The 144,179-nt window shown below is 43.8% G+C and overlaps 1 protein-coding gene across 6 annotated transcripts; it reads left to right on the top strand.

Moving 5' to 3' along the window:
* The first annotated feature begins 27,054 nt into the window (after window positions 1-27,054).
* ablim3 (actin binding LIM protein family, member 3) lies at window positions 27,055-141,088 on the top strand. Of its 6 annotated transcripts, XM_007908020.2 has the most exons (23): window positions 27,055-27,577; window positions 55,622-55,759; window positions 73,855-74,038; window positions 74,771-74,886; window positions 83,692-83,818; window positions 86,707-86,800; window positions 94,392-94,479; window positions 98,327-98,385; window positions 99,288-99,362; window positions 101,380-101,535; window positions 105,886-105,915; window positions 111,381-111,510; window positions 114,623-114,709; window positions 117,569-117,622; window positions 123,056-123,190; window positions 124,458-124,531; window positions 127,135-127,273; window positions 129,699-129,728; window positions 133,735-133,793; window positions 134,716-134,776; window positions 136,062-136,069; window positions 139,613-139,693; window positions 140,645-141,088. In XM_007908020.2, the coding sequence occupies exons 1-23, from the start codon at window positions 27,565-27,567 to the stop codon at window positions 140,756-140,758; spliced, it is 2,052 nt and encodes a 683-aa protein (XP_007906211.1). In that variant the 5' UTR covers window positions 27,055-27,564; the 3' UTR covers window positions 140,759-141,088. The 6 variants fall into 6 exon arrangements, with proteins under 6 accessions (XP_007906211.1, XP_007906206.1, XP_007906208.1 ...); XM_007908015.2 differs by lacking the exon at window positions 114,623-114,709; XM_007908017.2 differs by lacking the exons at window positions 101,380-101,535; window positions 114,623-114,709.
* Window positions 141,089-144,179: the final 3,091 nt, after the last annotated feature.

Raw genomic sequence — 144,179 nt, 5'->3', positions numbered from 1 at the left:
CCCTCCATTGGAAAAAAAGATGAAATACTTTGGGCTAGCTTCCCAATTGGAGGGTTTATGCTTGCTTCCTTCCTGCAGCTATAGTTTAATGTGACATGTTCCTTGGCCTGGACACCCAGTTTCCAATGAAGATACATTAAAGGAGCAAAAAGTATTTCAAGAATGGTCACAAAACACTACGCCCTTTGATTCGAGCTGTTTACCGAATGTATTTAATATTCTCCAAACAAATGTGCTGGCTTACCCTTTTTTCCCCCCATCTATTTATAAGGACCCAAATGGACTCATGTGGCTGATTACCTAATGGCATCTTATCTCCATGTGTAGACTCTGCAGGCCATCTCTGTAGGTCGAACCAGGAACCCGAAGAGCCGAGAGACACGAAAGGGGATTTTGTCCCTGGAAAAGACCACATTGGACAGAATAAGAAGGTGATCTGGAGCTCTCCCTCCACTGGGGCCATTGAAACCTACAAAATATCAAGGGAATATATTATTAATTGTAATATTATTTTTAAAAAAACTTTCTTTTGGTATAGCATTTTACTGTGAAGTGTAGTGACCAGCTATTTATAGCGAATGCGACAGCCAATTTGCGACCAAACAGCCTTGAAGTGAATGACCAATTTTATTTGGGGGATTGTTGGCCAGACACCAGCAGAAACTCCCTTCTCTTTGCCAATAGTGCACAATAGTACACAATAGTGAACAGACAGATGTGACCTCAGCTTAATGTCTCATCTGGCACCTCCAACAATGCAGCACCTCCCTCCCAGGAGTACACTGGAGTGTCAGGCCAAACTATGTGAAGTCAAAGTCCTGATGTGGGTTTGAACCTACAACCTACTGATTCAGAGGCAAGAGTACTACAAACTGAGTCAGGCTGACCTACACATCCTCCTGAAAGCAAACCACATGGTCTTCACATACCTTTTTTCAGCTGGAAATATGCAAAAATGATACACATTCATCTAAAGCTCTAAAACAGTTTTATGAGGGAGAGGACAAGCAAATAGAGAATACAGTATTCTCAGTTCTTCACACTAGATGATAAAAGCTTTAAAATTTTTAAATCAAAATGTGACAAGTCATAAAGAACTAAAATTTGAAAACTAAGCCACGAAAGAATTCTTAAAGTTCTCAAAAAATGGCTATTAAAAAACTATTTCCTTACGAGAAGTGAGGAAAGATATTATTTTGTAAGAAAAATGAATAATAATAATCCTTGCATTTGATATAGCACCTTTTCACGTCTTCGAGATGTCTCACAGCGCTTCACAGAATATACTGTAAAGTGGATTGATTGTGTATTTGTGGGTGAAACACAACAGCCAATTGCACACAGAAGTGTCCCACAAACAGTTGCGGATTGAGTGACCAATTTTTTTTTGGAGGGATTATTACCCCCGGAAAGTGATCTGCCAATTGACAAACAACCAGGTTCCTACTTAAACAACAAGTTATATAGCACCTCTCATGCAGGGTAGCATCCTAGAGCTCTTAACAATGGCGGAGCATGACACCGAGCTGAGGAGAGGGGGGGTGCTGACCGTAGGCATAGGAAGGTCTATAAGCGCGACCTGAAGATGGCAAAGGAAGGGACAAGTCGGAGGGATAGAGAAAGAGTGTTCCAGAGTTTCAGGACATAGGACACCAATGAATCATAGAATTATATAGCACAGAAGGAGGCCATTATAATAATAATAATAGTAATCCTTGTATTTGATATAGTGCTTTTCACGTCAGGAGGACGTCCCAAAGCGCTTCACAGAACACACTGTAAAGTGAATTGACTTTATATTTGTGGGCGAACGCGGCAGCCAATTGCGCACAGCAATGTCCCACAAACAGTCGTAGATTGAAAATGACCAATTTATTATTGTTTTGTTTTGGAGGGATTATTATTAGGCTCTGTGTGGAGTAAGGAAACTTGCCCAAGGTTTCGCCCTGCCTGGAATTGAACTCAGGTCTCTCGCTTGCAAAGCGAGTGCTCTAACCACTGAGCTACAGGACTTCACATTCTGCCCATCATGTCTGTGTCGGCTCTTTAAAAAGAGCTAACCTATTCAATCTCACTCACCACTCTCTCCTCATAGCGCTGCAAACTTGTTCTCCCCAAATAATTATCTACTTCTCTCTTAAAAGTTGTTATCAAATTGGCTTCCATTACCCTTTCAGGCAATGCATTCCAGATCTGAACAATTCTCTGTGTAAAAAAATTTCTCCTCATGTCCCCTCTGTTTCTTTTAACAACTATTTTAAATCGGTGTCCTCGGGTTACCGACCCACCCGCCAGTGGAAATAGTTTCTCCTTGTTCACCCTATTGTATCCCCTTATAATTTTGAAAACTTCCATTGAGTCTCCTCTTAACCTTCTCTGCTCCAAAGAGAATAACCCGAGCTTCTCTAGCCTCTCCTGATAATTGAAGTCCCTCATTCCTGGTAAATCTCCTTTGCAGCCTCTCCAATGCCTTGACATCCTTCCTAAAGTGTGGTGCCCAGAACTGAACACAGTCTCCAGCTGAGGCCTAACCAGTGTTTTACAAAGGTACTGGTTAGGCCTCAGGGATGAAACGGAGGGCACAAGGGACATGCAGAAGGCCAGAGCCAATCTAGCAGAGGCAGGGGTTGTGGGTTGGGGAATAAGCAAGTCAGCGAGGTAGGGCATGAAGGGATTTGAAAACGAGTGTGAGAATCTCGATCTTGAAATCAATCGTTTCGGCGATAGGGAGCCAGTGGAGCTTGGCAAGAACTGGTGTGGTGTGGGTTTGGAGTTTAGTACTGGCGAATATGTGGGCAGCGTAGTTTTGGATCAGCTGGATCCTGTCCATGGTGGAGCTGGGGAGAGGGCAAAGAGAGCATTTGAGAAGTCGAGTTTGGAGGTGACGAACACATTGACGACTATTTCGGCTGCATCTGGAGTAAGGTACGGTGGAGGCGGACAATCTGGCGGAGGTGGAGGAAGGCAGGCCTGGTCAGGGACCGGATGTGGGGAAGGAAGGACAGTTGTGTGTTGAACCTGCCACCTAGATTGCGCACTGGTTCGGTTAGTCTGAGGGATAGGCTGGGGAGTCAGAGCCACAGGATAGAAGATGTTGATGTGAGCCAATGAGCATTGCTTCCGTCTTGTTAACATTGAGTTGTAGGATGTTTTCGCTCATCCAGACCCTGATGTCCACCAGACAAGCCGAGAGAACATCAGCGAACCTGGAGTCACAGCTGGAGGAGGAGAAGTAGATTTGTGCATCATCTGCATACTGTGGAAGTTTACCCCATGTCTGCGGATGGCATCGCCAGTTAGATGAGGAAGAGGAGGAGGCCAAGGTTGGAGCACTGGGGTACACCATAAGTGACCACAGAGAGAGAGGATGTCATTAGAGACCTTGACAAGTGCATCTCTGTGCTGTGAGCAGGGCGGAAACCAAACCAAAGCTCTCTCTGTTTTTGTTTCTGGTTAGCGACAATGTGTTCCAGAGCTTTGGCAAGGAAGGGCAGGCTGGAAATGGGTTGGTAATTTGTGAGGTTGAGGGGTCAAGGATGGGCTTCTTGAGGAGGGGATGACAGCGGTTTTAAGCGGGAGAGGAACAGAACCTGAGGAGAGCGACTGGTTGACTGTGTCAGCCAGCAGTGAGGAGAGAAGGCACGAGTTGGGTAACCAGCAGCTGGGTGGGGAGGAGTTCGAGATAGCAGATGGTGAGCTTCATCTGGGAGATGGTGGTTGAGAAGTAGGTGGGAGTAATCGGGGCAAAAGGAGTGAGGGAGTAGTGGTAGGTGCCATGTTGGAAGGAGAGGGTGGTGTTGACAGTCTGGGGGGCTGTGGAAGGGTCATAGGGGAGGAGGATGCAGCCAAGCGGATGTTTTTGATCTTTGACATGAAGAAGTCTAGGCCTTCTTTGCACTTGGCATTAGAGATGAGAATGGAGGCAGCTTGGGGGGGGGAGGGGGGAGTGTGAACGGTGGAGGTGATGGATGGTGGTGAACAGTCTTTTGGGTTATTTTGGAGTAAAAGGTAGTTTTGGCTGCGAGAGGGAGAGGCAATAGTTGCAGAGACCCTCGCGCCACAGCTGGCGGTGGATTGTGAGGTTGGATTTCTGCCATCTGCGCTCGAGCGTCCGGGTTTCAATTTTGAGAGAGTGGAGGTGACTGTAATACCAGAGGGAATGGGTCGATTTGGAGACAGCCCTGGATTTCAGGGAGCAAACAATTTGAGGGTTTCAAAGAGGCGGTTGTTTAGCAGCTTGATGGCTGCATCAGGATCCCTGTAGGTGGAAGGCCAGAGAGAGAAGAGATCCAAGCAAGAGAGGGTGTTCATGAGGGGCTCAGGTGGAAGGTTTTTCCAAGGTCCAAAAAGACGGTGGAGTATTTGGAAGAAAGGAGGGGGATGTGGGAGAGGGAGATAAGGAAATAGTCTGAGATGGTCTTGTCTGTGATGGACAGATCGGAGACGTCAAGGCCATGAGTGATAAGGAGATCAAGGAGGTGGCCACGGTTGTGGGTCAGGGAATTTAAATGGAGGGTGAGGTTTAGTGTGGAAAGGAGGGCAGTAAAGTCAGAGACGATGGTGCTCATGGCAAGGGATCTCCATATCAAGGATAGCGTCTCAGAGCTTTACATAGTGATGGATTTGGACACCAAGTAAGGGCAATGTGACCACAAGTGTAGTCAAAGAGGTAGGTTTTTAGGATAGGGAGAGAAAGGCAGCAGGTTATTCAAAACATAACATAACATGTAGGAGCAGGAGTAGGCCATTCGGCCCTTCGAGCCTGCCCCGCCATTCAAGTTGGAGCAGCCAGGAGTCAGAATTACCAGTGTGTTCGCAGCCACTCTGGATGCCATGTTACACTCCAAATCTCTAATAACTGGCCGTTCACAATGATACACCAGCTCGGTTCAAGATGTAGACTGAGACTCAAATACACTTCAGTGATATTTCCATTACTTTGTACAGCAAGCTCTGCTCATTGTATTTACGTATCGGACTCTCCTTATCACATTCACATATTTACATAGCGGGAAATTAGAGAGATTAATATATTGTGCATTTCAATCTTAAAAAGAATTACTGATAGGTTCTCAGTGTGGCACAACACTTGATTCAAAGGACTGCACTTTACTTTAACTTTTAGCTTCAGATCCCCCGAGCTTTCAGATTTTTTCCACACTCTGGAACTCTATCCCGCAATCCCTCCTCCTCACCCCCTCTCTTGCTTCCTTCAAGTCCCGTCTAAAGACCTTCCTCTTTGACCATGCCTTCAGCCACCCTCCCACCCACCCCTCCTGTCCCCAACTACCAGCTCGAGTCCAAAAACCACTGACTATCCAGGGTCATGGGACGACCGGAAAGGCTCTATGCGAGTGTAATTTGTTGTTGTCGTTTGTTCTGGTACTCACCTGTACTTCAGGTCGCTACACTAAGGAAGGGTTAGAGTGCAGCTTCCTCTGGGTCCTTTGGGACAATATTAGAAGTGCAAGAAGCGGCCCTCAATTCAAATAGTGGAGACACAATAATAATAATAATCCTTGCATTTGATATAGCGATTTTCACGTCGGGAAGACGTCCCAAAGTGCTTCACAGAACATACTGTAAAGTGAATTGACTGTATATTTGTGGGCGAACGCGGCAGCCAATTGCGCACAGCAATGTCCCACAAACAGTCGTAGATTGAAAATGACCAATTTATTATTGTGTTTTTTTTGGAGGGATTATTATTAGGGGTGTGGAGTAAGGAAACTTGCCCAAGGTTTCACCCTCTGCCTGGAATTGAACTCAGGTCTCTCACTTGCAAAGCGAGTGCTCTAACCACTGAGCTACAGGACTCCACTTTTACCCTAGACCGTTATATTATCACCTCAGACGTCACTCCATTTGCTTAAACGCGGCTTCTGGCCTTTACTAGTTTCAGTTCCAAGTGGAGCTTCCCCCCAACTCACCAGTGAACAGCACATACTCACAGCACTACGCAATTAGAGGGCGAAAGTGGTGAGACTGAAGTTTTGCACCCAAAACATAGACACACATTGAATTATAATAATCCTTGCATTTGATATAGCGCTTTTCACGTCGGGAGGACGTCCCAAAGCGCTTCACAGAATACACTGTAAAGTGAATTGACTGTATATTTGTGGGCGAATGCGGCAGCCAATTGCGCACAGCAATGTCCCTCAAACAGTCGTAGATTGAAAATGACCAATTTATTATTGTTTTTGTTTTTGGAGGGATTATTATTAGGCTCTGTGTGGAGTAAGGAAACTTGCCCAAGGTTTCGCCCTGTCTGGAACTGAACTCAGGTCTCTCACTTGCAAAGCGAATGCTCTAACCACTGAGCTACAGGACTCCAAATGTGAATTCTCAATGCTTGGAAGTCTATTGTCACTATCCTATGACTAAGGTAACGTAATAAGCAATACAAGTAAAGTTTGAGAGACGTATATTATTTATCTCCTGGCAACAGCCTTGAACCTTGGACTCTGCTCTCTGGAGCATATAGTAAAACCAACACTATTAACTTGAAGCAAATGAGGGTTAATGTGCGATTGATCAGTCTCACTTGTGTCTTTCGCTTATTCTGGAGTAAAATATGTACAGTTGCTTCAGTATTACTCATTTGGATAACTCATGGATGGAACAAGCTTGAAGCAGTAATAGTACGGTCCAACCTGGCTTTTGGACTGCATGTTTGGCAGCAAGTCATCACGCGGAGTATAAACGCGGGGTTCGGGCAACGTGAGTCAGTCTGGAGCTGCTTTCCCTGCACCATGTGGAGGAATCATAGATTCAAGGAAAGTTGCAGCGCAGAAGGAGGCCATTCGACCCATTTCAGAGGAGATAGTATCAGAGGCGATTTGAACAGCATAAACCAGTGTGTGCAAATCACTCCCATTTCTCCTTTCAAACCTCTGGGGTTGAGCATTGGACTGACCACTTCCTGACCTATTTTAATAAGCTTTGGAGAGAGCATTTCTAAAATTATTTTGCCCACAAAATATACAGTCAATTCACTTTGCAGTATATTCTGTGTAGTGCTTTGAGATGTCTCGAGGACGTGATAAGGCGCTATATTAAATGCAAGGATTATTATTAAATGAATACTTTTAAAAGAAAGACATCTGATTCTGATGTTTGGAGCTTCATTAAAAAAAGCTTATTAAACCTGAAAGGTGCCCGATCGGAATTTTGTCCCTTCCTGCCCCCCATCCTCCCTGAACCCACACCCCCCCCCCACCAATTTGGGTCCTAATCCCTGACTGTTCAACTGTTTAGTCAGCATCATGGGATGTCCTCATGTCCTCCTGACGTAAAAGATGCTTTACAAATGTAATTTTGTATTGTATTGCACAGAGTAATGGATGTCTGGATAAATTCCAGCAAACGTAGATGATGCAATTAATTACTTCAGAATATTCTCACTGAATACGAGTCTGGGAATATTATATTAGAGGTTATAGGAATAGTTGTGGATTGAGTGACCAGATTTTTTTTAAAAAAGGGATTATTATCCCCGGAAAAGCGATCCGCCAATCAACTAACAACCGGGTTCCTATTTACTACTAGATAAACAGAGGCATGTGGAGTAAGGAAGCTTACCTAAGGTTTCGCCCCACCTGGAAATCGAACCCAGGCCCTCGTTTGCAAGGAGAGTGCTCTGACCAATAGGCTACAAGCCTCCACAATCACTATAACCTTTAAAAGAATGTGTAGTGTAATAAAAGCTCAGAGCTGCATTATAATAGTACACTTGCTGCGTAAATGATTTATTTTAAATGGCCATCCTTCATTTAACACTTTCCTACCTGGAAATCTCAGTTGCTGCAAATCTCGCAGCTTTTTGGCAAGGAATGGGTTGTGAGGGCATTATGCAGGCAGTCATTTTTGCACAATCTTCCGCACTTACAGTTAATGTTGGGGTGGAGCTATGGGAGATAGCGGCTTATTGATGCTGTCCTGTGGTGCTGTGTAATCACTGTGCTGTCTCATTGCCAGCCACTGATACACCATTCAACTTGCCAAAGATTTCTAAATTCTCTGAATTGACATCCACAATCACTCCTTTCTGCTTAGGACAGTTAATGTGAATGTGTGAATGATTTCCAACTTTATTTTAAGGGTTTTCTTGTGCTACTGGAAGCTTGCCACCTTTTGCTTTCCTTTCTGTTACGCAAGGCTCAAAGAGGTGGAGTAACATCACTTTAAGCAGTGGACTTTCCCCTTTGTTGTGATTTAGAGCCCTGAAGTGTGTTTCAAATGTAAATCTCTTTCACTTTGACGCACTGAGAGCTGAATGAATTTGCGGTGTAGAACGTGAAATACCAGTGAGTAACAGTTAACGAATAGACCCATCATTTATAATGCCATAAAATCTGAGCTCTATCAGCCCTCGGATAAGATCAGTACATTTAGTTGTGTTGTGCAATACACTGGTGTTTGTATAGTTCCTACCAGTTACCTCAATAGTGCTTTGCTGAGAAACCTGTTTCCAGTTTGGATAAACCTGTGAAATCCATGGCAATGCCTTGTGGAGTCCTGTAGCTGATCCTTTCATTGGTTCACAGTTAATTGGTCATTTCTTCTTAAAGGGTATCCAACACATTGCCTCCAATCACGTACAGTGTTCATTTAAATCAATGCAGCCCCCAATAGGCAGGTTTTGCAACAACTCTCAACAATCAGGGTTAATGACGCAACCCCAGTGAGCTCTCACCCAATCACGGTCAATGCCAGTAAATCAGAACTGCTTCCCTTACCTGTGCCTGTTCCAGCAGCAGAAGTGCACATGTCAGTTTCCTCATTCTTGTCAGTTTCACTGCTACTCTCTCCTGCTTTGGAACATTTCAGTTCTACATCACAGTTCAGCCCCTCATTTCTGATCAGTGCTGTGTATTCTGCTGTTCCTGGAGCCTGTTGAAAGCCATTGTTCTATCACTTTGTCCTCTGATCCTCTTTAGCCGATTGCACAACCTCTGAATGGAAGTGTTTTTCATTTTCAACGTTGGCACTTTTGACCCCAGAAGAGAATTGGTTCCCTATTTTCTGCATCAGTAGCTGCTTATAATTGGTCGTTGAAAACAGAAGTTCGAAACAGAGTCCTTTTCCAGCAAGTTAGGATAGGGTTGACATTCAAAACTATGGATGTGAAAAGATTTCCGAACACTTTGCTCTTAGCAAAACAGAATTTTCATCAACATTCAGCAATTGGATTCTGGACCTATTTAAAATGTGCTGCATTGGTTGAGTGGCTTCCTTTATAGCCCAGTGCTTTTAGGCAATCACTTTTTTGTCATTCTTCCAATCTTACATTTCCATTTCATTGCATTCACTCTTGTGCAATTATTCAGTACGCTTCACCTCAAACCTCTGCTTACTTCTTCTCAATCTCCCTCAAGTATAATTGTTCATTTGCCTTCAACGTGCACTGGATGCTGCCAAAATTAGTTCATTCTTGCAAGAGAAATACAGCCAGAAATAGGATGTGATAGGGAGTAAAGGTAATGCCACACAGTCAAGGGGTCAGGGGCTGGATTCCCAGTCTGCGGATTCTGGATTACACCGAATATCAGCCTCATCATCATTTCTCGATACCTTTTCCTACCAATTTTGTTGCAACACTCACCCAGGTCACAGACTTTGTGTTTTCAAGGCAGTACCACTTTAAATGATATTTTCGATCACTAAACATAATCTTGCTTAAAGTGAAGCGACTTATTTTATCACAAACTCTCCAGACACAGACTATTTACAGTAAATATTAGAATGAGGTTAAAGCATTAATAAAAACTTTAATAAAAACAAGGTGTCCATGACAGGGAGCACATGAACTCTCAGGTTATCAAAAAAATATGCTGGAAATGGCATATACAGTAAGCCTCACATAAGTCGTTTCAGTTGGGAATGTACATTCAATATGAGCTATGTCAAACTTGCATCGAATATCAATTCTTGAACAGAATGTGGGCAGATGTACAACTTAGGCGGTTATATGATTTGTTCAGATCAAACTTATGCTAGTTTTACTGTAACTAAAATCAGTGTTTGATTTTCAGTAGCTAAGGATTCATATTCTACTTTGTCCCATTCACAATTCACACTGAGAAAACAAACCACCGAGGAAATCTGACAAGCCTTTTAAATCGGCAAGATTGCAACAACCTGGAAATAAAGCCACAACCACGCTGGTAATATTTTGAACTACAGAAATGCATTGAGCTACAGAAGAAAGGGAACTCTCACCGTTTTGGTCACTCACCAATCTGGCCAGAGGTGCGGTGGAAATCCATCGACTGGGAGAAGGATGGTTGGGAGTGGGCTCTGGGTTCTGAAGGAAACTGCTCTGTACACACTGAGCATTGTTGGTTGACCCTCCTGGAATCGTAGATACAGGCAGGTCAATCAGTTACCCAGTAAGATAGGATTGCATCACATTTTTCCCCTAGTGATGCTAACAGCTGTTTAGAAAACTATTGTGTCTTGTTTCTTCTTAACCGTTGTCAGTGGCACTGGGAAGGACTGAGATGTGAAATGCTTCAGCCCTGATGTTGGCTGCTTTCGCACAAACCAAAACAGGAAAAAACATACAGCAAAATAACTGAGTGTGTGTGAGTGTATATAGGACTTCACTGCTTAAATGAAATGCATCAACTCGCAATTTTCCTCACACTCATTTGCTTTGGAAATATTCTGTTGCACATGCCTTGATATTATCGAAGCACAGTGTTTTTTTTGGTGATTTGCAATAATATCAATGAGGGAGATTAGAGTTTTTTTCTTTTGACACATATTTGGTAGACGGTAAGCCATACATACCAGGAGGGTGTGTGATGGGAGTAGATGACGCTATGTAAACTTAGCTATGTAAACTTCCCAAATATTTCCTCAAACACAAATGTTTAAAACAAGAAAAGACCCCACTTGTTAAATACACTGGATGGAAAATAGAATGTGATCCAGGTCCACAAAATGTCATAAAACCGGAGCAGAGGGTGTAAACTTAAAGCAGCTTTTATTATTACATTACATCAAATTCAAAATCCTCATCCTCACCTAAAAGGCCATTCACAGCCTTGCTCTCTCCTACCTCTCTGACCTACTATCCCCCTACCTACCTGCCCGTACCCTCCGTTCCTCTGGCTCCGGTCTGCTCCACATTCCCCGCCCCAACCGCCCTACCATCGGTGGCCGGGCCTTCAGCCTCTCAGCCCTTAGGCTCTGGAACTCTATCCCCCAGTGCCTTCTCCTTGCTTCGTCCCTTTCCTCCTTCAAGGCCGGTCTCAAAACCTTTCTCTTCGACCGTGCCTTCAGCTCTCCTCTCGACTCTCTACCCCCTCCTCGCTCCCTCCCTTCCCTCCCCTCACCCTGATCATTTCCCCCCTGCTCGGGTCCTGACCCAACTGTACAATGCCTTGGGACGTCCTCCCGACGTGAAAAGCGCTCTATAAACGGAATCTTGTTGTTGTTGTTCTCTCCTGCGGGTCTGAACTCCTCAATAGCCCCAGGCTCTCCTTCAGATTCTCTGAACCTGTGCGCAACTTAGGTGTGAGGTTCGATCCCCAGCTTTCCTTTCTACCTCACATCTGTTCCCTGACCAGGACCGCTTTTTTCCACCTCCGTCACATTACCCGCCTCGGTCCGTACCTCACAACAAAAGCAGCCAAAACCCTCGTCCACGCCTTTGTCACTTCCCAGCTGGACTATTCCAATGCCCTCCTTGCTGGTCTCCCCAACTCCACAATACACCAAATACAACTAATTCAGAACTCTGGATTGCCGTGGATTCCCGCACAAAACTCCATACCCACATCACATCAGTCCTTGCCAGGCTCCACTCACTGGTCCCAATTACTGAATGGATTAATTTCAATATTTGATGGCCACTTTTACCACTGATTCACTGATTAAGTCCCATGTCTAGACTTTGAGCTGACAGGATATGCTGGCACTCCAAGCAGCATGCTGTGTTGGAGCTGCCGTTTTTTTGGATGAGATATTAAACTGACGTCACACCCACCTGTTCAGGTGGAAGTCAAAAAACCCATGCACTATTCCAAAAGAGAAGGAAGTTTCTCTCCCAGGATCCTGGCCAATAACACACCATGAATAAAATCAGTCATTTGCTTCATGGCCATTTGTGGGACATTGCTGTGTGCAAATCGGCTGCCTCAGTTGCCTACAAAAAATCACTGTCACTATGCTTTCCAATAAACCCTCTGATGCGCTTTGAGACTTCCTCCAAATGGGAGAGGCGTGGCAGCATATGTAAGGATTATTATTTCAAAGAAGAAACATAATTTAGGATAAATTCAGAATATATTCCATGGGATGACATGATGGGGGGCCGGAGAAGGGGGGATTATTTTCACTCAAGGGGAAGTTCATGAAGTGGGGGAGATGGTGGTGGAGAATACAGATAATCTTTGCAATTGTTTTGTGAAGCTATAGCTTGTTCAGAAAGTATCTATAATATCCTGCACATGAGTTATTGTGCAAAGAAGTGAAGTAAACAACAGGAAATAAGTGGCCAAGATAAAGAGCATGTCAAAGTAAGGAATGAAATAAAAGTCATCCCAACAAATGCCCTCATTCCACAGATCCTGCAAACCTATGCTACCTTGTCTCTTCCCCATTTATATTATCTCCTGAGGAAATATCTAATATTTGTTTTTATCTGTAACATAGTTGCCAATTACTACAATTGCATTATTTTCTAATCAAAGAAGTTGTAATACACAAAGGGATCATATCAGTTTGTAATTGCTCGTGTGTAGGGAGTAAAAGATTGAGCTACTTGATTTACAACATCTGCAGCACATCAAACTGGTTCATCGAGTGCCTGCTTCCAACAGGAAGTAAGCTAAATACATGCCTTTCCCCACAAGCAACACACAACATTTACTATCAATGTAATTTCCAGACCTGGTGGCGCATTGCCTCTAATGACACTGCACCATTCTGTCACCTTTCAAAGTTCTTGAGAACTGGAGGGAGGAGTTGGGGAGGCGAACAAGCAGGGAATTTGCGTAACGAAACCTGGATGTTATGAATGTGTGTATGAGGGTTTCGGCAGCCTGCGGTGTGAGACAGTGGTGGAACCGGGCGATGTTGCGGAGGTGGCGGAAGGCAGAGTGGGACATTACACGGATGTGGAGTAGAAAGAATAATTGAGGGTCAAACAAGGTTCCAGACTGGCTTAGTAAGGTGGAGTGTGCATCCTTGGATGGTGATGCTGTCAGTGCCTGAGGTGTGGAGGCGCTGACGGGAGCCAATCAGGAGAGCCTCAGTCTTGTTGACGTTCAACTGTAGAAAGTTAGCTCTCATCCAGGACTTGATATCTGACACACATTCTGTCAGGACAGCAATGGTCCTGGAGTTGAACGTTGAGGCAGAAAGATAGAGTTGGGTGTCATCTGCATACATGTGGAAATTGACCATATGTCCGCGGATGATGTTACCAATGGGGAGCGTATAGATATTAAAAAGGAAGGGACCAAGGACAGAACCTTGAGGAACTCCGCACAAAATGGTGTGGGGGCTAGAGGAGAAGCCATTTGTGGAGATGAACTGGAGATGGCATGAGAGATAGGATCTGAACCAATCAAGGACAGAACCATGAAGAATGAGGTCAGAGGAGAGGAGGAGGATAGAGAAGTCACCAGTATCAAAGGCAGCAGAGAGGTCAAGAAGGATGACGAGACAGAGTGAGCCCTGGTCACAGATGGACAAAATGTTATTTGTCACTTTGATCAAGGCTGTTTCTGTGCTATGGGCAGCAGGGAAACCCTATTGGAGGGGTTTGTATAGGGAGTGGCGGGAGAGGAAGTAGCGAACAACAACAACAAGATTTCATTTATAGAGCGCCTTTCACGTCAGGAGGAAGTCCCAAGGCGCTGGACAGTTGGGTCGGGACCCGAGCAGTGGGGAAATGGTCAGGGTGAGGGGAGGGAAGGGAGGGAGCGAGGAGGGGGTAGAGAGTCGAGAGAGGAGGTGAAGGCACAGTCGAAGAGAAAGGTCTTGAGACCGGCTTTGAAGGAGGAAAGGGAGGAGGCGGCGAAGGTACTGGGGGATGGAGTTCCAGAGCCTAAGGGCTGAGAGGCTGAAGGCCCGGCCACCGATGGTAGGGCGGTTGGGGCGGGGGATGTGGAGCAGACCAGAGCCAGAGGAACGGAGGATACAGGCAGGTAAGTAGGGGGATAGTAGGTCGGAGAGGTAGGAGGGAGCAAGGCCGTGAATGGCCTTGTAGGTGAGGATGAGGATCTTGAATTCGATCCTCTGGGGGATGGGGAGCCAGTGGAGGCGAGCGAGGGTGGCAGTGATGTTGCCGCGAAGCCTGGTGCGGGACAGTACACGAGCTGCAGAGTTCTGAATGACCTGCAGTGTGGAGGGAGGCGCCGGGAAGGCTGATGAGGAGAGAGTTCCCATAGTCCAGCCTTGAGGTGATAAAGGCGTGGACCAGAGTTTCAGCAGCGTGAGGGGTGAGGTAGTGCCATAGTCTGGCGATGTTCCGGAGGTGGTGGAAGGCAGTGCCAGGTGTGGCGCGGATGTGAGGAAGAAAGGACAGCTCAGGGTCGAACAGAACGCCGAGGTTCCTGACTGCTTTGAGAGGTGGAGAGTGCAGCCTTGGATGCTCCCAGTCGGGGAGCGGCGGCAGGACAGCGCGGGGAGGAGCCTGGGCCTACTGACCCAGGTACTTAAACTCGACGCCGGAGCGAGTTCAGCCATGGGGGGAGGGGAGGGAGGTGTGGGGGCGGAGCGGGAGAACTGCGACGTCATAGATTAGTTTTCAGGTGCGTGCGCGCGCGCAAAAAAAAACCAACAAAAAAAAAAAAACCCTCTGCGCCCCCCACCCCCAGGGCTCACATCAGAGCCCACTATGGTCCTGTTGGGTTCGCTGCCCCAATCTACGGGATAATGCCATCCACCTGACCGCTCGATCCTGGTCCCCGCGTGCGCACTATGGCTGCCGCTTTGACCCTCACCCCCTCACCCCCTCCCTCCCGCCCCCCTCCTCTCTCCCCCCAAACCCTCCTCCCTCTGCATCTCTCCCGCTCACTCCTCCTCTCTCTCCGTCCCTCTCGTCTTCTATCCCCACTTGACCCTCCCACAACCTCCCTCTGCTCCAGCCTGGGAATCCTCCGCCGGGCTCACCGTGGCACTCGGCGTTGGCTGTCCAGCAGCAGCCACACCGACTGCCCAATTCCCCACCACACTCGCCACCCACACCCCGGACACAGACCCGGGGAGTCAACCTCTCCTCCCTCATCCCCATCTCCCCCACCCCTGCCTCACAACCTGGACCCCCTCCCCTCCCACACACCCTTCTGTCAACCGCTCCCTCCACATCGGACTGCAAAATGTCCGCTCCCTCTGCAACAAGGCCCTGGTCATCAACGATCTCATCCTTGATGAGAACGTTGATATCATGGCCTTGACAGAAACCTGGCTCACCCCAGGCGACACCTTCCCCCTCACGGAGGCCACGCCACCCGGCTACACCTCCCACCACATCCCCCGCCCCAACCGCCGTGGCGGTGGTGTTGCCCTTATCTCAAGGACACCACTTGCCCTATCCCCTACTCCACTGGCTCTTTCCCCTCCTTCGAGCACCTCACCCTCTCCCACCCCTCATTCCTCTCCCTTAAAATCCTCCTCCTCTACCGGCCCCCTAAAACCTCTCCCACCTTCATCTCTGACATTTCAACACTCCTCACATCTCTTTGCCTCTGCTCCGATCGCCTCATCATCCTGGGCGACTTTAACCTACACTTCACCCCCTCCTGCTCCATCTCCACAGACTTCTCTTCCCTGCTCTCCTCACTCAACCTCTCCTTACACATAAACTCCCCCACTCACAGTCACGGCCACCCACTCGATTTGGTGATCACCCGGGGCCTCAGTGTCTCGGATGTCACTATTACCGACAAGGCCATCTCTGACCACTACTTCATCTCCTTCACCACCTCCACCCCCCTCCCCACCTCCACCAGACCCACCACCATCTTCTACCGCCCTTGGAAGAAGTTACCCCCACAATCCCTAACCGATGCCTTGGAGTCCTCTGAACTCCTCTCCCTCTGGCCTTCAACCCTCACCGACCCCTCTTCTCCTCTCTCCCTCCTCCACAATACCCTCTCCTCCACACTCGATACTCTTGCCCCCATCACTTCCCGCACTGTCTCCTACTCCCGCTCCTCCCCCTGGTACACCACCCACCTCCGCTCACTGAAAAGCCAGGTGCGGGCTGCTGAACGCACCTGTGTCAAATCTGGCCTAACGGTCCACCGACAAATCTGGCTGGACCTCCTCAAAATTTACCGCTCCACTCTAGCCTCGGCCAAGTCGTCCTTCTACTCCAGGATAATCCTGGAGGCGAAGAACAACCCCAGGCTACTGTTTTCCACCACAACCCGACTCCTCCGTCCCCCCCGCCACCCCGCGCAGGTCATCTCCTCCAACCTTCACTGCGAGGAGATGCTGGATTTCCTTGAATCCAAGATCAAGGGAATTCGCTCCGCGGTCACTTCCCCTCCAACATCCACCAACCCCCCACCCCCTCACTCCCACACTCCGACTCCTACCCATCCTCCCCTACACACCTTCGTACCCGTTTCTCCACCCTCGGTCACGAAACTCATCCTATCCCTGAAACCAACCACCTGCTCCCTTGACCCCATCCCCACTCCACTCCTTATCTCCCAGCTCCACTTTCTTGCCCCACATATCACCGACATCATCAACCTGTCCCTCTCCTCTGGCTCTGTCCCCATTCCCTTAAAAACTGCCACCATCACGCCCACCCTGAAAAAACCCTCCCTTGATGCGTCGCAGCTATCAAGCTACCGGCCCATCTCCAACCTCCCCTTTCTCTCCAAGGTCCTGGAAAGAGTTGTCGCCTCCAAGCTGCGCTCTTTCCTCTCCACCCATTCATTATTTGAACCCCTTCAGTAGGGTTTCCGTGCCGTTAGTGACCTTGACCTGGCCAAGGTCACTAATGACATCTTAACCATGTGCGACCAGGGCTCCCTCTGCCTCCTCGACCTATCGGCCGCATTCGATACGGTCGACCACGCTATCCTCCTCCACCGCTTGTCCTCTCACCTCAACCTTCAAGGCCCTGTCCTTGAGCGGTTTAGCTCGTACCTCTCCCACCATCTTCATTTTGTTTCCACAAAGGGCTTTTCCTCCAGCCCCCGCACTGTCTCGTGCAGTGTCCCTCAGGGCTCTGTCCTCGGTCCCCTCCTCTTCACCCTCTATATGCTCCCCCTTGGTGACATCATCCACATGTATGCAGATGACACCCAACTCTACCTTTCCTCTTCTACCCTCAACTCCACGACCACCGATGTCCTGACAGCCTGCCTGTCCGACATCGAGTCCTGGATAAGAGACAACTTTCTTCAGCTCAACGTGCGCAAAACTGAGGTCCTCCTGATTGGCTCGGGTCAGCGCCTCCGCACCTCAGGCGCTGACAGCATCAACAACAACAACAACAACAACAAGATTCCATTTATAAAGCGCCTTTCACGTCAGGAGGACGTCCCAAGGCGCTGCACAGTTGGGTCATGACCCGAGCAGGGGGGAAATGGTCAGGTGAGGGGAGGGATGGGAGGGAGCGAGAGGGGAGCTGAAGGCTCGGTCAAAGAGAAAGGTTTTGAGACCGGCCTTGAAGGAGGAGAGGGAGGAAGCAAGGCGAAGGCACTGGGGGATAGAGTTCCAGAGCCTCGGGGCTGAGAGGCTGAAGGCCGGACCACCAATGGTAGGGCGATTGGGGCGGGGGATGTGGAGCAGACCGGAGCCGGAGGAACGGAGGGTATGGGCAGGTAGGTAGATGGTGAAGGAGATGAAGTGATGATCGGAGACGACCTTGTCGGTAATGGTGACATCCGAGACACTGAGGCCCCGGGTGATCACCAAATCGAGTGGGTGACCGTGACTGTGAGTGGTGGAGTTGATGTGGAGGGAGAGGTTGAGTGAGGAGAGCAGGGAGGAGAAGTCCGAGGAGATGGAGCAGAAGGGGGTGAAGTGCAGGTTGAAGTCGCCCAGGATGATGAGGCGATCAGAGCAGTGGCAGAGAGATGTGAGGAGTGTTGAAATGTCAGAGATGAAGGTGGGAGAGGTTTTAAGGGGCCGGTAGAGAAGGAGGATTTTGAGTGAGAGATAGGAGGGGTGGGAGAGGGTGAGGTGCTGAAAAGAGGGGAAAGAGCCAGAGGAGTAGGGGGATAGAGCAAGTGGCGTCCTTGAGATAAGGGTTACACCACTGCCATGGCGGTTGGGGCAAGGGATGTGGTGGGAGTGTGGCCTCCGTGAGGGGGAAGGTGTTGCCTGGGGTGAGCCAGGTTTCCATTAAGGCCATGATGTCAACGCTCTCATCAAGGATGAGATCGTTGTTGACCAGGGCCTTGTTACAGAGGGAGCAGATGTTTTGTAGTCCGATGTGGAGGGAGCGGTTGACAGAATGGTGTGTGGGAAGTTAGGGGGGTCCTGGTTGTGAGGCAGGGATGGGGGGAATGGGGATAAGGGAGGAGAGGTTGGCTCCCCGGGTCTGTGTCCGAGGTGGCTGGTGAGTGTGGTGGGGAATGGGGCAGTCGGTGTGGCTGCTGCTGGACAGCCAACGCCGAGTGCCACGGTGAGCGCGGCGGAGGATTCCCAGGCTGGAACAGAGGGAGGTTGTGGGAAGGTCAAGTGGGTATAGAAGGCGAGGGGGACGGAGAGAGAGGAGGACAGAGCAGGAGAGATGCAGAGGAGGGAGGGTTTGGTGGGAGGGAGGAGGGGAGAGGGAGGGAGGGTGTGAGGGGCTCGGGTCAGAGCGGCAGCCAAAGTGCGCATGCTGGGACCGGGAGCGAGCGGTTAGATGGATGGCATTAGCCCATAGGCTGGGGCTGGGGCAGCCAACCCAACAGGACCATGGTGGTCCCTGATGAGAGCCCTGGGGGGTGTTTTATTTTTGTTTTGTTTTTTGCAACAATTCTAATGGGAACCCCATTACAACGAACTGTAATGGACTCAGCGTGCAGTGCAGAAAGCCTTACTGTCATTCCCAGGAGCTTGCGGTTTGGTAGGAGACAAGGGTGGGAGCAATTTTTTGGGAGAAGCAGCTCGGGTCAGTGGCGGCAGCCAAAGTGCGCATGCCAAGACTAAGAGCTGAAATGGTTCTGAAATGCTGTGTTGGCGCCTGGGCCAGCAGAAGCCACGGATCCCACACTTGCTCCGCGTGTTGCCGGTAGGCCTCAGTCCCTGCATTGGATCTGGTTGCCAGTGTGCAAGGATTATTATTATTAAAGATTTTCCACGTCAGTACTTGGAAGTCATGTAGTCTATCCTGGCTCTTCAATGCAGTGCTGCAGTGTAGGTGGTGCTATCGTCTGCATGTTCAGGTGGATGTTAAAGATCCCATGTCTCTACTCAAAAGAGAAGGGAGTTCCTCCCAGTGTTCTGGTCAACAATCCACCAGATAAAATTGTCCATTCACTTCACTGCTGTCTATGCTACATTGCTGTGTCAAATTGGCTAGCACATTACTCACAAAATACATAATACTTTATATCCAGTGAAGCACTTTGAGACATCCATCCATGCTAATGGCATGCGTGCACAACTCACAGGAACTGATGTCAGTGATGTTTCCTGACAATGCATGCTTGCAAGGCTCAGGAAGTGACATTACTGGCGATCTTATGACTCGAAAGATATCTACTTTTTAAGAGTATTAATCACTGGAATCAGAAGTAATGTCCAGTTCCTGTTCATCAGAACAACAGTACCTCCTACTTTGCAGCACCCTGGAAGGTGAGGTACATCTTGAGCCCATGTTAATCCTTTGTTCTTTTGTGTTGAATACTTATTTTTCCACTAGCTACATGCCACTGACACTGTACAACTGACAGCTGCTAACTTTGGTAATCTTTGAATCAAATTGATTCCTTGTTTAGTGTGAAGAAATGTCTGTTCTGTGTCACAGGTTGTTTCACCAGGACTTTATGAACTGTGTACTGAAATGTTAATTTCATCGGAATTACAATGCCAATTTCGGATGTTTACTTTCAGTATGAAGGAAAGAAAAGACACTTGCCTCAGTCAAATGGCTTGCAGCTGGTACTTAAAGCTATAAAGTGGCAATAATTACATGTAAAGATCAATTAGTTTTAAAATCATTCACTGGTGGAATTTGCAGTGTGCATGTTTCAACAGAAAATATTGTGCAGATTTTTTTTCAGGAAGATTGCCTGAAACACCCTCCTAAAATGTCAGAAATGTTACTCTCATTACAATTACAGTTAACCAGCGCCAAATCAGAGGATCAACAACAGCAAGAGCTACAATTTGACTTTATAACAATTCTTTTTGATTGCTCTCTACTTCCCACAGATGGACTTTAGGGACTGCAATGAGAACTAACTGCACCCATTAATTTGACATTATGTGGTAGTGTCTCACAGCTAAAAAACAAGAGAGGAGATCCTAACATGGCTAGTTGGCCAACTTCCTGGAGGAATCATTAATTGATCATTAATTAATTAATCATTGATGACAAAGATTTGGGAATAAGTATTGGAAGTGAGAGAATTTGTCAAAGTAATTGATGCAGTTAGTTCTCATTGCGGTTCCAAACAATGCAGGTCAAGTCCATCTGTGGGGAGTACAGAGCAATCAAAAAGCAAAACTCTGTGATTTTGTGTAGACCTTGGAGAAATATAAGCTGAGAAATGTTAGTAAAAGAGAAAGGTAGCTTGTGCAATGGAAGCGGATTTTAGTCACTTGAGTATTGGCTATTAACCAACCTTGAAATGGCGCCATTACTTCATATTTGTTAATAATAATAATCCTTACACTTAATACAGCATCTGTAACATCAAAATGTCTCAAATCACTTCGCAGACAATTGCTGTCACATAGAGTGTATATCTGTAGGCAAATATGCCACCCAATCAGTCCACAGCAATGTCAATGAGTGACCCATTTTTATTTGGAGATTTGTTGACCAGTGCAATGGGATAAACTCTCCTACTTTTTTGAATAATGACACAAGATCTTCAATGCCAACCGAATGGGCAGAAGGGACCTGGGTTCAATGTCTCATCTGAAGGATGGCACCTCCAACAATGCAAAGATACCCCAGCACTTCACCAGGAAAGCAGAGATGGAGGGAATGAGGTGGAGGAATTTAGGGAGGGAGTTCCAGCGAGCACAATCAAACTGTATGGCAGCTCACCTGTCAATGGTGGGATGGAGGGACTGGGATATGAGAATGGCCTGTGTTGGTAGAGCGGAGGGCTTGGGCAAGGCTTTGAAGATATTTGAAGATAAGACAATTTAGATTGGAAAAGGGCGATGCCAAGAGCAAAACCTTTTCCATTTAAACAATCTTTACCCCCTCTGTTTTCAGGTTTACTAGCCTTGGAACTTAAGGAATCCAATGTTTCATTTATTTAAAAAAAACTTTGTAGCGAATTTTTGATTCCAGTAGATGGAGATAAACTCATAAAAAGTGTGGCCACTGGTTGTGTTGGACAAGTAGTTGCTAACTCTGGTGGCTTAATGTGGAAAAGTGGTTGGAACTGTTGTTGACAGCAGGTGGTTTCAGAATAAAGCTTGAACAGTTTTGTCTCGAGTCCTACCTCACGAACCGCCAGCAGTACATCTGCACAAACGGCTTCTCCTCCCGCTCTCAGCCAGTCACCTGCGGGGTACCCCAAAGATCCATCCTTGGCACCCTCCTCTTTCTGATCTACATGTTCCCTCTTGGGGATGTCATTCGCAGACATGGGGTACATTTCCACATGTACGCGGACGACACCCAACTCTATTTTTCGACCTCCCTTTGCGACCCCGAGTCCCCTGATGTTCTGTCAACTGCCTGTCAGATCTCAGGGGCTGGATGAGCGCAAATTTCCTTCAGCTGAACGTTGACAAGACGGAAACCATATACTTTGGCTCTCGTCAACGTCTAAAATCGCACGGCTCACACCTCCTCCACCTATCCGACCTCCCCCTAAAACTCTCCGAACCCATACGCAACCTAGGGGTCAGGGTCGACCCCCAATTATACTTTCTCCCCCATATCCGGTCCCTCACCAGCAACTTTTTCCACCTCCAACGTATCGCCCTTCTCCGCCAATACCTCTCTCCGAAAACCGCTGAAACCCTAGTCCATGCCTTTGTCACCTCTCGACTGGACTACTCTGGAGTCCTGTGGCTCAGTGGTTAGAGCACTCGCTTTGCAAGCGAGAGACCTGAGTTCAATTCCAGGCAGGGCGAAACCTTGGGCAAGTTTCCTTACTCCACACAGAGCCTAATAATAATCCCTCCAAAAACCAAAAACAATAATAAATTGGTCATTTTCAATCTACGACTGTTTGTGGGACATTGCTGTGCGCAATTGGCTGCCGCGTTTGCCCACAAATATACAGTCAATTCACTTTACAGTGTGTTCTGTGAAGCGCTTTGGGACGTCCTCCTGACGTGAAAAGCGCTATATCAAATGCAAGGATTATTATTATTATTATTATTATTATACTCTAACGCCCTCCTTGTCGGTCTCGCATCCACTACCATCCATAAAATCCCGATCATTCAAAACTCTACCACCCACATTCTCACCCGCACCAAACTTCACTCCCCAATCACCCCAGTCCTTGCCAGATTGCACTGGCTGCCTGTCCCAGAGAGGATCGACTTGAAGATCCTCACCCTTGTCTTCAAATCCCTCCACTCCTCTGTACCCCCCCTACCTCTCTGACCTCCTCTCTCCTCAAAACAGTACCCGTTGCCTTCGTTCCTCCGGGTCTGGCCACCTTCTCGTCCCCCGAGTCCTCCACTCCACCCTCGTCGGCCGTGCCTTCAGCCACGATGCCCCGAGGCTCTGGAACTCCCTTCTTCACTCCCTTCGCCTCGCTCCCTCTCTTCCTATTTTCAGGTCCCTGCTGAAGACCTTTCTCTTCGACCGCGCCTTTGGTCACCTTCCTCCCCCTCACCCTGGCTTGGCCCCGGGATCCATTACTGTAAAGCGCTCTGAGACGTCGTCCGGCGTGGAGGACGCTATATAAATCCAAGATGTTGTTGTTGTTGACTTGTATTTATAAATGTCCCATAAAAGACATAATTGTACAAACTTTAAACCCTTTATTTAGTCCTCTGCCTATCTCATAGAATTGTACAATACAATGCACAATGCAAAATTACATTTGTATAGTGTCTTTCACATTGAGAGGACATCCCATGGCGCAAGACAGTTAAGGATTTGGACCCGAGCTGGGTGGTTGGGATCATGGAGGATGGGGGGCAGGGAGGGTAGGAGGGTGTTCGAAGGCACGATAGAAATGTGGCAGCCAATTACGCACAGCAGTGTTCCACAAACAATCGTGGATTGAGTGAACAAGTTTTTGTTCACAGATAAACAGAGGTGTGTGAAGTAAGGAAACTTGCCTAAGGTTTAGCTTTTGCCAACCTACGCCTAATACTTTCTGAGATGAGATAAACAGGATGCATACCTCAAGGGAGAAAGCGTGCTCTCCATTCCAGACACAGGGACATTTGCATGGTATACATATGTGGTCCTCTCAGTCTGGTGTGGGTACTCTTAAACATGATGATGGATTAATGCACTTAGAAATAGAAATGTGTCAAAACGTCTTCTGAAGGGAGAGGGGAGGAACAAATTGATGAGAAAATAAAGAAAATCTTGAATGGAAAGGCACTGCTGGATATAAAATTGTCAAAGGCCAAGTTAGGAGACAGCATTCCATTTACAGTGAAACCACCAGATCGGTGAAAAGCTCCTGATAGGAATGTGACTGTCACAGAGTTAAACTGGCTCGGTGACATTCCTTTGGAGTGGATTTCGGCCAAGTCATTATACTTTGTGGAATTAGATAAGCAGGATATGTCTCTCCAGGGAGAGAGTGTGGATTCCTTTCCAACAATCTATCTCAGAAATTTCCATGTGTAGATTGGGATGCATGGAATTCTCAGTTTGGTTTGGATACTCTTAAGCATGGTGATGGGTTTCCGCATTTGTCAGACACCCAGATAACCACAAAAATATTTGAACAAGACAGACTGATATTACAAACTTTTATTGCAGCAGGCCCTATTGGTGTTTCAACATTTCAACAGCATTAACATCTATTGGAATCCACCTGTTTGAATTTCTTATGTAACAAATCAGATAATGAATTATCTGAGAGTGCTGTCTCTCTGGCTTAGCATCAAGCTCCGCCACTATTAAGCTAACACGCATGAAAGGTGCTATATAAATGCAAGTTGTTGTTGTGATCGATTTCACAATGCTTAATCTATCCATATCACCCTTTGCATTACCAACAACAAGATGGAATGGTGCCACGATGCTTTTTATTTACTAGCAATGATTTGTATTCATCGATTGGCTTTTCGTTTTGTGGTCAGCTTGGTATTTGCCACATGCAGAAACACAAACCAACACTACAGAGAGTTTTCCCATGATATATACTTTCCTGTTTGTGCATACTCTCTCCCCAGAGGGACGCAACCTGCACACCAAATCCAGGGGAATTCAGGTGCAGATTGGCAAGAGCCAACCCATGGATCATCCAATGTAAGTGTAATGGTTAGCACCCCCACCTCACAAGTGAGAGGACCCAGATTCAATTCCTGGGCGGGGCGCAATCTTAGGCAAGTTTTCTTATTTCCATGTGCCTCTGTTTACCTAGAGGTAAGTAGGAATGCAATTGTTAGTCGATTGGTGGATCGCTTTCCGGGAATAATAATCCTTCCAAAAAAAACTCAATTCACAACTGTTTGTAGGACACTGCTGTGCACAATTGGCTGACGTGTTTTGCCTACAAAATACACAGTCAATCCACTTTACAATATATTCTGTGAAGCACTTTGATACATCTCAACAATGTGATAAGGCTCTTCATCAAATGCAAGGATTATTATTCTTATTATATTATCTGTTAGTGCTGGAGAATACTTCCCCATTTCAGGCACCATGGATCACAGACATCTGCAAAGAAAAGCTAACTCAGTTCCAGCACAGCAAATATACCTCAGCCACAAACAATAGCCCCTCTGAAGCAGTCTCACATTCAATTCCACTCACTAGCCATTCCAGTGGCTGCTCAAAGTACCATTGTAAATTTAGTCAATCATATGCTGTGCCTAATAGCAAATTGGCAAGATTACCTGAATTCATTTCATAACAACAACTTCATTTATATTGTGCCCTTCATGCAGGGTAGCGTCCCAGAGCGCTCGACAGTGGCAAAGCAGAACATCGAGCTGGAGAAGGTTATTGTAGACACGGTCAAATAGGAAGGTCTTCAGGGGCAATCTGAAGATGGGGAAGGAAAGGGCAAGGCAGAGGGATAGACGAAGAGTGTTCCAGAGTTGCAGAACAGAGAAGAGGCTAGTTCCTACAATTTTGCCCACAATATACACAGTCACTACACTCCACAGTGAATCAGCACAACAACAAGATTACATTTGTATAGCACCTTTCACGTCAGGAGGACGTCCCAAGGCTCTGAATCTGGTGAAACACTGAGATGTCTCGCTGACATGATAAGGTTTTATATAAACGAAAACATTATTATGCTATTGAGTTAGGAGTGGTTATAAACCCAGGTAAAAACTGCTGTTTAAGTGCTCCTACATTTTCATCTTTCACTCCCCTTTCCTGTAATTACAAAATAATTTCCTTTAATGATTCTCACAGTCTTTCTCAATCTTTCTCCTCCATCCACTGACTACCAGTTGTCTTTGCTTACACAGCCCTATCTTCATTATTTCCAGTCCCTTACACTGCACATTTGAAAACTCATTTCCCCTTTATATACTTCTCTCGGGTAGTTATTCAATCACCCGTGCCCTGGTTCAAATATGAACGTCGTGTTTGTTTCCTCCCTGGAATATATTCCAACTTTGCTTACTTTGAACGCTCCTTGAAAAGTGCTGTTTCTCTTTCATTGTCTTACCTGCTTTGCCCATAGATTCTCTCCTATTCACAACACACAACATGGAACCTATAGGGCTGACAGTCATGCTTTGTTGTTGCCAGTTTCTTCCATAATAAATTGCAAACCCAATTCCATTGTGATTACTGTGGTCTGAAAGCCATTCCACTCATAAGCTATGTAACATTGTCTTCACATTAGCTGCACTGCCCTGAACCACTGGCCACAGTTACCCAGTTCACAAGAAACAATTTCCGCTTGCCTGAATAATCAAATTAATTTACTTGCATTCCATTCCATCCTTTGAGCTAAGCTGCTATCTCACAGAATTCATTCACTGTTGAAACTCTATACCATTTAGACATTTCTTATATGGAAAACATACATGCCAAAGAGCATATCTTATTCAATAACCCATAAGAGGTTGGGTGCAATCTGAAGTGTTATTCAAAAGTGTTATTCAAAATGCTTTCTAAATCTGTCATTCTCTGATATATCAAACCACTTGTCTGAAATCCATCTGAAAGTAGCTCACAGTTTATACTGCTACTTACCTCCTTGGGTAAGTGGGATCACTGCCTTATAATGGCTTATTTATTTCTATTAAGAAATATGTGTCTGCTCTAGCGAATATGTGGCCTTTTTAATGTTGGAGATAGGACCCTAAACCGAGGTCCCGTCTGCCCAAACTGGCAAAGTACAGTACACGTTGCAACAAAATCCCTGTGAAGCAGTTTGAAATGTTTTGCTGTGATAAGATGCTGTATCAAATGTAAGGATTATTACAGTAAAACTCAGGTAAATCATATCAGCTGGGTCATAACATTTAATCTGATTTGTGCAATTCGTATCAAATATGAGTTATGTAAAATGATCTACTGTATTATAATTGCCAGGATTAGTATTAAATGCATCATCGATACAATTAAAGCGACATTCTTCACTGCAGTCTATTGGTTGAGCACGTTTTGCACTGAGTGGTTGAATCACTAACGTTGATCTTCTTGAATCTCTCCATTTTAAAAGAATCAGCAGAGGGCAGTATGTGACTGGACTGAACCCTCTCCCCAACCGCTGATATTGCATCTGCTTCATACAAACCATTGCAATTATTGAATAGCAGGATTTTCCGCCTGTGCAATAGGTAGTGCTTTGTGGGAGAATTCATGTGTCATCAGCTGTAACCCGTGTATAGATGATTGGATTAGCGATGTTCGCTGAGAGGGAAGGTCGCAGAGATTGTCAGCCTTTGGCTTATCATCATCATCATCAGCGAAGGCTGTGTGCGGATTTGAGCAGATTCGGGTGTCATTGCAAATCAGCATTGACTGGGAACCTGCAGTGAGGGAGTGCTGTGACCAGAGCTGCAATCGTCAGTAGAAGCGAGGGAACGCCCGACATATATATCCAAGTCTTTGACCTTGTATTACAGAGAGAGAGAGAGATAGACACTGTCTCTACAAATGAGACATTCCACTGAACGGATGCGCAAAGGGAATCTGCTCTGAAATCAGATATAAAGGCGTGAATCGTAAGAGAAGAAAAAAATATTGTGCTGATCGACTGACCGTCTGTGTGGAGGTGATCAGCCGCATTCCTGTGAAGGGCAGAGAATAATACAGCACCGCCTCAGCTCTGCAGCGTTATGAACACCGGCGGTGAGTGATCTCTGTCTCCAACCGCGACCGTTCAGCTCCTCCGCGTCAAGGTGTCATTTCTCTTATTATCATTATTATTTGGGGATTTGCGGTCTGTTCTGTTCGAAGTCTGGTTAGAATGCACACATTACAGCGATTTTCGCTGTTCGTTAAAGATGGCAAAACATTTGTATCGTTACATTCCATCCCCACTCCTTTTTTCTATCGGTGTCCTGACTCAGGCGGACCGGCCCGAGGCGACGGTGTCAATGGATATGTTTGCTGGTGTGCAGTGTGATATACTGGTCTTGTCCATTTTAGCGCTTCCATTCACAATTACTGTACACATATATACATGGAATATTTCTGTCTCATAATGTGTCACCTTCGGTGAAGTTAGTAATGAACCACCTACACTATTTTTCTCAACTTCAAATTTAGGTCTCGCTTTCACTCTCTCTCATTGGAACTGGTTCAATGGAATGATCATGCAGGTTTTTTAATTAGTTTAAAGAAAAGATTTGTTTTCAGTTCACTTATCTTTTAAGTTAGATTTGTTTCTGACTATGTTTTTCCTTCATTGTGTTACGACAACAAATGACATTTGCATAGTGCCTTTCACATCAGGAAGACATCCCAAGGAGTGCTGGACAGTCAGGGATTTGGACCCGAGCTGGGGATTGTGATCAGGAGGTGTGGACGGCTGGGAGGGTAGGGGTAGGAGGGAGACCGAAGATGCAATTAACACGTTAAAGCTCTTGCTGTGTTACATATGTAGGTCTCTATCTGAGTATTATTTGGTGTTTGTTAAGAGTCAAAGTCAAATTGTTAGACTTTCTCTTATATAATGCTGGGGGGGGGGAGGAGAGAGGAGGATGGGGAGAGCTATACTGTTAGGGGTGTGATTCAACAAGTGACACATTAAACCATGGTCCTATCTGCTGTTAAGGATCTCATGGTGTGAGACAGTGGTGGAGCTGGGTGATGTTGCAGAGGTGGGTGAAGGCAGAGCAGGATGTGGAATGGATGTGTGGTAGAAAGGATAGTTGAGTCAAAAAAAGACACCAAGGTTCCGGACTGGTTTAGTAAGGTGGAGTGCACATCCTTGGATGGTGATGCTGCCAATGTCTGAGGTTTGGAAGCATTGACGGGAGTCAATCAGAAGGGCCTAGATCTTATTGACTGTAGAAAAAGACTGTAGAAAACTTGTTCAACTATAGAAAATTAGCTCTCATCCAGGACTTGAGATAAACAGAAAGATGGCAGTCAACTGTACACAGCAATGTCCCACAAACAGCCATGAAATAAGTGACCAATTTTATTTGGAGGGTTGTTGGCCAGGACACTGGGAGAAATTCTCTTCTCTTTTTGAATAGTGCATTGGGACCTTTAATGTCCACCTGAACAGGCAGACAGGAACTCAGATTAACATCTCATCCGAAGGACAACACCTGTGACAATGCAGCGCACCCCTCATCTTAGATTATATGAGTTCCAAGTCACAATGTGGGGTTTGAACCCACAACCTTCTTACGCAAGAGCACTACCAACTGAACCCTGCTGACACACAATAGCAATAGTAATAATCCTTATGTTTGGTGTTTTGCCTTTCACATTGGGAGGATGTTCCAAAGCGCTTCACATGATCTGTGGTAAAGTGCAGTGACTGTTGTTGGCTAGGATACCGGGAGGAACTCCCTTCTCTTTTCAAATACCTCTCTGGGAAGTTCATTGTTGACGTTTTTTTTCCCATTCCTATCCATTTATCCCATTCCTGCTCTCAGGAAAGTCTCGAACCTGATGAACCAGCTTACTCCAAACCCTCCAAAACAAAAAACAATAATAAATTTGTCATTTTCAATCCACGACTGTTTGTGGGACACTACTGTGCGCAATTGGCTGCTGCGTTTCGCCTACAAATATACAGTCAATTCGCTTTACAGTCAATTCTGTGAAGTGCTTTGAGATGTCGAAGACGCGAAAAGCGCTGTATCAAATGTAAGGATTATTATTATTATTTATAGTCGCATTTTTCATAGTCTTTCTTGTGCTCAGTAGGATAACCGGGGAAGCCTCTGTGTGTTGGTCTATATTTGGCTCATTTTAATTGATTTATCAAAAGCAGCAGTCACATTGCATAGGCACAGAGAGAGTGACAATGATAGCAGATGATGAATCTTCTGCACATGCAAAAACATATCTATAAACATCAGCTGCTAAAGGACACTTCAGGAATTGTTGTATTGGGTTTCCTGCTGTATTTTGTCAGTAAGCCCAGTGCTCTCAAGGGAATGCAAAATGCACCAACCAATAAACTGCAGAAGATTGTAACATGGTTACTAAAATGTGATTACACTTTTAGAAAGCTTCATTTATCAATTATGTTTTAAAATCCCTATTCATTCTCCCTTTTAGCTCCTACACTACAATTGATCACTAATATTTTTCAAAAATGTAATAATCCTTGCATTTGATACAACACCTTGGGAATGTAGTAAACAGTGAGGACTGGAGGATGGTAGCAGACTGAGGGAGGACATAGACAGACTGGTGAAATGGATAGACACATGGCAGATGAAGTTTGAGATGATGTATTTTGGGAGCAAGAATAAGGAGAGGCAATATACACTAAATGTTAAAGGGGGTTCAGGAGCAGATAGACCTGGGGGTTCACATGCAAGATGGCAGACAGATTGATATTCCTGTAAAAAAAAGGGATCCTTGGCTTTATAAATAGAGGCATACAGTATAAAAGCAAGGAAGTTCTGCTAAACCTTTGTAAGTCACTGGTTAGGCCTCAGCCAGAGTATTGTGTCCAATTCTGGGCACCACACTTCAAGAAGGATATCAAGGCCTCGGAGGGGGTGCAGAATGAAACCAGGGATGAGATACTTTCGTTATTTGGAGACACTACAGAAGCTGAGATTATTCTCCTTTGAGCAGAGAAGGTTAAGGGGAAATGTAATTGAGCTGTTCAAAATTATGAGAGGTTTTGATAGAGTAGATGGGGAGAAACTGTTTCCACTGGCAGGTGGGTCAGTATCCAGGGGACATAGGTTCAAGATAATTGGCAAAAGAACCAGAGGAGAAATGAGGAGAATTTTTTTACACAGCGTTATGATCTGGAATGCACCTGAAACTGATTCAATAACAGCTTTTAAAAGGGAATTGGATAGGTACTTGAAAAGGATAAACATGCAAGGATATGGGGAAAGAACGTAGAGTAGGATTTTCAAAGAGCAGGCACGATGGGCCAAATGGCTTCCTTCTGTGCTGTAATATTCTTTGATTCTAATAGCTTTTAACATTTTTATCAGGGGGAGGGGGCGGATTGTTGTTTAGGACACTAGAAGAAACTTCCACCTGAGCAGGCAGACAAGACCTTGGTGTGAGTATCTATTCCGAAGAGCTGCAGCACATCCCAGTACTGGGTTGGAGTGTCAGATTAGCCTGTGAGCTCAAAATCCCAACAAGGGGATTGAATCATAAACTTCTAAATTGGTGGTGAGAGTGTTATCAACTGAGCCAGACTTAATCTTCATTGCCCTCTATCTCAGCAGCATGTTACAAATGAGTTATAAAGAACAACAGCAAAAACAAACCTGAAGATTTTTTTTTAATGAGTTAAAAATATATATTCTTTCAGTGACAGAACTGAGTTTAAAGACTGGGAGGACTCATTAATCCAGGGAGAAAATTAAGTAAAATTAGGGGTAATCATCAAGGCTATACATACAACAACAACAACAACAACAACAAGATTCCATTTATAAAGCGCCTTTCACGTCAGGAGGACGTCCCAAGGCGCTGCACAGTTGGGTCATGTCCCGAGCAGGGGGGAAATGGTCAGGGTGAGGGGAGGGAAGGGAGGGAGCAAGGAGGGGGGAAATGGTCAGGGTGAGGGGAGGGAAGGGAGGGAGCGAGGAGGGGGAAGAGAGTCGAGAGGGGAGCTGAACGCACGGTCAAAGAGAAAGGTTTTGAGACCGGCCTTGAAGGAGGAAAGGGAGGAGGCGGCGAAGGCACTGGGGGATGGAGTTCCAGAGCCTGGGGGCTGAGAGGCTGAAGGCCCGACCACCGATGGTAGGGCGGTTGGGGCGGGGGACGTGGAGCAGACCGGAGCCAGAGGAACGGAGGGTACGGGCAGGTAGGTAGGGGGATAGTAGGTTGGAGAGGTAGGAGGGAGCAAGGCCGTGAATGGCCTTGTAGGTGAGGATGAGGATCTTGAAATCAATCCTCTGGGGGATGGGGAGCCAGTGGAGGCGAGCGAGGGTGGGAGTGATGTGGTCGCGAAGCCTGGTGCGGGACAGTACACGAGCTGCAGAGTTCTGAATGACCTGCAGCTTGTGGAGGGAGGTGGCGGAAAGGCCGGCGAGGAGAGAGTTCCCATAGTCCAGCCTTGAGGTGACAAAGGCGTGGACCAGGGTTTCAGCAGCGTGAGGGGTGAGGTAATGCCGTAGTCTGGCGATGTTCCGGAGGTGATGGAAGGCGGTGCCAGTTGTGGTGCGGATGTGAGGGAGAAAGGACAGCTCAGGGTCGAACAAAACGCCGAGGTTCCTGACTGGCTTTGAGAGGTGGAGAGTGCAGCCTTGGATGCTGATGGTGTCAGCGCCTGAGGTGCGGAGGCGCTGACGTGAGCCAATCAGGAGGGCCTCGGTTTTTCGCACGTTGAGCTGAAGAAAGTTGTCTCTCGTCCAGGACTCGATGTCGGACAGGCAGCTGTCAGGACATCGGTGGTCGTGGAGTTGAGAGTAGAGGAGGAAAGGTAGAGTGGGTGTCATCCGCATACATGTGGAAGTTAACTCCATGTCTGCGGATGATGTCACCACAGGGGGAGCATATAGAGGGTGAAGAGGAGGGGACAGAGCCCTGAGGGACACCACATGAGACAGTACGGGGGGTGGAGGAGAAGCCATTCGTCGAGACAAAGTGAAGACGGTGAGAAAGGTACGACCTAAACCATTCAAGGACAGTGCCTTGAAGGTTGAGGTGGGAGGACAAGCGGTGGAGTAGGATAGCGTGGTCGACCGTATCGAATGCTGCCGATAGGTCGAGGAGGACGAGGAGACAGAGGGAGCCCTGGTCACAGATGGTCAGGATATCATTGGTGACCTTGACCAGGGCAGTTTCTGTGCTATGGGCAGCACGGAAACCTGACTGAAGGGGTTCGAAAAGAGAATGGGTGGAAAGGAAAGAGCGCAGTTGGGAGGCGACAACTCTTTCCAAGACCTTGGAGAGAAAGGGGAGGTTGGAGATGGGCCGGTAGCTTGATAGCTGCGACGCATCAAGGGAGGGTTTTTTCAGGGTGGGCGTGATGATGGCAGTTTTTAATGGAATGGGGACAGAGCCAGAGGAGAGGGACAGGTTGATGATGTCAGTGATATGTGGGGCAAGAAAGTGGAGCTGGGAGATAAGGAGTGGAGTGGGGATGGGGTCAAGGGAGCAGGTGGTTGGTTTTAGGGATAGGATGAGTTCAGTGACAGAGGGTGGGGAAACGGGTACGAAGGTGTGTAGGGGAGGATGGGTAGGAGTCGGAGTGTGGGAGGGAAGGGGTGGGTGGTGGGTGGAAGTTGGAGGGGAAGTGACCGCGGAGCGGATTCCCTTGATCTTGGATTCAAGGAAATCCAGCATCTCCTCGCAGTGAAGGTTGGAGAAGATGACCTGCGCGGGGTGGCGGGGGGACGGAGGAGTCGGGTTGTGGTGGAAAACAGTAGCCTGGGGTTGTTCTTCGCCTCCAGGATTATCCTGGAGTAGAAGGACGACTTGGCCGAGGCTAGAGTGGAGCAGTAAATTTTGAGGAGGTCCAGCCAGATAGTCACATACAGTGACATACACTAACAACCAGTGACACATAGTAAGCATACAATAACATGCAGTAAATATACAGGGGTGTACAGTCATCATACAGTAACACAGAGAAACATACAGTAATACACAGGCTGTTACACCACCTTTGTCTCTCCATTGTTGGAATCCTCACACATGGTATCCCTGATGGTGTTATCAATGGATCTTGAAACCAAGGTAGAGTCAGTTTATTATACAGTCAGACCTTGAAACAAAGGTACAGGCAGGCTCAGGTGGATTTTAAAGATGCTGGTGACTCGGCTGATGTTCAGATAAATTGTTCATTCATCACATTACTGATGCCTGTGTTACAGTGTTCACAACTTCAAAGCAATTAATTGTGTGAAGCGCATTGTGGAATATGCAGCTAGGTTACATCCAACACAAGTATTTATTGATATGTCGTTGCTTTGGTACAAAGCACTGAAGTCAGTGTCACATCCAGTGCTGGCCAATTCATGTGCTCTGACCTTTTACACAACCTTCCTATAGGTATAGGGTGTGGGACAGCATTTGTAAGACACAGCAGCTGTCTCAGCACATTCCAGTGCTTGTTGTAGGACATTTGAAACAGTAAGACATTGTAAGGGCTGCAGGCTCAAGTTGCACATTGGGTTATGATGTTGTGGCAATAATGGAGACCTGGCTCAAACAAGGATGGGAGCTGAATATTCCTGGCTACAATGTGTTCAGGAGGGATAGGGAATGAAAAAAAGGAGTGGGTGTGGCAATATTGATTAAAGACACGGTTCTGGAAAGGAATGATGTGCTAGAGGGTCCAAAGACAGAATCTATTTGGTTAGAGTTAAGGAGCAGAAAAGGAGCTGCATCTCTGTTCGGTGTATACTATAGACCACCAAATAGTGGGAAGAAGATAGACAAGCAAATTTGTAAGCAGATTTCAGAAAGATGAAAACCAATAGAGAGACCTGGGGATTCATATAAGTAAATCTTTGAAGGTGACAGGATAGGTAGATAAAGCTGTTAAAAAAGCAAACTGGATACTAGGCTTTATAAATAGGGGCCTAGAATACAAAAGTCAGGATGTTATGATGAACCTTTATAAAACACTGGTTAGGCCTCGGCTAGAGACTGTGTTCAGTTCTGGGCACCACACTTTAGGAAGGATGTCAAGACATTGCAGAGGCTGCAAAGGAGATTTACCAGGATGGTACCAGGAATGAGGGACTTCAGTTATCAGGAGAGGCTAGAGAAGCTCGGGTTATTCTCCTTGGAGCAGAGAAGGAGACTTAATAGAAGTTCTCAAAATTATGAGGGGATTCGATAGGGTGAACAAGGAGAAACTATTTCCACTGGTGGTGGATCAGTAACCCGAGGACACCGATTTAAAATAGTTGTAAAAAGAAACAGAGCGGAGGTGAGGAGAAATTGATTCACACAACAAGTTGTTCAGATCTGGAATGCATTGCCTGAAAGGGTGGTGGAAGCTGATTCAATAATTTAAGAGAGAAGTAGATAATTATTTGGGGAGGACAAGTTTGCAGGGCTGTGAGGAGAGCGCGGGGAGTGGGATTGAATTGGATACCTCTTTTCAAAGAGCCGGCACAGACACAATAGGGCGAATGGCCTCCTTCTGTGCTGCATAATTCTATGATTCTATGATTTGTGTGATGGCCGTGTACTCTAATCCGATTGCTTGTGTCTAATCTGTATCAACATGGGGTCAGTCAGCCCACAATCCTCTAGGCATTCTTTACTTACCGCACCTCTGCTTTCCAGTATTGTCACAGTCTCCTGTTGCGGATATGTATTTCATCCTTGTACAAAGTATAGATAAGACAAAGTGCTGAGTGAATATGATGTCTGGGACTGATTCAACCAAATCCTACTGCAATTTATTGTTTTGCTACCATAACATTGAATTTCAGCATGATGTTCACATGATTGTCAACGCAACTTGTTTCCACACAAGCAACAATTTGTATTTAATCTGAGCAGATTTTATCTGGAAGCTGTACTGTAGGTGTACCATTCAAATGCTATTTGAACACAGGAGTAGCTACTGACTGATCTCTTGCTCAGACGTTAAACTCTATTGTCAGTGCTTTTGGTGATCACTGAGATCAGAACACTGCTCCCAGGCTTCCATGTAGAAACAATAGTGTATCTTAATTTGTAGTCATCAGTGCCCTGTGTCTATGCCAAGACAGAGTACACAGTCTGTGCAGTTGATGATCACTACTCACAGGTTCGCAAGTAACTCTATTTTAATTTCCAGTCATCACTTGTGGCCTGAGACACTGACCCAGACAGCATTGTATATTTACCTTGCGTGTCGTGGAGTTCCGTAGAATATTGGTTAAGGCACTTGCCTCGTAAGCGAGAGGGCCTGGGTTCAATTCCTTGGCAGAGTGAAACCTTACTCCACATACCTCTGTTTACCTAGCAGTAAATAGGAACCTGGTTGTTATGTTTGTTGCTGCGTTTTGCTCATTGCTGTGTGCAGTTGGCTACCATGTTTCACCCACAAAATATACAGTCAATTTATTCTGTGAAGTGCTTTGAGACGTCTCAGCAATGTGATAAAGCATTATATCAAATGCAAGGATTATATTATCTAAGATGATCCTAAAAATTAGTTGAAAACTGATCTTCTGCAGGACAAAGTTGAATTTAAAATAAATATAATTTCCTGAGCCACTGTGACCTTTATCTCTGGAACACAAAATAAATGCTGGTTGTTGTGAAGGGAGATTATAATAGTTTACTTGGCTGGATGGAATATGGTAGATACTGCTTTTAATAATAATGCAATGGCAATAGAACTTAAAAGACTTTTCTGGTCTAATAACCTGGACTGGGATACGGTCTAATAACCTGGACTGGGATACGGTCTAATAACCTGGACTGGGATACGGTCTAATAACCTGGACTGGGATACGGAACCAACCAAATAACAGATCTGAACATAGAATTCTTCAGATTGCCAACCACTTGGTAAAGAAGAGGGGGCGAGGAAGAGAATTCTGTTTAGTCACAGTTCTTCATTTGTTCCATTGCACGTACTGGCAGCCAAAGTGACAAATGATTAATTGGTTGTTCACTGGTGGGAGTTATAACTATGTATCACTTAGTATTTATATCCAGTTTATTAATAGTTAGTTTTTACTTGCCATCATGTCACCTGTGTCTTCTCTAGTCTATCAATGAAAATTGCAATCTATTGCAACTTTCAAAAGTATTGTCATTCACTGTAATGTGTGCACAAGTCAGTCTGGTGTGATTTCAGACCAGTTAATTTAATGACTGCTATATTCATCAATATTCTGAGCCATTGATAAGTGAATTGTCTGTTTAAAAAATGAATCTTATATCTAAGATGTAGTACAGGGCAATGTCCTGAGTTAATTGTTGAACCTACTCAGCAATCTGAGTGAGGGACACATTTGAAATTCCCAGATAGAGTCCAGTGATGAGAGCTATAACCTTTCTTTCTCAGCCCTGGTGATTTCAGTTTTATCACAGAGGATAGTGAGTTGATGCATTGAGGGTAAACTTATGACACCCTCTAAGTAATTGATCTTTAAACCTGTGAACACCCAAATCTTAAAAACCAAAACGCTCTGAAGGAGTATCAAATGACCAATGCTCCAGATGTTCAGGTTGTTGCTTTGCACATCTTCCGAAAAGCTGACTTATGGATGTTTGAACCAAAATTGTGGCTTAAAGTAGATCAACATAGCTCTGAAATCCAGTCTTAATTTGCAACCGGGTTATAATAATAATCCTTGCATTTTATGTAGCGCCTTATGTTGCTGTGATGCCTCAAAGTGCATGACAGAATGTACTGTAAAGTGAATGGACTGTATATTTTGTGGATGAAATGCAGCAGCAGTTGTGGATTGAGTAACTGAATTACTATTTTTCAATAATAATTTTTGAATAAAAAATTACACTCAATGAAGGCAAGATATAAAACTTGGTATTAACCGCTGCAGAAATAATCGGTAGTAGTACTTTGTGCATTACTAGAGACAAGGGGAGACAAGACAATGTTGAACTGCTTCTGCTGCAAGGCTTTGCAACAATTTGTTCCTTGCCCCATATGCCCCCTCCCAACCCGCCTCCCCAAAAAAATTTATAAATAAATGGCTGGTTTGGAAATTTTGTCCTGTGAAATGTGCATAATACAAAATGAAAGCTAGAATGTTGGGAGGGGTGGCAAACATCCTCAAAATATGTTAATTGCAAGACAAAATAGAAGCAGTAACAATGACAAAATTACATTTGTATAGCTCCTTTCATGTTGGGAGAGTGTCCCAAGGTGCTGGACAATTAGCGTTTTGGACCCGAACTGGGATTGGGGAAGGTGGAGAATAGGGTGACCGAAGGCACGGTTGAAGAGGAGGGTCTTGAGACCAGTCTTTTAAGAGGAAAGGAAGGGGGTGAGGCAGAGGGACTGCGTGATGGAGTTCCAAAGAGTGGGGGCAGAGTGACTGAAAGCCTACTCACCAAGGGTGGGGCGGGCGAGGCAGGAGACGTGAAGCAGGCCGGAGCCTGCTGAGCGGAGGGAGCGGGCCAGTTGGTAGGGGTTTAGAAAGTCGCAGAGGTAGGGGGGAGCAAGGCCATGGAGAGCTTTGAAAGTAAGGACCGGGATCTTGAACTGTATCTTCTGTGTGATGGGAAGCCAGTGGAGTCGGGCGAGAATGGGGGTGATGAGGTCACGGAGCCTGGTGCAGGAGAGGACAGGGGCTGCAGAGTTCTGGATGATCTGCAGCCTACGGAGGGAGGAGATGGGGAGTCCGACAAGCAGGGAGTTTGTGTAAAAAGATGCAATGTCAAAGAAAAAAAGCTGAGAGAACAGCCCAGGGAGACGAAGGAAACTTTCCTGCCCATATCTGCATTTCCACCTACCTGCAGAGCAAAGATGTCAGGAAAAGACTAGCGGCTTTTGAATACTTGGCCTTCAAATGCATTTGTACATCAGAATAGCTGTGGATTAAATTTGCTTTCCCAAACTGAAAGTAATCCCACAACACACCAAGTAGAGGATGGGGGTAGAGAAAGCAATGCACTGTATCTCCACTTGAGTATATAGTAGCTCGCCTGTGCAAATTCATTGCAGGCTGGAACATAAATGTAAGTGCCAAATTTAACAATTTATGGTAACTGCAATAAGACTTGAGCATATTTGCAGTCGTGTTCCTCAGCATCTTGAATTTGATTATATTGATTTGTTTGGTAAATTGTCAGCTTTGGGTTGTGTTACAATACATCGCAATTTACTCCTGGCAAAAAGAGTTAAATATATATCTCACTCTCCCTCCTGGGTTGTATCAAGGTTACCCTATTCTTACAGTCCTTAGTTATGTGTACATAATATATATAATGTGCAACTATATAATATTATTTAAGGGATATTTGGTGCTTACATTTACGTTCCTGACTGCCGTGAATTTGCACAGGCTAGCTACTATATACTCAGCGCTCCTCGTGGTCACCACGTGGTCCGGTACGTACTGACGTGTACTGTACTGTCTGGTTGGTTTAAACCTATTTTACTAATGTAGTGTTGTGCTGCAAGTTAATATAGTTATGCACGATAGTTATGTTTGATGTCATTGCTGTATATCTTAAATTGTTGTGTTCCTTATATGCAAGGTAGCCTAGGGTTGCTAGGTCTTAATGAAGTGGTGTTGTTTCTATTGAATGTATCTAATATTCTAAAACAAGAAAAGGATTAAGCACTTTGGAGATTAGCTGTCGACATCGTAGTTCTGCTAGTGTGAGCAGACTCCGATTAGACATTCCAGGTACCGGACATTGGAGTTAACTGGGAATACCGGTCTGTGGGCATAACTCTAATTCGCTTGAGTCACCTTTGAAACAGGGTCTCACGCTGACAGTTTAAGCTGAGGCCACTTAGTATGAAAGCATTACTAAAATTTGCACATGCATCAAGGAGTGAGAACCGTCGCAGTCGATTTCTTCTAAGAAATATGAGAAACCACTTCTAAATTAAGACTGAAAATTTAAGAGTTCTGTGTGATCTTGAATTTTAATTTTCAGACAAAATAAATGACTAAGACCGGACTGAATTTCCTTTCTTTTAATGTAGAAAGGAGTAAAATTTTAAAGTATCATCTGAAAGGCCAGCTTTAATTTGTCACAAGTGCAGAGTAGCACAGTGCTTAGAAAAGTGTTTTACTGTATAACCATTGTGGCACTTAGTCTCTCTGCCTGTGGACCAAGGCCATGTGAGTCATCTGAAAGACCCAAATAATTACCCCCAAATAGACCTCTGGTTCAACAAGGGAATGTGGGGAATATCCCAATCCAATCACTTTAAATACGGCTGTACAAATTAAATTTTAGCTTGGCTGGACCAATTTATAAACCGCTATTAATACAATCAAATAGCTGTCTCACTTTGCCCCCTTATGTGATTTGATTGTATTAATAGTGTTGCTCAGTGATAACATGTACATTTGCGTGAAGCTCTTGCCTTTAATTTGCATTTCAGTCCTCCAAGGCTTTCTACCAGAAATTTAAAGCACTACAGTATAAAACTTTTAACATATGCTTCCTGATGCATGTTGAATACAATAATGGTCTTTCAGCCTATAATCTCCTACAAGTTACTTTCAGGCAGGGCTGTGACCCTTCTCTCCCATTACCCTCTTATCCCATATCGTTGCAGTGGTTGGTGGAAGTTGGAGCCTGCTGTATTGCTGGTAGATATTAAATTTATCACATGAACTGTGAAATACTAAGGAAAGTGCTCTGGGACTCTACTCTGCGTGAGGGGCGCTGTGTAAATGCATGCTATTGTTGAAATTTCTGACGATTGGTTTTAAAGATAAGATTCAGCTTTTTCTGCTTGAATTCACAACCTTCTGACTCCAAGGCGAGCATGCTACCAACCGAGCCAGGCTGACACTTTGATTGCTCTTTTAGAATTGGGGAATCCTGTAGAGTGTTGGTTAGAGCACTTGTCTCGCAAGTCTGTTTACCTAGCAGCAAGTAGGAATCTGTTTTATAGTCAATTGACAGACAACAACAAGATTCCATTTATAGAGCGCCTTTCATGTCGGGAGGACGTCCCAAGGCACCGTACAGTTGGGTCAGGACCTGAGCAGTGGGGAAATGGTCAGGGGGAGGGAAGGGAGGGAGCGAGAAGGGGGTAGTGAGTCGAGAGGGGAGCTGAAGGCACGGTTGAAGAGAAAGGTCTTGAGACCGGCCTTGAAGGAGGAAAGGGAGGAAGCAAGGCGAAGGCAATGGGGGATGGAGTTCCAGAGCCTAGGGGCTCAGAGGCTGAAGGCCCGGCCACCGATGGTAGGGCGGTTGGGACGGGCGATGTGGAGCAGACCGGAGCCAGAGGAACGGAGGGTACGGGCAGGTAGGTAGGGGGATAGTAGGTCAGAGCGGTAGGAGGGAGCAAGGCCGTGAATGGCCTTGTAGGTGAGGATGAGGATCTTGAATTCGACTACTTTCCAGTGATAATAATCCCTTCCAATAAATAAATTAATAATAATAATAGCAATGTTAAAAGGCCAATAGGCCCAGCGAAACATTCTGAACCTACCAAGTTTTCATCGGCAGTGATCCTGAAGTCGTACTGATCCAAATGAGTCAAAGCAAATCTTACAAATTACTCATAAATGCATAGGAACCATATGTTTTGGAGCCTCAGAGTATTTAATATCTCCATGCAAACTTCATGGACGTTTAGGAGCTACTGCAATAGGTGTAGCTATTTAGTGGGCTTATAAGGTTCTAGGAGCCCTCTTGATATTAAAAGGCCAATGTTTGAATCCCCTTTAATAACAGGAAATTAGTTCTTCTTAACAGATGGATTTTGTACAGGCTCAGAGGAGAGGCAATAGCTGTGACCATTTTAACATTGAGTTAGATAAACTAGCAGTGATAGCAGTATACCTGTCATATACAATGGCTGGCTTCATGGGCGACCATTTTGATGCAGCCAAGGGCATTCTCCCCACGGCAGACATTGGCTAAGACATTGACAGGGGAAGAAGTGTCCAGGTAACTAGGTTAACCTATAGCCAGATCCCATTGCTTTATTTGCCTCCGCTTTTTCCTGGATGTTTTGCATTCCATTCTTTATACTATCTCTATTTTCCACTTGTTTATCCACACAATCCTACTTATGTGTTAGAGGTCACTGTCGGATCTACTTGTTGCAATCTCAATCAGCTTCTGTTAACCTTCAGGTTTTTCAACCCTATCGCTTCATTGATAACAGTTCATAAGATCACAGAATTGGTTTGGATGAGGAAAGCTTTTCAGCCCATTTGCTCTCATCCATCTAGAATCCCCACCCTACCATCCTCCCATCACAGCATCACATTGAATCATTGAATTTCGAAAGGGTTCATCTTCATCCACAATTCCTGGCAACCTGTTCCACTCAATAATTACCTTCTGGGTAAATAGATACTTCCTGGTGTCTGATCAAAATTGCCTCTTGCAACTCTAAACCTATGTCCTCTTGTCCCACTGATGTGCTGCTTCCAAAATTATTTTTCTAGGTTTACCAATTCTGAACCAAACTCCGTACCCACATCTCACCAGTTCTGGCCAGGCTCCACCGGCTCCCCTTCACCGAATGGATCAACTTCAAGATCCTCACTCTCGTGTACAAATTCAGGGTAGCGTCTCAGAGCACTTAACAGTGGTGGAGCCTGACTCCGAGCCGGCAGTGGTGGGGAGGTGGCCGTAAACACAGTCGAAGAGGAAAGTTTTCAGGCAAGAAATGAAAGAGGATAGAGAAGGGGCAAGGCAGAGGGATTGAGGGAGAGTAACATTGCTGGAAACACATAGGCGGTCTCTGTCTTCAGGAATCTAAGCTGGTGAACAGGTTCTTCCAGATGTTTTCCACCCCGATATGTTAATGTGTCGGGCAGTTTCAACTGGCTTTTTATGATGATGATGATGTGGATAATTGATTACAAAGAAACGAAATCAAGGGGAAAACCGAAAAAAAAGAAGTTTAATTGCTCGGTATAAAATTTGAACTGAGCACTGAATCATTGTAAACTGAGTCTCAATAAGTGTGCTAAAGTGTAATAATGTGGTTTAATCAGTCAAAAAAGAGGAGTTTTCTCCCAGCATCTTGACCAGCAAATCCCCAGATAAATTGGTCATTTTCTTCAAGATTTGTGGCACATTGCTGTGCACAAATCGGCTGTTACATTCACCCACAAAAACAGTCACTACACCTCGCAATAAATCCTGTTATGCACTTTGAGACATCTCAATGATCTGATCAGGCTGTGTCCAAAGCCAAATTAGCCATGTCAAGATAGTAGTGATAGAAGTTTTGAGACTTGTTAATCAAGTGAAATTTCTCCTGACAAGTAAAATTACTGACTTTGCTGGCCAGTGCCTGTAGTTGGGAAATTGCATAGATTCCTGAGCAGTTCTGGTTGTACAATGTAGATCACTGATTCGTGAAACTGTTCAAAAAATCAGTCTTAATTACAGCAGACTGGCTGGCCAGCCACTGATGCACTGGATACTTGCAACTTGACTGTGGGATTCACAAAACTCTTTTGTAAGATGATCAGTTTCCTTAAATCCAGCCCTGGAGAATTGACGCTGCTCATCCATTATCTTCTTTCATCACCCAACTATACTGCTTGCTTTGTGGGAATATACGGTTACTAAGAATAGGCACAATACAGAAAAGGAAGGTTTCATTCCTATCAGATTGGAATTCAGTGACTGCGCTGACTGAGGATAATGATAATAATAAACCTTGCATTTAATGTAGCACCTTATCATGTCTTCAAGATGTCTCAAAGCACTTCACATAATATACTTTAAAGTGAATTAACTGCATATTTTGTGGGCGAACTGTAGCAGCCAATTGCGCACAGTCTAACCTATTGTAAATTGAGTAACCAATTTATTATTTTTTGAAGCAATTATTACCTCCAGAAAAGTGATCAGCTAATCGACTAACAACCGGGTTCCTACGTACTGCTAGGTAAACTGAGGCATGTGAATTAAGGAAACTTGCCCAACGTTTCGCCCTGCCAGGAATCAAACCCAGATCTCCTACTTGCGAAGCAAGTTTTCTAACCACTAAGCTACAGGACTCCACGGATGACTTGAGGCAGCGAACAGGGCTAATCTGTGGGTAGTTCTCTGGAGCACTTAACGTTGGATCAAGATACAAAAGACAGACTAATACATAAAATTTTATCAATGAACAGTAGTAATCTTGCAAAAAGTTTTAATAATAGTAATATTAATAAATCCGCATAATATATATTCATACACAATATATAATAAATAATATATACACACAGACACAGCTGAGTTATTGACAACATGATGACTTAAGTGGAAGTGACCAGTTAAGCCAAGGTTGAGTTATCAGGAGTTTACAATTTACTGCATCTCAAAGCTCTTCACAGGATTTACAGTAAAATGCAATGACTGCAAATGATACTCGAGGACATTTCATTCAGACTTGGAGTACCATATAGACAATCCAAACTAAAGCAAAAACACAGCACTTCTTCAGTATTCCACAGTTAGAGCCTGAGCTAGTTGGAGAAGGCTTGACTTGTGTTGAATTAATTTGGTAACTGTTTACTATTTTCTTGATTTCAAATATGGTGACTAATTCCTTGGCATCAAACTCATTGGCACCGTGTCCGAAACCGCCAACAAGTGGGGCCAGTGACTGTGTCACAAAGTGCTATGAAAAGACCAGATGGCATTCATAGCAAGAAGAAACTGCTCTTACTTCTCTGACCTCCATGCCCCCTGCTAGTCATGCTTTTTAACCAGTCATCTCCACAGCATGTTAAGATCATGTTATATGGTGATGGTAAGACACTTAGACTCCCCATGTTCTACATTTATGTAAGTCATGTGCGTGTTTTTCCTCTCAAGGATGTGCTGGAAGGCAGCAAAGGTTGTATAACAAGAACAAATTACATTTGTATAGCGCCTTTTAAGTCAGGAGGACATCCCAAGGCACTGGATATAAGACCTTAACAATCTGTGTTGTGAGGTTGGATAGTATAGAGAAGTTGAGCTGATCTTTTCTTGGACAAAAGGAGACTTTCAGTGGAGCCTAATTGAAGTTTTCCCAATTATTAGAAATACAGGAGTGATCAAGGACTATCCCCTCAGGATAGGTTACTTCCAACAACATCCATGGAGTTTAGCAATCTTTATGGACAGATGCTATACAGATGTTTCATTCAACAAATCTCGTGCCACTGATCACTTGTCATAAATACCCAAGTAAACCCTTAAACGTCTTAAATAGTGTTACCACTGAGGTCTTGACGGTGTTAAATAGACAGCCTTTTCTCAGCTTTATGTGCCTAGCCTGGGTTTTGTTGCTGGACTATGTGTGCACTAATTTTACACTGCTTCATGATATATTCCTTGTATTAACTAAATTAAGGAACCTTTTGTGAAAACCCCTCAAACCGTACTTCTCTATAACTTGCTAGAGGTCAACTCGGGGCACAGTTTTATAGGATTCTGCATGTTTCGTTTATTGCTCTCTTGGTCATGTTGTGTTAGCAATTGCCTATTTCAAGAGACACGGTATGAGGAAAGAGCTGTGGTTGGGATGTTCATCTCTTCCAGAAAAATAGAAGTTATGTCGGTGAGGACACTAATCTGACGACAACCTAGATTAAATTATTCCATTAAGATTACACACAGTCACTGGGATGCCTCTAAGCAAATAGTAACCTCCAAACTACATTACTTCACATGAAATTGCCACCCAAAACCCTCAAGACAGAAAGGAACATTTATATATTCTGTCTCTCGTACAGTTGGTTAGACAGAACCTATTTTTGATGAAATTTGATAAAAGCCAATGATTGATGGGACCAGAACTTTTAATTGTGTGCACAGCTGCTCATAGCAACTCTGTCAGTCCCAATTAAATGCTATGGCACTCTGCATACCGCAGGGCAATATGTCTTTGGACTGACCAGACAAGCAGGAATGTTGGGATCTATTCCTGGAGGGTCATTTCGGGAGTCCATCCTTCAGATGAGACCTTAAACGAGGTCCCTGCGTGATAGGTGGGTGTTAACTATCCGAGGGCACCCTTTGAAAAGGGAAGGGAGTTTCTCTCTGTGTCCTAGCCAACAATCCTCAGATAAAATTGGTCATCCATTTCACAGCTGTTTGTGAGACACCGGTGTGGGTTTTACAGGATTTACTGTAAAGTGTAGTGACAGAGTGGTGAATGTAGCAACCAATGTGTACACATCTATGCCCAAACTTGCCCAACATTTTGCCCTGCTGGGAATCGAACCCTTGTGAGGTGAGTTACGCTGAACTACAGGACTTCACATGAACGAAAGACTCCAGTGACAGGGTTAGATGTTCACCTGAATTACAAAACTGATGGAAACCTAGAATAAATAACAATCAGAAAATGGAAGATAATCTAGAAATAAATAATTTGTAATAATATAGGATGTTATCGTAGAGATGGGAGTTACTAGAGGTAGAGCTTTCATGAGGCCAACTGCTATGGAAAATCAAACTACCATTTGTATGCAGGCTGTTTCTTGCAGCAAAGCTACATTCCATACACAAGTTGTCTATGGTCTGTGCTGGGTTGGAGCAGTGATCTATCTAAAGCATTTGAGCAGCTCAATCTATATTTATCTCCACAGCCTTCTGCTTTCTCTGAGCTGGATTCCAACTGAAGTTTCCAGAGGTAGAAATCTACCCTTAAAGGAAGCAAATTGCTGAAGATTTTTTTTTTGCCTGCAGCTTTGGGGAGGAGGGAAATTAATGCATTTTTAAAATATAATTCACAGCTCGTTCTGGTTTATGAGATTTACATCATCATCCTCACACTAACTGTGACCACCTCTAGTATGTGATCTTTGTTACCCACAGAAAATTGGAGGGTCAATTGGGGCAGATTAGGTGGGTGGGTCTGTAACCAGAGGATGCAGATTTAAAATGTTGTTAAAAGAACCAGAGGGGAGGTGAGGAGACATTTTTCACACAGCTAGTTGTTCGGATCTGGAATGCATTGTCTGAAAGGGTGGTGGAAGCCGATTTGATAACAACTTATCGAATAACTCGTGTCCATTTTAATAACAATTCCTGTAGCTCAGCGGTTAGTGCACTTGCTTTGCAAGCGAGAGACCTTGTTCAATTCTCAGCAGGGCAAAACCTTGGGCAAGTTTCCTTACTCCACATGCCTGAAAATAATCCCTCAACAAAAAACAATAATAATTTGGTCACTAAATCCACGACTGTTTGTGAGACACTGCTGTGCGCAATTGGCTGCTGCGTTTCCCCCACAAAATATAGTCAATTCACTTTATAGTATATTCTGTGAAGCACTTTGAGATGTTTAGAAGATGTGAAAAGCGCTATATCAAATGCAAGGATTATTATATCTCTTTCAATAGAGAGGTAAATAGATATTTGGGGAGGACAAATTTGAAGGGCTATGGGGAGAGCGCGGGCCAGTGGGATTCACATGCACAGCTCTTTCAAAAAACCGGCACAACACGATAGGCTGAATGGCTGTATAATTCTATGATTAGTTCAGATGAGCTGAGCACCAGGATCTCACTAGCACGCTTGCTTGCATTCACTGATGATATAATATTAATTCTTGCATTAGATATAGTGCCTTATCTCGTCTTTGAGATGTTTCAAAACCCTTCACAAGATATACTGTAAAGTGGTTTGACTTTATTTTATGGGTGAAACGTGGCAGCCAATATGCACACAGCAATATCCCACAAACAGTCATGGAGTGAGTGACCAACTTTATCTGGAGGATTTGTTGGCCAGGATACTAGGAGAAACTTCTCTTTTCGAATAGTGCCACGGGATCTTTAACCTGAACGGGTAGACAGAACCTTGATTTAGCATCTTATCTGAAGGACACCATCTCCGACAATGAAATGGGCCCTCAGCAAACATTCATAAAGTTGAAAAAGAGCAACAGAATAGTTTTTAGTGAAAACGATTAGGTTATTCAGGTATGGACATCAGATTGAAGCTTGATTAATAATGAATTTTGATCATAGAATTATACAGCACAGAAGGAGGCCATTTGGCCCACCGTGCCCAGGCCAGCTCTTTGAAAGAGCTATCCAAATCAATCCCACTTGCCCGCGCTCTCCCCATAGCCTTGCAAATTTGTCCTCCCCAAATATCTATCTGCTTCTCTCTTGAAAGTTGTTATCGAATCTGCCTCTACCACTCTTTCAGTCAGTGCATTCCACTGTATGAAAAAAAAATTCTCATCATCTCCCCTCTGGTTCTTTTGACAACTATCTTAAATTTGTGCTGTCTGGTTACCGACCCACCCGCCAGTGGAAACAGTTTTTCCCTGTTCACTCTATCAAATCCCCTCATAATTTTGAACACCTCTATTAAATCTCCCCTTAATCTTCTCTGCTCCAAGGAGAATAATCCTAACTTCTCTAGTGGTTTAAGGCTGCTAGTGGTGAGATAATGAAGGGTAGAATGGGGACATCTTAAGTTCTCAAATTTCCTATCAGTGCAGTTAAAGCTCACTTGGCCTCAACTCCACATCACCATCTTTGTTTGCCTACAAAATATACAATCACTGCATTTTACAGTAAAATTCTGCAATGTGGTTTGAGACATCCTCCTGAAGTGAAACATTAAGTCTAATATTTAATAAATAGTATCTCTCATATTGGGAGGACATCTCAAAACATTTCGCAGGATAAACTAAATTGGAGTGATTGTATTTTGTAGGTGAAATGCTGCAGCTAATTTGCACACAGCAGTGTCCGCACAAAGAGCCATGAATTTTATTTGAGGGATTGTTGGCCAGGATGCTGAGAAACTCCCTCTTTTTGAAAACTGCTATGGAATCTTTAATGTCCATTTGAACAGGTGAAATAGACCTCATTTTAACGTCTCACTTGGAGGATGGTACCTCCACCAATGTAAAGTCTTGCACGATGTGTTCAAATAGTGTTTAGTGTGTGTCGGGGGGGAAGAGAGGAAGGGGATCAATAAGGAATTTGACTTATTGCAATGTTGCCCCTTCTTTTACCATTCACTTGTAGCAGTGACCAACAAACCCTGGGCAGATGCATGGTAAAAGGCCCATTACTGTCAGAGGAGGATCCTGTCCAAAAGTGATCGATGGGCATACTTACTGCTGCTAACCCATTGGCTTCACTCACAGTGCAATCTAGGCTAATGTGTCCTTGGGGGCAAAATATTTCCTGGCAATTTTTCAGGATAATCTTGACTTTCGGATGGAATGGCGAAGAAAATTGACTGCTGCTGTTTTTGAAATACAACTATGAGCAAAACCAGCAGATGTCTAAGCCTCGTACCCCCAACTCTTACCAGATGTGCTTCCAATAGTCAAGCTGTAATGTACCTGGACAATGTCTTATGATGCGCTCACTGTCCTGAAATCGCAGTTTGTGTTAGTTATTCAGTTGAGGACTGATTAGTGAATCAGTTTGGCTATTGTCCTTTACCATCTGGGATCCGGACTAAAATAAATTCCTTTTCTCCCTTTGTTGATTATATGGGGGAACCATAGGGTGGGGGTTCTAAAAGAATGGGATTGGAGCCGAAGGGCCTTCTTTATTCCAAACCAATCTTGTGATGTGAGTCAACAGGGAAACAGATTTGGCCAGTCTCAAGCCAGTATAGAGTGAGCAAGAAATAAACACAAGAGAGCTGGGAAAACTCAGCAGGTCACGCAGCATCTATGGAGAAAGGAAAGTGAGTCAAAATGTTTTGAGTCCATGACTCTTCATCAGAACTGGGGCATGTTGGGAGGGAGAGGTTTTTAAGGACAAGTTGAGAGAGGGAGGCAGGACAAAGGAAGACAAATAAGACAAAGGAGAGAATGTATTACAATCATCACCCCAGACACTCTTTATCACTACAGTTCACAGTAAAATCCTGTGAGATGTTCGTCAACATGATAAAGTGCTATATAAAATGCAAGGATTACTATTATTATTCGTTTAGCTTTCTTGGGAAAGGTTCAAAAATCACAGTGCAGAGTCCCACATTAAGATGGTAAAGCTGTGTGGAACTTTACCACAACAATCAGGTGAGGATGCTGGGAGAACAGCGTCTCTGTATCAGCTTGTATTTTTCAAGTGTGAGCTTTCTCCCTTCGCTGTTGTTTTGTGGAAACCCATCTGTTGTAAGCTAAGTGTTTTATTGCCGCTTTGATGGTAATCTTTTAATATTGAATGAACTCTTTAGAAGAGAATTAACAATATGTATTTTCAGGTAGCTTTTAAGCTTAAGTCTCATTATTCAAGCTAATGCCCTTTAGGAAAAAGCTTCTATTCAAAGATGAAAATTTTCCAGCAAAGATTACATTAGTGCAAAGGGTAATATGTGAGTTTTACAAATCATGGGTAGAGAGGGGTATTATTGGTGTTTTTACTTATGTAATTAAGGGGCACCCTCTGTAAACATGGTTTACATAATAGATTGTGATTTTCTTTTTCTCTTTACCAATTTTCTCTCCATCCCTCCAAGCCATATGCATTGGAGACCTAAGGTCACCTGGCAGTCTTATAGCTATTGGAGTATCAGCCTAGACTATATGAGTTCAAGGTGATCCAAAGGAGAATGCTTATATTTATATATCTATAACATATATCCTTAACTGTCGATTTACCAAGCAGCTCTGCCGAGTGCTCTGAATGTCAAGTTGTGGCTTGTGATTCAGAGCATTTGATGTACTGAACTGGAGAAATCCAGATCACTCCATCAGGAGGAAGCCATCCTTTTTCTGGTTTCCACCCATTCTTGATAAGGTGACACAGTTGGACTTGTGCTCTGTAGGTTTGTCGCACTAAGTAACCACAAAATACATGCGTACATGAGAGAGAAGGGAACAGAGGGGTTCGGCAGGAGGCATGGGAGGAGGACATTAGGATGGCTGGAGGCTTAACAACAACACGCATTCATATAAGGTCCTTCATGTGGGTTAGCGTCCAGAGCACTTGACAGTCGCGGAGTCTGATGGCGATCCAGGGGGAGAGGGAGGGGGAAGGGTAGTGTAAGCACGATCAAAAACTAAGGTCTTTAGGCGATGAGTAGTAAGGAAAGCTGGGGATCAAACCTGACGCCTAAGTTGTGCATGGGTTCAGTGAGTCTGAGGGAGAGCTGGGTGAGATTGAGGGGTTCAGACTCGTAGGAGATAAGACATTGACAGAATCTAAGATTATGGCTTCCGTCTTGCCGACATTTAGCTGCAGGAAATTTACACTCAACCAGGCCGTGATGTTCATCAAACAAGCTGACAGAACATCAGCGAACTGGGAATCACAGCTCAAGTGGAGAGTACAAACACCAGCTCAGACGAGTTGAGCCAAATGGCCTGTTTCGATGCTGCAGATTGCATGTAACTATTAAGCGCACCAAATTTAACAAAAAAAAACTGGTGCCATATTTCCTCAGCGCCAAAGGTTTATGACTCGGCTTATATCACTGTGTTAACTTGATCATCACAAGCTCTTAGGAGTCCAGGCCTGTTAGTTTGTGTGGTGTCTGGTGGGGCAACCCTTGAGACTGCACAGAATTATAACAGCCCTCGTAGTTATTTCTGAGCTCATGTATCAGAAAATTTCCCCAAATCTCTTGTCTTATCCTATAAGACTATTTTGTCTCAAAGCATTGAAAGTTTTGCATGGAATTTCGGCAAGTTGTTAAATTCTGTCTTCATTTGGAAGCTGTTTGATATGCTAGCCAAGAGAGCATGTGAGCATGTAACGTGTTGCCAGCAATGTTGAGTTAGGGTATGAGGAGAGAGATTCTCATGTGGTCTCCATTTAGTGGATTTTCAGCAGCTAAAATGAAAAACTTTCTGCAAGAACTTTGAAAATAATATTCATGTATAGCAGGTGTGCGGATGTGTTTCCTGCGCCCAAGACTCCATGCTGAGAGGTCTCTCCTTCTGGCCTCTGGTGCCTAATATTAATGATCAATAATATTAATAATCCTTGCATTTGATATAGGACCTTACCACATTATCACAAAGTGAATTGACTGTATTTTGTGGGTGTTTTTTTTTCATTCTCCATAACCAGACATGTATGAGCTTCTTTGTACCTCTGCTCTCTGTGAAAATGTACACATTTTTTACAGCGCAAGGCAATTTCAGGTATGTATGGTGTGTGCAGTCACACCCAGCAGCTTCCCAGCCAAACTCCCCGAGGTGAGCAAGCAGTCAGCAGCATGGGTCGTTCTAAGAAATTTCTTCTTCCACCTTGGAAAAATAATCATTTCACAACAAACTACGGGGCGTCAAAAAATAATCTTCCAAATCTAGCTATTCCCTTAGCTGTGTCCAATGCACAAATTTATTTATTTGTTTAACAGCAGAAAAATGCAAGTCTTAAACTCCTTTGTTCTTTCAGTGATTGAATTCCAGCAACTGCACACTCTTGACTATGTAAAAAGAACGTTCGATGCAGTGCTCTATATCACTGAATTGACTCAACACTGCATGGGATTTACTGTGAAGTGTAGTAACTATTTATAGATGAAGCGGCCACGAATTTGTACGCAGCAATGTTCCACAAGCAGCTGTGAGGTGAATGATTGATGAATCTGGGGGTTTGTGGGCCAGGAAAATAGTGCCATGGGGTCTTTAATGTCCCACTGAACAGACAGACGGGAGCTCAATTTAACAATCCACCCGATGGATGGCACCTCTGACATTGCTGCAGCTCCTCAGCAAGGTATTGGAGTGTCAGCCTAGACTATATTCTTTATAGGAAACACTCAGCAATACTTGACTGGCCCCCACATAGAATCATAGAATTATACGCACAGAAGGAGGCTATTCAGCCCATCTTGTCTGTGCTGGCTCTTTGAAAAGAGCTATTCAATCCCACTCCCCCGCTCTCTCCCCATAGCCCTGCAACCTTGCCCTTTCCAAATAATTACATACTTCTCTGTTAAACGTTGTTATCGAATCAGCTTCCACCACCCTTTCAGGCAGTGAGTATTTTAGCCACAGAAAGCTCCTATAACTAGCGAGTAGATGATTATAATAATAATAATCCTTACATTTGATATAGCGCTTTTCACGTCTTCTAGATGTCTCAAACCGCTTCACAGAATATACTGTAAAGTTAATTGACTGTATATTTTGTGGATGAAACGTGGCAGCCAATTGCGGACAGCAGTGTCCCATAAACAGTCGTGGATTGAGTGACCAAATCATTATTGTTTTTTTCTTGAGGGATTATTATCAGGTATGTATATACACACATCCTCTCCCAGTGTTTCTTCTGTACACACAGCCTCTTCCAGTGTCTCTCACTGTACACACACAGCCTCTCCCGATGACTCTCCTGTATACAATATTATGATTGACCAATTAATCCAGGGGGGAATTGTTTTAACAGGACAACTCAAGTCAAAACACGTCATTGAAACATCTCAAAGTGCTTCACAGGATTTACTATAAAAGTGTAGTGGCTGTGTATTTTGTAGCCAGTTTCTACACTGCAATGTCCAACAAATAGCCTTGAGGTGAATGACCAATTTTACCTGGGTGATTGCTGACCAGGATACTGGGAGAGAAACTTATCTAAAGGGTGGAGTGTCAGCCTGGACTGAGTTCAACATTCTGACGTGGGGGATTGAACCCACAACCTTCAGACTGGGAGACGAGAGGGTAAGCAACTGAGCCAGGCTGATATATACACACGCACATACAGACTGAGCCAGGCTGATACACACAGAGAGACTGAGCCAGGCTGACACACACACAGCGCGACTGATACACAGCGACTGAGCCTGGCTGATACATAAATTTGCTCCTTGAACACAGAGATGTTAGACTTGCCTGAATAATGGGAATCTGTCTCATTGTTTCAATAGCTTAGTACTCGGCAGTTGGGTCTCATATTCCTTCTCTACAATAAACTTGCAGCTCATTCTTTTGCTCACTGCGTTGTCCTAACCGCCGGCTCCTGCCCTGGGAGGATGTTCACCAGGCAGGCAGGGAGGGAGGGAGGGGAAGTTAGAATGGTGGAAATGGCCGCAAGCCGCATAAAATCACCTGCCGGGCCACCTGTTGGACCACACTGAGGTTGATCATAAAGTGTAAGTGAGAATGTGAACAATTTACAAAACCTATTGTGTAAATGCACTGCCAGTATTACTGCCTCACCCTTGCACAAGCTCATTAATCACCTGGCATTGGGTCATGTTAGTCATTGTATTGTGAGTTTGAACCTCCCATAAAGACACCAGTAAATTTATCTCATTCCCAAACTTGGGTCTTTTTCAGTGAACTTCTTCACTACTATTGTAAATGATTGGGATACTGCACTATATGTGATTACCAGACTGTGTATGTACATTGAAAATAAAACGTCATTGAGCTGAGCTGTTGACCGTTCTTCTGATGCTAGGATATTGCGAGTCCCTGGGATGTCCTCTGTGTCTGTACATGGTGTGCAGGAAGATGCCGGCGAGCATCGGAAACCAGAAATTACTGCACTGCCAGTATATTACAGGTCAAAATGCGTTGTATATGGACCCTGGTATAATAAAATAAGGTATAATAGTGTCTGACTGAGCTCAGCAGCTGGAATGGTTTACTAAGAAAGATTGGCTGAGACCAATGGTTAAGTGGATTTTTTTATCAACAGCAAAAAATTAAATTTCTTTTGCGCCTTTCACGTCGGGAATTCCCAAGGCACTGGGGTATAAGTCACGTTTAGTTTAGGCAATTATTTGCATTTTTTATTTTTCCCCTTGATTTTTTTTCAAAAAGTGCTTGCATCTTTAAGCAGAACATTATCTTGAATCGTGTTGTCAGTGGATGAAACGGTAGTTCAAAGAACACAACAACAAAGTTACATTTGTATAGCGTCTTTCACCTCAGGAGGACATCCCAAGGCGCTGAAGGGTCAGTGTTTCGGATCCAAGCTGGGGGTCGGGATTGGGTAGGATGGGGTGGGCGGGGGGAAGCAGGGTGATCGAAAGCATGGTCGAAGAAGAGGGTCTTGAGATGGGTCTTAAAGGAGGTAAGGGAGGGGTCGAGGCAGCGCGACAGTAGGATGGAGTTCTAGAGGGTGGGGGCAGATTGGCCAATACTGCAGTGGGCTAGGCAGGGGACGTGAAGCAAGCCGGAGCCCGCTGAGCGGAGGGAGAGGGCAGGAAGGTAGGGGGGGGTTAGGAGGTCGCAGAAGTAGTGGGAAGCAAAGCCATGGAGGGCTTTGAAGGTGAGGACCAGGATGTTGATGGGACAAACAGAGGATACAGTTCAATACAAACAGCATTTTATAACGGAAGGATCAGTTACAAAGAAGGAAGGAGTATTAAAAAGTTATGGATAGAGGAGGTGGGAATGGATGGGGTTTTACATTAGAAGATTTTTGAATCAGATGCAAGACTAAATATCCAACGATGCTCAGTTTACTACAACAACTTGCACCCTTCACTTTGGAGAGCAATACTCATGCCCAGGTTTTGGAAGCAGAAGCTTTGCTTTTTGGTAGATGTAGGAATCCTGGTAACAGCTGTTGTGAGAGGGTAAGCTGGCAGGTGTTGGCGGATACTGCAGTAAAATACTGAATGTGTGCCCAGTACAGTAATCCCTGTTATTGGGAGCTAGAATAAGGACTAGCTATGAAATTATATCTCAGTGCTGGAGAAGTGAAGGAATGTTTCTCTGGTGCCATTTCAGGTTTGCGAAAAATCCTTTTTCCTGCAATCTTCAGTCTCTTAATGCTGAGATAATTAAAGTTGCTAATCTTCGTGAAGCTCATCAGTCTCACAACATCAAATAAAATTACCCTTAACTCACAGAGCAGGACAGGATACAAGAAACTAGTTAAGATGTTCAATATTTGCTTTTGGTGACCCCTCAGTTCCCCAGCTTGAGCTCGGAGTCAGCTTTGTGAAACGCTTTGAGATGTCCTCCCAACGTAATGAGGCACTATATCAAACACAAAGCTTATTCCATTAACTATAACAACAACAACAAAATTACATTTATGTAGCGTTACATTTACCCATGTTTGGGTAAATCTAAGTAATGGGTTTCGCCCACAAAATACATAGTCTATCCACTTTACAATGTATTCTGTGAAGTGCTTTGAGGTGTCTCAACAACGTAATAAGGTGCTATATCAATGCAAGGATTATTATTATTAAATATTGATATTGTAATTGCAGGAGCAGTCTGTGTTACTAATTGCCTTTTATTTGTGTTGTTTTAAGCAGTACCTTACCAGCACAGTCCTTACAGTCCTGGAGGTGTGCCATCCGCCATCCACTGTTTCAAGTGTGGAGGTCAATGCAAAGGAGAGGTAGTGCGTGTGCACAGCAATTACTTCCATGTCAAATGCTTCACCTGCCAAGGTAAGAATCAATGCATTGTGCAAGAACTCTTATCTTTGTTGCATTTATTCTATACTTAAGAGAAGAGTCCTTCAGCGGAGATCTATTTCACAGCACACTCAGTGCATAGCTGATATTTTACGACACAGGCTTGTTATAAGGACTGCTTCAAAGAACAAAAACAACAATGGCTTGCATTTATATAGCACCCTTCATGCAGGGTAGCATCCCAGAGCACTTGACAGTAGCAGAGTCTGACCCCAAGCTGGAAGGGGGGGAGGTGACCATAAGAATGATCAAAAAGGAAGGCGGAATTTGAAAGTTGGGAAGAAGGAGTGAAGGACGGAGGGATTGAGGGAGAGAGTTCCAGAATTTTGGAGTGTAGTGGCTGAAGGCACGGCCACTGATGGCAGAGTGGAGGGGACGCGGGATGAATAGAAGGCCGGAGCCAGCCGAGGAGAGGCTGGATGGATGAGTGGGGGATAAGCAGGTTGGATAGATAGGGAGGTGCGAGGGCATGAAAGGTTTTGAAAATAAGTGAGAGGATCTTGAAATCGATCAGTTCAGTAATTGGGAGTCTGTGGAGCCTGGCAAGGACTGGAGTAACGGGGGTACCGAGTTTGTCCGGGTGAGTATCTGGGTGGCGAAGTTGTGAACTAGTTGCATTTTGTTTATGGTGGAGCTAGAGAGACCAGCGAGGAGGGCTTTGGAATAGTGCAGCCAGGAAGTAACAACGGCATGGATGAGGGTTTCAGCTCAGTCGGTTGTGAGGTATGGCGGAGGTGAACGATCTAGTGGAGGCGGAAAATAGCAGTCTTGGTCAGGGAGTGGATGTGGGATAGATAGGAAAGTTGGGGATTCAGAGAGTCTGAGGGACAGCTTGCGGAGGTTGAGGAATTCAGACCCGCAGGAGAAAAGACGTTGATGGGAGCCAAAAAGTATGGCTTCCGTTTTGGTGACATTCAGTTGCAGGAAATTTGCGCTCATCCAGGCCTTGATGTCCGTCAAACAAGCTGACAGGACATCAGCGGACTGGGAGTCGCAACTGGAGGAGGAGAAGTAGATTTGGGTGTCATCCGCATACATGTGGAACTTGACCTCATGTCTATGGATGACATCGCCAAGAGGGAGCGTGTAAATGAGGAAAAGAAGGGGACCAAGGATAGAGCCTTGGGGTATCCCGCAGGTGACCGGGTGGGGGTGGGAGGAGAAACCATTTGCTGAGATGTATTGTTGGTGATTAGTCAAGTAGAACCATGCGAGTGCAGTCCCACTAAGGTGGATGAGGAAGGGGAGGTGGTGGAGGAGGATGGTGTGATCGACTGTATCGAACGTGGCGGAGAGGTCGAGGAGAACGAGGAAGCCGAGGGAGCCCTGGTCAGAGAGGAAGAGAGGACGTCATTTGTTATTTTGATGAGCCCTGTCTCTGTACTGTGGGGAGGACGAAAACCGGACTGGAGGGGTTCAAGTAGGGAGTGGAGGGAGAGGTGTGAGCAAAGTGGATTTGCTCAGGGACAGAGCCTGAGGAGAGGGACTGATTGATTGTGCCATCCAGCAGTGGGCAGAGAAGGGGGAGTTGGGTGACCAGTGACGTGGTGGGGGGGAAGAGGAGGGAGCCAGGTAGATGGTTTTGAACATACGATTATTGCTCATCATTTGGTTTATTCACAAAACCAAGAAACTTACAAGTTCTTGTTGGAAATGATGTGCCTGAAATTCTATCTAGTCTCAGGTTGGAAGACCAATATTTGAAATCCTGCATCACTGTGGAAAATGTGAATTCAGTGTAACTTTGAAGCAAGGTTTCCTTTGTTATTGAAAAGCAATAAAAGTGACCGGCAAACATTTTTGGGAGGATGGTGAGGGGCAGAGCCAGAAGTACCATATGCCTTTTCTTCCTGTTGACATTTTAATGCAAGCAACAGCACTGTAGGGGAATGGAAGCCATGCTGCATTGATATGCTGTGTGTCATCCCTTCAGGTGTTTGTAAATGAGAAACCAGTTGAAATTTATAAGGAATGTGCTTGTTTAATATGTAGCAAACTAGAGGCTTTATTCGGATTAAAGAGGGAGGGATCCAGCAGTTTTTATTCATGAAGGAACACCCATGAAAATTCCCCATGGGTAGCTAATAAAATACCAATACAAACAGATTGAGTGGAGATGATTGGGTTGAAATTCCACTGGGCATTAGCCCTAGAGTTTTGGCGTTGTTGAGCATTAATGGGATTGCCCGCATGATAATCACACATCACCAAAGGCGCTACACATAAGGTTGACAGGAATTTCAGCCCAGATATAAGGTCAACAGTATTCATTTGGGTGAAATTTCCCTGTGTAGAAGGCATGTATATGCAGAACTTTCAGTCTGGTCTGGTTACTTTTAAGCATAGTGATGGGCATGGTCAAGGGTGTTCTAAACGTTTCTGCTTATGTGAGACACCAGGCGCATAGAACAAAAAAAAATCACTCCAGGAAACCAGTTTTATAAAGCAACATTTAAAGCTCCACTTCCTTTCATTCAATCAAATTCAATGCATTATTCAAGAGGTGTACATAGAGTCACTGCACAGAACGAATTTATTCAGCATGTAACTGAAGTCCTGTAGCTCAGTGGTTAGAGCCCTCGCTTTGCAAGTGAGAGACCTGAGTACAATTCCAGGCAGAGGGCGAAACCTTGGGCAAGTTTCCTTACTCCACACACCTAATAATCCTCCAAAAATACAAAACAATAATAAATTGGTCATTTTCAATCCATGACTGTTTGTGCTGTGTGCAATTGGCTGCCGCGTTCGCCCAAAAATATACAGTCAATTCATTTTACAGTATATTCTGTGAAGCGCTTTGGGACGTCTCAACGATGTGATAAGGCTCTATACCAAATTCAAGCATTATTATTATTACTAGGTTATGGACACAATTCCTGCTGTCTCTCCAAATGTAAAGTAAAGCCCACGCTGCGCTAGTAGATCGGTGACTCGGGCTGGATTCCTCATTGATTTCTGTATTTACTGTAAGTAAATAGCAGATCATTTTTGCTACCTTTAAAGGGACATTGGCTTCAATCCAACATACCAAAGATTACAGACAGACACTCAAACACTAAAAAAATTACCAACAGTATTTACCATCAGTAAACTCTACTTTTACTTTTGAAAGTAAATACTCCGCCACTGTCTCACACTGTAGGCCGCCAAAACCCTCATACACGCATTCATAACATCCAGGCTTGACTATGCAAACCCCTTGCTTGTAGGCCTCCCTGTCTCCTCTCTCCACAGGCTGCAGATCATCCAGAACTCTGCAGCCCGTGTCTTCTCCCGCACCAGGATCCTTGACCTTATCACCCCATCCTCGCCCAACTCCTCTGGCTTCCCATCACACAGAGGGTACAGTTCAAGATCCTGGTCCTCACCTTCAAAGCCCTCCATGGCCTCACTCAACTGTGACCCCCTAACCCCCTACCATCCTGCTCAGTTCCTCCGCTCAACGGGCTCTGGCCTGTTTCACGTCCTCCGCCTCGCCCACCCCACCATTGGCAGGTGGGTCTTCTGCCACTCTGCCCCCAATGTCTAGAACTCTATCCTGCAGTCCCTCTGCCTCATCCCCTCCTTTGCCTTCTTCAAGACCCATCTCAAGACCCTCCTCTTTGACTGTGCTTTCGATCACCCTGCTTCCCCCTGTGCCCTCCACCCTCCCCAATCCTGACCCCCAGCTCAGGTCCGTAGCTCTGTCTGTCCAGCGCCTTGTGACATCCTCCCAGTGTGAAAGGCGCTATAGAAATGTAATTTTGTTGTAGTATTGTGTATATTAGTACTTAGTATATGTAAGTATATGTAATGTATTTCTATGCTGCCTTCGTTCAGCTGGCACGTCCTACATCCCCTCTGCTCCACCATTGATGCTGGTGTACTTGAAGGTATAAAATACTTTCAAGGTCCCTAAGGAATTCTGTGAACATCTACCATGATATTGTTGTTGTAAAGCTATTTCAGACGTTTCATTTGAATGCAACAGTCATTAAATTTTTCTGTGTCATTTCAATACTCAAAGTAAGGTCGTAGGCAGCAAAAGTAGTATTTTTAGTACACTTGATATTGGAGATGCATTTCATTCCTCTATTCTATTTCTATAGATCTCATGAACTTTACCAAGAAGTGGTACATCAGGAAATTATAATAATAATCCTTGCATTTGACACAGTGCCTAATCACTTTGGGAGGACATCTCAAGGCACATAACAGGATTTTACTGTAGTAATAGGATTTTAGCGTAGTGACTGTATCAAACGCGGCAGCCAATTTGCACACAGCAATATTTTACAAATGGTCAGGAAGTGAATGACCAATTTCATGTGGGGCAGATTAAATTGTATATGGTGGGATGAACACTGACAGATTTTGAAAGCGTATCATGAATTGTACAGAGGAAATGGATAGCAGCTTGTGTCATGTGATTCTTAAGTCGAGTGCACTCGCTGGGCTCTTGTCACAACGGGAAGCTGAGCATTTGTGTTAAGACCTACAATGTGGTGCAGCACACTGAAGCACTAATGTAAAGCAATGAAGTGTTCTACTTTGCTGAGTATCTGTTCTCAGCCCATGCACTCTCCCTCCATCGTGCCCACACGTTGGAGATCTCTGCTTTTCTGTAGCCCTACATGATTTGATCTGGCCCGTTGTGTGGATTGAATTGTACTAAACTTAATGTTGACAACACAGGGGTCAGGAAATAATTGGTCCCCCACTCCAGTAGAAATAGCAAATTTTCATTTTAAATTTAAAGAATGATTTGTCAAACAGATTGTTAAAATCAATTTCCTACCATTATTATAGATTGTGACTTCTGCTCCTCATCGCCTGCCGCACCTTCATCACCTGTCCAACCTTCCTCAGCATTCTATTGCACTGACTAACCCTCCTCACAGCTGTGCTCACATTGCCTGACACCCATCAGTTGGCCCCATCTTACACAACTCAGATTTTGCTTTAGGTTTACCACAAATCGTTCATGCAAACGTGAAATCTTGTAAACAAATCTCCAGGCACCAAGCTCTATTTTTTTTTGGTTAGTCGGCACACGTGGAAACCCATCACCTTGCTTAAGAATATCCAGACCAAACTGAGAATTTCATGCATCCCACCTACACTGAGGCAAAGCAACTTACAGTTCAAAACCAAGGAAGGTGAAAAGTTCAGGGATTTCCCGAATGAAATAATCATTTGTCATGTCAGTGTTGACATCATCATGTTTTGCTAGGACTTATCTTTTCAATGGCAAAATGTTGTTGTTACTGGACGAGGTTTCAGTACTGAAATGGTAGGGATGAAATTTGTGCTGTTTACAGATTGTGTCTTGTGATAATTATCACAAGAAATGCATTAGGAAACATTGCAAACTTTAGCCTAAAGCTTCTACTAGAATGATAATAAATTGTTTAATAATGTCGAAATGATCCCAGGAAAACGCCTGACCTTTACTAGGTATAGATTGAGGCATTCAGCCTTCTGAACCAGTCTAGCTAATCATTGATCCACTCACCCTGACACAACTGTACCAAGCAGGAAATTGAACCTGCTATATACAGACTTTTTAACAAGTTAAAGATCTCGCTCAGGGCTACGCTTTGCCATTGCCCTATAAATACTGACTGTAGCTGACAGGATGGTGTCACAACAAATGGTTAGTGTGGGTTGTCAGTAACTACTGCCCTAACCTCATAAACTCCCTTCATCTACCATTGGCCCCCTCTCTAACTGTCCTTAAATCTAGTCTAAAAACTGACCTCTTCAACTGCTTACTGTCACCAACTCTACCCACCCCCTCCTCCCGAAAGGGTGTATTGTTCCATTACCCTTTATATTTTCTTTGATTCATTTCCCACACTGCAGCTTGGCTAATGTTGCACCACACTGGTAACGCACATCACAAGGTCGGTATTATCCAATGGATTTAAAAACAACTGGTATTGTTGATAATTGGGATTAAAGTCTCTGTAGATTGGGAAACCAGAGGCAGTTTGGAGAAATCAGTTGAACATTCTTATTACCTCTTTTCTACTTTTCATATGGCACTCATTCAGTCCAATTCACAACTAACCTAGAATTTGCAAACTAGTGCCTGAACAAGGGAGCCATTCCTTCCTTCAGGGATTATGTTGAGTGATAAGATGCCATCTCCATCAATGATCTGTGTCCAATCAATGAAACACATCCAGTAAGTCATTAAACTGCATCTAAGGCAACAATGCAGACCTGAGGCCAGTCCGGTTGCAAAATAAGTCTCTACAGGGCAGAGAATTGTCTGAAAGGGGAGAAAAAACAGAAAGTGTCTGTGAGTAAGGGAAACAGGAAACCTTTGGAATAGATGTTAAACCGAGGCCCCGTTGGCCTATTTCAGTGGAGACTCCATGACACTGGTCAAACAGAGAAGGGAGTTTTTCCCCCAGTGTCATAGCCAGCAATCCAGATCAAATGGTCATTCAATTCAAGGCTGTTTGAGGCATTTTGATGATGTGATAAGATGCTATTGTCAATTGCAAGGAATACTGCACTGTTGTGATCACTCTAAATGCAGCAAAACTCCTTGTGACTCTCTATTCAATCCAGCCTGCAATATTCCACAACAAAACTCAATTGTACATTGATCAATGAATGCAATGAATGATTTTCCAGGCATTATTGGGCCAGTCTTGGGACATTACTTAAAAATACTGCGATACGAGCTAATCTACAGATGGATCCAAACTTATTAATATACCTTGAAGTGTTTCAATATGCAGGTGGTTCATTGCATATGGTTTATTGCCATCAGCCTCTTATCACCCATGAATCCTGAAGGAAAGTTACAGTCAATTTGACGCATCTACAGACACAATTTTAAAAAAAAGTGCATTTCATTGAGAATTTTTGAGAAGTACTTTCCAGTGGTTTTCCGAAAGGTGAAAAATTGAGCTTGCCTTTCGACAACATATTTGCTTTATTTCTCACTGACTGCCTCACACATTATTGATCTTGTCTCTTTTACATGGTAGATTTGGTGTTGAGGATAATGAGGTTATTAGGATGGCAACGGAGGTGGCTTTGAGCAATGCTCTACGCTCCATTAGCTCAGATTCATTTTTGCACCAAGCTCTTCTGCTTTCAGGATATAAGAGATATAAAATCCAGTCTCTTTAATTTGGAGGAAACTTGGAGAGAGTTTCTGCCAGTGTCCTGGCCTCCAAATCATATTTGTCATCCACTTTGTGGCTATTTGTGCGGCATTGCTGTGTGCAAAATTGGCTGTTGTGTTTGCCTATAAAATCAATGTCACCACATGTCTCAGTAATACCATTAATATTGATAAGGGATGGAGAGTATTGCTTCCGTCCCTCTCTCTACTGTTGTGTCTGAGCCACCCTCAAATGACCAGCCTTTTGTGGAGTAAGTAAATCATTCCCTCAAAAAAAAGAAGAATTTCACATTTGGATTATTTCAATGTAAAATATAACCAGTGCAAAATAATAAATATAATAATAGTCTTTTCATTTGATATAGTGCTTTACATGTCTTCTAGATGTCTCAAAGTGCTCCAAATAACTTTGCATTAAGCGATTTCACCAACATTTGGGCTGACCATAAAATAATAATAATATGCCATCCTTCCAACTCAATCATTAGATCACGATTAATGAATTATCCTAACATGAAATTGGCATTTTTTTAATGCAGAATCCTAAAGTGAATAGGATTGTTTGGTAGAGAGAGATAAACCAAGAGATCTGCTCTGCACTCCCCATTCAATTAAGCATGTTGCTGTTAGATTCGGTCCACGCTCCAGCTCTGGTTTTTATTGTCATTTAATTCTGAAAGGAACTATTTAGATAATAATGGAAATCGCCTCCAACCATCAAGAGGTGTGCCTTCACATATGGAGAGGAGTTGAATCAGAGTAATTTATTTAACCGATGGTACAAAAGGCAAGGTCGTCCCACTGGGAAACTTATGCTTTCAAAGTTTGGAATTTCTACAGTGGTTTCATAGCAGGAGGTGGTGAAAGAACAAGCACATCATCACTGCAAGCAAAGTCTGCAGCTGCATCTTTGGGAAACAACAGAACGTGCACTGTGTACTTAACAGAAGCAAGGAATTTGGCTATCTGTGCGCTGCAGATTCAGTTCCAATCTTCTGTGCAATAACCAGAGATTGATTACTCCAATTAATAGTATAACTGCACCCACACTGCTGCACTGATACAAGTTTGTAACTATTACTCAGACATATTTAATTATCTCTTTGTGAGCAAATATTGAATCCGGGGTTATGTTAGATAGAAAATAAAATGTAAATTCAATACAGTTTCATAAAATTAGGCTCATCTATTAGATGGGTTTTCAGCCATTTTGCCTCAGCTTTCCAGAACTCTCCATCTCAGAGTCCCTCCGACTCGCTCGCTCCCTCCACTCATCCAAGACACATCTCAAAACTACCTCTTTGACTGCGCTTTCAGTCATCTTTCCGCTTTCCGCACCTCCATACTCCCACCCCCAGCTTGAGTGCCCATCAGCTTTGGCAATCACTTTGAACTGCCTACCTGATGTAAGAGGCCCTGCCTAAACATAACTTGTATTGTGGTGCAATGGGCTTAAACCTGAATCATCACTTAACGTACAGTTATGGTGCTGGTTAGGAATTATGCCCACCAGCCCCCCCCACCCTTCACCCCCCCCCCCCACCCCCATATACACACTATATTGTTATAACAGGCCTCAATTATAAGACCAGGCCTGTTAGTTTAACAAATGCAAATTTTTGCTCATTGATCCGAACCAAGTTAAAAACTTTAAACCTGATTTAATGATATGCAGTCCTCAACACTAGCTGTGCGTGCAAAGCAGATAACATTGATCATTCACTTTGTAGCTATTTGTGTGGCATTGCTGCGTGAAAATTCGCTGCCCTCCTGCACTATAAGAATAATTCTTGCATTTGATATAGAGTATTCAAGACATCTCAAAGGGCTTCAAAGGATATTACTGTGAAGTGTAATGACTGTATATTTGTAGGCAGCAATGCCTCACAAACAGGCATATGAAAGCGAAGTGCTTGAAGGGTTATAGAGATAAGGCAGGGCGTTGGGACTGAATTGATCTCTGAGTCAATGCGATCTCTAGACCAAATAGCCTCCTTCTGCGCTGCAGATTTCTATGTTTAGATATAAAATTTGAGCCGTTCTGTGATCCACAAGACAACAACAACAACAAGATTCCATTTATAGAGCGCCTTTCACGTCAGGAGGACGTCCCAAGGCGCTGCACAGTTGGGTCATGACCCGAGCAGGGGGGAAATGGTCAGGGTGAGGGGAGGGAAGGGAGGGAGAGAGGAGGGGGGAAATGGTCAGGGTGAGGGGAGGGAAGGGAGGGAGCGAGGAGGAGGAAGAGAGTCGAGAGGGGAGCTGAAGGCACGGTCAAAGAGAAAGGTTTTGAGACCGGCCTTGAAGGAGGAAAGGGAGGAAGCAAGGCGAAGGCACTGGGGGATGGAGTTCCAGAGCCTGGGGGCTGAGAGGCTGAAGGCCCGACCACCGATAGTAGGGCGGTTGGGGCGGGGGACGTGGAGCAGACCGGAGCCAGAGGAACGGAGGGTACGGGCAGGTAGGTAGGGGGATAGTAGGTTGGAGAGGTAGGAGGGAGCAAGGCCGTGAATGGCCTTGTAGGTGAGGATGAGGATCTTGAAATCAATCCTCTGGGGGATGGGGAGCCAGTGGAGGCGAGCGAGGGTGGGAGTGATGTGGTCGCGAAGCCTGGTGCGGGACAGTACACGAGCTGCAGAGTTCTGAATGACCTGCAGCTTGTGGAGGGAGGTGGCGGGAAGGCCGGCGAGGAGAGAGTTCCCATAGTCCAGCCTTGAGGTGACAAAGGCGTGAACCAGGGTTTCAGCAGCGTGAGGGGTGAGGTAGTGCCGTAATCTGGCGATATTCCGGAGGTGATGGAAGGCGGTGCCAGTTGTGGTGCGGATGTGAGGGAGAAAGGACAGCTCAGGGTCGAACAAAACGCCGAGGTTCCTGACTGGCTTTGAGAGGTGGAGAGTGCAGCCTTGGATGCTGATGGTGTCAGCGCCTGAGGTGCGGAGGCGCTGACGTGAGCCAATCAGGAGGGCCTCGGTTTTTCGCACGTTGAGCTGAAGAAAGTTGTCTCTCGTCCAGGACTCGATGTCGGACAGGCAGGCTGTCAGGACATCGGTGGTCGTGGAGTTGAGAGTAGAGGAGGAAAGGTAGAGTTGGGTGTCATCCGCATACATGTGGAAGTTAACCCCATGTTTGCGGATGATGTCACCAAGGGGGAGCATATAGAGGGTGAAGAGGAGGGGACCGAGGACAGAGCCCTGAGGGACACCACATGAGACAGTACGGGGGGTGGAGGAGAAGCCATTCGTTGAGACGAAGTGAAGACGGTGGAAAGGTAAGAGCTAAACCATTCAAGGACAGTGCCTTGAAGGTTGAGGTGGGAGGACAAGCGGTGGAGTAGGATAGCGTGGTCGACCGTATCGAATGCTGCCGATAGGTCGAGGAGGACGAGGAGACAGAGGGAGCCCTGGTCACAGATGGTCAGGATATCATTGGTGACCTTGACCAGGGCAGTTTCTGTGCTATGAGCAGCACGGAAACCTGACTGAAGGGGTTCGAAAAGAGAATGGGTGGAGAGGAAAGAGCGCAGTTGGGAGGCGACAACTCTTTCCAAGACCTTGGAGAGAAAGGGGAGGTTGGAGATGGGCCGGTAGCTTGATAGCTGCGACGCATCAAGGGAGGGTTTTTTCAGGGTGGGCGTGATGATGGCAGTTTTTAATGGAATGGGGACAGAGCCAGAGGAGAGGGACAGGTTTATGATGTCAGTGATGTGTGGGGCAAGAAAATGGAGCTGGGAGATAAGGAGTGGAGTGGGGATGGGGTCAAGGGAGCAGGTGGTTGGTTTTAGGGATAGGATGAGTTCAGTGACAGAGGGTGGGGAAACGGGTACGAAGGTGTGTAGGGGAGGATGGGTAGGAGTCGGAGTGTGGGAGGGAAGGGGTGGGTGGTGGGTGGAAGTTGGAGGGGAAGTGACCGCGGAGCGGATTCCCTTGATCTTGGATTCAAGGAAATCCAGCATCTCCTCGCAGTGAAGGTTGGAGGAGATGACCTGCGCGGGGTGGCGGGGGGGACGGAGGAGTCGGGATGTGGTGGAAAACAGTAGCCTGGGGTTGTTCTTCGCCTCCAGGATTATCCTGGAGTAGAAGGACGACTTGGCCGAGGCTAGAGTGGAGCGGTAAATTTTGAGGAGGTCCAGCCAGATTTGTCGGTGGACCGTTAGGCCAGATTTGACAAAGGTGCGCTCAGCAGCCCGCACCTGGCATTTCAGTGAGCGGAGGTGGGTGGTGTACCAGGGGGAGGAGCGGGAGTAGGAGACAGTGCGGGAAGTGATGGGGGCAAGAGTATCGAGTGTGGAGGAGAGGATATTGTGGAGGAGGGAGAGAGGAGAAGAGGGGTCGGTGAGGGTTGAAGGCCAGAGGGAGAGGAGTTCAGAGGACTCCAAGGCATCGGTTAGGGATTGTGGGGGTAACTTCTTCCAAGGGCGGTAGAAGATGGTGGTGGGTCTGGTGGAGGTGGGGAGGGGGGTGGAGGTGGTGAAGGAGATGAAGTAGTGGTCAGAGATGGCCTTGTCGGTAATAGTGACATCCGAGACACTGAGGCCCCGGGTGATCACCAAATCGAGTGGGTGGCCGTGACTGTGAGTGGGGGAGTTTATGTGTAAGGAGAGGTTGAGTGAGGAGAGCAGGGAAGAGAAGTCTGTGGAGATGGAGCAGGAGGGGGTGAAGTGTAGGTTAAAGTCGCCCAGGATGATGAGGCGATCGGAGCAGAGGCAAAGAGATGTGAGGAGTGTTGAAATGTCAGAGATGAAGGTGGGAGAGGTTTTAGGGGGCCGGTAGAGGAGGAGGATTTTAAGGGAGAGGAATGAGGGGTGGGAGAGGGTGAGGTGCTCGAAGGAGGGGAAAGAGCCAGAGGAGTAGGGGGATAGGGCAAGTGGTGTCCTTGAGATAAGGGCAACACCACCGCCACGGCGGTTGGGGCGGGGGATGTGGTGGGAGGTGTAGCCGGGTGGCGTGGCCTCCGTGAGGGGGAAGGTGTCGCCTGGGGTGAGCCAGGTTTCTGTCAAGGCCATGATATCAACGTTCTCATCAAGGATGAGATCGTTGATGACCAGGGCCTTGTTGCAGAGGGAGCGGACATTTTGCAGTCCGATGTGGAGGGAGCGGTTGACAGAAGGGTGTGTGGGAGGGGAGGGGGGTCCAGGTTGTGAGGCAGGGGTGGGGGGAATGGGGATGAGGGAGGAGAGGTTGACTCCCCGGGTCTGTGTCCGGGGTGGGTGGCGAGAGTGGTGGGGAATGGGGCAGTCGGTGTGGCTGCTGCTGGACAGCCAACGCCGAGTGCCACGGTGAGCCCGGCGGAGGATTCCCAGACTGGAACAGAGGGAGGTTGTGGGAGGGTCAAGTGGGGATAGAAGACGAGAGGGACGGAGAGAGAGACACTTTGTGGTTGTGCACTCTTTATTGCTGTACGCAATTGGCTGCCGCGTTTTGCCCACAAAACACAGTCAATCCACTTTACAAATGTATTGTAGCTCCTGTAGATATTTAATTATCTCTTTGTGAGCTTTGTGAGTCCTGCAGCTCTATGGTTAGCTCTCGCTTCACAAGTAAGAGACCTGGGTTCAATTCCTGGCAGGGCGATATCCTTACACCCATATCCCTTAATCCCTCTATCCTTTAGAAACCTATCAATCTCAGTCTTGAATATGTTCACGGACTGAGCATCTATAGCCTTCTGGGTTAGAGAATTCCGTAAATTCACTACCTCTCTGATTGAAGAAATGTTTCCTCAAGTCTGTTCGAAAAGGCTGACCCTTAATCTTAAGACTGTGACCCCTAGTTATAGATTCTCCAACAAGGGGAAATAGTCTCACACTGTCAGTCAATTCACTTTACAGTATATTCTGTGAAGCGCTTTGAGACGTCTAGAACATGTGAAAAGTGCTGTATCAAATGCAAGGGTTATTATTATATTCTGTGGTGCCCTTTGAGACGTCTCAACAACTTGATTAGGCGCAATATCAAATGCTATTATTATTATCTGTGCACAGCCCCACTGTACGTTGTGAGGTTTGAGAGCAAACGCACACCAGCAATGGAGGCAACAGAGAGGAGAAACGAGGCTCGGTGATCGCATAGTTGATGCACCACTAGGAATTTGGGGCTTGCAAGTCAGAAATTGCACTTTCTGTTCACAATTTTCCAAACCACCTGAGATTATCCCTACCATCAATGGGAACGAGACACCCACTATAACTTTGCCTTCAAACCATTGACAGGAAGTTTAATGAAGTTCAGGATTGCAGTCCCTGGATCTATGCGTTTCAGTGGGTTTCCACCCTGCACCTTTGATTCCTCTTTGAATTCTGTTGTCACGGTAACAGGATAATAATGGGATCAGTGAGAAGCTGATGTATGCTGTGTGTAGCCAGCAGGTCTGTCAGCCAGGGCAGTGATAGTAGTGACGTAGTGTGATAGGAGGTGCTGCTGAATATCCTCTGTATCTTTCCGTGCTGGTAATTTAATGGCTGGTGCGACCGGGGGTTAATGTGTGATGTTAACAGCTTGCACTTACAACAACAAGATTACATTTGTATAGTGCCTTTCACGTCGGGAGGACATCCCAAGGCGCTATATATTATTATAGAATAATAATCATTGCATTTGATATAGCACCTTATCACGTCATCAAGATGTCTCAAAGCGCTTCACAGAATATAATGTAAAGTGAATTGACTGTATATTTTGTGGGTGAAACGTGGCAGTGAGTTGCACACAGCAATGTCCCACAAGCAGTTGTGGATTGAGTGACCCAATTATTTTTTTAAAAGATTTTTTTAAAGGAATTATTACTCCTGGAAAGCGATCAACCAATCAACAACCAAATGAGTACCTACTTATCTAGGTAAAGAGAGATAAACGGAGGTGAGTGGATTAAGGAAACTTGCCTAAGATTTTCCCCTGGCCAGGAATCGAACCCGGGTCGTCTCACTTGTGAGGCGAATGCTCCAACCAATACGCTGCGGGAGTTGCATTTTTATAGTTCCTTATCATGTTGGACTGTCTTCATTAATAATCACTGTCAAGTGTAATAATAATAATAATAATCCTTGCTTTTGATGTGGCACCTCATCTCTTTGAAACGTCTCAAAGTGCTTCAGAGTGATTACTGTGAAGTGTGGTGACTGTATATTTGTAGATAAACACAGCAGCTTGTTTGCACGCAGCAAAGTTCCACAAACAGCCAGGACTTCAATGACCTTTTTAACTGGAGGATTGTTGGCCAGGACACCAGGAGAAACTCCCTTTTGATTTTGAATAATGTTGTGGGTTCTTTAACCTTCACCTCAATGGACAGACAAGATCTCAATTTAACATTTCATCTGAAGGACAGCAATTCCAATATTGCAGCACTCCCTCAACACTATACTGACGTGTCTGCTTAGACAATGTGATTCCAAATACTGACATGGGGCTTGAACCCACAACTTTCTGACTCAGAGGCAAAAATGCTGACAATTGAAACCAAGCTGACACAAGTAAGTTAGCCCTGCTGCCTGATAGATCTTTGCTTGTGTTATCTTTAGCAAAGTTACACAATGCAGAAATGTAACCTCACTGCAGACAGAGTTATGCAGTAGTCACTGATTTTTATCCACTTATTCCTCATGTTTTTACATTTCTAAGAGTGGAATTCAATCCTCCACTTCCCTTCACTCCAACTTCAAATTTTGCTCTTTGTTCATGAGCCCTTATCTGCAGCCACATGTTATTAAGTATTTAATATTTACTGGACAGCTGTCGTTTTCATAATAATAATTTTTGCATTTGATATAGATCTTATTGCGTTTTCGAAATGTCTCAAAGCGCTACACAGAAAATACTGTAAAGTGAATTAACTGTATATTTTGTGGGTGAAATGCGGCAGACAATTGCGCACAGCAGTGTCCCACAAACAGTCGTAGATAGAATGACCAAAACCCAATGCACGACTGCATTTTTCCTCATTTAATTTCATGTTGGTTCATGTGCTTTGATAGGAAGATTACTGCTTTTATAAAAGCAGATTAAAAATGCTAGCCACTGGGATATTTGAACCCCGAAACTTAACAGTGTGTCATTTCTCAAATAGCTTTGCCAATTTCAGATGGGAGTTTGCAACAACCTTGACTCTAAATCGTTCTCAAATTCATTGCAGCACTTTGGGAAGTCTGGTACTTCAGACTTCAGGTACTTCTGACTCATTCAGGGGAGTGCATACTTTTACTTATAAAAAAACACTTTTGACTACTTTGTTTTACCTTGAGGTGGTGAATGATGCAGTTGGACCAGTTTCACAAATACCAAGAGCTACAGCTTTGGCTGAGTGTCTCAAGATCATGTGTCAATTACCCAGTATTTGGAACTCATAAACTCTGTACTGACACTCCAATGCAGTGCTGGGGGTGTGCTGCATTGTTGTGCCATCTTTCAGATGGTACAGGAAAATCACAGTACCATCTGCCTGCTCGGATGGATGTTAAAGATCCCATGATTTGAAAGAAGACTGGAATTTCTCCCAATGTCCTTGGCCGACAATCCTCCATTAAAAATTGGGTATTTGCTTCACAGCTGTTTGCGTGATTTTGCTAGCTGCCTTGTACTGTGTCTAAATTGTAAACAAAATTGCAACTGTTTACTCAGTGCTGCAGTCAAAAATAGGTTCACTGAAGCAGGTTTCACTCACATTATAAAAGAATTGTCAGCGTACGATTCTGTTTCAGACTTTAACCGTGAATTTCAGGAGAAACCCCTCTGAAGAAGCAAATATCCACTGTAATCTTTGTGGAATGAAAAACACATTATCAGTATTTTATTCAACAGAAGCTTTATCGTAACGTGAAGAAAGTCTTAGCTCCGTCTATACATTGGGTTATACCACACTGAAATGCATCAGGCTCGCACCAAACAGAGTTCATATGTAGTGTTGAGAGCAGAAAGACTGTTCGGGCTGGTTTGACTTGAGCTACAAAACATTTTGGCAAGTTGTCAATGCTGGTTAGCTTCAAGAGAAATAAAAAACACAAACACACTCACCCCGCTGCAAAGACTTGTCTGGTTATTCCTTTCCATCTTTGCACAAATCTTTGTTGTTCAGGATGTGTTTTGCTTGCCTGTGAGAGAGTCATTGTATTATTGAAGTACTATTAAATGATGCCGAGGGTTCTCTTTCGTGTGAGCATGAGCAAAGCAATGAATTTATTTTGCGTGGAAGTGCAAAGACAGACCTGGCAGTGTCACTGCACTTGACAACTTGTGTTGGTAAAACCTCCAAACTATGATTCTCAGATAGGATTCAATCTGATCTTGTGTTTGCCAAGACAAAAATGTTTTATTAACCACTCTCTTTGCACCTGCAAAATAAAGGTGTGGGGCAGAGGTGATTCTGGGCAATTAAAGCATTTGAATAAAATGGAATTCTAATACAATACAAAATTTATTTACACTGTCTAAGCATCCATAACTGTTTGTACTGACGGTTGCAGATGTGCACTTGATATTGTGATATTGAGCCTGAACTGTCAATCATCATCTAGTTGTTGGGGTGGATCTGCAGCAAGCCAGGGAAAGGGGTGGAAAACACAATTGATTTCGAACGGGATTTCCGCTAACCAGAGTCACATCCTGCAAGACCAATGAGAGTGTAAGATGTTCTCCCTGTTACCAGGAGGAATCACCATTTGCAACTTAAAAGAGGCATCATTAATTAGAAATCTCATTTGAAATTGTTGTTTTTTGACCATCCGCCACCCATTATTCCAACATACCAAAGATTTTACCCGCCAGAGAATTGAACCTAGGTCCTTTCACTTACGAGGTGAGGGCTTTAACCAATACACTACAGGATTACCCAGAGAAGACCCAACGTCCTTGCCTTCCCCCACCTCCACCACTGAGACATTCACTTGGAAGAAGAAGGAGGAGGGAGGGGAATGGCACAAACTCATAAACACATCTTGAGTATCACATTTTAAAATGAGTTGTGTGATGCACCCCTTCCTGCTGAAATGTATAGACCTCATAACTCAGACAGGCTTGTACTTCTGCTGGCTTCGTTCCTGTTAAAACAATGAAAACAGAAAGAGGTTTGTAAAAAGGCTATTTGTCAGACTGTGTCAGCTGATTGCTGGGAGCTGATTGACTTATCTTCAAGACAGCAGACAGCATTGATTTTATTATTGGTGACCCAGTACAATGGGGGAGAAAATCAGCTCTGAGCATGGAACATAATTTTAATAACTGGAGATGAGCTCTCCACCCTTTAGCGCATATTTTGATTGTATCTGTCTCTCTGTAGCAAAATATTTCTGCACTAAATCCAGCAACTTTGAACCACACAATCAATTACCTTTAGTGCTGTCATTGATGGGTGCAAGGATTTCCAATGATAGAAAGCTGGTGCAAATCACACTTTGTTGAGTTTAAATAATAATAATCCTTGCATTTGATTTAGCACCTTTCATGTCAGGAGGATATCTCAAAGCGTTTCACAGGATAAACTGTAAAATGGAGTGATTGTGTGCTTTGTAGGCGAGGGTCTTCATCCGGGAAGCCTTTTGAATCACTTAACCACCAGTCCCTTTCATTTTGATTTCGGGAGAATTTTGATGTGACAAAGCTTTAAAAATCCAAATGTCTTTCTTCCATATAATTATACAGTCACTGTACTTCAAGGTAAAAAATCCTACAAAGCACGTTGAGATGTCTCAACAACATGATAAGGTGCCATATCAAAATGCAAGGATTATGAATCTGCAGTATACCATTGGACGTCCTCCCGACGTGAAAAGCGCTATATCAAATGCAAGGATTATTATTGTTATTATAATCTGCTTAATTTGACCATGACTGTTTGTGGGACAAGTGTATTCTGTGAAGTGCTTTGAGATGAATCAAAGACGTGATAAGGCACTACATCAAATGCAAGGATTATTATTTATTTGCTATTATTATTTGACCGTGTCTCTGTTTTACAGTGTGTGGGTTGGATCTCGCACAAGCAAACTTCTTCTACAAGAATGGAGAGTACATTTGCACACAGGATTACCAGCGATTGTATGGGACCCGCTGTGATAGCTGTGGAGACTTTATTGGAGGAGAGGTAATTTCAGCTCTGGGAAGAACATTCCACCCCAGCTGTTTTGTCTGCAGTGTCTGCAGGTAAGGCATACAGTACAGGGTGTTCATAAAGTCCTGTTACCCCCATATANTTTTTTCCCCACAGTGCACTGACCAATAACTAAATGATGTGGAAGAATGATGATTGTATTTAGAAGTACTTAATCTTATGCCCTACAAGTGTTTAACTGCATTTAGATGTCCAGAGAATCAGTTTAAGTGTGTGAGCAGTTTAATTTTCATGGCAGATAATGATCCATTCCCATGTTCAATGCAACATCTTCCATAACATGGACGGAGTAAGGAGGAAATTACTGGTATCAGCTTCCTCGTATAACATTCGACTCATCTGCAACAGAAAATAAGAATTCACTGTAAAAATAGAAAACAGGGAGGTAACAACAATTTCAGACAGGTATTTATTTACGCAGAGGAGAATAGACAGGTGGAGTGGGGTTACCAGGAAGGGTGGTCAAGGCCAGGACATAGGGACTCATACAAGTAAATGCTCGATTCTGTAATGGGAGGATGGGTAGGGTGGGCATTCTGGAAGGACGAGATAAAACAGGTCGAACCTCTCTTGTGTGATCTTGTGAATATATTTCTAAACACCAATGATTGGCCATGAAGCGTTCATAGTCAGGAAGCAGGGGTTACCTTTTGCCCCACCTGTTTGTATGGAGAAATTAGTCATTGCATTTTTCAGAGAGCAGCAAGCCCTGCAGTTGGTTGCAGTTTACTGTGTCTAAACTGCTACGTGCCTCTCTCTTTCAGGAAGACTTTCCCAGTTGGAGACCGTGTGACGTTCAGTGGGAAGGACTGTGTTTGCCAGCAATGCTCTCATACACTGGTCACTAGTTCGGAGCCTGTCAAAATTCATGGGCCCAGTCGTAAGTATGACATCTCACTCCTTTTGCTCCCCAACTCCCTTTTGTTTCCTGATTTGGACTACCAGGCATCAGCCTGGTTCAAGCCCCACGTTGGGACTTGGAACTCATTTAGCCTGTGCTGCCACTCGATACAGTGCTGCATTATGGGAGGTGCTGACCTTCCATTGAGACGTTAAACCGAGGTCTTGTCTGCCTGTTCAAGTGGATATTAAAGATCTCCTGACACAGTTCAAAAAGCAAAAGGAGTTAGGCCAACAATCCCTCAAACAAAATCAGTCATTCCATTTTTTGGGAGTTCAGCCAGATGTCTGACACATGTGGATTCCCATCACCGTGCTTTAGAGTATCCAAGAACTAAGAATTCCATGCATCCCACCTACATGTGGAAATTCCAGAGATAGATTGTTGGAATGGAATGCGCACTCCCTCCATGGAGGGATGGATCCTACTTACCTAATTCCAGAGAGTATTTGGCACAGGTTGGCAAGAGCCAAGGCTTGGGGACCCCAGAGTGTGCGCTGGGGTACTGCTGGAGTTTAACCAGCTAAAACCATATAGCTTGCCATTGATATTGCTGTCTGGCAAGCTTTCCCGCTGCTTGTCCAGCTAGGACCACCCTACCCATTAGGGCTTTGGCTTGCATGGTTAATGGGAGCTGAGCCCTCAGTGACTGGTCTGCCCTTCCATGTCCTGTCAATGAGTCAAGTGGGCTGTGCTGTCAATAGCAGTGCATTCAATTCATGGCTGTTTGTGGGATTTTTGACTGTGTGGAAATTGGCTGCCACCACTACTTACAAAATACACCGTTTACAATATATCCTTATATATATTGTAAACATTCTCTTTATGCGAAAGGTGCCCTACCAAATGTAAGAAACATAATTATATTTACCAAATATAATTATACACCTGTCAGATATGATACAATACAAATTACATCTGTATAAGTGCCTTTCACGTCAGCAGGATGACCCAAGATGCTGGACAGTCAGGGATTTGGACCCGAGCTGGGGGTCAGGATTGGAGAGGGTGGAGGTCAGGGAGGATAGGAGTGTGGCCGAAGGCTCGGTTGAAGAGGAGGGATTTAAGACGCAAGGGAGGGAACGAGGCGAAGGGAAAGTGGGATGGAGTTCCATAGAGTGAGGGTGGAAAGCCTGAAGGATGGGAGACGTGGAGTTGTGGAGGTGTTGGTGAGAGCCAATCAGGAGGGCTTCAATCTTGTTGACGTTCAACTGTAGAAAGTTAGCTCTCATCCAGGACTTAATGTCTGACGTCACATCCTCCGTGTGAAGTGCAAAAGCTTCAGTTCCCAAGGAAAGCATTGTAATCAGCACCGGTTATGATTTCATACCTCATTCCTGAGAATAACAAGAGAAAAGCGATTTCCAAATGAAACAAGACTTCTCAAGCTAATCTTGGCAAATATATTTTCCTAAGCAAGCTTACAACTGCATAAACACAGCAGCCAAGGCTGGTGACAGGGTCCTATTCAGATCCTGTGTTTATAGGTTGGGGTCAAGGCCCCGACAGGATACACCTCCTGCCATTCCTTCCTCATTCCCTTCCAGTTTGGGAAGCATTACATTTGTTAAGACTCTCCTACCCTTCCTCCCAATTAAGACAATGTGGTGAAACAGCAGCAGTTGCTAGCTTTGAGCCCTTTTATCCCCAAATCAAAGAGCTTGCCTTCAGTCTACATGGAGGAAAATAAATATAGGCATTTTCCCTTCAAGATCTATTCTCAGATCGGATTATACCAAATTCTCCAGGACATGTTACACCTATCTATCCGCACAAATCCAGATTGTGAATGTACTCCATTGCGCAATTTCACACGCACATTGTGTGAATCCTTTACAGGGCTTTGTTTTGACCACTGGATGGTCTGTTCTCCAGGATGGTTGCACAGGACACAGCTGCACGAGTGTGAGGATGGGAAGCTGCCTGGAGAATCTGATATAATTCGACCTGAGGCTTGATAAATTGGGGCCAGGGAGAGCAAGGATTTTATGCTTCTTCAGCAACAACTTGCAGTTTATAGCACCCACCATGCAGGGTAGCGTCTCAGAGTGCTTAACAGTGGTGGAGCCTGACTCCTGACCCGGAGGGGGGGAGGTAAGCATGGCCAAAGAGAAAGATTTTCAGGCGGGACTTGAAAAAGAGGAGAGAGGGGGCAAGGCAGAGGGATTAAGGGAGAGTGTTCCAAAGTTTTGGGACATAGTTGCTGAATGTGCGACCCCCCATGGTAGGGTGGAGGATGCAAGAGACGAGCAGGAAGTCGGTGCCAGTCAAGTGGCGACGCCGGGTGGTGGATTGGGCAGTGAGGAGGTTAGAGAGGTAGGGAGGTGCCAGGGAGTGATGGGATTTGAACACAAGTGTGAGGATCTTGAAGTTGATTCATTCGATGATGGGGAGCCAGTGGAGCCTGGTCAGAACTGGTGAGATGGGGGTACAGAGTTTGGTCCAGGTAAGTATGCAGGCAGCAGAGTTCTGAATGAGCTGCATTTTTTGTGCAGTGCAGCTGGGGAGACCGGTGAGGAGTGCGTTCACTAGATAACAGCGTGAAATTAAACATTAAAGTAAATATTTTTGTTTAAAAAGAAGGAAGTGTTAAAAAAAAGTATGGAAATCTGGAATTCTCTTTCCCAAAAGGCTGGATGGATGCTGGATCCATTCAAATTTTCAAGACTGAGGTGGATAGACTTTTGTTAGATAAGGGTTATGGAATAAAGGCGGATAAATGGAGTTGAGGTACAGATCAGACATAATTTACTGAAATGGGCTTGAGGGGTTGAATAGCCTACTCCTGTTCCTGTGTTCCTAATAAGCTGAACTCGTGACAGGATTTGAAAAAAACATGGGAATCTAGCATGAACAAGTGAGCAGGAGATGTCATTCACCACAAGAAAGAAGGATGTTTAACACCTGGGGTAGAAATGGCTTAAAGTTTGAGAGGTTTAATAACAATAATAATCCTTGCATTTGATATAGCGCCTTATCACGTCTTTGAGACGTCTCAAAGGGCTTCATGGAATATACTGTAAAGTGAATTCACTGTATATTTTGTGGGCGAAATGTGGCAGCCAATTGCACACAGCAGTGTCCCACAAACAGTCTTGGACTGAGTGACCAATTATTTTTTATTTATTTTGAAGTAATTATTACCCCCAGAAAAGCGATCCACCAATTGACTATCAACCAAGTTCCTACTTACTGCTAGGTAAATAGAGGCATGTGGAGTAAGGAAACTTGCCCAACGTTTGAAGGGAATCGAACCCAGGTCCTCTCACTTGCGAGGAGAGCGCTCTAACCACTGAGCTACAGGACTCCACTGATTATCATATCCAATGAATCAATGACAACATCTTTTACGTAGCATTTACATAGCGCCCCTCACACAGTGTAGCGTTCCACAACACATCACAAAGAATCACCACCAATTTCAAACTAGCATTGATCAATTCTTCACAGCTTTAAATATAGTTACTTTGACAGTATGTGCGTGCTAATGTGACCTGAATTCCATTTTTAATATACGTCATCAATGTTGCAACACGTAGCGCTAAGGGCGTCAAATTTCACCAGCAGTATTCAATTTTAGTAACAGAGTGCACTCGCCTTATTGTAATACACGTTCCTGATAACAGAAAACCACAGCCCATTTAACTATTTGTTTACACGTGTTCAAATTGTATGGGTGGAGTATTATGTCGAGATGTAATCTGAGTCCTGTTCAGTCATCCACATTGTAAATAGGTTTTAAGTTTATGTCCACATAATCTTAGCAAAGAATAAGGCTCCAAAGCCATTCAAGTTCCTGCGGTTCCTGCCCCCACCCTCTGGAACTCCATCGCACAGTTCCTCTGCCTCACCCCCTCCCTTGCCTCCTTCAAGACCCGTCTCAAGACCCTCCTCTTCAACCTTGCTTTCGGTCACCCTCCTACTCTCCCCGCCCTCCACACCTCCTGATCCCAACCACCAGCTCAGATACAGATACCTGCCTGTCCAGCTCCTTAGGACATCCTCCTGACGTGGAAGGCGCTATACACGTGTAATTTTTTGTTGTTATATTTTCTTAACAATCTGCTTTTTTTGTTGTCTCGATAAACAATTAATAATAATCCTAATAATCTTGCATTTGATATAGCACTTTTCACGTCTTCTAGACATTTCAAAGCGCTTCACAGAATATACTGCAACGTGAATTGACTGTATATTTGTGGGCAAAACGCAGCAACCAATTGCACAGCAGTGTCCCACAAGCAGTTGTGGATTGAAGTGACCAATTTTTTTTTCTTTCTTGAGAGATTATTATCAAGCATGTGGAGTAAGGAAACTTGCCTAACGTTTTGCCCTGCCGGGATTCAAACCCGGTCTCTCACTTGTGAGGCGAATGCTCTAACTACTACAGGAATTGGTATTAAAATGGACATGATCCCCAAATCATGAGCAAATGCCTCAATATTTACATAGTAGGTGGTCACCTGTTCCTGATTTCTTTGAAAGCTATCATTGAAGAAACGAACATTTTAAGATACACCAAGGTAGCAGGACTGAAGGACACTGGCTCAGAGTTGTGATGGCCAATTTTAGGACAGACATCAGAAAATGTTTAATTGCACAGAGAGGAATCAGCAGCTGGAATGGATAATCAATAAGGGTGGAGTACAAGACACTGGGCTGGTGGGGGAACATCTTGATGCTTTCATTCAGAACTCTGCAGCTCATGTACTGTCCCGCACCAGGCTTCGCGACCACATCACACCCACCCTCGCTCGCCTCCACTGGCTCCCCATCCCCCAGAGGATTGATTTCAAGATCCTCATCCTCACCTACAAGGCCATTCACGGCCTTGCTCCCTCCTACCTCTCCAACCTACTATCACCCTACCTACCTGCCCGTACCCTCCATTCCTCCGGCTCCGGTCTGCTCCACGTCCCCCGCCCCAATCGCCCTACCTTCGGTGGTCGGGCCTTCAGCCTCTCAGCCCCTAGGCTCTGGAACTCTATCCCCAGTGCCTTCGCCGCTTCCTCCCTCTCCTCCTTCAAGGCCGGTCTCAAAACCTTTCTCTTTGACCGAGCCTTCAGCTCCCCTCTCGACTCTCTTCCCCCTCCTCGCTCCCTCCCTTCCCTCCCTCACCCTGACCATTTCCCCCCTCTCTCCCTCCCTTCCCTCCCCTCACCCTGACCATTTCCCCCCTGCTCGGGTCATGACCCAACTGTGCAGCGCCTTGGGACGTCCTCCTGACGTGAAAGGCGCTTTATAAATGGAATCTTGTTGTTGTTGTTGTTGGAAGGAGAGCAAATGTGTTGAAAGACCTTCTCTGTCCAGGTCTCCCCTTGACAAAGCCTCCATTGAAACGCACACAACCCATTTGACACAACACCTCCAAAATCCATCAGAAAGCAAATCCTTTCATAATAGTAATATTGTTTTTCTAAATGCTTTGAACATTGCGCCCTAGAACCTGTACAAATACACTGGCTCAATTGTAACATCAAAACGGAGTGCCGTGCCAAAGTACAATTCCTTGCATATTGGCTCTTAGAAGTAAAACAGTCTGAGTCACTTCAAGCCCAAATGACGGAAAATGTTTCATTGTTGCATGACTTTATCACCCTAATCAAACCCAAGCAAGTCTTAGATTGTTGTCTAGGTTCTGTAGTCTCCCCCAACTTCAAGCACTCTTCACAAATTACTTTTCGTTTAAAGTCAAGAGTACCTCCTTTAATTGATTCAAGCTGTAATTCCTTCAGTCGTGAAAGCAATAAGCCTGACACAATTCATTTTATTCAAATACAGTGTTTCCAGTCTCGACAACCAGTCTGGCATCTGGTAACTATTGTGCAGTTTAGCTAATCGTGCAATAAATGGGAACTTTGATTTCCAATGTAAGTGTGAATTGGATGTAATTATTCTCTTAACATTCACTTGTTTGGCATACAACTTGAATAAAACTAAGATAATTCTCTCCCTAAATCCCTCACCTCATACTCACTCTTTCACTGCTTTCAAAACCCACCTGAAAACCTTCTACCATCCAACCCAACTCAGGCATCTGCTCCATTCATTTCAAGCACTTTGGGACCTTTTCCTCGCCAAGGCAAGTTTTTTTTGCTCCTTTTCCTTTGCCATTGAGGGTCATTTGGGAGTAGTTTCTTTCCCCACCCCCACAAAACACACAGTTGGCAAAGGGGCTGCCTCTGTGAGTCACATTGATGTGATAGCCATCTTCAAAGGTGGGCCTCGAAACATACAATCAATGGCATTTGTGCCACTGAATTGATATCTGTTTCAGATTCTCATCAGTGCCATGCTGACAGTGTAAATAATAATAATAATCCTTGCATTTGATACTGTGCCTTATCACGTCCTTGAGACATCTCAAAGCACTTCACAGAATATATTGTAAAATGGACTGACAATGTATTTTGTGAGCAAAACAATGGAAAATGCTCCCTCTTGGTGACATCATCCACAGACATGGGGTTAACTTCCGCATGTATGCGGATGACACCCAACTCTATCTTCCTGCCTCCACCCTCAACTCCAGGACCAGTGCTGTCCTGACAGACTGCCTGTCGGACATCAAGTCCTGGATGAGGGCAAATTTCCTACAGTTGAATGTGAACAAGACTGAGGCCCTCCTGATTGGCTCGCGCCAGCGCCTCAGCACCTCAGGCTCTGGCAACATCAACCTCCATGGTTGCACACTTCAACTCGCCAGTCAGGAACCTCGGTGTCTTGTTCGACCCTCAACTGTCTTTTCTCCCCCATATTCAAGCCATGACCCACTCTGCCTTTCCTCACCTCCGTAACATCGCCCGACTCCGCCACTACCTCACCCCTCAGGCCGCTGAGACTCTTGTTCATGCCTTCATCACCTCCAGACTCGACTATGCAAACACCCTGCTGGTCGGCCCTCCCAACTCCTCCCTCCACAGGCTGCAGATAATCCAGAACTCTGCAGCTCATGTCCTCTCCCGAACCAAACTCCGTGACCACATCTCGCCCGACTCCATTGGCTCCCTATCCTTCAGAGGATCCAGTTCAAGATCCTGGTCCTCACATGCAAAGCCTTCCATGGCCTCGCCCCACCCTACCTCTGCGACCTCTTAACCCCCTGCCAACCTGCCTGTTCCCTCCGCTCAACCGGCTCCGGCCTGCTCCACGTCCCCGACCCACCCGCCCCACCATTGGCGGGAGAGCCTTCAGCCACTCTGCCCCCAACCTCTGGAATTCCATCCCTCAGTCACTCCGCCCTGCCCCCTCCTTAGCTTCCTTCAAGTCCCGCTTCAAGACCCTCCTCTTCGACAATGCCATTGGTCACCCCCCCTTCCCTTCCCCTCCCTTACCCTTCCCAACCCCAACTCGGGTCTGAAATGCTGTACTCTGTCCAGCGCCTTGGGACGTCCTCCCAACGTGAAAGGCGCTATACAAATGTAATGTTGTTGTTGAAAATGGAACAACCAATCTGCAATCTATACATTCCTAGTTTCGGGATGATTGGCCCACAAAATACATGGTTAGTCCACTTTACATTGAATCCTCTGAAGCACCTCCCAACATGAAAAGCATTATATCAAATACGAAGATTGTTTACTTTATTTATTATTTATCAGACTTTCCTTTTTTAGTTTAATCCGACCAGACTTTACGGAATTCAGGAAATCCTGCCTGGCATCCAGCGAGTTATTGAACTCTTTTCCTGGCAGAGCTCACTGTAAAGCTCTGTTACAGAGTAATCTTGTTGTGCAGTGTTTTCTATTCAAGTGCATAGAAAAGCAACCACTCACCTAATGACTGTCGAGAGGAAATGCAATGCTCATCAGCATAATCCTGCACCTCCCAGGTGGATTTCAGAACAATACTTGCACTAAATGAGAGCAGAACAAGCAGTGATCTCTGCAGAGTTTTAACAGTGCATAAGTCCAGCTCCTCACAAAAAAATGTAGTCACTCAATCCACGGCTGTTTGTGGGACACTGCTGTGCACTGTTGGCTGCTGCATTTCACCCACAAAATACACAGCCAATTCAATTTACAATATATTATGTGAAGCGCTTTGAGACATCTCATCAACGCTACATCATATGAAAGGATTATTATTATTATAGTGCCTGAACCGCTCAAATCTGAATGTATCATTCAAGTACTGTGCTACATCTGGCAGAGCTCACTAAATTCATCTTAATCCCTCTTTGTGTTCCACCAACTAACCTTGTTTATGCTAGACTGCCTTTTTCAATATCCTCATCCGTATCTACCTCCTTTTGATTGAGCCATTCCATCTATCCAGGTGGTTCACACTCACTATTATACCACAATGATGCACTAACCACCATGATTGTCTAGATGTGTAGTTTCTTTTCTCCATGATAGAGATGTCATCTCTCACAACTTGTCTGAGAGATATTTTCCACCCTACCCATTGGAAAGCAGGTTGGAATGTGGGTCCATCTGAAGCACATATCTGGAATCAATGAATAGCCAGACCAGACTTGCTAGGGACATTTGCTCAATGTTGTGGGACTTGCTGGCAGTGATACTTCAAACACCATTATTTGGAATAAAGATAAGTGTTCCCTTAATCATGATTTAGTGTGAATAATTAGGTATCTGGCACAAGCACTGGGAATATAATATGTATCATTAGATAGAGATGCATAATTACACAGTAGCTTTGTCACAATGTCACCACAACAGTCATTAAAGTGGGGGTTGTAATGGATGCTTCTATAATTGTGCGTTGGAAAATTCTGGGTGGATTAAGCATCATATTTTTGTGTTCTATTTTTATTTGCAGAATGTGCTGGCTGTGGGGATGAAATCAAACACAGGCAGTCACTGCTTGCTCTGGAGAAGCAGTGGCACGTGAGCTGTTTCAAATGCCAGGCCTGTGGAGTTGCCCTGACAGGAGAGTACATTAGCAAGTAAGTGTGTTCCCTGTCATGTGCTTTATCTGTAGGTTAAAGGGATCGTTGCTCAGTAACACGTCAGTGTCACCGTGAAACCACTCTGGGTTTATTCCTGCATGAGCATTTGAGAACACAGATTTAAGATAATTGGCAAAAGAACCAGAGCGGAGACGAGTAGAATTATTTTTTTACATAAAGTTATGGTCTGGAATGCACTGCCTGAAAGGGTGGTGAAAACAGATTCAATACAAGGTTTCAAAATTGGAATTGGAGAAGTACTTGAAAAGGAACAATTTGCAAGGCTATGGGGTAAGAGCGGGGGAGTGGGATGAGTTGAATAGCTTTTTCAAAGAGCCGGCACAGGCACGATGGGCCAAATGGCCTCCCTAGAATCATAGAATTATACAGCACAGAAGAAGGCCATTCAGTCCATTGTGTCCGTGCCGGCTCTTGAAAGAGCTATGCAAATTAATCCCACTCCCCTGCTCTCTCCCCATTGCTGTGCAAATTTGTCCTCCCCAAATACCTCTCCACTTCTCTCCCAAAAGTTGTTATCGAATCTGCTTCCCCCACCCTTTCAGTCAATGCATTCCAGATCCAAACAACTTGCAGTGTGAACAAATTTTTCCTCATCTCCTCTCTGGTTCTTTTGACGTCTATCTTAAACCTGTGTTTTCTGGTTATTAATCCACCCACCAGTGGAAACAGTTTCTCCCTGTTCACTCTATCAAATCCCCTCATAATTTTGAACAACTCTTTTAAATCTTCCCTTAACCTTCTGCTCCAAGGAGAACAATCCTAACTTCTCTAGTGTCTCCACATAACTCATTCCTGGTACCATCATGATGAATCACCTTTGCACCCTCTCCAAGATCTTGACATCCTTCCTAAAGTGCAGTGCACAGAATTGAACATAGTACTCTAGCTAAGGCCTAACCAGTATTTCATCATAACTTCATTACTTTTGTATTCTATGCCCCTATTTATAAAGCCAAGGATGCTTTTTAACAACTTTGTCTACCTATTCTGTCACCTTCAAAGATTTGCTTATCTGAACTCTCAGGTCTCTCTGCTCTTTCACCCCCTTTACGATTGTACCATCATCTTATATTATCTCTCCTCATTCTTCCAAAATGCATCACTTTGCATTTCTCTGCATTAAATTTCATTTGCCATATGTCTGCCGATTTCACCAGTCTGTCTAACTTTACCTGCAGTCTGCTACTATCCTTCGCACTTTTTACTACTTTTCCTAGCTTTGCATCATCTGCAAACTTGGAAATTATACTCCCTATATCCTGGTCCAGGTCATTTATATAGATTAAAAAGAGCAGTGGTCCTAATACCGACCACTGGTGGACACCATTGTATACTTCCCTCCAGTCAGAAAAACAACCGTTCACCACAACTCCCAGCCAATATTGTATCCATGCTGCCACTGTCCCTTCAGTACCGTGGGCTTCAATTTTGCTAACAAGTTCGTCTGTGCTGTAAGATTCTATTCTATGATTCTATGAGCCGAACCTTAAAATTACTTGCCAGTCATTTAGATTACATTAAAAAGCATATTTAATATGTATCTCTATTAGTGAGGTTGGGATTAAAGGGGATCTATTCCCATTAGTTGCACGTGACTGCTCACTATTTCATGGTATCTGATGATAAACAGATAATAAAAAATAATAATTTTGTCACCTCAACCCACAATTATTTGTGGGACATTGCTGAATGCCATGTTTTGGCCACAAAATATACAGCCAATTCACTTTACAGTATATTCTGTAAGCGCTTTTAATCTATATCAATGTATATCTTTTTAATCTGTATCAAATGCCAGGATTATTATTAATGTAATCCGCACCCTGCTCCAGCAACGACAGGAGAAGCTTGCAGCTCCTTTGCTTTAGTGTTATCCATCAGTCCCCTGACAGCATCCCATCAGAGTGATCAAGTCTTTAAATAAGATGCTCTGCCTTGAAAACCATAAAGAGTACATCAAGTTAGAACGTTTGCTGAAATGTATATTTATTTATTATCTATTTATGGAAAAGAAACCTACTCGTGACATGCCTCGCAGAACAAATCTATCTCCTGTAAAATGGTGCTACTAGCAAAAACATCTGGGTTTAGTATTTCAGCTGCTTTTCAAAGAAACACAATGCTTTGCCATTTTGCTCACTTTCTGGGCACTTCAAAGCCATTTGCTCACAGTGCTTCAAGCGCAGTGTTATTTCACCTGGAATGTTTCAGCTCCATGTAAGAAAAAAGCATAACTTTGCAGTTTTCAAAGCGCTGCCAATACATTTTTTAACATGGAACATCTGCCCCAATTGTGGTCACTGCATTTCTGCAGGTGACCATTTATAAAATGAAGCATGTAGAGATGAAGTTTATCGAAGCCTGGAAAATAAAAAGAGTCACATCCCTTCCCCCCACCTCCTAAAAAATAAAATCCTTGCATTTGATATAGTGCCTTATCATATCATTGAGACATTTCAAATCACTTCACAGAATATACTGTAAAGCAGATTGACTGTATTTTGTGAGCAAAACGCGGCAGCCAATTGCAAACAGCAGTCATGGATGGAGTGAACACGTTTTTTGCAGGGGGGGAGGGATTATTATCCAGAAAGTGATCCACCAATAGACTAACAACCGGATTCCTACTTACTACTAGGTAAACCGAGGCATGTGGAGTAAGGAAACTTGCCTAAGATTTCTCCCTGACTAGGAATTGAACCCGGGTCCTCTAGCTTGCAAGGCAAGCTCTCTAACCACTACACTACAGGACTTCACAAAAAATTTTAACTTTTAAGAAAAGCACTGTATTATAGGAGACGAGTTTTGATTCCAGGCTTCGCTATTGGGTTCTGAGTTATTATCTTTCTCTTTCTCTCCCAAAGGGATGGAATTCCTTACTGTGAAACTGATTACCATTCTCGTTTTGGAATTAAATGCGAGACCTGCAACAGATACATCAGTGGCAGAGTGCTGGAGGTAAGTAACCATTTAGGAAAAAAAGGATCTTTTATTGTTTTTCTTGCCTCAGATATTGCCCTGTGTGTACCCGATACGTAGTCACATGGTTGGCTTTGATACCGTGGGAACGTGGTTGCACCCTGGTTCCACACAGAAGAGCAAAGGGATGATCCCTAATGATCGAGGAATGAGCTGTGAGAAATGATTAGACGAAGTAGGGCTTTTTTGTCTTGAGAGAAGACAATTTAGAGGGGAGCTCTATTTAGAGGGGAGCTCTATTTAGAGGGGAGGTGTATAAAATTTTAAATTGGATTGAAAAGGTAAAATCAGAACAATAGTTTATGATGCACTGAGACAGTAGAACAAAAGGACATGAGTTTGGAGTAGCAATGGGTGATTTCAGAACAGATGCCAGGAAGTTTTTCTTTACTCAGAGGGTAATTAACAACTGGAACAGGGTAGCTGAGGCCAGGATACTGAGACTCATTATAACGAAGCTTGAAGCTGTGATGGTTGGACAATAGAAGCGGCCTTTTACAGAAAGGCCTTCTTCATCCGAACCGATCTTGTGACTGCTGAATGAGCAAGATATATTGGTTACGTTTTCATTTTTAAACTAATTAGATTTTTTTCCCCTGTACTTTTCGTCCATCACCTCCTCTTCTACAGACACTTGATTCCTTTGGCTGGAGGTCATTTCCATGGCACCTGATCCAAGCAGTCATTACTCACATGTGAGCTTTGACAGAGAAACTATTGAGTCTCAGAGAGAGCATCACATCCAGCCTTGATGTTGTCCTCACACATTGATACTTCTGTCAGCTGTCACTGGCTAACAAACAGGATTCCTCTCTAACCGGGCACATTGAGTCCTTAGGTTCACCTTTGATGAAATCAGCTGACCCAGTGTGGATCAAGAATCAAAACTGGCACTTTCCCCTCTCAGTTACTCACTGAAACGGCACATTGACCCAGCTTAGAAAATCATTGTTAAGCATTCTCTGATACTGTTTGTGGAATCTTGCTGTCTGTTCTTTTAGATGGCTAGCAAATAAATTGTTGCCAAATCTATGCAAGAAATAAATCAATGGCGGATTTCTTGTCAAGATTTGCACAAGTTACCCAGTGCCTCGCCATGCGACAGGTTGCGAGGAAAAGTGGTTGAGATCAGGACACTGGGATTCATTTAAAAAGCAGCTTGATACAGTAATGGGGGATGAAATGGTGGGTGTTCTGAAGGGATGAGATCAGATGGGCTTTGGATCTTTGGATCGTTCTTCATCCAAACCAATGAGTTTCACAGTTTGGTCGCTGATCTCCTTTATGGTAGGTAAGGAGATGTAATTTTGTTAGATTCAGAAACCTGGAGAAACAGATTACACGCAATCAGCAGTAATTGTGTGAAATGTTAACAGTTATTCCAGGTTGGATGGGGATGATGCTGTTTATTAGTTTAACTTGTCAGATCTTTGCAGAGGAGCACAAAGTGAAATATTTTAATGTCAGCGCACTTAACGTTGTGGCAAAACTAGGCACAATGATTACACTAATCAAAGCTAAACACCTGCTGTTTGCAATGACCTGAAGCAGTTTGTTAGGTATTAAAAGGCTTTTATTTTGTTTTGCCACAAACAATTTTCAAGTGAAACGAAAGCTGAGGAAGCATCATTTCATTAACTGCTGAGACCCTGGGCTGTATTGTTACAAATAGTCAACATCACAAACTCTGAACTTGTCCCCTCAAAACCTTCGAGTTCCACCAATGGCTGAGTCAGTAAATAACAATAATAATAATAGTAATAATAATTATCCTTGCATTTATATAAATCCTTATCATGGGGTTGAGATGGCTCAAAGCACTTCGCAGTATATATACTGTAAAGTGGATTGACTGTATTTTATGGGCACAAATTGCTGCATATTAGCATCTAAATGGCGCAATTGCCATAAGAATTTCTAAATAACCGATATTTACGCAAAACCTGGAATTTGGCACACGCACTGAACTCGGCTTCCAGGAAGCAGTGCCGGCGAAGGGCAGGAGATTGACATCCGAACACTGTCCCGAGTCTTACACTTTACAAATACTTTTGCAGATCTGGTAATTTAGACCCTAATATACGGATCATTCACTAGCACCAGCTGATCTCCCTACAAGAGAGTTGATGATCAGACCATGAGGCAAAATGGAAACCATGAGCAGTCATGCCTCTTTCCCCTTTCGTGTTGTTTTATTGATTGAAGAAGGCAGCCCAAACTCAAAGCAACCAAAATGACCAATTTGAGTAGTGACAGTTTAGCCTGAATGCCCCGCAGTCACTTTCTGAATCACGCTTATCTTTCACCCACTTCAATGAAACAGCGGCAGAGCCTTTCAGCAGTTAAGCTACTATCTCCTTGACATCTGTGAGAGAACCTGACTCGGAAATCAGAGGCTGTCACCAACAATTATAATTTCTTGTTTAATTCAAGGTCCCATTAATAGGGAGCTTCCTGCTATGGCTATGACCTGATTGGCTCACGTTAGCGCCTCTGCACCTCAGGCGCTGACAGCATCAGCATCCAAGGCTGCACTCTCCACCTCTCAAAGCCAGTCAGGAACCTCGGGGTTCTGTTCGACCCTGAGCTGTCCTTTCTTCCCCACATCTGCACCATAACTGACCACCTTCCACCACCTCCGGAACATCGCCAGACTACGGCACTACCTCACCCCTCACGCTGCTGAAACACTGGTCCACGCCTTTATCACCTCAAGACTGGACTACAGGAACTCTCTCTTCGTCGGCCTTCCCGGCACCTCCCTCCACAAGCTGCAGGTCATTCAGAACTCTGCAGCTCGTGTACTGTCCCGCACCAGGCTTCGCGACCACATCACTCCCACCCTCACTCGCCTCCACTGGCTCCCCATCCCCCAGAGGATCGAATTCAAGATCTTTATCCTCACCTACAAGGCTATTCACGGCTTTGCTCCCTCCTACCTCTCCGACCTACTATCCCCCTACTTACCTGCCCGTACCCTCCGTTCCTCTGGCTCCGGTCTGCTCCACATCCCCCGCCCTAACCGCCCTACCATCGGTGGCCGGGCCTTCAGCCTCTCAGCCCCTCGACTCTGGAACTCCATCCCCCAGTGCCTTCGCCTTGCCTCCTCCCTTTCCTCCTTCAAGGCCGGTCTCAAGACCTTAGTCTTCAACCGTGCCTTCACCTCCCCTCTCGACTCTCTAACCCTCCTCGCTCCCTGCCCTCCCCTCACCCTGACCATTTCCCCCCTGCTCGGGTCCCGACCCAACTGTCCAGCGCCTTGGGACGTCCTCCCGACGTGAAAGGTGCTCTATAAATGAAATCTTGTTGTTGTTGAAAGATGTCCACACGAACAACAAGCATTGCCTTCTTCCACTTTCCATCCATGGCTGTAATCTGTTTGCTCTTTTCTTATTTTCCGTTCCAATGGAAAGAGGTGTGGGGCACTCCTGCTTGTGTCATGGAGATCATTGAGTAATTAAAAGCAACTTGATTCACAATTCTCTATCGCATTCTTGCCAGACAGCCAGGATTAATATCTCTATTTGTGTGTTGCACAGCTGTGCCACTCAGTTGCTGTGTCAGTGAGGCTCTCAGTTGCCATAAGTCATAGTCCCTGCATGACTGGGAAAAATTTACATACAGCTGGCCTGCAAAACACAAACCATAGAGATGTTCCTAACAACTTCAAACTTGATCAGGGCATAAGGTGATTACGAGAATATGATTATTAAGTCATCCCATTTTCTTTTCCTACTGGAAATTATGTCAAATACAGACAATGCCTTTGCATCCACCGATTGATGTCACTCCACTGCCTAGATATCTCTTGTTAAGTCAGTAACAAATGGGGCGATTTGGAATGTTCATCAGTCCTTGAAGTGTGTTAAAAAGCAATCCTTTCTGTCCCATTTACCAGCCCTTTCCCCTTACCCTGTCGTTTACTCCCATTTAGATTTGTGACATCTGGGCATCTTTTAACATGAGAATATCCCAATGGATTCCAGGAGTTAGGAAGCCCAGAGAGATTCTGCTCTGCTATGGGTGAACCATGCAGATACTGAACCTGCCTCATCCAGGAGAGGGGTCAGGACTGGAACTCCCAACTCTTCCATCCCACACTGATCCCATATGCTGGACGGCTCACTGGTACAAACTCAGCACCATCTGTAATGCTGCCAATAAACAGCAGTAACATGTGTTTTCTTTAAACCAGTGGTGGCCAACCTTGTTGGTTGATTTACAAATCTCGATTGCATTCTTGCCAGACTGCCTCTTTGGTAGGCCAACAAAATAAATGTTTCTTGATTCAATATTTCTTGATTCATGGCATAAATCTATGCTATTTTGTTATTTCTATGATTATTTTGTTGGCCAACCAAAAAGGACCAGGCCATTTGGACCAACTAGTCTGTGCCAGTGTTTATACACCACGCAAGCCCCTACACCCTGCTATTCTTTCTTCTATACTCTATTCTCTCCTTCATGTCTTCTTAAGGTTCTTCTTAAATATGTTGATGTGTTCTGCTTCAACGATGGCTTCCAACAGTGAGTTCAACATTCTCATCACCCTATGTGTGAGTTTAAGTGCCTCTGAAACTCCCCTTTCCGAAACTTCCCTTATCTATCAAGTTGAATAATTCAGGATGTTAATAGTGGAGTTCTGTAACTCAGTGGTTAGAGCACTCGCTTCACAAGCGAGAGACCTGAGTTCAATTCCAGGCAGAGGGCGAAACCTTGGGCAAGTTTCCTTACTCCACACGCCTAATAATAATCCCTCAAGAAAAAAAATAATAAATTGGTCACTTCAATCCATGACTGTTTATGGGACACTGCTGTGTGCAATTGGCTGCTGCATTTTGCCCATAAATATACAGTCAATTCACTTTACAGTCTATTCTGTGAAGTGCTTTGAGATGTCCGGAAGATGCGAAAAGCACTATATCAAATGCAAGGATTATTATTATTAGTGCCGCGATGTGGGCCATTTTGCCATTTTGGACTCCCAGTGTTAACATGGCACTCCCACATGAATTATAAGACAGACAGAGAGTAAAGTGAAGTGTCGCAGTTATAAACAAGTTTAAATATTGTGTTTTGTCATGACTGGAGATATTGTAGGTGACACAGATTCGACACTGGATTTATTTAAAACCATAAGACATGTACAGTGCAGAAGAAGGCCATTCGGCCCATCATGTGCGTCATGTCTCTTTTAAAAAGCAATCCTTTCTGTTCCATTTACCAGCCCTTTCCCCATACCCTGTCGTTTACTCCCGTTTAGATTTGTGACATCTGGGCATTTTTTAACGTTATTTTTAACGTCGTCCTATTCTTGCTTATCATCCTAAAACGTAATTCAACCCCGCCAATATTTCTGCCACCATTAAATCTTTCCACAGTCCAAACACAGCTCATTGATGAGTTCCATTTAACTACGAAATGTTGGGCAAGTTTCCTTACTCCACATGCATCAATTTACCTAGCAGTAAGTAGGAACCCGGTTGTTAGTCGATTGGCAGATCACTTTTCCCTGGGTAATAATTCCTTTAAAAAACTAATACATTTGTCACTTCAATCCATGACTGTTTGTGAGATACTGCTGTGCACAATTAGCTGTCGTGTTTCACTCACAAAATACACAGTCAATTAATTTTACAATATATTCTGTGAAGTACTTTGAGACAGTTCGAAGATGTGGTAAGGCGCTATATCATATGCAAGGATTATTATTATTATTATCTATGGATAAATACCACAATCCGAGATGGAGACACATCAAGCCCTGTCAATATGTCAAACTCCATTTATCCAATGGTTAAACAAGCCGATAAATCTCATGTTATTTTGTCATTTGATATCCATGTGAGCTAAACGGCACTTGCCCTTTATTATCTGCATCCCTGATTTCAATCTGTCAACGATGTCAGTTTTATCTGGCTTTTTAAAAAACATATGTTTAAAAACATATGTTTATTTTTAAAAAATCACATTTTAATATTGTGACCAGTCAAAGTGATTTAATAAGGCATAAAGTATTCTTTTAATAAACTCTATGATGATCTTTAAAGTTAAGTCTCTGATTCCCCTTGAGACCTATTATTAGTCGTATATTCTACAGTGCTATCACCAAAGCCATGAGATGAACTAATAATTGCTACCATCGCAGACTTGTGGTTTCTAACTGCCAGCAGTATGCATAATACTGAGCTGACTCCACCTTAACTCCTCGTTAATCGAACTTTTTTTTATAATTTATAATAACATGTGATTTGGAACAGTGGATGTTGTTCTGCAGTTAGTTATATGCTTTCCTGACCTTATCTATCAAGTTGAATAATTTAGGTTGTTAACAGTCCTGGGCTATAGATATGTAATTTGGTGCTCCCAGCATAAGCATGGCACTCCCTGGTCTATCATAAGTCAGTTGATTTTAACTCTCGTTCCAATGGGAATTGTGTGGGTACCATAGGATAGTTTTTGTGAAGAGATCACAGAATAAAAATTCAATTCAGCGTTATATTGGGTATTCATGATTATTTTAGGGAAATCTAACTTCGCCAAAGCCCATGCGTGTATGGCCGAACTGAAGGATTGCCAGGAACACAAGAATGCAAACAAATCATTTTTTTTCAAAAGTACCTTTTGAAATAATTGATCAGAACAAGACCTTTAATAGGATATCGCATTTATTTTAAGAATATTCAAGGAGCACTTTTTTTCAAAATTGCTGATATTATTTGAGCGGTGGATTTTACAATCTGGTTTGTAAATTATATCCATAATTGTTCTTATTTTCTATTCTGTACCTCAAATGTGATGGATTGAAATCAGCACCAAAAAAAATTGAGTTAGTAGAGTATTGGTATGTTATGAATTCCCATCTGTTCAGGTGCATGTTAAAGATCCCATGGCACTACTCAAAAAAAAAAAGGGAATTTCTCCTGGTGTCCTGGCCAACAACGCCCCAGATAAAATGGATCATTCACTTTACGGTTACTTGTGGAACATTGCATTTGCCTACATAATGCACAGTCATCACACTTTACAGTAAGTCCCGTGAAGCGCTCTGAGATTTCTCAACGACATAAGGCACAATAGCAAATACATTATATATTATGTAAAATTGAGACCTTGACTTTGGAATTGTGTGCTCTCCAGCGACCCCTGCTGGAGGTGCGCTTTTGTGCAAGCATTGGGCAAATTTTTGACAGTGACAAGTGATGGCTTTTGCAATAGATTAACTTGCCAGACAGACAGACCCTCTCAAGGCTTGTGCACAAACCATGAGAAAGCATTCACTGCACTAATCACATAATAAGAAAAAGGAGCTACAAATGCCTTACAGGAGATGAGGAGAAAGAATCCACAATAAGAAACAAACTTAGGATTTTACAATCTGGCAAGATAATATTCATTGTCAAGAGGTTAACAGTGCATGGTACACCCCCTCCCCCCACAGTGTACGGGGATGATAAAATGATGTTCGTAGCTGGACAGAGGTGTTCGGGTATCGGAATATTGTTACATCTTAAAACATGAGCCTGTGGTGCACGCTGATTGAAGTGTACTTTTCGTTTAATGTCTCCAGGCTGGCGGCAAGCACTACCACCCCACCTGTGCCAGATGTGCCAGATGTCACAAAATGTTCACAGAGGGAGAGGAAATGTACCTAACAGGTAAAAACACTAGGTAGCAACAAATAAGCTCAACAACAACACACAAAAAAACTTTGGAATCCTGGATGTGTCTGATGTGAATAGCTTCTAGGAGACAGTTATATACAAAAGTTTGGTAAAACTTACAGCAGTTGTCACAAATTAGACTCAGCATTTTTCTGTAACTATTTACATGAGTTAAGGAGCTCAAGTGAAAAACCTTTTGCAATTGAAACTGAAATACTGTTGTGGTAGTTTTCTAATAAGGAAAATATGTATACTTTACTCTTCGTACAATAATAATAATAATCCTTGCATTTCACACGGCATCTTTCATGTAAGGAGGATGTCTCAAAGCGCTTCAAAGGATATAATAATAATAATCCTTGCATTTAATATAGCGCTTTTCACGTCTTCTAGACGTCTCAAAGCGCTTCACAGAATATGCTGTAAAGTGAATTGACTATATTTGTGGGCGAAACACGGCAGCCAATTGCGCACAGCAGTGTCCCACAAACAGTCGTGGATTGAAAATGACCAATTTATTATTGCTTTGTTTTGGTGGGATTATTATTAGGTGTGTGGAGTAAGGAAACTTGCTCAAGGTTTTGCTCTGCCTGGAATTGAACCCAGGTGTCTCGCTTGCAAGGCGAGTGCTCTAACCACTGAGCTACAGGACTCCACAAATATATACTGTAAACAACAACAACAATAAAATTACATTCATAGAGCGCCCTTCACATCGGGAGGATGTCTCAAGGCGCTAGACAGTCAGGAGTCAGGACCCGAGCATGGGAGAGGGGTGGGGAAAGAGTAAGGGAAGGCAGAGAGGTGGGAGGGTGCCTGAAGTCAAAATCAAAGAGGAAGGTCTTGAAACCAGCCTTGACAGAGGCAAGGGAGGAAGTGAGGCGAAGGGACTACGGGATGGAGTTCCAGAGTGTGGGGGCAGAGAGGCTGAAAGCTCGGCCACCGATGTTAGGGCGGGTCGGGTGGGAGACATGGAGCAGACCGGAGCCTGCTGAACGGAGGGAGCGGGCAGGTTAGTAGGGAGTCAGCAGGTCAGAGAGGTAGGAGGGGGCAAATCCATGGATGGCCTTGAAAGTGAGGACGAGGATCTTGAATTCGATCCTCTGAGTCGGGCGAGGGTGCGAGTGATGAGTCACAGAGCCTGGTGCGTGAGAGCACACGAGCTGCAGAGTTTTGGATGATATGCAGCCTGTGAAGGGAAGAGTTGGGAAGACCAATAAGGAGAGAGTTCCCGTAATCGAACCTTGATGTGACAAATGCATGGGTGAGGGTCTTGGCAGCCTGAGGGGTGAGGCAGTGGTGGAGTCTGGCAATGTTGCGGAGGTGGTAGTAGGCAGTGCTGGTCATGGCGCGGATGTGGGGGAGAAAGGATAGTTCAGGGTCAAACAAGACACCCAGGTTCCGGACTGGCTTAGTGAGGTTGAGTGTGCAGCCGTGGAGGCTGATGCTGTCAGCTGCGGAGGTGCTGGCGCGAGCCAATTCGGACATGCTGACGTTAATTTGGAGAAAGTTGTCCCTTGTACAAGACTTGATGTCGGACAGGCAGTTGGTCAGGACACCAGTAGCCCTGGAGTTCAGGGTGGAGGAAGAGAGATAGAGTTGTGTGTCAACCGCATACATGTGGAAATTTACCCCATGTCTGCGGATGATGTCACCAAGAGGGAGCATGTAGAGGGTGAAGAGGAGGTAACTGAGGACAGAGCCCTGAGGAATGCCGCACGAGATGGTGCAGGGGCTGGAGGAGAAGCTGTTTGCAGAGATGAAGTGGAGGCGGTGTGAAAGGTAGGACCTGAACCAGTCAAGGACAGAACCTTGAAGGTTAAGTTGGGAGGAGAGGCGGTGGAGGAGGATTGAGTCATCCACAATATCAAAGGCAGCGGAGAGGACGAGGAGGCAGAAGGAGCCCTGGTCACACATGGTCAGGATGACATTTGTGACCTTGACCAGAGCAGTTTCCGTGGGAGCTGAGAGGCGACGGCTCTCTCAAGGACCTTAGACAGAAAAGGGAGGTAGCTGGATAGCTGTGATGGGTCAAGGGAAGGTTTCTTCAAGGTGGGGGTGATAGTGGCTGTTTTGAGGGGGCCAGGAGCAGTGCCAGATGACAGGGAGAGGTTGATGATGTCGGCGAGTAGTGGGGCAAGGAGGTGGAGCTGGGATTTAAGGAGAGCACTCCCTCCCTTCCCTCCCCTCACCCTGACCATTTCCCCCCCAATGCTCGGGTCCTGACCCAACTGTCCAGCGCCTTGAGACGTCCTCCCGACGTGAAAGGCGCTCTATAAATGAAATCTTGTTGTTGTTGAGGGGTGGGGATGGGGTCCAGGGAGCAGGTGGTGAGCTTCATGGAGGATATGGTGGTGATGACAGAGGAGGGGGTGACAGGTTCAAAGGTGTGGAAGGAGGGGTGGGTAGTGGTCGGAGTGTTGTGGGTGGAAGTGGCAACTGAGCGGATTCCCTCGATTTTGGACTTGAAGAAGTCCAGCATTTCCTCGCAGTGGGAGTCGGAAAAAAGAATCTGCGAGGCATGGCGGGGTTGGCGGAGGAGCCGGTTGGTGGTGGAGAACAGGAGCTTGGGGTTGCTCTTCGCCTCCAGGATTAACCTGGAGTAGAAGAACGATTTGGCAGAGGAGCTTTGTAGGCAAACAGGGAAATTTAAGCAGAATCTTTCACCTCCCACTTCTTCCCTCCTTCACTTTCCAGCTCAATCCTCACTGTTGTAAAATGCTCCAAGACCTTATTCTATGTTAAAGTTGAGGTATACATGCAAGTTGTTGCTGCTGTTGTTTTAAGTAGCAAAATGTAGAGTGATTTACAATTTTACAAATTTACAACACTTGCTTTTATATAGCACCCCTTACGCAGGATAGCACCCAGCGGCTTGGAATTTAATCCCATTTCATCACTGTGGTGTGGTAGCTGAAACCATATTTCAGGCTGCATGTTGGCACTGACTTAGAGCAGCCATTGATAAGCTGTGGAGAGATGGTTAGAAGCCTTCTGTGACCTGCTGGTTGCTATTACACAGAAAAGCCAATGTGTTTAAAGTTCACTTTCCTTCTTTCACCAGAGCATGTCAGTCATAACCCAAAAAAGCTCTTCAATTTCGAGCCAGTAAAACCAATTTTATGAAATCTCGATTGCAAAATGATTCCTAGAGCTGGAAATAATGGGTCGTTCTTTATGTGTTGTTGCTTCTTAAAGTAATTGCTTCATTCACCAATCCTTCTTGTCTCAGCACAGACATGACTTGTTGAAGTGGATGTTTTATCCACATGGATTAGTGGTGACTGTGGTGATGTAGACATCGCTGGCCAGTATATTGGGAGGAGGACACTTGATCTCAATAAATCACATGTAACAACAACTTGCACTTATATAGCATCCTCCACATAGGTTAGCGTCTCAGAGCACTTAACAGTGGTGAAGCCTGACTCCGAGCTAGGTGGGGCAGTGAGTGGTGCGGGGTGGCCTTAAGCACAGTTGAAGAGGAAAGTCTTCAGGTGGGACTTGAAAGAGGAGGCTACACAGGATTGAGGGAGAGTGTTCCAGAGTTTTGGGGAATAGTGGCTGACAGCGATGGTGGGGCGAAGGGTGCAAGGGACGAGACCTCTGGATGCTTAAGATATGTAATATGCAGCCAAGAGAGTGCTATGCTAATTGCAGTTGGTACACAGAGGGCACCTCAGGAGACCAGGAAAGTAATAATAATAATCTTTGCATTTGATATAGTACCTTATCACATAGTCGAGATGTCTCAAAGAGCTACCTTAAGTAGGCTTAAGGTGGCTGTTGTCTGAAGCTCTGGCAGATATGCACTCTGCTTGAATTGTCCATTCTCTTTCAGGCTGTGAAGTGTGGCATCCTCAATGTAAACAGGCCGCTCGGATGGAAAAGAAGCTTCGGGTGAGCTCATCAACCAGGACACTTAACACGCCGTTTAGAAACACTTTTTTTGTCCATCTAAACAGTGTGATTAGCTATATTATATAAATGATAAATAACACTGAGTCAGGAATTTTTAAACCAAATAATCCCCACAGGATAGAAGCCTCACACAGGGATTTTCTTTCTCGTAAACCTCTAGGCTAATGCTATTCATTCTTTATGTGCACAATAGCTTGGCTTAGCTGATCCACTACCATACAAGTCTGTTGTTGCCAAAGGCAACCCTGCTAACAGTGCAATACAGTAAAAAAATTACGGCATAACAATGGAGCTGACAAGTCAAGGAAATCCCTCCTTGTGTTGTTGCAAACATGAATCATTTATTCACGTTAACATAAAGGTGTTTACGTTTGCATGCAGTTTTTTTTACACTGAATTAAGGGCGTTTAATAGTTTTACAGTGTGTGGCTTTTTTGAAAGCTGTACTGTAAAACACAGTGTTCAATTTGCGAGTGTCCAACATGTGCAGTACCAAATGGGGCTGATTAAGTTTATGTGGGAAAAAGAACAGATGGAATAGAAATCAGACAAGGAGGGGGGAGGGGAGAGAGTGAGAAAGAGATTCAGAACAAGAGCACATGTCCAAGTGTACAGGGGGAAAAAAATAGTAGGAAGGGGTTTGGCAAAAGCACTCAAAAGACATTGCAACAAGAATAACAAAGTCCAGTTAACTTTGCAATGTAGAATTGTAATTCTACATGCTTGTTATATATGAATAGTTCTACACAGTTCTTTGACCAGCAATTTGTCCAGAGATACAGTATATCCATTTTGTTTGTGTGGAAGCAGGAGATTGAATGAAAGAGATATCAGTGAGTTTGGGCAGATGGGAATCTAATTGTGTCCTTATGGCTTTGCAGCATAGACGGACGTCTGAAACCTCCATATCTCCGCCTGGATCCAGCATCTCAGGATCACCCAACCGAGTCATCTGTGTACGTCTATGTAACTTTAGCTCATTCAGTAAACGCTATTCTCAGAAATGATTTGCGCTGTTAGCGGAACTGATTTAAGATCAATTGCAAACTCTGTGTGTGTCTTCTATGTTTATAAGGTCACGCAAACAAAGCTTCAGAGGGTCTCTTGTCTCATGGGTTCCCCCCCATTATTATTATGTACTCCCAATGGACAGTTGCGCAGAATGGGATTGGATATGATTAAACAGCCCAAGAGACCATGGTCATCAGCAATAATACCCTTATTTCTGCAAAGTAACTTGAGCAAGTTGTCTGCCTCGACAATACAGTCTACAGTACATACAGAATCTGAACACTTCAGCTCACAAAATGATCTCTCTATTACCCTCAACACAGAAACCCGCTGGATGAACCCAGACCATAACAATCCTATGTGTGAGTAGGTCAAGTCAGGAACAATAATGTAATGGGATTGCTCCTGTTTAGCTTCCCACTGCTGGGATTTACTACAGCTAGTTACTTGATCATAGCTTCCTTCTTTCTCAAATCTTACTCGCTCCTGGTAGCTCTTGTGAAAATGCCTTGTGCCTGGTACATTGCAGCTACACATTAGGTCTGATCTTCGCTGGGATCTCTAAGAAACAATACAATATTAAAACTAGATCTACAAGCAGTGTTGGTGCAGAAATCATGTGTGTCCACTAGTACCCAGTGCGGACTTTGTAGCTGGTTTCACAATAGTGAGAGGTGACCGGAGGAGTTTTTTGTGCTTGATCTAAAGCTGGAAGCTTGTCTAACAACAATAAAACAACAACTACAAATTACATTTGTATAGCGCCTTTCATGTCGGACGGACATCCCAAGGCACTGGACAGTCAGGGATATGGACTCGAGCTGGTGGTTCGGAACAGGATGGATGGAGGGCAGGGAGGGTGGGTGTAGGTGTGTGACCGAAGTGGAGGGTCTTGAAGGAGACATGGGAGGGAGCAAGGTGAAGGGACTGGGGGATGGAGTTACAAAGAGTGAGGAGTTGGGGACGCAGAAAGGATGAAGGCCAGACTGCAAAAAAACCTCTAATAATGCTTCCGAGGACTGACAGCAGATATATCTCTCCGTCTCTCTTGATCTCTTAGTTGCCATGGTTGCTCAATGCATCAGATGCCCACCTACCCCTTCACTTCTATCAGCATGAGCTCTTCCCCCTCCCCAGTCAGTGACGATAACTGCAGTGCTTTCCAGCAATCAGAGAAGGTTGAGCGAGTACCAAGCACCAGGCCTGCATCCAAATCTGGCAGTGCATAAGGGAATCCCCTTCCACTCCCCCCTGAAAGGAAGTGAAAAATTGGGATGTTTCTTCACAGATTTCATGTGTTGCAAATCGCAATTAATTTACTGACAATAACCAAAGAGTGATTTGGGGTCTGAAAATTTTAGCCCTTTATCACTATTGTATTTCAAGTCTCCTCCGCAGGATACTGCATTAACTTAGATTGCTGTAGCCATGAAGTTATTGGCAGACCTGTACCTATGACAAGATAGCTCGCTCCCCCGCCCCCCAGTACAAACAAGGAAGGGTTTGCAAGAAAGATGTTTTTTATTCAGACAGTGCCCCTCTTTCAACAGTGTTTAATAGCTACTCTACACTTGCCTGTCCTGTGGTTCTGACAGTGATTCCCCCAGACCTTAACCACAGCATGCAAGGTGTCACAGCTGTAAATTATCGTTTTTGAATGGATACTTCATGTAACTCAGTGCAACACTCTCTTGCCTTAAAGCTGCATTGCTCAAAATGTTTTATTCCCACTGTAACCTCACAGGGCCTCATGGTTTTAATCTGCTTTTTAACACCATCTACCAACATCAGCCTAAGGCAGCATTTTAGAAATATTGAGACTAATTGTTATTTGGAATGTGAATGATTTTATGTGTGTTCTTTCTGTTCTTTCAGTATCTTTATCTTTTTTTCTCTCTCTCTGGTCTTCTCAATTGTTTTATTCTTCTCTTCCCACCCTCCCTATCCACCCTTTCTCCTCAGGCAAAAGTGGATAATGAAATACTGGACTATAGGGACCTGGCTGCTCTTCCCAAAGTTAAAACGATCTATGACGTCCAACGTCCCGATCTGATTTCTTATGAATCCTATCTCAAATCTACATCAGAAGACAGACTTGAAAGACATAGTATTGGGGAGGTACTGTGTAACTAGGCACAATTCATTCTTGCATGGAGTGTCGTCCCTCCCAACCATTTGAACATATGCTTAGTTGAAACAGCGCGGCAGTGAATCATTATGATTTTGTTTCTGCTGAGATAGCATGTGTGCAAGGCAGCAAAAGTAGAACCTATCTTTTTTGCCTGCGCCTCAAAATGCTTCTGGCTCTGAAACGTACATTGAAATCCTCCAATATAATATAACAAAAAAATGGATTTGTTTAAGTCTGAATATAAGTAGCTATTTATAAAGCTCATTCAGAAGCAAAAATGCGGACATTAAGGACAATTTTCAGTCGATTTGAATTGGATTGTTGTGGATTTGTCTGTTTTTAACATTTATAGTCTACAACATGGAGTCAAAAGAGGGTAGGCATATGTTCATGGTTGGCTGACTGGTCAATACACCCTAAGACCCAAAGTATGTATAGTTCACCCATGGTGCTGAGGACTCAGTGCAAAGTTTTCTCCACTTAAATAAATGCACTTGAGTGAATATTTCTATTAAGCAACTGAAAATCAAAATCCCTGAACAGCTCAGCTTTTCACCTACATACTTTGCATTCACTCCTGTTATCTTAATCATTTTAGCTGGTGACTCACGTTTATTAAATTTGCTTTTCCCTGGATTAAAGATTTTATGATTTAGACGTTTCCAGCACAGATATGAAACCATTCTCTCTGTGCTATTTTACCTCTATTTTTTATAAGTCACCCATTTTAAGCAAGAGACCTGGGTTCAATTCCTGGCAGGGTGAAACCGTGGGCAAGTTTCCTTACTCCACACACCTGATAATAATCCTTCAAAAAAAGTAATAAATTGGTCATTTCAATCCACAACTGTTTGTGGGACACTGCTGTGTACAATTGGTTGCTGCTTTTCACCCACAAATAAACAGTCAATTCATTTTACAGTCTACTCTGTGAAGCACTTTGAGACGTCTGGAAGACGTGAAAAGTGCTATATCAAATACAAGGATTATTATTATTATTTATCAATTCAATTTCAAGCTATTTCCTCACATAGAAGAAAGAGAGCATTTTGCTCATTGAGCCTGTTCTGCTGGTTTATTAGATCACAGCAGATTTTTTAATCCATTTCCCATAACAAAATCTCAAGATTAGTTTGGATGAAAATGTTTCTTCAGCCCATCTGATCTCATACCCACCCTCCCATCACAGCAACAAGCTGCTTTTAAATGATTTCAGTGTCCTGGCCTCAACCTCCTTCCTGGTAACCTCTTTGAGTTGTTAATTATCTTCTGAATCAAGAAAGACTCCCTGGTGTTTGTCTTGAAATTGCCCTTTGCAACTGTTCTCGTGTTCTACTGTTTTGGTGCATCCTAATGTATTGTTCCTCGTTTGCTTTTTCAATCCCATTTAAAATACTATACATCTCTATGAGGTCCTCTCTGAGATCCATCTCTTTAATCCCAATCGCCGCCTTATCCCTATATTTAATACTGTTCTTTTAAGACCAATTGTTTCTGCCTCTAAGGGCAGTGAATTCCACATTTTCACAATGCTCTGTCTTCACAAGTTATTTCTCATCTTCTAACAATGCTTTCTTGAATCATATAGTTAATGATTTTATTTAGTAACCTGCTGCACACATCTTTTATTTGACTTGATGCAAGTTAATATCTAATATATCAGCAAACTGGAAATTAAGGCTCCTCTAGGGCAAAGTGATCATAATATGATGGAATTTAGTATTAAGTTAGAGAGAGAAGTAGTTAAGTCCAAAGCAAAGGTTTTAAATTTAAGTAGAGACAATTTTGCTGGTATGAGAGAGGATTTAGCCAAAATAAACTGGAAATTAGATTTAAGGATTTGACAGTAGACCAGCAATGGCAGACTTTTAAGGAGATGCAAAATTCCCAGCGAGCACGTATTCCTTAAGAATACCATGGGAAAGGTGGCCCAACCGTGGCTAACAAGAGCAGTTAGGGAAAGTATAAAGTTAAAGGAAGAAGCCTATAAAACATCTAAGATTAGTAGTAAACCCGAGGATTGGGAGAAATTTAGGAATCAACAAAGGAGAACCAAAAAAGTGATTAAGAGAGAGAAAATGGAATATGAGGACAAACTAGTGAAGACATAAAGACAGACTGCAAGAGTTTTTATAAATATATAAAGAGGAAGAGGCTGTCAAAGGTAAATGTGGGTCCACTACAGGCAAAGACGGGGGGAATTATAGTAGGGAACAAAGACATGGCAGAGTCATTAAACAAGTACTTTGCTACTGTCTTCACCTTAGAAGACACTGAAAACCTACCAAGAATAGAGGGGAACCACAAAGAAAATGTTAGCGAGCAACTTGGGGAAATTAATATTAGTAAAGAAATGGTTTTAGGTAAATTGTCAGGACTTAAAACTGATAAATTCCCTGGACCTGATGGCCTACATCCTAGGGTTTTAAAAGAGATGGCTCGTGTTTGATCTTCCAAAATTCTCCGGATTCTGGAACAGTTCCCATTGATTGGAAGATTGCAAACGTAACACCACTATTTAAGAAGGGTGGGAGAGAAAAGATGGGGAACTATAGACCAGTTAGTCTGACATCAGTGGTAGGGAAAATTCTTGAGTCCTTAATTAAGATGTCGTTATGGGATTCCTGGAAGACCATAACAAGATTAGGCAGAGTCAACATGGCTTTACAAAAGGGAAGTCATGCTTAATTAATCTTTTAGAGNTTTTTTGAAGATATATCTAGCAGGTTAGAAAGGGGGAACCAGTAGATATAGTATATTTAGATTTTAAAAAGGCATTTGGCAAAGTGCCACACAAAAGGCTATTGCACAAGGTTAAGGCCCACGGGATTAATGGGAACATATTAGCATGGATTGAAGAGTGGCTAACGGGTAGAAAACAGAGAGTAGGGATAAACGGGTCATTCTCGAATTGGTAGGATGTGACTAGTGGAGTGCCACAAGGATCAGTGCTTGGGCCTCAGCTATTTACAATTTACATCAATGATCCAGACGAGGACATTGAATGTCACGTATCTAAATTTGCGGATGACACTAAACTATGTGGGAGAGTAAGCTTTGAGGATGATGCAAAAAGATTGCAACAGGATATAGATAGGCTAGGGGAGTGGGTGAGTAGGTGGCAGATGGAATTTAATGTGGGGAAGTGTGAAGTTATTCACCTAGGTAGGTAGAAAAAATAGAAAAACAGATTATTTTCTAGAGGGGGAGAGATTAGATAGTGTTAGTGTTCAGAGGGATTTGGGTGTCCTTGTACACCAGTCTCAAAAAGTTAGTTTGCAGGTGCAGCAGCAACTAAGAAGGCGAACGGCATATTAACGTTCATTGCAAAAGGTTTAGAGTACAAGAGTAGGGAAGTCTTGCTGCAACTGTATAGGGCCTTGGTGAGACCGCACCAAGAGTATTGTGTGCAGTTTTGGTTTCCTTATTTAAAAAAGGACATACCTGCCTAAGAGGGGTTGCAGCGTAGATTCACTCGGTTAGTTCCTGGGATGAGGGGACTGACCTATGAGGATAGGCTGAATAAACTAGGGCTGTATTCTCTAGAGTACAGAAGAATTAGGGGAGATCCTATTGAAACATACAAGATTCTTAAAGGGCTGATAAAGCAGACACTGAGAGTCTGTTTCCCCTGGTAGGAGAATCATAACCAGGAGTCACAGTCTTAAAATTAAGGGTCAGCGTTTTAGAACAGAGTTGAGGAAACATTTCTTCACTCAGAGGACGGTGAATTTATGGAATTCACTACCCCAGAAGGCTGTAGATGCTCAGTCCTTGATTATCTTCAAGGCTGAGACTGATAGATTTTTTAAAAATAGAGGGATTAGGGGGATATGGGGATAGGGCAGGTAATTAAAGTTCGGTCTGAAGATCAGCCATGGTCTTATCGAATGGCGGGGCAGGCTCGAGGGGCCGAATGGCCTACTCCTGCTCCTAATTCTTATGTTCTTATGTTCTTATATCTACTGAATATCAAACACATTTTTCATTAATTGCAAATTCATTCTAAAAACAAGCAAAAGTATGGGAAAAATGTGGATTATGGGAAATGGCTGAAGTGATAGTGTGATTAACCCTCTGCCTTCACTTTATAGAGTTTAGAGTTTAGAAGATGTTGGAGCTACTGATTAACGTAGATGGGGCACTTTTTCATAATTCCCTATTGCACACCCACAGTGCAATGTGTGTGGATGACACATGATGAGGGTCAATGAAATTGGCTATGTGAGATTATACCTCATGCTATTCTGTCATTTCTCTTTGGTCTTGTAGATGTGTTTGTTGTACTTCTCATGTGTTCTGTATTTAACGCTCTCCTGTTTTTCTCCTGCATGCAGTCACATGGGATGCTGTCACCTTATTCACAGGTAAATCCAATCCGTGAATCCTTGTTGAATCAGGAAATAAGCAATATTTACTATCCGTTTAGAATGTAGCGACTTGACGTAACACCCTTCACGTAGGATAATATCTCAAAGTTGTATTTACTTTAATTCATTCTGAAAGTAGAATTACTTCCAAATTCAGATCAGCAGGAGGAAAATGCTTTGGTGTTTATTTACACTTAGAAATTCAGGGCAGACGTCAGTTGTGCTGATTCTAGAGGTTTTTTTAAACAAAAATATTTATTGATATGTAAAAAATATATTTCTGCTTTCAACAAGAATAACTACACACGTGACTCACTTTCTACCCCACCAGCCTCAATATTCAAAAAATATTCTCCGCCATTTCCAGCACCTCCAGCGTGATCCAACCACTAAACATATCTTTCCCTCCCCTCCTCTCAGCATTCCCGAAGGGATCATTCATGACTCCCTGGATCATTCCTCCATCACCACCAACAGTTCTTCTCCTCCCCAGACACCTTCCCATGCCAGTGCAGGATATGCAATACCTGCCCTTTCACTCCCCCCATACCACTGCCCAGGGCCCCAAACACAGATTTACATGTACCACCAATGTAGTTTACTGCATTCGCTGCTCACAATGCAGTCTCCTCTACATTGGGGAAATGAAACGCAGATTGGGCGACCGATTTGCCCAACACCTCTATTCAGTCCACAAGCACAACCCTGAGCTTCCAGTTTCTTGCCATTTCAACTCTTCCTCCCACTCGCACTCTGACCTCTCCATCCACAGTCTCCTACGTTGTTCCAATGAGCCACAGCACAAGCTTGAGGAACAGCACCTCATTTATCTGCTAAGGACCTTACAGCCCTCTGCCTTCAATATTGATTTCAACAATTTCAGACCATAACAGCTCACCTTCCCCCTCCCCCTCTTCTATGACCATTACCCCCTCAGCTTGGTCCCAGATACACCTTTTCTCTCTCTGGTCTGCCTATTTGTTGCAATCTCCCTCCCCCCCCCCCCCCCCCCCCACTTTTTGTTCTGCAGAATTAACACCTCTATTCCCCTGCTTTGTTGCAATCCCCCCCCACTTTGCTTTGCATCATTAACAACAACTTGGATTTATATAGCGCCCTCCACGCCAGACGGCGTCTCAGAGCGCTTCACAGTAACGGATCTCGGGGACGAGCCAGGGGGAGGGGGAGGAAGGAGGAAGGTGACCAAAGGAGTGGTCGAAAAGAAAGGTCTTCAGCCAAGACCTGAAAATAGGAAGAGAAGGAACGAGATGAAGGGAGTGAAGAAGGAAGTTCCAGAGCCTCGGGGCACATAGTGGCTGAAACCACGGCCGCCGAGGGTGGAGCGGAGGACTCGGGGGACAAGGAAGAGGCCAGACCCGGAGGAAAGAAGGCAATGGGCACTGTTTTGAGGAGAGAGGAGATCAGAGAGGTAGGGGGTTGCAGAGGAGTGGAGGGATTTGAATACAAAGGATGTTGCAAAAGGGATTAAGGGATATGGGCATAAGGCAGGGTTAGGTTATTAGCTGGAGTTAGATTAGAAGATCAGCCATGATTGAATGGCAGGGCAGGCTCGAAGGGCTGAATGGCCTACTCCTGCTCCTGCATGTTATGTTACAAGGGTGAGGACCTTGAAGTCGATCCTCTCTGGGACAGGCAGCCAGTGCAGTCTGGCAAGGACTGGGGTAATCGGGGAGCGGAGTTTGGTGCAGGTGAGAATGCGGGCAGCAGAGTTTTGAATAATTTGGATTTTGTGGATGGTAGTGGAGGGGAGGCCGGTGAGGAGGGTGTTAGAATAGTCCAGCCGAGAGGTGACAAAGGCATGGACCAGGGTTTCAGCGGCTTTCGGAGAGAGGTATTGGCGGAGACGGGCAATGCGTCGGAGGTGGAAGAAGGCAGTGCTGGTGAGGGACCAGATGCGGGGGAGGAAGGATAATTGGGGTTCGAACCTGATCCATAGGTTGCATACGGGTTCGGAGAGTTTTAAGGGGAGGTCGGGTAGGTGGAGGAGGTGAGAGCCGTGAGATTTTAGACATTGACGAGAACCAAGGAGTATGGCTTCAGTCTTGTCAACGTTCAGCTGAAGGAAGTTTGCGCTCATCCAGGCCCTGAGGTTTGAAAGGCAGCTGACTGAACATCAGGGGACTGGGGGGTTGCAAAGAGAGGTGGAAAAGTAGAGCTGGGTGTCGTCCGCATACATGTGGAAATGTACCCCATGTCTGTGGATGACATCCCCAAGAGGGAGCATGTAGATCAGACACGTCTTTAACCCATCATCCTGCCCTCTACCCCATTTTCTCATTTGTCTTCCTTGCCCTGCCTCCCCCCTCTTAGCCTTTAAAAGCCTCTCCCTCTCAACATGCCCCCCCCCAACCCCCGAAACGTTGACTCACTTTCCTTTCTCCATAAATGCTGCCTGACTTGCTGATTGTTCCCAGCGATGTCTGTTTTTGTTTTCAGATTTCCAGCATCTGCAATATTTTGCATTTTGTTAATTTGTTAGCAATCAGTTTCATTTAACTCCTCAATCCTCATGCCCATTCCCATGCATCATGAGACACGCTTTTGACTGCATTACTGCCAATGAAACCAAAAAAAGGAGCTAAACATTTTATTTGCATATTTTGAGCTGAGCCCGGTGGCAACAACATTTACATTCCCACTTTGAAGTGTCAATACTGAATGGAACATTTTGGTTAGAAATGCAATTGTTTTGTTCACCATCAAAATACACAGTCAATCCACTTTACAGTATATCTTGTGAGCTTTGAGACATCTTGACTACGTGATGAGGCGCTATTATCAATACAAGAATTGTTATTAATGTAATTAAGATCTCCATTTGCCATCAACAGATCTCAGGGGTTGCCTTTCCCTCGATGTGGTGTGTAGACGGGTGTTTAACTGTGTTGGAATACTATAGTTAGTGTTGGAACATGACTTGTGTGAAAGTTGCCTGACAATAAGGTGGTGCTTTGGGTCTCTGCTATCCTGACTTTGCTTCAGTTCCACTCACAATCAGTGGCAATGGTGACCTCTACAGCATGATGAGGCTGCACTGATTGCAAGAAGACAATATAACAATGTTAACAGGTGTGGCAGTGTAAGAAGAGGGCAAGCTCTTCTTGTATGTACCAATTGCTAAACATTGTGATCTTTCCAAATAGGGATCACACATGGAAATCCCTTTCTAAACACAGAACGTAACAGCTTGCTACTTATAGCAATTGACTTTCAATGGGCTGCATTATATACCCCTCCCCAGCCCCCACCCCCACTAGGATCCTTTTCTTTAATTCACAAATTAAACAATTCATAAAAGCAATATTGAGGTTAAAATTTGTTCTCCATGCTGCATTTTAGATGGAAAATCAGTTTAGACATGTTTGGACTTTGGGAAGCATTCCCAGTACTTGGCAGATTTTCAGGAGTCGTGTATTCCAAAGTCGCTACCCGGAATCCTGCAAACGTAAACCAGCAAAACAGCAGCAGCAGATTTCCTACTGAGGCTCAGTGTCCAGGGAATTCTCATTGTCACTATGAAATATTAGTTTGTTAATATTCACTATGAAGCAGATTGAAGCAGTGACTTTGCATTGGTTCCATTCTGTTTGGACTCATTTGTCAGTTAGTTAATTTCTTATTGGCAAAATAAAGCTCGGAACTTTTGTATGATAATAATAATAATAAAAATTCTTGCATTTGATATAGCGCCTTATTATGTCATTGAGACATCTTAAAGCACTTCACATAATATATTATAAGTGGATTGACTGTGTTTTGTGGGCAAAACACGGCAGCCAATGGCACACATCAGTGTCCCACAAACAGTCGTAGATTGAGTGACCAATTTAATTTTGTGTGGAGGGATTATTACCCTTGGAAAGCGATCCGCCAGTCGACTAACAACCGGTTCCTGCTTGTAGGGTCCACCACTACACTCTACAGTATATCCTATGAAGTGCTTTGAAACATGCTCCTGCTGTAATAAGTATTATTATTGTGCTGGTACATTATCCTGCAGATGATACGCAGCTTAATGAATATTTATGATTACAAATAATGTTAAAAATAATAAGAGGTTTTACTCTAACCAATGTTACTAGAAAACTAGATTTAACTATGAATTCTAGTGTTGTGTATTTAGTTGGGGAACATTAGATTTATAGGGCAATTTATATACTTAGTATAAGCATATAAAAGAGCAAACAGGATGCCTGAAAGCGTGTATTTTCAGTTATTAGACTGGAGTTTCGGCAATATTTGAGTTCTGTGACTAACTAGGAATGCATAACAAACAGATATTGTGCTTCTCCCAAATGCTGTGTGACTGGGTTCAATTGCAAGGCACAAACATAGGTGCTTACTTAGAGCAGTTATCAGGCTTCATTTACTGCCATTCACTGATTATTATTCAGCATTTAACAAAATACACAGTTATTACGCTTTGAAGTAAAATCCTGTGAAGTGGTTTAAGATATCTCAATGACGTGCTAATGCATGATATCAAATGCAAGTTTTTTTTATTCCACCTGCTATTATAACACATCTTTCCAAAATATCTGAAATAAATGTAAATGTGTTACAGCTATCAACAGAATACAAATTACTGGGGGAGGGGGGCTAAGTGCAATACAATAGAGAAAGCTCAGCTCTGTGCAATGCATGAAGCAGAATGCTGTCCTCTAATAGGAAGCAGTAAAGACTTGCAGAAGGGAATATGGATGCTCTCATTAGATGCCTGACTGGGAACTGTGGAAGTCAATTCACAGGAATGGATTTGTGAACTGGAGTATGATGCAGTGCACCAATAACAAATGTACATTTTACTTTATTTATTTCTCTCCATGTCTACGACTCTCAATCTCCTCTCTCCCCTCACTTCACAGCTGAGAGGAATAATGCCAATATTGTTGCTCTAGAACAAGCTGGTTAGAAATGCACCAAAGTGTTCCATGACTGACCAGGCCTCTTGCATTCTCTCTTTACAAGGCAGTGTTTCAACTCTGCTTGGTGACACCTAGCTGTTCAGCTGAGACATTGAACACATGAACGTGCATGCAAACTCAACATCTGCCACTATGTTCCATGTGGTATCATTCCAGGGTTCATTTGCATTTGTGTGATATAAACGCTCAAATCAAGCCTCATTATTACAAATTTGTAATTAAAAAAATCTAAAAAAAAATTGATCACTCAATCCACGACTGTTTGTGGGACACTGCTGTGTGCAAACAGCTGCCACGTTTCTCCCACGAAATTTACAGACTATTCACTTTACAGTATATTCTGTGAAGCGCTTTGAGACGTCTCAAAGACATGATAAGGTGCGTTATCAAATACAAGGATTATTATTTTAGAAGGAGAATGCAGCAACCAATTTGCACACAGCATTGACTTAAAAATAGCCCTGAAGTGAATGCTAAATCTTAATTGGCTAAGATCTTACTGCTGTTTTGTGGTAGGACATATATGATGGCGTTGATTTCAGACAGAGGAGATCTTCCAGTCCCGGATACATAGACTCACCCATCTACAGTCGGCAGGGAATGTCTCCTACAATGCCTCGATCGCCTCAGCACTATCACAGACCAGGTAATAAATGTTGAATTAATCTTTCGACCATAACAATGCAAAGGAACTTTCCATCATCTAAGCTCAACAAACTGTTTTCCACATGTTGTCATTAACTGCTGTGTGATATACTGCGCAAAGTGGTGCCATTTGTTTAAATGATGAGCGACAGATTTATATTCAGATGTGTAAACTCTAGTAGAGGCATGACATGGAACATTTAACCCAAGCCCTTTGGAGCACTGTAGAACAGAAAGAATTAACACAAGGTTATTTTGATGACCAGTTGCCAGGTGCCTCTATGTAGCCAGACAAATGATATGCAAACTCTTGAATCTGTGCTGTCAGAAAGGGCATTCAGAGAAGTGAGCAACAATGCCATGTATCACATCCAGTGCTGTCTAACATTGCATGGCAAAGAGGAGATCTTATTATAAACAGGCCCAAAAATCCTAGTGACACTCAGATTGCAAGGAGGCAGAATGGCTGAGGAACAACGAGGAGCATCCCTTAGAAAGATATTCCATTTAATGTCTTTTGCATCTCTTAACCTGTGTTTTTGGTCATCTTTCTCCTCTCTGTCCCGTGTGCTCTCACCTCCAGCTCGGGTGCTCAACCAGCAATGCTAAGTTCTTTGAGACATCTTCCCGAGATGAAAGGCAATATATAAATCGTACTATATTGTCTTCTTCTATAATAATATAATAATCCGTGCATTTGATGTAGCGCCTTATCACGTCTTCGAGATGTCTCAAAGTGCTTCACAGAATAGACTGTAAAGTGAATTGACTGTTTATTTTGTGGGCGAAACTCACAAAATATTCTAATGTCTCAGTGCATCCTAAAATATATATATATATATCTGGCTTCTCTCAAAACTGACAATGATTATTAATATTACTTTATCTGACTCACAGCAGTTACTAAAATAATGTACATACAAATGTCTTTGCCTTGACCACGGTTGATCCATTTTTAAAATAAAAGAGCAAAGAAATACATATCATCTCTGCTATGGTGTTCTAACATCATTAAAGTATATGTAATCAGCGTTCACACTGTTTCAAACTTTGCAATCCCGTTGAGATATCTGAATGTGAGATTCCACTCTAATTTTATAAGTATAATTTACAATTGGTCCACAGATAGCCAGCTATTACATCATTCCAGTAAAACAGGGCCACTAATATCATGTGCATTGCTGAATAAGCTCAACATCTTTTCACTATAACCTGCCGACTTGTTCAGTGATTTCCCATCCAATACAGATAAAAAGAATCTTTGGTATTATAGCGCATGCATCAGGAAGCTGTTACACCTTCTACTTCTTCTGCTAAATTTGTTTCAGAAAATTCAAATGCTTTTGATTTTAAAACTTTAATTCCAAAGAATAAGGAAAAACAACTTGGTCACTCAATCCAGAACTGTTTGTGGGACACTGCAGTGAACAATTGGCTGCCACAATTCGCCCACAAAATACACAGTCAACCCACTTTACAATATATTCTGTGAAGCCGTTTGAGACATCTCAATGAAATGATAAACGCTATATTAAATGCAACGATTATTATTATTACAGTTTAAATCTTTACTGAACTTGAACTTCAAGCTACCACTTTTTTGTGGTGCGCTTGGCTCAATCTCTGTTTGGCAATCGAGATGCGTTTACGCTGGCATGAGAACCAAGATTCATTCTATAACTCATTTTACTCAGCCTGATAAAATGAATTACTGTGTCAGCAGCGAGTGTATCTGTGCAAAGCTCCTGTGTGCATGAAGATAATCGTTTTTACCCCCCAAAAATGTTCTTTGGCTATTTTAGTGGCAATTTTGGTTACACACTTTAGTTTAATAGAAATGAATGCATAGCGCATGAATGGCAAAATACAACAAAATAGCACGGAGATCACATGACATTATCAGGTCATTGATTCAGAATAAAATGAAAATCAGAAGAGATTTTATCTATACATTGCAGCACTTTATTAAAAATAATCCACAGAGACTCCGTTTTTTTTAAGCTCTAATGTACAGTATTTATTTGTATTGAGTTATTTTAAACCATTTTATGTTTTAGCAAAATATTAATTGCTGAAGTTAAAAATGTCTTATTCACACGTGTTTTTTTAAATTAATTTTCATATTTTTTTTAACCAATAATCAGAAAATGTATTAAAAACTAGAAGATTTCTTGATTCTGAAAAGTTATCTCTATAACTTGCCCCTTATTCAAGGGAAATTTCAGACCAGCAATAAGCTAGGCAGCCAGACGCAGAGAAGAAGGAAGATTACATCAACTACAGCTTCTAGTGGGAAAATTGAACCTGCTATTCCTGAGGTGGGGAAGGCAATTGGAAAATGTATATGGTACTTTGGGAAGGCTGTTAGAGGTGATGGAAGATCACTCGGCCGCAGCTTTAAGCTGCAGCTTCAGTGCCTCAAATTATACTTTGTTAGGAAATAATATCTTGGATTACAGGATAAAGTTTGGGACGTAACTTGTGCATGAGACTGCTAGGATGGTGGAAGACGAACTGGATGAATCTTGGTCTTCTTTCATCCAGCAATTCTTATCTTCTCATGGCAAAGCACAAATAGAGTGGCCGAGAGGTTCATTACCATATTTTCAGATCCGGGGGGGGGCTACATCAATTTGCACAATAGTGTTGCGGCTTTGGTGCTAATGTGGACTTCCAACACATGGGTGGGGGGGCGGTGAGTGGGGGGAGGAGGTCGGAGGCTGGATGGGGCAGGGAAGTAAGGGGAATGAATGAAAGAAGGAGACCCAACCATTGATTTTATGTCAATGGGTTTTTAGCATTGGTTGACAAGATTGCGAAACTCACATCAATTTCTTTGATCCTGTTTGCGGCAAATCAATGGCTGGGATCACAGGACCGGAGGCTGTCCTGAAAGTCAATGGACAGGTTAGAACTGGCAGCAGTGCCAGAGTCACCACACAGCAATTTGCAATCTGTAACTTGCAAACAGAGGACAGCCTCAGCTAACTCAGTAATGTAAGCTTTACGCAGCAAAATATGGCACACTGAACAGTTGCTCATTCATATTTGCTTCAGAAACATTATTCTTTCATTTATATTGTTTTTGCTGCTTTCTCTGCTGTTCTTTGGAGGCACTGAAAGCGGCTGGAGTTCTTATTATAGCCAGCTAGACTTCAAGGCAAGCCCTGCCCAGACACCCAAGCATTTCCATGTGCCAGGTAGGAGCTTACAAACTTACCAGCATGGTTTGAATGCATTAGTGTAAACATTAATGGCATTTCTATTTTACATTAAACTAATATGTTTAATTGTAAAACTGCACATAGCTTAACAAAATATAGGTCAAACAGAGGAATATGCTGTTGGTTGCAGACACCAATTTGAATATCGTGTTAAATGTGCTGAAACGTGGCTCAGGGAAATGAGCAGCTAAGCCCAGATGAGGCCAGGTTTTGAGGCACAGTATTTGCTGAGTTAGCTGATCTGTGTTGTGGGGTGGGGGGGGTTGCAATTGGCTTCAGCACCCCTGGTTACGGAGGGTAACATCAGTCGTACTTCCTGCTCCTGTTCGCTGGCCAGTGATAACCCTTCCCACCATGTTGAATATGTTGAGTAACAGGCTCAACTGCGATATCACCATAAATAGAATTTGTAGCTTATGAGAGGAGATGTAGCTGTACAAGGACAAAAATTGCTAGCAAACTCATCGAAGTCGCACACAGATTAAAGAGGCTCCCAAATGAAGAATTGCAAATGACAGGAATGAGGTTGCTCCTCTGTGTCAGAAGGTGAACTGTTAAGAATAACTAGACAAGCTAGATCTCTCCAGGCTTTAAAAGCAACATCAGAGGATAGGTAACAGAGATCTATGATAGTTAATAATAACATATAGTCACCTGGAGACTGCTCTGTGCTGAGGTAGCTGATATTAGGGCAACGTTTACGAGTTGGTACAATAGATCTCAGTGCCCTTGGGGTAAGGTAAGAGGACATCACACAGAGTTTCTGCTTGCCAAGCAGAGCCCTTTGCTGGAATGTACACATTTGTGCTGTCTGGTGTAAACAGGAACAGGCTTGGCTTTCATCCCATCCGAGTTGAATAGCTTTGTTCCCAACAACCATGCCCTGAACTCACACATGAAGAATGGTGGTGGGCACAGAAGTGGGCAATGTCTGTGGAACTGTAGTTTGGCAGGAGTCAGCGCTTTGAGGAGACAAGGGGAGTGAATTTGGCGAAGCAAAAAGCTTTCAAAGAGTTAACAACGAGAACCAAATGACATCACAATATTGAAGGAATGGGTTTTATATGTATGTGACTTCCTGTGGGACAGATGGTTTCTGTCTGCCCATGGATATAGGATATAGGACCCATTTCCAATCCCAAATGCCTGAGTAGGGATGTATCTATGATTCGTTTGGGCAACAAGTGCCAGCAGTCAAGATTCAGTTTTCTGCTTTGCACAATCACGGATGTTGTTACAGTAATTTCAAAGCAAAACAGTTATACAAGGCTCATTAGTTTGTGATTCAGAGAACAATTTGAAATGAGCTCCATGGCTTTTCCAGATATTTCAGTCATTGCATCAGTTGTAGGGAAATCCATTTAAAAGCAATCAAGAGGCAGATACACACATACGCTTTTGCTGGGTGTAATCACTACATAGTGACCAGCAGTATGATTACTGGATAAGGCAAACTGTAGCACACTGGACTATGACACTCACTCAAGACAGACTGGAGATCAAACCTGAGAGCTTCTGGGTTTCCATGGATGATGGCCAGTGGCTTTACCGAGCAAGCAGTTGGAGTCTCATTAAAGTGTTTGCGATTTAGTACATCATAGAATTATGCAGCACAGAAGGAGGCCATTCAGCCCATCGTGTCTGTGCCAGCTCTTCGAAAAGTACTATCCAATTCAACCCCACTCCCCCGCTCTCTCCGCACAGCCCTGCAAACTTGTCCTCCCCAAATAATTATTTACTTCTCCCTTAAAAGGTGTTATCGAATCGGCTTCTACCACTCTTTCAGACAATGCATTCCAGATCCAAACAATTCGTTGTGTAAAATATTTCTCTTCACCTCCCCTGTTTTAACAACTATTTTAAATCGGTGTCCTCGAGTTACCGACACACCCGCCAGTGGAAATAGTTTCTCCTTGTTCACCCTATTGATCCTCTCATAATTTTGAAAACTTCTATAAAGTCTCCTCCTAACCTTCTCTGCTCCAAGAAGAATAACCCGAGCTTCTCTCACCTCTCCTGATAACTGAAGTCCCTCAATCCTGGTACCCTCCTGGTAAATCTCCTTTGCACCCTCTCCAATGCCTTGACATCCTTCCTAAAGTGCGGTGCCCAGAACTGAACACAGTCTCTCGCTGAGGCCTAACCAGTGTTTTATAAAGGTTCATCATAACTTCCTGACTTTTGTATTCTATGCCCCTATTTATAAAGCCTCGTATCCCGTACGCTTTTTTAACAGCTTTATGTACCTTTCCTGCCACCTTCAAAGATTTACTTATATGAACCCCCAGGTCTCTCTGTTCCTTCACCCCTTTAAGATTGTACCATCGGCGTATATGGCCTCTCCTCATTCCTCCTCCCAAAATGCATCACTTCGTATTTCTCCACATTAAACTTTATCTGCCCCGTGTCTGCCCATGTTACCAGTCTGTCTATGTCCTCTTGCAGTCTGATTCTATCCTCCTCATTGTTTACTAATTTTCCTAGCTTAGTATCATCTGCAAACTTGGAAATTGTACTCCCTGTACCCAAGTCCAGGTCAGTTATATAGATTAAAAACAGCAGTGGTCTCAATACTGATCCCTGGGGGACACCACTGCTCACTGCCCTCCAGTCAGAAAAACAACCGTCCCAAAGTTGTCAACAGACAATTAAATTGCTGCATGTTTTCTGAACTCTTATCGAGTGGGAGTCTGATTCTAAGTAGTGAAGTTGAGTAGAAAAGGTTACAGTTGTCGAATGTATTGTATTGCGTGTGCACTGTCAATGCCCTTTCAATGTCATACACTTTCCCATGCAAACAAATCTGCATTAACAATTGCTTCCTTTCTTCTTTAGTGAGTGGAGAAACCTCCAATATCTACAGGAAGCCTCCTATCTATAAGCGACATGGTACTGCTTGCTTGCCTTTTATACTTAATGTTTGCATTTTGAACAGTAGAAAATAAATTTGCTTGACCTTGTTTAGTGGAGCAGAGTAAAATCAACATGAAGGAGCTGAATTTTCATCCAAAATCGTTTTAATTTTTCTCTGTAGAAATAAAATTGATCTTGAGCGCATTGTTAATTCTAGATGAATAACATAATTTAACAAGTCCACATTCCCTTTTGTTGTTTTTCGGGCAGCATTCTGAGCAATCGAGAACCAGGGTCTAGATTGACTTTGTTGATGTAGCATTTTAGAACATCTGGAATTTGGCAAATTGTTGAATTTAGTCTTTATTTTGCAGTCGGTCTTTTACAGTTCTTAAAAGAAATGAACAGAAAAGTCATATGCTTCCACATTTCACCTACAAAATGCACAGCCACTTTGCGATGTATTTTGCAAAGCGCTTTAGGACATCTCAATGACATGATAAGGTATTGTATCAAATGCAAGGATTATTATAAGTGTTATTATTAAACTCAAAATTATGCTTGCGGTTAAGAATTTGCCAGATTCCAAATGCTCTAAAATACTACACAAATAGTTAATCTAAACACGGGTGGAATTTCACCCCCGATTGTTCACAAAGCATTAATTATTTCAGCGATTTGGCCTTTTTACAAATGGTTCCATTCATTTCCTCTTGAAATCCAGCCAGTTTCAAGGTGTTGTAAATCAGATGATCAGTGTCATTATTGTGATGGATAATAACAACAGCCTTTGGTGCCGGCACCAACCCACACTTGTGCCAAAAAGTGTCCAAGTTCCAGGAATGTTGAACATTAGGCCGTTTAACTGTTTGGTGAATATACAAAAGACGGATAACAAAAGGCCCATTTTGTCCCTGTTCCTCAAAGTTTTTTTTTGTGCCGCTGCTGTTAATTACCTCGTCACTTTGGCCTGACGTAACCAAGTGTTTATTTGTGGTTTCCTGTACCATATTGAAGTCCCTGTTGCATGAGGGATGGTGTTGACAGTGCTCTCTGTCAGCAGCACAAAATAGACCTAAAGATAGGGGTTGTTTAAAATGCGCAGTGGCACAGAATTCCTGACCTCCACTCCCACCTGAGGTAGGTTAAACTTTGGTGTGAAAACTCAAACAGAGGTGAAACAATCTAACGTCATTCTGTTTAAATCTCTACGAAATATGTTCTTAAATTGATCACTATACAGTACAAATATTGTATTATTATTATTTTCTGGTGGTTTGGAAACTCAAGATTTGGTGGTTGAGTATTCAATCCAGGCTTCTCCCAAGATTGCTGATTACACCCTAATACCAGGTCCACGGTTGTGTTGACATGATCAAGTCAATGGAGTCTATCAGCTACTGATCACTAACCAGCGTCCCTTTAGTGACTTTAATTCTGTTACATTATAAAGTCATTACTTTTAGCACTGGGTGCATGATAGACCCAGATATGTCCAATTATTGTTTTGTAATAGTTAAAGATGTCATGAATTTACAGCGTTTTTCAGATTACTGTCAAGAAAGATTGCATTTATAATAATAACAATAATAATCCTTGCATTTGATATAGCGCCTTATCACATTTGAAATGAAATGCTTGTCTGTAAAGTTTCAAATCCAACAAAAGGGATGTTGTCTCATCAAAGATTGTCTTGTTCCTCACATATCCTTGTAACACTGCACCAAATTTTTCTAATCTCTGACTCTCTTCCTGTCCGCTAACTGCTTCTTGGTTCTACACTGTGCTGTAAGTACAAGAAAAATCTCTCCTGCACTGTTGATTTCACGTGTCTGTTTCACTGTCAGCTGACTCATCAGCAGGCTCTTTAAGGGGGTAGGGTGTCATCCCAATCAGCTCCTGGTAACTCTGCAAGCCAAAGCCCTAATGGGTAGGGTAGTCCTAGCTGGACAAGCAGCGAGAAAGCTTGTCTGACGGCAATATCAATGGCAAGCTATGTGGTTTTAGCTGGTTAAACTCCAACAGTACCCCAACGCACACTCTGGGGTCCCCAAGCCTTGGCTCTTGCCAACCCTCGCCTCATACGTTCCAGAATTAGATAAGCAGGATGTGTCCCTCCAGGACGGGAGTGTTCTTACCATTCCAACAATCTATCTCTGAGATTTCCATGTGTAGGTGGGATGCATGGAAATCTCAGCTTGGTTTGATATTCTTAAGCATGATGATGGGTTTCCGCATGTATCAGACTGATCAAAAAAAAGCTTTTGGAAAATAAAGTCTGAAATATAGTCTGAAAAATAAAATAGCAACAGTCTTTCAGCTTTCACCGTTATAAGAGGCACTTAACCTGATCCAGTGTCATAGAGTCCTTCTGCACTGGGGATAAATCTAGAAATAGATGTGAAGTAGATAGTAGGTCAAGTGAATTCAGTAGAATAACAGACACAATGGCTCAGTGTGTATTACAGATCATTGGCTCTGCATTGCAATGGACGATTGTAATATACTGGACAACTGAGTGTGGATTGCAGGTAGAATCACGGAAGATTAGATGTTTATTGCATTTATAATACTGTGGCATTTGGTTTGGTGTATAAAACAATGACTGGTTAGACCTTTACAAACGTATATAATGCCCTAGATTATGTGAGTCCATTATAGTTATCTGTAAGAGACAGAAAACATCCCTACAGGCTAGATTGTTGTTCAGGTCACAACAAAGGTACAGCTCCTCACAGGAACATTTCATTATCAGTGACTTCTGAAATCGCTCGTGCTGTGTTCTTTGAAAGCAAATTGAGAAACGCACATTTAATCCAGAAACATAAAAAATCAGAAGACCAGTCGGCCCATCACGCCTGTCCACTAGTCTTGGCAATCTTTTAGTCCCAATACTCCGCCCTTTCACCATGCCCCTCAATATCTCTGCCATCCAAGCCTCTGTTTATAAGTACACAGTCACTATACTTCACAGAAAATCCTGTTAGTGCTTTGAGATGTCCTGACGACGTGACAAGGCACTATATCAAATGCTAAGATTATAACGGATTCTGTCTTGAAAAAGAGACCAAAGATTTCTATTTTGGTGCAGTAAAAATAAGTCCAGAATCACGCAAGGCCACCTCGATGTGACACCCCTCACATATGTGAGCCTAAACAGAGGATATATAGAAATAGACAAAGACAATGCAATGAGAGATCATCTAAAGCAGATCTTCCCAGTTGCTAGAAGGAAAAATAAAGAGTGATTTCAGAGGGGAGCACAAAAAAATTACAGGGACAAATTTCACATTATTAATATTAATATTTACCATTGTTTTGACGCCTTTGCCCCGCCACATTTCCTGCCTCAAAAGAACCAGACATTTTTTTTAACGCAACAAGTTGTTATGATCTGGGTTGCATTGCCTGAAAGGATGGTGGAAGCAGATTCAATGATAACTTTCAAAATGGAATTGGATATTTATTTAAAAAGGAAAAAGTTGCAAGGCTATGGGGAGAGAGCGGGGGAGTGGGTTTAGTTGGGAGCTCCTTCAAAGAGCCGACACAGACTTGATGGGCTTAATAGTCTTTTTCTGTGCTGTAGGCTATGATTCTATGATGTTAAGGAATCAGAGATTACTGAAACAGACTGCAGTGTTATGCAATATGGTAATAACAGTCGTGTTGCATTAAACGATCTCCATTATATGGGGGAAAAGGATACACCATCGACTGAGGCTGTAGACACATTTCTTCCTTTCCTCAGACAATGGGCAGTAACTTCCTTTCCTCTCAAGTGTTTGTGCGCTTGCACAGGAAGACGTTTGCTTACATTGCAAACACATGTGCTACATGAACCAGGCTGGCGTGTAATAAAGCATTGGCTCCTACAGGGGAAACACATTAGCCGTTTCCACATTCGATTAAACAGTGTACTTCCCCTTCTTGGAACTTCCTGGATCAGACTTCTGTTTGTGTAATTTCCAATCCATTATTTGTTTCCTGCTGTTTAACGCACCTTCTATTTTCCTTGTGTGATTGTCCTAGCCGAAGACAAGAGCAAAACTCCCCCATGATATATGGAACTGTTTCCACTGTTTAAATCATGACAGTAAATAGCAGCAGAGGAGGTGTAGGAAGTATGATTTCGAAAAATCATGAGTCTGTTTCATGAGTTGGATGTACTCACCAGTGGTATAGTAATAATAAATCGTTGCATTTGATATAGCACCTTATCACATTGTCAAGATATCTCAAAGCTCTTCACAAGATATACTGTAAAGTGGCTGTGGTAAACCCAACAATTTAGCGAATGGCACAGACCAAACCAATCAATGAATTAAATCTAATCCATTTGGGTTAGTTGTACAGCATAGACTTGTGCCCATTAGGACCTGGTTAGAAATGCAATAAACATATTTTATAAATAATAAGAATAATCCTTGCATTCGATACAGCGCCTTATCATGTTGTCGAGACATCTCAAATTGTTTCACATGAGTTACTGTAAAGAATAGTGACAATAAATTTGTAGGCGAACAAGCAGTTTCTACACAGTAACATCCCACAAACAGCAAGGATCTTTTCAACTAATTGATTGAGAAAAAAGTCTTCCAGCCCATCTTGCATTAACAGATAGACCCCAGATGTCCCTTCATAAAATAAGTTTATGCGCTTCTAACCAAATCCTTGCAAGCACAAGTCTATGGTATAAAGCTCACTCAGAGCGCAAAAGGGTAGTCACTGTAAGAAGACAGTAACATCACTCTGTTGTTGGAGGGAAACTATTGGGATTTCAACACAAAGAAGTGAATATGTTTACTTTAGAACCAGGTAAAGTGGACCATTCACGTATGTTAATTACAGCATGCCCAAATGATATAAGCTATAACAAGATATACAGATATAATAAAAAGGGCATTGGAATTGAGTGGAGCTTTTATAACTTGCTTCAGAATGGTAGAGTATTCCACTGATGCCACTTACTCTCTATGGCACCAAGCTGAGTTCTTTAATATTTTATTGCAGGTTATTAACAGGACTTGACACTCTATGCATTGGTATAACACCTTTTGACTGACCAACATAGCTTTGTGAATATATATATACATATAATGAAATAGATTCTGGAATGAATGCTGCTCTATGAATATATCATGACCTAGATTATGAATCTGTGTTTGTTCTAAGTAACTTTGACTGAGATATTTGCAGGTACATTAAACCAAGCCGGATAATTTCTAATTTAAAAAATATTACACTTTGCCCCATTAGGGCAACCTAGATCCTGTTTCGTTTGTAAAATACAATGATTTATTGAAGTATTGATGTTTGTTTTTTCCTTGCTAAAGATACTTATAATGGAAACAGTACATGCTTGAATGTTGCATGCTGGAAAAATATTGTTATTTCCATAAATCGATTGCAGTGAATGCTGGTTAATGGGTACAGGGTAAGAGATTTCATTCTGGTCTGTTCACTTCTTAGAATATGTGTACTTAGCGACTAAGAGCAAAACAAGTGAGGACATTGTCCAGTCTTCCAGATATCCTTCAGCCCACTCTCCAGACATCTATCAGCATTCTGAGATGGAGTCCTGGAATTCCCCCTCTTCACCCAAAGGTAGACATCTTAAACTGGCAACTAACTTGTTTGTGCTACGCCCTGTAGAAGAGAGAGCTCTGGAACTCTTTCCCTAAATCCCTCCGCTTTGCCCCCTTCTTCCCCTCTTTTAGATCACGATTTTAGACTTTCCTCTTCAACTGTACTTATGATCATCTCTTCCCTAGCCCCGCGGCTCAGTGCCGGGCTCCACCACCGTTAAGCCCTCTGAGACGCTGCCCTACATGAAAGGCACTACATAAATGCAATTTGTGGTTGTGTGTATTGACCTGGCTGCATCCACTTGAAAATATTATTGTAGAAGGAAGGTGCTTAGGAATGTCATTTCGAAACAACAAGCTTTTCTTTAGAAGTTTTTGTGCTTTCTCACAAGCACACTTCCGCATCATTCAGCCAGTTTGTCGGAGAGTTGAAACTGAGGTCACATTAGCACAAGCGTAACCCTATCGCCCATAGCTCATTCTTATAGGTCATTGATATGCAGCACATAGACAGGAATATAGTAACTTTGAAGAAGGAGTTTAGCTGCTGGTCCTCGGAGTAGATCAGGTGGAGCAGAAATGCAATACAATTATTTGCGGTTGGGTAAAAGATTAGTGAAGCATTTAGATTAATAAACTCCTCAGGATAGATACCAGCAATAAATGTCAAGTACATTTGACTAATTTAGAGGAAAGATGTAATATGGAATTTATTTATCTGATGGAAGCTTCTAACAACAACAATAACAACTTCTGTTTACCGTATATAGTGCCTTTCATGTGGCGTAGTGTCTCGGAGCGTTTGATAGTGATGGAGTTTGACACCGAGCTGAGGAAAAAGGGGAGGTGATTGTAGACATGATCAAAGAGGAAAGTCTTCAGGTGCAATCTAAAAAAATGATGAAAAAGGGGCAAGGCAGAGGAATTGAAGCAAGGAATTCCAAGTGGTCGAGGCACAGTGGCTGAAAACAACAAGGATTTTATGGCAGTAACAACAATGTACCTCAATTTGTTGGTTTGCCTGCAGATGCAAAGTCGCTATGAGGATTAAACTGTTTCACAGCCAGAATTTGATGGGTTAAGCAAAATACAGGCTGGAGTACAGTATAAGAAAATGATCAGGGAATAGAGAACGGATGATCCCAGTGAGAACCAGCGATACATCCTGTCGTTGTTGAAAGCAAAGGGCTGGGTTAAGTGGACAAAGTGGGCTTTTCTTTATCTCATGTCTTGTCATAGTTTCTGTTCAGATCTCTTGACTGTTGGACTTTCTTTCTGATGTTAAGGAACGAGATGGAGTCGTAGATCATCCGGAGCAGAAGAAGATGGTCAAAATGTATGGGACCAGGGCATTCAAACGGTATGATATCTGAAATGTATAATCACTAATTGAAAGAAGTACCCAAGTGCAGAAAACTTGTGGGCGTCTTAACAACAAAAAGAACAACAGGAAGGATGAGGTTTTGGTTACCGATTTATCTCAATGGATAACAAGGATGTAACCATGTATATAACTCTGTAACTTGTCACAGTGTTGTGTATCTCCTAACAGGTTCCAGGTCATACACCAGACCCAGACAGACAGCATGTAGTCAGATATTTGAAGTCAATTCCACAGTGAAATGGTGGTGGGGGTCAAATTTACATTATTACGATTTCAAGAGAAGAAAGTACAGATCACTATGGCTGCCACAAAGAGTGCCCAGCTCTTTGTCAGTGCAGAGCAGCGCAGCTGAACCAAATGTGGCCGACACTCAGTCTGCCTATAGGTTGTGTAGTGTTATCGTTGCTGATAACAGCTCGGAGGAGTTTTAAGTGTTATCGCAATTACTCACTTCCTCACCTTCTGCAGAAATAAGTGAATATCTGCAGACAGTATCCACCAGCAGTGGACATCCGTGTTCACAAATGGAGCAGGAGGTTTTCTTATGGAAATGTATTAATTTCATGCCCTCCTACCCATTAGTCAGTCATTGATATAACCATCCTCCCAATCAAAGTGCGATAAATAATAGTAAGATTAATAATCCTTGCTTTGATATAACTCTTCATCATGTTGAGACAATTCTACACCCTTAATTTGTATCTCCATGATATGGCTCGCTCCAACCTTGAAGAGTGTACTGGGTGGTCTCTGTAATCAATACTCACTAATGTGTGAAAGAGTTTATCTCTAAGTGTTTCTTGCTAATTGAGATTGTTTCACAACAACAAGTACTACCAGATTGATCTTTAATCGATGCAAACAGAAGCTTCAGTCAATCAGAAGTTTATTTTTGAATACCTCTGTGACCCAGCAAAATACAGGCTGGAGTACAGTATAAGAAAATGTTTATGTTACTCCCTCTTATATTGAAAATTAACAGGGAACTTGAATGAGACAAAGTTAAGAAAACTTAACGGTATTTTTATTATGGTTTGTTCAGAATCCAAAACTCCTCGGGAATAGTTCTCAAGTGATTTTGACAAATAACAACAAATTGCACAACCATCAATAATACAGATAACTAATCAACTTTAACAATTACTAGATAGCAGCCTATTAAATCTGAGGTTAATATGTGCACTGAACCAACGTTTTAAGGGCATTGTGTCCCTCCCCATTTTAAAGCATCCAATCCAAATGTACCTGCAACAATTACTTAGTGTAATTGGTGCTCTTTTGTACAGTCAAATCAGAATCCTCCCCTAAAGGTGCCCAATAGGGATAAGTATGCTTTCCAATCCTTCATTTGCATAATTAGGATGGTAAGTTTCCCTGCCAAATTGTTCCGATGCCTTTGGAGACTTGATGGCACCATCTGGGTCACAATCTTATTTAAATACATTAAAAATGTATTTTAAATAATGCACTAAAAACGTATTTAAAGGAATATTACACTGAAAAACGATATGCGCATGCGCTAGTTCATTTCCAAACTTTCGGTGTTGATACGGGTTTACCCGAACACATTTAAGTCAGACAATAACCGCATTTAAGGAATCAATGCTTTAAACTACATAATAGAAATATTAAACTCTTTCAACAGGTTAATTTTTCCAACGCAAACATTAAACAACAGAAAATATAATTATTAAAGACAGGCAGGTTATGTAAAAAAGGGGTGTGACTGTGACATTGTCGTCAAGACGTCTCAAAGCGCTTCACAGGATATACTGTAAGGTGGATTGATTGTGTATTTTGTGGGCAGACGCAGCAGCCAATTTGCTCACAGCAACAGCGTGGATTTACCAATTTTATTTGGGGGATTGTTGGCCAGATACCCGGGAAAAACTCCCTTCTCTTTTCGAATCGTGATCTTTAACATCCACCTGAACAGGCAGACGGGACCTCGGTTTAACATCTCAACCGAAGGACGATGTTTCTGAATAGAAAGTGTGTATGCGGGTCACTACTCTTAGGTCTTGTAATGACTAGATCGATGCCAGCAGGGTTTTCGGGAAAGCTAAATTATTATATTTAATGTTTGTTGAGGAACGAATCTTCATCCTATCCTAAATGTCATGTCATTTAGGAATCCCTCAAACACTCCGTGCTCTCACATATCAACAACGTCTTCCATTAAAAAAAACGCAAAATACTGCAGATGCTGGAAATCTGAAAACGAAAACATTTATTTTTGACTGCCATCTCGGCTTCACAACGGTCATCACTGAGTTTATATGATGTAAAAATTTTGAGCTGATTTTACTTGTGTACATGTGGCAAACTCTAAGAAGCCCTTGGCACAAGTTGTGGTCAATGTGGAGCAGATATGCCTTCGATTCACTCCCCAGCCCTGACTTCAATGTTATTAATGAAGAACATTGCTAAACTAGCCCACCATGGCTTATTGAACACCACAGCTGATTGCTGCATTATATTGATTCAAACAATTACTTTGTCAGATAATTGGAAATACAAGTGTTAGGATTTCCAATAAAAATAATGGTGCTCTTATTCTATCTCGTTCTCCATTTCAGATACAGAGTGGCATTAACAGACTGATTCTGAAGGAAGAGATGAAAGCCAGAGTTGGAGCTTATGATCATGACCCTTGGGCTCTGCGTAACTCTAGAGAATATGCCCAGAGTGCAGGCTATGGTTCTCCAATCAACGGGTGTAAGTAATAATGAATTTGCCAATGTGCAACTTCCAACACAAGTGACAAAACCATCACTGCCTTAGCTATTGGCATGTGATAGCAATGGGCCCATAATTCCACCCAGTCTTAGCCTGGGAGACCATTCTGTATTAAAATGTTAAGATCACAGCAGAACTGTGGAAATTCTTCAATTCGGTCTCAAATTAGTTCCCAGTTATAATAATAATAATAATAATCCTTGCATTTGATATAGCGCTTTTCACGTCGGGAGGACGTCCCAAAGCGCTTCACAGAATATACTGTAAAGTGAATTGACTGTATATTTGAGGGCGAACGCGGCAGCCAATTGCGCACAGCAATGTCCCACAAACAGTCGTAGATTGAAAATGACCAATTTATTATTGTTTTTGATTTTGGAGGGATTATTATTTCTTTCCTGCACTTTGTAAGAAGAACCAGCTCTCAAATTAAGACTCAATTCAAGTTTATTTTCCCACAGTTCTGCTGTTATCTTAACCTTTTTAAGACAAAATGGGCTAGCAGGCTAAGACGAGGTGGAATTCAGCCCCTAATATTTGACCATTTGGAATCGCGAGTTATTGCTCGAGAGAATAACACTAATTATTATTTCAGCGCTGCTGAATTAAATGCTTCATTTTAATTTCAGTCTCAAATAAAGTTATAGAGATGGGTTCTCAAAGCACCTAACTGACCTCTTCCTCTCTCTTTGATGTGTTTGCATGGTTAATTTGTACCCCCATGTTTTAAGCACTGCCCCAGTAATTGATTCTGAAGCAACATAACTCCCCGAGTCATCAAATAACTGAAGACTGGCTACCCTGACTAATCCAGACTCCCCGGTGTCTTGTTCAGAGTATCGGAGAGTTGGCAGGATGCGAGTGGGGGGATCACACTGAAAAAAGCAACACCGGTGACCTTGATGTGTACAGAATGCAATGGAAGATTTGCTAAAATGTTTGAAAAGCAATTCAAAATAAATCAATACCATTTCCATATTATCAAAAGAAAAGTGTTGACTTCTAATTCTATTGCAATGTTTTTTATACATATGCATGTGTGTGTGCAGAGGAAATAGGGATCATAAACTGTGAAACACTGACCTGGCGAGATAGATCAGTTCAGGCGATCCATGTACAGTTACAAGGCTGGACTTCTTCCTTGTTCTGGTTATAGTAATAATAATCCTTGCATTTCATATAGCGCTTTTCACGTCTTCTAGACATCCCAAAGTGCTTCACAGAGTATACTGTAAAGTGAATTGATTGTATATTTGCGGGCGAACGCAGCAGCCAATTGTGCACAGCAGTGTCCCACAAACAATCCTAGATTGAAAATGATCAATTTATTATTGTTTTTGGTTTTGGAGGGATTATTATTAGGCTCTGTGTGGAGTAAGGAAACTTGCCCAAGGTTTCGCCCTCTGCCTGGAATTGAACCCAGATCTCTCACTTGCAAAGCGAGTGCTCTAACCACTGAGCTTCAGGAGTTATTTCCTCTAAAGCGAACTGGGTGCCTCTGGGCTTCCAACACTTTCACTAGGGAGGTCAGGTGCGTTTTTTGAGATGGGCAATTCTGCAGCCAACAATTGCCACTAAAATACTGCAGCTATATGACTGCAAGCGCTCTGCAGATACAATCATGTTCTATGTTGCAGTGTTACAAGACTTGAAGGCTTGTCACACGCTCCCACTCACTGGGTGATAATTTGCATATTGGGTCCCAATCCATGAGGAAGCCCACATCTTTGAGGTTGTACAATCATATTACAAACTATGTGTTTTCTTGCTGCTGTTTGTTACATATTTTCTCTACCGACTGCCTGCTCCATTCAATAATAATATTAATAATCTTTGCATTTGATACAGCACTTTATCATGTCTTTGAGACATTTCAAACCGCTTCACAGAATATACTGTAAAGTGAATTGACTGTATATTTTTGGGCGAAACGTGGCAGCCAATTGCGCACAACAGCATCCCACAAACAGTCACGGTTTAAATGACCAAATTATTATTATTATTTATTTGAAGGGATTATTAATATGATTTTTACCCTCAGAAAAGCAATCCACCAATCGACTTACTTACTGCTATCGTTTTGCTGCATCCAACCTTCAACACCCAAGCCTGTGGTGATGGCAGCAGAAAGTCTATAGTCTGTGGTTTGCATTCGTGCTTAGCAAAATAAAAAGCCCTGCTGTTCACTGACACGTGGAATTTCATCAAATGGCAAGCAGTTTAACTGTTTAGGCTGCTCAAGATGGGTACTAATACCTTTGAATTGGATATGTACTTGAAATAGAAAAATGTGGTTGTAGTTGAATAGCTCTTTCAAAGAACCAGCACTGGCACGATGGACCAAATGGCCTCCTTCTGTGCTGCAAGATTCTATGATTCTAATATCTGGTTTCTCTTTTCCCAGCTCCCAGGGCGATGTCTGTGGGAGACAGCGGTGAGTAGCAAACATTCATTCTTCATCCCTTTTCTCCACATCTTCGTAACGTTCAGACTGGGATCACAGCTCTATAGAATAGATTAGTCCGGGATCACTTCCCCCATTTCAAAGTATCCTGTTAATATTCTCTTCAAAATAGCTTCTTTAAATCTCATTCCACTGCCTTCAACACCAGATATCCTTTATAGACTCGGCTGTTTTCAGTGGAGACATTCCAGTTTTGTGCAACACCGATTTACAAACAATGTTCTTGTATGTAAAAGATTATTATTGCTGACCTGTTGGAAACAATCAGATTTTTGCGTGTGGTAATCTTAAACTCCATCTACTGGCGTTGTCAGAAATAATATCCTTCAATTGAAATGATCGACTGACGTGTGGAAACCCCTTGCTGTGCTCAAGAGATGCCCATCCCAGTCACTAAAAAAACATTAAATGTAGAGTGTTTGTGCACTGTGCTTAAGTGCACACTCCAATCCGGGAGAGGGTGAGGCACACATCAGCACCTTGGGACGTTCTCCCACAACAACAACAACAACATGAAACAACAACAACATGTGCTCCCAACATGAAAGTCAAAGTCTCTATCACTGACCCTAGAGTGTGTCTTGTGTGGGTGGGGGTGGGGGGGGGGGATGCGCAGGGGAGAGTGGTGGCTGCAATTTAATCAGATAAATCTACGCAGCTGACATCACCATCATGAAGTGCTGTTACACACTTTGTCCAGAAAGGGTTAAGGGTGGCAAAATACAAAGCATCAGAAAAACAGGAAGGATATCTTTTGGCAAGTTTTACATTAGCGCACCCAATGTGAGGCCATTTTGGGAGCTATAGCCTCCAATTTGGAGTCCTGTAGTGTATTGGTTAGAGCACTCGCCTTGCAAGTGAGAGGATTTGGGTTTGATTCCCGAGGAGGGTGAAACGTTAGGCAAGTTTCCTCACTCCACATTACTCTGTTTACCTAGCAGTAATTAGGAACCCAGTTTTGTCGATTGGTGGATCCCTTTCGGGGGATCATAATTCCTCTAAAAAATAAAAATAATAATAATTTGGTCATTCAATCCACAACTGTTTGTGGGACACTGCTGTGTGCAATTGGTCAATTTACAGTATATTCTGTGAAGCGTTTTGAGATGTCTCGAAGACATGATTAGGTGCTGTGCAAGGATTATTAGCAAGGAGTCCTGTAGCTCAGTGGTTAGAGCACTCACTTTGCAAGTGAGAGACCTGAGTTCAATTCCAGGCAGAGGGCGAAACCTTGGGCAAGTTTCCTTACTCCACACGCCTAATAATAATCCCTGCAAAAAAACAAAAACAATAATGAAATTGGCATTTTCAATCTACGACTGTTTGTGGGACATTGCTGTGCGCAATTGGCTGCCGCTTTCGCCCACAAATATACAGTCAATTCACTTTACAGTGTGTTCTGTGAAGCGCTTTGGGACATCCTCCTGACGTGAAAAGCGTTATGCCAAATGCAAGGATTATTATTATTATTATTTTGCCTGTGAGTTGAGTGGGGACCTGCAGCGTTAAAAGCAGAGAAACCTCTAATTGTTACAGTCCAGTTTTCAAAGTAACGGAGAGACCAGAGGCTGGTGTGAACAGCAGACAGTATAGGAGTGAACACTTATATTTTCCAGACATCAATTTCTTGATTGTGATCATTATTTATTCCACACACACACATTACCCCAATTTTGCCCTTTTAATACAACCCAGCATCTGGTTTGCCTTACTCACTGCCATCGTAACACATCTAACAGAATTACAAAAAAAATCTGCAAAGTTCTAGGAACATAAGAATTTGCTGGCGAAAGAAGACCAAGGTCCATTTAGTTCGCCGTTCACCATCGTGGCAGACGCTTGACATATTGTGTCCCAAACTATATGCTGTATCCCGAGACTTTATTTTCGTAACAGAAATCTATCTAATTTGTTCTTGAAACAAACAACACTTTCTGCTTCCACTGTCCCCCTTGGGAGCCTGTTCCATACGTTTACTACACTCTCAGTAAAGTACAGTAGAACCTCATTAATCAGGTCACTGAAGTGACTGGGCAAAAGTGACCTAATTAGTGAGGTGACCAGATTACTGAAACAGGATTACATAGGATGAACATAGCGACCTTTAATATAAAATAGGATGAACATTCAACAACCATTCTTTGCAATCTCATTAAAATGAAGGCATTGTCACATTTAAAACAGATCATAGGTTTCATTTTCAAAGTTCACATGAGAAGTTAAAATCAAACAAAATGTTCATTTCTTGAAGAAAAAGTCCAGTGTTGTTTCCCTGGCTGCTGATTTAACCTGCACTGCCTTGGCCTGCTGCTGACCCTCAGCATCAGCCAAAGTCGGCCACATGTTGAGTCCATGATCAAAACAAAAGTCCTTCACTTGCCCCAACACTTGCTCAACTTCGCCCAGCGGCAGTCACCGAGCGAAGTCGATTTTCCCCTCGCACAGCTTCCGCGATCCCAACACTCCCCGCGAGTGTGTGACCTGATCCCATTCCGCCCACAGTAACAACGTCGAGCAACAGCGCAAGAAGCCCAAGGCCTAGCGCACTGTGTACAGGATAGTAGCAGAGGTGGGTGTTTGTACTGCGTTTGTTCCAGAAGAGGGCGCTTGTAGCAGCCGCAATCAGTAACCATTGTCCTGAATGGTGAGGTGCTCGGTTTACTGAAGCGGACAAAACAGCCTTTTAACTTAGACAATGAAAGAGACTGAAAATGTGCCTGCAATTGTGAGGTGGCTGAATTACTGTGGTGACCACAAACCGGGTTTCTACTGTATTTACCCTCCTTCAGACGCAGGCCATGTCCTCTGGTTCTACTGTACGGTACAAGATAAAACAGCTTATTGTGGTCTACATTATCTATTCCCTCCAGAATCATAAAGATTGTAATCATACCAGCCCTCACCCTTCTCTTCTCCAGTGTGAACATGCCCAGTTTATATAATCAATCCTCGAAGTCCAGTCCCTCCATCCCCTCAATCATGTTGGTTGCCTTCTGTATCTTTTCAATCACTGCAATATCCTTTTTATATTGCAGTGACCAGAACTGCACACAGTATTCCAAATGCGGTCGCACCAGTGATTTGCTTCGCTGATCGCTTCCTTTGCTTCGTGACCACATCACTCCCACCCTCGCTCGCCTCCACTGGCTCCCCATCCCCCAGAGGATCTAATTCAAGATCCTCATCCTCACCTCCAAGGCCATTCACGGCCTCGCTCCCTCCTACCTCTCTGACCTACTATCCCCCTACCTACCTGCCCATACCCTCCGTTCCTCTGGCTCCGGTCTGCTCCACATCCCCCGTCCCAACCGTCCTACCATCGGTGGCCGGGCCTTCAGCCTCTCAGCCCCTGGCTCTGGAACTCCATCCCCCAGTGCCTTCGCCGCTTCCTCCCTTTCCTCCTTCAAGGCCGGTCTCAAGACCTTTCTCTTTGACCGTGTCTTCAGCTCCCCTCTCGACTCTCTACCCCCTCCTCGCTCCCTCCCTCCCTTCCCTCCCTTCCCTCCCCTCACCCTGACCATTTCCCCCCTGCTCGGGTCCCGACCAACTGTCCAGCGTCTTGGGACGTCCTCCCGACGTGAAAGGTGCTCTATAAATGAAATCTTGTTGTTGTTATTGATTTATAAAGTGGCCGATTACCCCACCATTTTGGCTCAATATTGCCCTTTTAATATAACCCAGCATCTGGTTTGCCTTACCCACTGCAATGTTGCCATAGCTTCAATTTATTGTCAATCAGGACCCCTAGGTGCTTTCCATTTTCCGTACAAATTATTTTCGTTGCATTTAAATAAAAGTCCCTTCCTGGAATTTTTGTTCCCATGTGAAGCACTTTACATTCTCTACATTGAATTTTATCTGCCACCGATCTACCCAATTCCCAAGAATGTCCTATTGGCTTATTGATGTAGTAGGGCATTATCTTTTCAATAAATGTTTGCGTTGTTCTAAGTCTCTCTTGTTTTTTATTTCACAGATTCGCTTATTTCGAAATCTGCCACTCTCCCTGCCTACACGAGGAATGGGCTACACAGGGTAACCGCATCTTTCTGTATTTCTGATTTCTGACCCGGAAAGGAGACGGATAGATGGAGAAAGGAGGAGAGACAGTGCTTTCCGATTCACCCTAATTTGATACAGTGCCTTTCACGTCGGAAGGACGCCTCAAAGCCCTTCATAAGATATAGCATAAAATGTTAGTGACTGGGGAATTTTAATTGTGGGTGAAATTTTTAAGGCGGAAAAGCCTACAAGTGAACATTTTTAAATTGTGAAGGTGATGAAAATTGCAAAACATTGCAAAACATCATATTTCGCCCTCAAAATGCATAGTCACTACGCTTTACAGTAAAAATCCCGTAAAACGCTTGGAGATGCCCTCACAACATCAAATGCATTACAGTAAAATTCACATAAGTCTGATCTGTGTTAATCTTATAACTATGTAAGTCTTACATCTGCCCGTCCTGTTGAATTTCCTATTATTTATGCACGTTTCACATAATTCATACTTTGCATCAGACATGTCGAATGTATGGTCCCAACTGATACAACTTTTGTGAGTTTACTGTATATCAAATCCAAGGATTATTTTTTACACTATTGATATTTTTCTCAGCTATGAGTACCCATGTGTACTACACTGATAGTTCTAGTTTTGAGTCCCTTCCAACTGGCATCCAAGGCAGCCTGTGTGATAAAATATTAATAATGTGGCATACGTTATGGAAAGTAAATTGGATGTGTTGCATAAATACTTGTGCAAACAACGTAAAGCTCTGATGGTATCACAACCTACTTTTGTTCTGGCAACATTAATTAAATAACAGTCCCAACACAATTACAGAGCTCAGTGAGGAAGGAACCAAATTAAATGAACATTGAATAAATTGCAAGTTAACAACAAAAGATTCTTCATTTCTCTGTTCCGTTCCTCCATCACCACTCGTGTCTACAGCCTGAGAGTCCTGACATTTTCCAATACGACGACGACAGTTCAGTTAACTGGGGAAGGAGAGGTAAGATTGAGTGCATGAAATGTAGCTCAGCCAAAACCTACTAAATGTGCCCATGCTTCAACTCTCAATCATTTAAATGCCCTTTAAGTTCCTGTCCAGTCAGTGCACATTGTCCCAGAACGTTTGTGTGTCAGATGCGCACTGAGACTTCCACTGCTCTTAAAGGGACCATACCCCTCTAGTCCTGCAAAACTCAAAGGCCATTGGGGATCCTGCCAATGACTTAGTCTTTCCCTTTATAATCTGTGGCCACAATTTAAGAGTGGCAAAGTAACCAATTTAGGTGCTTTTTCAGTAACCAAAATCAAAGGCTTTGTAAAATAATCTGAACAGGGTTTCTGTGCACTCCCTGCGCATAATTAAGAAGTCCTGCAATTGATGGAGGGTTAAGCATCAGTGCTGAGTTTCAATGCACCAAATAGCATTAATGCATGTGTCAGCCTGGCGCAGTGGTAGGATTTTTGCCTCTGAATCAGAAGATTGTGGGTTCAAGCCCCACTTGGAATCATTTAGTCTAAACTGACATTCCAATGCAGTGCTGGTGGTATGGTACATTGTTGGAGGTGCCGTCCTTCAGATGAGACGTTAAACCAAGGGCCCAACTGCCTGTTCAGGTGGACATTAAAGATCTCATGGCACTGTTTGAAAAGAGACAAGAGTTTCTCTTTTCTGGATAATTCGCCAAATAAAACTGGTCACTCACTAGATGGCTGTTTGTGGGACATTGCTATGCACAATTAGCTGTCGCATTTCAGCCACAAAATACACAGTCAATCCAGTACTGTATATCCGTGAAGCGCTTTGAAACGTCTCGACAACATGAAAGGCGCTATACCAAATTCAAGGATTATTACTAGCCATAATGCAGTAATGTCTTAATGCCATGCTAACTGCTCCACTATCGCACAGCATTGGAATTGTAAGCAAATCTTGCCTTCATTGTCTGAAACCATTGATTCAATGGCAATGATGAAACTGCTTGTCAATGAATGCTAGTTATGTGTAGAGAAATTCCACCTAGATTTGCCCTTTTAAAGGTGCATTAAACGAGTGTCTGAAATTTGGCAATTCGCTGACTTCAGTCTTAGTTTTGACATCAGTTTTCTGTAGTTCTTCAAAGGAACTAGTACCTACAAAATTAAGGCTGCATTTGCTAAATTCTAGACACACTGAAATGCTACATAAATAGAGTAAAGCTAGATCCGGTTGGAATTTCTCCCTGATAGAACATTAGCAGTGCTGGATTCTACTCATGGTTTGATTTCACCTTCCTTTTCTCCCACAGAATACAAGGTAAGACGTGCAGCTTGAAGCCCTGTGCAGTTTCCTGGGAAAAAGAGAGACGTCTTGTGGTGATGTTTCTGTTCAGACATTATGTACAACATTGCTGTACTAATTGGTGTTCTCCACATTAACTGCGTGAAAAGCATTTTCAAGAGTGCAGTATTTTATTATCCTATAAGCATTGTCTGAGACCAAATCTAACCATTTCCTGCTATAGGACTCCCTGATTGCTTGTGACGTAATGGTGTTCGGCATACATTATCTGCACAGATCTGCTTATTTATGCACAGTAAGCATAACACCACGCTGTGTCAGTGGATGCTTATTAATATTACTTGGTTGGCTGCCCAGAATGATGAAAGCCATGATTTATAGGGTTTGTGTTACTGAAATATAATTTGACTCATTTTCTCTATATCCAGAGGCTATTCACACAGCACTTTTCACATCAGATTTCTCAATTCTTTTATTGAAATGAAATTCATCAGTGGGTAGAATGCACATTGCGATTACAGCACTCGCAGAGTATGTTCAATATGTGTAGAGATTTCAGGCTATGGTTATTATAATAATAATCCTTGCATTTGATATAGCACTTTTCACACTTCTAGACAACAACAACAACAACAACAAGATTCCATTTATAAAGCGCCTTTCACGTCAGGAGGACGTCCCAAGGCGCTGCACAGTTGGGTCATGACCCGAGCAGCGGGGAAATGGTCAGGGTGAGGGGAGGGAAGGGAGGGAGCGAGGAGGGGGGAAATGGTCAGGGTGAGGGGAGGGAAGGGAGGGAGCGAGGAGGGGGGAAATGGTCAGGGTGAGGGGAGGGAAGGGAGGGAGCGAGGAGGGGGGAAATGGTCAGGGTGAGGGGAGGGAAGGGAGGGAGCGAGGAGGGGGGAAAGTGTCAGGGTGAGGGGAGGGAAGGGAGGGAGCGAGGAGGGGGTAGAGAGTCAAGAGGGGAGCTGAAGGCACGGTCAAAGAGAAAGGTTTTGAGACCGGCCTTGAAGGAGGAAAGGGAGGAAGCAAGGCGAAGGCACTGGGGGATGGAGTTCCAGAGCCTGGGGGCTGAGAGGCTGAAGGCCCGACCACCGATAGTAGGGCGGTTGGGGCGGGGGACGTGGAGCAGACCGGAACGGAGGGTACGGGCAGGTAGGTAGGGGGATAGTAGGTTGGAGAGGTAGGAGGGAGCAAGGCCGTGAATGGCCTTGTAGGTGAGGATGAGGATCTTGAAATCAATCCTCTGGGGGATGGGGAGCCAGTGGAGGCGAGCGAGGGTGGGAGTGATGTGGTCCCGAAGCCTGGTGCGGGACAGTACACGAGCTGCAGAGTTCTGAATGACCTGCAGCTTGTGGAGGGAGGTGGCGGGAAGGCCGGCGAGGAGAGAGTTCCCATAGTCCAGCCTTGAGGTGACAAAGGCGTGAACCAGGGTTTCAGCAGCGTGAGGGGTGAGGTAATGCCGTAGTCTGGCGATGTTCCGGAGGTGATGGAAGGCGGTGCCAGTTGTGGTGCGGATGTGAGGGAGAAAGGACAGCTCAGGGTCGAACAAAACGCCGAGGTTCCTGACTGGCTTTGAGAGGTGGAGAGTGCAGCCTTGGATGCTGATGGTGTCAGCGCCTGAGGTGCGGAGGCGCTGACGTGAGCCAATCAGGAGGGCCTCGGTTTTTCGCACGTTGAGCTGAAGAAAGTTGTCTCTCGTCCAGGACTCGATGTCGGACAGGCAGCTGTCAGGACATCGGTGGTCGTGGAGTTGAGAGTAGAGGAGGAAAGGTAGAGTTGGGTGTCATCCGCATACATGTGGAAGTTAACTCCATGTCTGCGGATGATGTCACCAAGGGGGAGCATATAGAGGGTGAAGAGGAGGGGACCGAGGACAGAGCCCTGAGGGACACCACATGAGACAGTGCGGGGGGTGGAGGAGAAGCCATTCGTCGAGACAAAGTGAAGACGGTGAGAAAGGTACGACCTAAACCATTCAAGGACAGTGCCTTGAAGGTTGAGGTGGGAGGACAAGCGGTGGAGTAGGATAGCGTGGTCGACCGTATCGAATGCTGCCGATAGGTCGAGGAGGACGAGGAGACAGAGGGAGCCCTGGTCACAGATGGTCAGGATATCATTGGTGACCTTGACCAGGGCAGTTTCTGTGCTATGGGCAGCACGGAAACCTGACTGAAGGGGTTCGAAAAGGGAATGGGTGGAAAGGAAAGAGCGCAGTTGGGAGGCGACAACTCTTTCCAAGACCTTGGAGAGAAAGGGGAGGTTGGAGATGGGCCGGTAGCTTGATAGCTGCGACGCATCAAGGGAGGGTTTTTTCAGGGTGGGCGTGATGATGGCAGTTTTTAATGGAATGGGGACAGAGCCAGAGGAGAGGGACAGGTTTATGATGTCAGTGATATGTGGGGCAAGAAAGTGGAGCTGGGAGATAAGGAGTGGAGTGGGGATGGGGTCAAGGGAGCAGGTGGTTGGTTTTAGGGATAGGATGAGTTCAGTGACAGAGGGTGGGGAAACGGGTACGAAGGTGTGTAGGGGAGGATGGGTAGGAGTCGGAGTGTGGGAGGGAAGGGGTGGGTGGTGGGTGGAAGTTGGAGGGGAAGTGACCGCGGAGCGGATTCCCTTGATCTTGGATTCAAGGAAAAGACTAGACGTCTCAAAGCGCTTCACAGGATAAACTGTAAAGTGAATTGACTGTATATTTGTGGGCGAAACGTGGCAGCCAATTGCGCACAGCAGTGTCCCACAAACAGTCATGGATTGAAGTGACCAATTTTTTTTTTTTTCTTGAGGGATTATTATCAGGCGTGTGGAGTAAAGAAACTTGCCCAAGGTTTCACCCTGCCAGGAATCGAACCCAGGTCTCTCGCTTGCGAGGCAAGTGCTCTAACCACTGAGCTACAGGATACAGATATGGTTGTATCTGCGATACTGTGCGATTGCTCAAGGTTTAACAAAATCACATCCTGCCTCCCTCTTTCAGAATGCACCTCTTTGACCGAGCGTTCGGTGATCTTTCCCCCCCTCCCCACCCCTACCAGCTCAGGCATGCATCTAGCTTTGTCAAGCACTTTGAATTATCATCCTGATGTGAAAGGTGCTTTAGAAATGTATGTAGTATTGATTCCAGCATAAATTTATCAATTAGCTGGTTCAACACTAACGGATAGTGTATAAGAGCATAAGCCATTTGGGTTTGCTGTGGAGCTCATTGTATTTATTGTACTTTAGATGCCAGACTTAAAAAAACGCAAGGGAACTTGCAGAAATGAAATCCCACTAAAAAAAAACTTTCCCTCCATTAGCTGTATTTGTTTTTATCTATATTTTCATATTGCTTTGCAGAAATTGGCTACCTTGTTTTCCCAAAAAATACGCAGTCGCTACAATTTATAGTATATCCTGCAATGTACTTTGAGACACCCTCCCGATGTGAAAGGTGCTATCTCAAATGTAAGGATTCTCTTTCATATACTTTAAAGCAAATAAATGGTTCAATTATAAATGGCATAGACATAGCTGGTTTGTTAGCCGTTGACTAATCGAATATTTTTTCCTATCCAGATTTATCCCTATGAAGCATTACTGGTGACCACTAGGGGTCGGAACAAACTGCCAAAAGAGATTGACAGAACAAGACTGGAGGTATGTGAAGCTAAACAACTATTCAGATTTAAATCCTGCAGTCCCTCCGCCTTGCCCATCCCTTGCCTCCTTCAAGACCCATCTCAAGACACTCCTCTGTGACCATGCCTTTGGTCACCCTCCTTCCACTCCTGCCCTCCCCAACTCTCAGCTCGGGTTCGAAAAAATGATTGTCCGGCACCTTGGGACGTCTTCCTGACGTGAAAGGCGCCATATAAATGTCATGTTGTTGTTGTTGTAACTATGCAGCATGGAACAGTAACCTCCTATGGCATTGACTTGGGGTTTGACATGTTTGCCTTAAAATACTGTGGACTTGTCTCGCATTGCTAGGCATGGCTCCTCAGGCACTTCACCCCCAAGGAGACCCTACTCCCTACTCAACCTATGTCCCCTTCCTATTAGACATGCTGGTCACCTTATCAACCTCAAAGGATTGAGTGGAATCATTGGGATTGTAACACATACCTTCTTGGTCTTGGGTCTAGGTCTTAACCATGTGAGATAATGTTTAAGAGTTTGTCATCAAAAGAGGGAAATATTTTTGTTTAAGAACCAGATCAGTCAGGGATTCGAACCAGCAAGCTCCTGTAATGTAAACTGCAGCTCTATCCACTACTCCATCGTTAACTCAATAAAGCATAAGTAGATCTTTGGGGTAGGCCAGGCCTGGTAACAGGTCAAGGGACTATTGCCCATGTAATCACTGGCTCTCTTATAATAATAATAATAATCCTTGCATTTGATATAGCGCTTTTCACGTCTTCTAGACATCGCAAAGCACTTCACAGAATATACTGTAAAGTGAATTGACTGTATATTTGTGGGTGAAACGCAGCAGCCAATTGCACACAGCAGTGTCCCACAAACAGTTGTGATTGAAGTGACCAATTTATTAATTTTTTATTGTTAAATTATCAATTTATTATTTTTCTCTTCATTGTTTCACAGCGCCATCTGTCGCCAGCAGATTTCTACCGGATCTTCAGAATGACGCTCGGCGAGTTTGACCGGTTGGCGCTGTGGAAAAGAAATGAGCTGAAGAAACATGCTCGCCTATTCTAATCACACAGGCACATCGCATTAAACAGAGACGGACACAAGAAGATCACTCTTGGCCTGTCCGAGTATACGACGCATTTAATCACACACTCTCTTAGTGTTTTCATATTGTTGTATTGACAGAGCTGTTGCCTACATGTATCTGTGGATGTTCTGCAAATATCTGACTTGTCGTCTCAGAGGATTTCCATTATTTGATGGTGTACCTTCCAATTGCAACATGTTTGATATAATCCATATATTCATCTGATTTCTTGGGAATAAGGCTGCGGAAGCCAGGGTGTCATGTTTAAGGATAGCTGGGATTCTGGAATAAACTAGGATTATTTGTTATCTGTCTCTTTTTTTCCCTGATTTTGTGCCTTTTTCTGTCTCCACCAAATCACTTTCAAATAAACCACAAAGCACCACAGATCACAGAATGCCAACCAGCACCTGGAAAGGGACATTTGCGGTGGCACTGATCATGACAAAGGGATGATCATCACAAAGGGTCTTTCCCTAAACAACAACAAGATTACATTTGTATAGTGCCTTTCATGTAGGGAGCACGTCTCAAGGTGCTGGGAATGATAAGCGCACATTTTCTTTCTCCTCCTGGGGATCTTCCAAACTCTTGCAATACTTGTTTCAGATTTCCAGCGTACGCAGTTTCCATTTTCACAAGATCACAAGAAAATTTGCTGTGATAAATGTGCACACTCGGTCATACTGTGTTCATTAGGACAAGAGAACATTGCATGAACTGCTCAAGAAGTTCACACTACAACTAATACAAAGTTCAGATGAAGACACCCTTCAGTCCATCTGATCCCGACTCTCCAAAACACTCACCCTATCGTACTCCCAACAAAAGATCAAGCTCTTTCTTTAGGTGTCCTGGCTTCAACCACACTTCCTAGTAACCTGTTCCCGTCTCTGGTAAAGATGATATCTGTCCTGAAATTACCCTTTAAAACTCTAAACCTAAGTCCTCTTGTTCTACTATTTTGGTGCATCTTAAAGTATTGATCTGGGTTTACTTTTTCAATCCCATTTAAAATTGCATTCTGAGGTGTCTTCTTTCGAGAATGAAGAGCTCCAGCTTGTCCAGTCATTGTTCATAATAGTTCATCTGAATTACTCTGCAATGGCTTAAGTTAGCAAACATTTAAGAGACAAAAAAGACCCTGAAATTCTATGTGGTCTTAGCCTGAAAGACTATTTTGTCCAACAGGCACAAAAATTGTGGAAAATACTTGTGTCCAGTCTAAATTTGGAAACTCTTTCTGCAGTTCTTAAAAGCAACTGATTTGACTGAGACTAAGTTGAACAGTTTTCCACAAATCAGCTTTTGCCTTTCCAATAGCTGTTGAGGACTCTTATCTATCACAGGTCTCTTTTATTGCCTTTGTCTGAGCCTCACAGAGCCAGTCCGGAACCTTGGCATCTTGTTTAACCCTCAACTACCCCACATCGAGACGTCGAGAAGACGTGAAAAGCGCTACATCAAATGCAAGAATTATTATTATCTGTGCCATGACACGCTTTGCCTTCCCCCACCTCCGCAACATCGCCGGATCCACCACTGTCTCACACCACATACATGAAACTCTTACACACATTCATAACATCCAGGCTTGACTATGCAAACTCCCTGCTTGTTGGCCTCCCCAACTTCTCCCTCCATAGGCTGCAGATCATCCAGAACTCTGCAACCTGTGTCCTCTCCCACACCAGGCTTCGTGACCCTATCACTCTCATCCTCACCCGACTCCATTGGCTTCCTATCACACAGAGGATACAGTTCAAGATCGAGGTCCTCACCTTCAAAGCCCTCAATGGCTTTGCTCACCCTTACTTCTGCAACGTCCTAACTCCTGCAGTCCCTCCACCTCACCGCCTCCTTCAAGACCCATCCCCCTGCACTCCACCCTCCCCGATCCCGACCCCCAGCTCGTCTTTGAAACACTGATTGTACAGTGCCTTGGGGCATCCTCCCGACGTGAAAGGCGCTATACAAATGTAATTTTGTTATTGTCTCTGCCACCACCCTTTGGAACTCCATCCCAAACTCCCTTCGCCTTGCCCCTTCCCTTGCCTCTTTCAAGACACTCCTCTGCGATTGCACCTTCAGTCACTCTCCTACCCATGCCCTCCACCCATCCTGTTGCCAACCCCCAGCTTGGATCAAAATCCCTGACTGTCCATCGCCTTGGGACATGCACCCAATGTGAAAGGCATTATACAAATGTAATTTGTTGTATCGTTTGTTAGTTGTCCGATGAAATGACTCTCACTGACTATTCACTTGTTAACAGGTAGCTCTTGCTCAAACCTATCCCTGCATCACTTTGCTTTTTAATCAGAGTACAAGACAAGGCCCCGTGGACAAGGACTTGAGAAGCAGATGGCAAAATGACAGGTAGGTTACACTACAGACCAGCCACGTGTTCAAGTGAAGCCTATTAAAAACAAAGAGAACATATGAAACAAAAAAAAGTCTTAGCACAATACATTCCAGATCATGCTTTCACACAAAGGAGCTGCAACAGATTGACCCTTTAAGCTTAAATGGCAGTAAATTTGAAGGATTGTTTTACATGGGAATCAGTAGATTTTCATCCATTCTCAAGTGAAACTTTAACAGTGGATTCTCACCTCAAGCTACTTAATTGCAAGCAAAATCTTTTAATCACTTTAATAATAGTAATCCTTGTATTTGATATAGCACCTTATCACATCATTGAGACATCTCAAAGTGCTTCACAGAATATACTGTAAAGTGAATTAACTATACTTTGTGGGCGAAACACAACAGCCAATTGCACACAGCAGTGTCCCACAAACAGTTGTGGATTCAGTGACCACATTTAAACATTCCTGATCACGCTTTCTCAGCTCTTGCTCAGTTTACAACAACAAAAACAACAACTTGCATTTCTATAGCGCCCACCATACAGGGTAGTGGTTCAGAGCACTTAACTATGGGGGAGCCAGACTCCGAGCTGGGGTTGGTGAGGTGGCCGTAAGCATGGTGGAAGAGGAAGGTTTTCAGGCAGCACTTGAAAAAAGGAAGATGGGGGCAAGGCGAAGGGATTGAGGGAGAGTGTTCCAGAGTTTCGGGGGGGTGTAGCGGTTGAATGTGCGACCTCCAATGGTGGAGGGTGAGAGGGACAAGCAGTAGGCTGGTGCCAGTCAAGCTGAGCAGCTGGATTGGGAAGAGAGGTTAGAGAGGTAGGGAGTGCCAGAGAGTGAAAGGATTTGAACACGAGTGTGAGGATCTTGAAGTCGATCCATTCGGTGATGGGGAGACAGTAGATTCTGGCCAGAACTGGTGAGATGTGGGTATGGAGTTTGGTCCAGGTAAGTATGCGGTCAGCAGAGTTCTGAATGAGCTGGATCATTTGAATGGTGGCACTCGGGAGATCGACGAGAAGTGTAT

Source organism: Callorhinchus milii, unplaced genomic scaffold (genome assembly GCF_018977255.1).
Source record: "Callorhinchus milii isolate IMCB2004 unplaced genomic scaffold, IMCB_Cmil_1.0 Scaffold13, whole genome shotgun sequence".
Classification (NCBI taxonomy): Eukaryota; Metazoa; Chordata; class Chondrichthyes; order Chimaeriformes; family Callorhinchidae; genus Callorhinchus; species Callorhinchus milii.
This window is presented reverse-complemented; position numbering and strand designations above follow the sequence as displayed.

Bases quoted from the DNA above. Each gene is read 5' to 3' on its own strand.
- ablim3 (XM_007908020.2), top strand. The intron at 114,710-117,568 runs GTAGGAGCTTAC...TTTCTTCTTTAG, and splicing joins CAAGCATTTCCATGTGCCAG to TGAGTGGAGAAACCTCCAAT. The intron at 124,532-127,134 runs GTATGATATCTG...TCTCCATTTCAG, and splicing joins GGGACCAGGGCATTCAAACG to ATACAGAGTGGCATTAACAG.